General features: G+C 38.9%; 10 protein-coding genes, 2 long non-coding RNA genes and 1 other non-coding gene across 22 annotated transcripts; 10 read left to right on the plus strand and 3 right to left on the minus strand.

Moving 5' to 3' along the window:
• Positions 1-5,234: 5,234 nt before the first annotated feature.
• LOC112193944 lies at positions 5,235-11,868 on the plus strand. Its single transcript, XR_002934079.2, has 3 exons — positions 5,235-5,316; positions 11,463-11,516; positions 11,839-11,868. It is a non-coding gene; the product is annotated as an uncharacterized LOC112193944 (long non-coding RNA).
• Positions 11,869-18,756: 6,888 nt separating this feature from the next.
• On the plus strand, positions 18,757-20,332 carry LOC112193646. Of its 3 annotated transcripts, XM_024333868.2 has the most exons (5): positions 18,762-18,940; positions 19,096-19,209; positions 19,315-19,488; positions 19,916-20,009; positions 20,116-20,332. In XM_024333868.2, exons 1-4 carry the CDS (start codon positions 18,869-18,871, stop codon positions 20,000-20,002), a joined length of 447 nt encoding a protein of 148 aa, XP_024189636.1. In that variant the 5' UTR covers positions 18,762-18,868; the 3' UTR covers positions 20,003-20,009; positions 20,116-20,332. The 3 variants fall into 3 exon arrangements, with proteins under 3 accessions (XP_024189638.1, XP_024189636.1, XP_040373059.1); XM_024333870.2 differs by having other exon boundaries at positions 18,757-18,940; positions 19,318-19,488; positions 19,916-20,332; XM_040517125.1 differs by having other exon boundaries at positions 18,764-18,940; positions 19,916-20,332.
• Positions 20,333-27,445: 7,113 nt separating this feature from the next.
• On the plus strand, positions 27,446-28,688 carry LOC112191497. The gene is made up of 4 exons (XM_040516937.1): positions 27,446-27,641; positions 27,811-28,007; positions 28,267-28,339; positions 28,426-28,688. Exons 1-4 carry the CDS (start codon positions 27,446-27,448, stop codon positions 28,476-28,478), a joined length of 519 nt encoding a protein of 172 aa, XP_040372871.1. The 3' UTR covers positions 28,479-28,688.
• Positions 28,689-33,125: 4,437 nt separating this feature from the next.
• On the plus strand, positions 33,126-47,613 carry LOC112193055 (solute carrier family 40 member 2). 6 transcript variants are annotated; one of them, XM_040516777.1, is made up of 12 exons: positions 33,134-34,595; positions 35,199-35,272; positions 40,888-41,770; positions 42,374-42,447; positions 43,885-44,097; positions 44,895-45,045; positions 45,148-45,344; positions 45,443-45,928; positions 46,244-46,415; positions 46,520-46,657; positions 46,748-46,858; positions 47,154-47,608. In XM_040516777.1, the coding sequence occupies exons 5-12, from the start codon at positions 43,964-43,966 to the stop codon at positions 47,310-47,312; spliced, it is 1,548 nt and encodes a 515-aa protein (XP_040372711.1). In that variant the 5' UTR covers positions 33,134-34,595; positions 35,199-35,272; positions 40,888-41,770; positions 42,374-42,447; positions 43,885-43,963; the 3' UTR covers positions 47,313-47,608. The 6 variants fall into 6 exon arrangements, 5 of the variants coding, with proteins under 5 accessions (XP_040372711.1, XP_040372712.1, XP_040372713.1 ...); XM_040516778.1 differs by lacking the exons at positions 33,134-34,595; positions 35,199-35,272 and having other exon boundaries at positions 38,712-41,770; positions 47,197-47,613; XM_040516779.1 differs by lacking the exons at positions 33,134-34,595; positions 35,199-35,272; positions 43,885-44,097 and having other exon boundaries at positions 38,712-41,770; positions 47,154-47,607.
• A 5,607-nt stretch (positions 47,614-53,220) lies between these two features.
• Positions 53,221-57,806, plus strand: LOC112193056 (solute carrier family 40 member 2). 2 transcript variants are annotated; one of them, XR_005808552.1, is made up of 9 exons: positions 53,221-53,550; positions 54,323-54,473; positions 54,593-54,789; positions 54,887-55,372; positions 55,688-55,859; positions 55,964-56,101; positions 56,192-56,302; positions 57,084-57,307; positions 57,455-57,804. XR_005808552.1 is itself a non-coding variant. In XM_024333075.2 (8 exons), the coding sequence occupies exons 1-8, from the start codon at positions 53,417-53,419 to the stop codon at positions 57,240-57,242; spliced, it is 1,548 nt and encodes a 515-aa protein (XP_024188843.1). In that variant the 5' UTR covers positions 53,221-53,416; the 3' UTR covers positions 57,243-57,806. The 2 variants fall into 2 exon arrangements, 1 of the variants encoding a protein (XP_024188843.1); XM_024333075.2 differs by having other exon boundaries at positions 57,084-57,806.
• Positions 57,807-75,983: 18,177 nt separating this feature from the next.
• LOC112193419 (F-box/LRR-repeat protein 3) lies at positions 75,984-79,696 on the plus strand. Its single transcript, XM_024333564.2, has 8 exons — positions 75,984-76,821; positions 76,922-77,047; positions 77,382-77,483; positions 77,574-77,967; positions 78,062-78,191; positions 78,504-78,798; positions 78,890-79,141; positions 79,371-79,696. Exons 1-8 carry the CDS (start codon positions 76,129-76,131, stop codon positions 79,422-79,424), a joined length of 2,046 nt encoding a protein of 681 aa, XP_024189332.1. The 5' UTR covers positions 75,984-76,128; the 3' UTR covers positions 79,425-79,696.
• Positions 79,697-80,469: 773 nt separating this feature from the next.
• TRNAQ-UUG lies at positions 80,470-80,541 on the minus strand. Its single transcript has one exon. It is a non-coding gene; the product is annotated as a tRNA-Gln (tRNA).
• A 1,157-nt stretch (positions 80,542-81,698) lies between these two features.
• LOC112192343 (probable WRKY transcription factor 33) lies at positions 81,699-83,966 on the plus strand. The gene is made up of 5 exons (XM_024332025.1): positions 81,699-81,995; positions 82,089-82,280; positions 82,411-82,991; positions 83,082-83,243; positions 83,338-83,966. The coding sequence occupies exons 1-5, from the start codon at positions 81,741-81,743 to the stop codon at positions 83,666-83,668; spliced, it is 1,521 nt and encodes a 506-aa protein (XP_024187793.1). The 5' UTR covers positions 81,699-81,740; the 3' UTR covers positions 83,669-83,966.
• Positions 83,967-84,152: 186 nt separating this feature from the next.
• LOC112192344 (CASP-like protein 4B1) lies at positions 84,153-85,649 on the minus strand. The gene is made up of 3 exons (XM_024332026.2): positions 85,236-85,649; positions 85,040-85,163; positions 84,153-84,557 (listed from the first exon to the last, which is right to left on the minus strand). Exons 1-3 carry the CDS (start codon positions 85,550-85,552, stop codon positions 84,366-84,368), a joined length of 633 nt encoding a protein of 210 aa, XP_024187794.1. The 5' UTR covers positions 85,553-85,649; the 3' UTR covers positions 84,153-84,365.
• Positions 85,650-94,751: 9,102 nt separating this feature from the next.
• LOC112192630 lies at positions 94,752-96,802 on the plus strand. Its single transcript, XM_024332438.2, has one exon. The coding sequence runs from the start codon at positions 95,056-95,058 to the stop codon at positions 96,595-96,597; it is 1,542 nt and encodes a 513-aa protein (XP_024188206.1). The 5' UTR covers positions 94,752-95,055; the 3' UTR covers positions 96,598-96,802.
• Positions 96,803-116,278: 19,476 nt separating this feature from the next.
• LOC112194236 (F-box/kelch-repeat protein At3g06240) lies at positions 116,279-120,082 on the minus strand. 2 transcript variants are annotated; one of them, XM_040516803.1, is made up of 5 exons: positions 119,974-120,068; positions 118,511-119,848; positions 118,027-118,383; positions 117,689-117,737; positions 116,279-116,631 (listed from the first exon to the last, which is right to left on the minus strand). In XM_040516803.1, the coding sequence occupies exons 2-5, from the start codon at positions 119,831-119,833 to the stop codon at positions 116,423-116,425; spliced, it is 1,938 nt and encodes a 645-aa protein (XP_040372737.1). In that variant the 5' UTR covers positions 119,834-119,848; positions 119,974-120,068; the 3' UTR covers positions 116,279-116,422. The 2 variants fall into 2 exon arrangements, with proteins under 2 accessions (XP_040372737.1, XP_024190249.1); XM_024334481.2 differs by having other exon boundaries at positions 116,281-116,631; positions 118,511-119,844; positions 119,974-120,082.
• Positions 120,083-121,556: 1,474 nt separating this feature from the next.
• Positions 121,557-122,166, plus strand: LOC121052048. The gene is made up of 3 exons (XR_005807851.1): positions 121,557-121,624; positions 121,726-121,770; positions 121,908-122,166. It is a non-coding gene; the product is annotated as an uncharacterized LOC121052048 (long non-coding RNA).
• Positions 122,167-122,402: 236 nt separating this feature from the next.
• LOC112194067 (probable protein phosphatase 2C 65) lies at positions 122,403-131,959 on the plus strand. The gene is made up of 7 exons (XM_024334328.2): positions 122,403-122,615; positions 127,615-127,837; positions 128,151-129,721; positions 130,092-130,439; positions 130,534-130,651; positions 130,763-130,986; positions 131,124-131,959. Exons 3-7 carry the CDS (start codon positions 129,500-129,502, stop codon positions 131,568-131,570), a joined length of 1,359 nt encoding a protein of 452 aa, XP_024190096.2. The 5' UTR covers positions 122,403-122,615; positions 127,615-127,837; positions 128,151-129,499; the 3' UTR covers positions 131,571-131,959.
• The last annotated feature ends 10,242 nt before the right edge of the window (positions 131,960-142,201 follow it).

The following is a 142,201-nucleotide window of genomic DNA, read 5'->3' on the forward strand; positions in this document are numbered from 1 at the left end:
GTGAATATGTGATCGATAAGTGGTTAAAACTGGAAATCCATTCCTAAGCTAAGGTAAGGATATCTTTATTTGAGAATGACTATATATATACTGAACAGTTAAGATGTGAATATGTGATCGGCAAGTGGTTAAAAACTAGAAATCCATTCCTAAGCTAAGTTAAGGATATCCTTACCTAAGAAGGACTATATATATATATAATTCTGGTGGCCTCAAATCCCTCAATTGTGTTTGAAAAATGTGATTACCGGGCGGTAGCATATGGCCGGTTTCTGTTGAAAGAAGACTAAGATGTAATAATTAAATGACAATGGCTTCAAGAAAATTAATAATGACTGATATGCATGACATGAATGATCAGGCAGCGTCTCCTTCAGACCACCCAAGAACAAAATTATTATGAACATCGCACAAACAACAGGCCAATGTTAACACATGCATTATAATTGTTAAGAATATATACAAGGTATATAGATCATTTATTTGATTTCATTAATGTCAGGATATGAAGGTATGTGCACAATAGAACCCTTTCCAGACTAGTTTCAATATAACCCTTTTATGTGATTGGATTGCAAGCGAATTATATCACCTAAGAAAATTTTCAGATTGTCTTTGACTTTTTTTTCTTTTTTTTTTCCTTCACGGGAACGGAATATATTCCAGTGATCGAAAGAACATAATGTCCGTACAAGGTCAATCTAGGGGATCTGAAAAACACCCATTACATTTACTGGTCAACTGACTACACCAATAGTCAGACTAATGCCCATAAGGGAATGCGAAACTAAAATGCAATAACTTCAAACTGAAAGGAAACTGCAAAGAAAAAATAACTAACAATTACGTTTATTTCAAAATACAACCGTAATTCTCCCCATCTACCATTAATGGCTTGGGGCCTAAAGACCATTTTGATGTACCCCTCCACCCTTCAAAGCAGTGAATAGCCTCAAATTAGAGTCATATTAAAGTCCAGTACACAATAAGCCCAACAAGAGTCCCGACCCAACTTCAGGCCCAAGCAAGGGAGATGAGGGAGAATGAATTGAAGCCAGAAACCCAGCCCACACCTGCTGCCCTCAATCTGCAACCCAGACCATCAATCACCGGAACCCTAGGGAGCTTTCCTGTGGCACTGCTACCACACCAAGCAAGCAAACCGCCACTGCCATTCTGATGGACGACCTCGATCTTCAACCATTCTCGGCTTCCCACCTCCTCGAGGGACCTGGGTCTGACCTAGAATATAGCCTCGCAACCGAAGGAAGCCATACCTGTTGCGAAAATCAAAACCTCATTCGAAGAGACGCCAATAAGGGTGCACCGCGGACAAACAGAAAATAGATCCGCCGCTGCCTCACACCAACTTTTCGACCAGAGATATCGTTCGTCACCAATCCCAAATCCGAGAATACTCCCCTCCGCTGCACATGCCCGCATCTCACACTAGATACGAATGGCACCGGAAGACGGCCCCTGACAGGTAAGGAGCGAACCAATTACCGCCACCCTGCTACCAAGAACCCTAGGCTTTTGGTATACTTAGCTCCGAAAAAGTTGGAGCGACTGCAATCAAGTAAAGTTGTACCCAACTTAAAGATGATTGTCTTTGACTTTTTGAGATAATTTCAATTGGTTAAAATATTTAAGCGTGCGTGTAATTACTAAGTTACGGTGGCTCAGTCGATCTGTTTGTTTGTTTGTTTTGTTATTACCTCTTGCTATCATTATTTCAATGAAATAAATTTTAAAAAGGGGCGAATGAGACTTTGTAAATGAGGACTAGCATACTAGTGGAGCTAAGCAACTAGCTTGAAGTTTTTCGTCTGATGTGTGTGTACAGATTCAGTCCGTCCATTGGTTTAAGTGAGTTAGATACCTTAATGATCATTAATTTGGCTGAAAATTTGCAGAGATGATCTATACAGTAGTGCCTAAAAAATGAACGGTCGAGATGTGGATATGCGACCGAAAAGTGACAAAAAACTCGAACTTCACACGTTAATTTCAAAGCGGAGCACTGCTCTAGATAGAATCTGATATATATATATATATATATATATATATATATCTAGGGTATTGCTAAAGGTACCCACTGATGAATTATTTTTTTTGTTTTTGGTCCCATTTAATATTAACCTTATCACTCGATCATGTCGAGAATGAGAATGGTGGCAGAGGAGTATAGTATATGGCTGTCACGAACTTAAAAAAATTTCCATAGTAAACTTTCATAATAAGGGCTAAATATTGTTTAGTACCCTGTGGTTTTGGTCGAACATTAATTCAGTCCCTCGACTTTCAATTTCATCAAAAACACCCCCGCACTATCATCTTCTCGTCCAATAGGTCCCTTCAACTCACTCAATTTCAAACATTAATTGCTGACATGGCATTTCCAACTCACCAAAAGTAGGGCCCACACGAAATTGAAGTTCCCAAACTGACCCTGGCCAACCAAATATGGAAAAATCCAAAATAAATTTCAAATTTTGAGGTTGAGGAGACTCGAACCCCTCCCAACACACATGCAAATGAAAGCCCCAACCACCGGACCACTTGTATGGTATTGGTATACAAAAATAATATATATAGCTGTATAATTGTTTTAAAAACAATCAAACTAGTTAATGCCTAAGAACTAGATTCCAATCCAAAAATTCATGAAGAACTAATTAATGCCATCTCTTCCTCCTTGTTGTTGCTGCTGCTGTTCCTCCGCTTCGCCACCAACCGTCGCAGCGTCTGCAACTCCTTTCTCTTCCTCCACTCCTCCTCCGTCTCCGTCAGAAGCGAGGACGCCCTCTTCAGCCCCGAGTACGACGCCTCCTTCGCCGCCGAGTCGTCGTTCTCTTCCCTACAAAACGGCATAGTCAACGCAATCAAGGAAGATCGGAATAGCTTGCTTTTCTCGCTCTTGTCCACTCCAAATCTTCCTCCCAAAGACAGCCCCAGATTCAGCTCCAGCTCCTCCTTTTCATTTCCCTCCTCAATGAACAAACAACAACGCATACTAGTCGATTCTGAGTAAAGTGAAAAGATTTGAACAACAACTCAGTAAACAAACTCAAATGCAATCATAGTAGCTCAACATTTTTGGCTGAATCAGATCAATTTGCAAGTGAAGATCTGAGGGGGCAATCACAGAGCCTCGGACTTGGGGAAGTACATGTCGTCCAGGGACTCGATGCGGCACCACCAGCACTTGGGGTTAGGGGTCATCATTTGGCCCTTCGGCCCTAAACCCGCCCAAAGCACGCCCGGCCCATAGGGCCGAAGCCCTACCCGACCCTTACATTAGGGCAGGCCGGCCCGACCCTTTCTCAAATAGGGTAGGGTAAGGGCCATGCAATTGAAACCCGGCCTGGCCCTTCGGCCCTACCTGTTTGAGCCCGTTAGGGCCAAGCCCGGCCGGCCCTCTAGGCCCGCCCGTTTAAGCCCTAATTATTTTCTATTTTAAAAATAAATTTCTCTTTTTCTATAACATACAACTTATCTTTTTTTTTTGTAATTGATTTCCTAAGCTTTATTTTCTTTAATTCTTGTTTCCTTTGTTAAATAAAAATTAATTTAGAGATTTAGAGAGATAGTTAATTAAATATAACCTCATTAACTAATATTTATAAATGTTATAACTTATAAGTTAATATCAATATATATATATATATATATTAAATATGATTAACAAAAAACAATGAGTCTTATATTGCCTATATGACTATGGAGACACATTTTAAGGAAAAAAAAATAATGTATTTCTTTTTGTTAAACAAATTAAAGCCCTTTTAGGCCCATTTCGACCATATTTGGAAGGCCGGCCCGACTCGGGCTTTTCGGACGAGTAAGGGTTAGCATATTTAAGCCTCGGCCCTACCCTACCCGGCCCTAAATTTTGTTGACTTTGACTAGGCCAAACCCGGCCCTACCCTAAGCCCTAAAATTTAGGGTAGGGCCGGCCCTAGCCCGGCCCATGATGACCCCTACTTGGGGTTATGGGAGCACTGCGCTTCCGACGACATGTCGCAGCAGCTGGGGATCTGATTCTTAACCAACCGAATCCGATTCGCAGATCCCCCGGAGATGGTTGATAAGATGAGGATGAGGAGGAGCAGGAAGACTGGGGTGAAGCTCTTGAGTTTGGGAGTTGAAGCCGAAGTCTTGGCAGTGGTGGTTGCCGCCATTGGAGGCTGTGTTTAAGTTCGTCTCCTCCTCAAAAATAATATATATAGTTGTATAATTGTTTTAAAAACAATTATACAACTATATATATAATTTTTGTTTGCAATATACCAATACCATGCAAGTGGTCCGGTGGTTGGGGCTTTTATTTGCATGTGTGTTGGGAAGGGTTCGAGTCTCCCCAGCCTCAGAATCTAAAATTTATTTTGAATTTTTCCATATTTGGTTGGCCAGGGTCAGTTTGGGAACTTCACTTTCATGTGGGCCCCAATTTTGGTGAGTTGGAAATGCCATGTCAGCACTTAACATCTGGAATTGACGGAATTAAGTCGGAGGGATCTATTGGACGAGAAGACGCTAGTGCGGGGGTGTTTTTGATGAAATTGAAAGTCGATGGACTAAATTGATGTTCGACCAAAACCACATTGTACTAAACAGTATTTAGCCCTAATTTTAATTTACCCCAATATATCAGTTAATACACGAATAAATGCTCATCTCATAAATTAAGCATATTTTGTTAAATTTCCCAGCCCAAGTCACAATGAAGCTAATGTATGAAGATGTAAAATAATTTAGGATGCATGTCTATTAGTTAATTCTCACAGCTGCAGGCACGAGAAGATTATGTACGTGATTTCAATTATATACCTCAACTGTGCATGAAAAGTGTGATTGGCCTAAAGCATACACTACAAAAAAACAAGCTTTTTGCGACATATATATTGCGACACATAAGCACGGCCGGAGCAATTATTCATTAAGAGGCACGGATAATTGACAAAAAAAAAAAATGCTCTGAGCCAAACTATTTGCTACAATGATTTAAGTAATGTCGCAAAAGCTTAGCAAAGTTCAAAGATAACCGCTATTCGCTACATATAGGAACACATCTCGTATTTGAGATATTTTTAGAATTACCTAGGTTATTGACAGTGCCTCTGCCAAGAGTTAACTGCTCTTTTAGTTTCCCCTCTTTCACTCTCAGAACGATAGTGATTGAAGCCTCAAATTGATACCCGGCCATCAAGAAGTTCCTGTAACAGATCATGTCCAAAAATAGGTCTTCACTTCTTGACACTCTATCTCCTCTTATCTCAGTCACAAAAACCCTAAGAACTCTGAAATCCAAAGGTAAGCTCTTTCTCGCTCCTTTCTTCTTTAACTTGCTATTTTGTGTTTTCGGCTGATTCTGGGTTTGTTTTATTTGTATTGGCTTCATTTATGCTTGTTTAATTCGGAGGATTAATGGATAGGGGTCTTTGAGCATTAATCCAAGTGCGATAGATTCAATTTCTAATCTATTTTACTTTTTTCCTATTCTTAAATTTATTTGGCATCCAAACAGAATGCTTTTGCCTAGTGGGTATTGCAATTCTGCACCAAGTTTATACTACATACCTGTATCCGTTGTTTTTTCTCAACTCTTTAGATACTCAGAGACTCAGAGAGTGTGCCTTACATGTTTCTTCAATGGGATTGCGAATCTGCTACAGCTGAGCTCCGGATTGTTTACATATGTCATTGCTCTCACTTTAAAAGGTTGTTGTGTTTTTTCTTTCTTTCCTCAAATGGATTCATATCTGATTGTTCGTGGTTAATTATTGCAGTCTTAGGTCCAATAATGTTGTTCACCCTTCACCCTTGAAGTCGTGTTAGGATTCCTCCCATCAATCTTTGGTTTTCCCTACTTTTCTAATTGTGCCCACATTTAATTGATGTGATGTATGGGACGTGTTAGGATTCCTCCCATCATTCTCTCTTAATTTTGTTAGGATTTTGACCTAAAATTCCTCTTGCGGAAGCAGACAAGTGCAAAACAATATAGATAAACGATCGAGAAAACAAACACGAACTTGTTAACTAGGTTCAGCAAAGAACTTTGCCTACGTCCCTGGGCTGCTTGGGTTTCACTATAGAAGAAGAAGAATACACGAACAAGAATACAAGAATCTCTCACAAGAAGTTATCACCAACTCTCAAGACCTTACTTGCTCTCTCTGTTTAATACTTCAAAGACTTGATCTACTACTACAACCTATGCCTTTATTTATAGATATCTAACTAGACCCTATAAGACATTGGAAACCTATTCCCAATAGACATAGAAACCATTACCAAGTAGGATTATGTAAGCAGGTAAGAAACAATCAAAAACTCCTCTTTGATCAAGGATTAACAAATCCTTATCCTATGTGGAATCGGATCCACACACCCAACAATCTTTCACTTGGAGCCGATATTATGTAAGCAGGTAGGAAACAATCAAAAACTCCTCTTTGATCAAGGATTAACAAATCCTTATCCTATGTGGAATCGGATCCACACACCCAACAATCTTCCACTTGGAGCCGATTACTCTAGTAGCTAACATTCTTCAATACTCTTCAATCATAGCCAACACAAAACCCATTATCACAGCCAACATCTCCTTCTTCAAACTTGGAGACCAACTGAAGTCAAGCACAGCTTCAGTTTACTTATTGACATAGACTTAGTCAACATATCAGCAGGATTCTCACTTCCTTGAATCTTCAACAATTGCAGCACTTCAGTTTCCACGAGTTCTCGTATGTAGTGATACTTCATAGGAATGTGTTTAGTCCTTGAATGAAAAGCAGGGTTCTTTGCCAAGTGAATTGCACTTTGACTATCACTGTACAATGCACAATTCTCTTGCTTTTTACCCAATTCCTCCAACAGACCCTTTAGCCACACCATCTCCTTACCAGCCTCTGAGACTGCTACATACTCAGACTCCGTTGTAGACAGGGCCACTTGCCCTTGAAAATTTGAGACCCAAGATACGGCAGCACCAACCACAGTATACACATAACCAGTAGTACTCCGACAAGTATCATGATCTCTTGCCAAGTCTGCATCAACATATCCTTGTAGTTCAGCACTACCTCTCTTGAAACAAAGAGACATATCAGTAGTACCCCGAAGATACCTCATGATCCACTTAACAGCCTCCCAATGTTGCTTTCCTGGATTACTCGTGTACCTACTCACAACTCTAACTGCATGAGCAATATCAGGTCTAGTACACACCATAGCATACATTAAGCATCCAACTGCCGATACATAAGGTACATTCTTCATATATTCTTTCTCTTTTTCGCTCTTGGGTGATTGTTCCTTGGACAATTTAAAGTGAGCCGCCAACGGTGTTCCTACAGCCTTCGATTCATCCATATTGAATCGCTTAAGCACCTTCTCAATATACTCCGCTTGTGAAAGCTTCAGAGTACCAGCCACTTTATTACGGATAATCTTTATGCCTAAGATTTTCTTCGCCTCACCCAAATCCTTCATCGCGAACTGGTTTGACAGCTCTCTCTTCAATTTCTCAATCTCATTGAAGCCTTCCCCAACTATCAACATATCATCCACATACAGTAAAAGAATGATATAAGATTTGTCAAACCTCTTAAAGTAACAACAGTGATCGGATTGACATCTTGTGTAGCCACTCCCACACATGAAAGCATCAAACTTCTTATACCACTGTCTTGGGACTTGTTTCAAGCCATAAAGGCTCTTTTGCAGTTTGCATACCAAGTCCTCCTTACCAGGTGCTATAAAACCTTGTGGTTGCTTCATGTATATGACCTCCTTCAAATCACCATGAAGAAAAGCAGTCTTGACGTCTAGCTGCTCCAAATACAGACCTTCAGCTTCCACTAAACCAAGCACCACCGGATTGTGGTATGTTTCACAACCGGCGAAAAGATCTCATCAAAATCAATTCCCTCCCTTTGCTGAAAACCTTTCACAACCAACCTTGCCTTGTAACGTTTGCTCCCATTAACTTCTTGCTTAATTTTGTAAATCCACTTGTTATGCAATGCTTTCTTACCTGTTGGTAACTTAGCTAACTCCCAAGTATTGTTGGACATGAGAGAGTCCATCTTATCTTGCATGGCACCCTTCCACTTAGAAGAATCTTTATGTTGCATTGAATCATCATAACTCACGGGTTCACCACAGTCAGTTAACAGCAAATAGTTAGCACAAGGCGAGTATCTATCAGCCGGTATTCCTTTAGTACTTCTTGACTATACTCTTGGCACACAAGGAGGTGTCACTAGCTCATCACTAGGAACTTGTTCTTCAGGTTGTGCGACCTCAGGAGCTTCTTGTTGTTGTCGTTCCTCCCTATGATTTCCCTTAGACACATCTTCATTTGACAATTCTTCCAACCTTGCAAACTGCCGATCTTTTCTTACATGACTTTTAGGCTCTGCTGCTTGCCTATTCTTGTACATCACCTCTTCATTAAATATGACATTCCTACTCCTTACAACTTTCTTATTCTGCATATCCCAAAACCTATAGCCAAGCTCGTCACCTCCATAGCCTATGAATATGCACTTTTGAGACTTGGGATCCAACTTGCTTCTCACACTGGACTCAATGTGAACATATGCCATGCAACCAAACACTCTTAAATGTGATAGGCCTATCTCTTTTCCACTCCATTTTTCCTCAGGTAGGAGATGATTCAATGGTACTGATGGTCCACGGTTAATTAAATAAGCAGCAGTATTAATCGCATCAGCCCAAAACATGTCTGGCAATCCTGCGTGTATCCTCATACTCCTTGCGCGCTCATTCAGAGTCCTATTCTTGCGTTCAGCCACTTCATTCTGCTGTGGAGTTCCGGGAATTGTCTTCTCCATCCTAATCCCATTCTCTGCACAATACTCTTTGAAATCATTACCACAATATTCACCTCCATTATCCGACCTCAGACATTTGATCTTCGACCTGGTCTCATTCTCTACGATCGCCTTCCACTTCTTGAAAGTATCAAATACTTCCCATTTATTTTTCAAGAAATAAACCTATACTTTCCTTGTGGAGTCATCAATATAAGTCACATAGTACTTTGAGCCACCTAACGAAAGCTCCGGTGCAGGTCCCCACACGTCAGTATGAACCAACTCTAGTTTTGTATCTTTTGGTGCCTTGCCACCCTTTGAGAAACTAACAACCTTTTGCTTCCCAAATATGCAGTCTTCACAAAGCCCAATCTTCACTGAGTCCACACCATGTAGTTTACCCTTCGACTGAAGTACACCCATACATTTCTCACTGATGTGCCCAAGTCTACGATGCCATAAGTATGCATCTTCATTTTTCTCAACGATCGGTGTGCCTTCATTGTTCTCAACAATAGCAACAATATTCAAGGTCGTATAAAGTGTTCCTGTCTTGATTCCACGAGTTAACACCATAGCTCCTTTACACACCTTCCACATACCTTTCTCAAAGGTAGTGTGACATCCTTCATCATCCAACTGACCCACAGAGATCAAATTCCTCTTCAACCGCGGTATGTGTCTAACATTGGTCAAGGTCCATGTTCCACCATTTGTCAGCGAAATATTCACATCACCCCTTCCCACAATCTCCAAGGCTCCACCATCAGCAAGAAAAACTTTGCCAAAATTACCACGTCGGTAATTCACCATGAGCTCTTGTTATGAAGTTGAGTGAAATAACGCTCCAGAGTCTATGATCCACGACTCTAATGGTGCTTCAGTAACGCTTAGTACAAGTGCATCCGAATCAAACTCGGTTGTGTTTGCCATCTTCATTGTCTCCTTCCACTGGTTACAGTCTCTCTTGACATGTCCAGATTTCCCACAATGCCAACACCCATCGGACCACTTTCCTGACTTGGACACGCTTCGGCCTTTTCCAGGTGCCCTAGACTTGGACCTTCCACGATTGTTGTTTGAGTTCTTGTTGAACGTTCTACCTCTATTTTCTATAGAGAGCGCAGAACTTGAAGGATTTTCAAGGTTATTTTGTCTTCGCGTCTCTTCATTCAGAAGAATGTCACGCACATCATTAAACTTCAGCTTCTTCGTAGTCCCAGCTCCACTACAAATCGAGTTCACAGTCACATCCCAATCTGAAGGCATGGAAGTCAACAACACCAAAGCTTTGATGTGTTCGTCGAATTTAACATCCACCGATGCTAGTTGCTCGATAATATCACCAACTATCCCAACTTGCTGGCGAACAGATATACCCTTACCCATATTCAAAGTGAACAGCCGCCTCATCAAGTACAACTGTTGAACGGCATTTGGCTTCTCATACACGTTGGACAAACTATCCATCATCCCCTTCAACGTAGTCTCCTTGATAACAAATCGCCGTACATCATTCGAAAGCGATAGTCGAACGGCTCCAAGGGCCATCCTATCCATCTCGACAAATTCTTCCTCCTTCATATCTTTTGGGAGCTTGCCCTCTAAAGTCTTAGCAAGTTTCTTCATATTCAAGTAGTCCTCAATTTGTGACCTCCATAGGCTAAAGTCATTACCGTCGAACTTATCGACCCTCTTCTCAATGTCTTCTATGCTTATTGTTTCCACTCTAGAGCCTAAGCTCTGATACCACTTTGTTAGGAATTTGACCTAAAATTCCTCTTGCGGAAGCAGACAAGTGCAAAACAATATAGATAAACGATCGAGAAAACAAACATTAACTTGTTAACGAGGTTCAGCAAAGAACTTTGCCTACGTCCCCGGGCTGCTTGGGTTTCACTATAGAAGAAGAAGAATACACGAACAAGAATACAAGAAGTTATCACCAACTCTCAAGACCTCACTTGCTCTCTCTGTTTAATGCTTCAAAGACTTGATCTACTACTACAACCTATGCCCTTATTTATAGATATCTAACTAGACCCTATAAGACATTGGAAACCTATTCCCAATAGACATAGAAACCATTACCAAGTAGGATTATGTAAGCAGGTAGGAAACAATCAAAAACTCCTCTTTGATCAAGGATTAACAAATCCTTATCCTATGTGGAATCGGATCCGCACACCCAACAAATTTCTCCCCCTATATACCATTTTGTTTTGATGACTGTTAGGGAAATTGGTAGTGAGATTTATAATGGTTTTGTTGTTTTAATTTGTCATTTTGAAGTTTTTAAGCTCTTGACATGGCTTATGGGACATAATCAAAGGATATGCCTTATATTTGCATAACCTATGATGATATTCTTAGTTAGCTGGTGTAGTAGAGTTTGGCATATCTCTATATGAAGAGTCTAAATGATCTAATTTGTGATCCCAATAGTGTTACTAGCATGACTAATTCTCGATAAATAGATTATTAGAAGAATAGTTATAAGAATTTATAAAATGAATGGGGCCATGTTTTAAAGTAATAGTGTATCATCATTGAGACCGCAAAGACATGTGCATAATGCTTATTTATCTTGATGATTTGGGTTCTCATTTGCAGCACCATCAGTGGTAAGCAGCTCAAGAATCCTTTAGCTTTCTTTGCTGCATCTGGGTAACTTTCTTTTCTTTACGTTTTTTGGCTCTTTTTATTATGCCTACACATAATAGCATCAATATTTCACAAATTGAATAATATGCAATCTTGTTCAAGTATGCATGGAGGTCATCTGTGTTTTACGTATTGGGGTAGATGTTGGGTTCCAAGATCAATTGCTTTTGCATCTGTCTTAAGTGTGATTACTTTTTGTTTATAGAATTCTATCTATGGCAGGATCAAATATTTCTTATGTTCATTTGCAATCATTATTTATTATTCAGTAACCTAGATGCTTTAAGCATATTGACTCATCTCACAATCTATCGACCATGCATAGGATATTTGAGCTATCTACCTCGAAACCATTGTAAAGAAATCAAAATACATGAGAAAGTTGATATAACCTTTACAAATGTGAAGCCTTATACCATAAGCAGGTACATATTTTCTGGTTTTTTAGTTGTAATTAAGTTTTCTACTTAATTTTTTTATTCAATGGTTGATGATTCACAATATTTATATTTGCAGGTCCTAGTATTAACTGGTGTATACTGTAAAGTTACTTTGACAACTGCAACAATTTATTCATTCAGAGTTTTGTAATTTTATATTATTAGTACTCTGTAAATGTACATTATATATCAGACAATATGATCTTATAAATCTTATTTAAGTTGTTGAAGTATTATGTGCAAGAAGGTTAGTCATTTGTGAGGAGATAATATGTTCCAATTTCAGCTTGCTGTTGCAAATCTGAATTTTTTTTTTCGCCCTTACCATAGTATTTGCGATGGCAATGTAGTGTCACAAAAACCGTCGTAAAACAATTTGCGACAGCACTAAAAGCGTCGCAGCAACGTCGCAAATACTATTAGCGACGGTTGAAAATACGTCGAAAATAATGGACAACTATTTGCTAGGCGATTATTGCCGACGGTTCAATTACGGTCGCAAGTCCGTCGTAAATAACCATTTGCGACATTTTTTGCCTCTTTTGCGACATTTTTCATCCGTCACAAAAAGTCTGTTTTTTTTGTAGTGATATGACTGCTTATGTTGAAAGAAGTGATAATTGAATGAGAATGGCTTCATGAAAATCAATAGGGACTAGCTGATGATGCATGAAATGTATGGGTTGATCGGGTATATATTCTGACAGGGGCGAGCTAGCAACCTGAATGGAATGAAATAAGATACAGCCAGGGCATCCAATCCTATCCTATCTAGATTGACAAATCATTGGATCAAGAACTTGTACTTCAATTTTCAAGTGAAGAAGTAGCTTAACCAATATGCATGTCAACCAATGCAATTGGTCGAATAAATATATACCACCACTAAGCACCATCATGTTTTCAATTAATGTGCAGAAAAATTAATTGTTTCTTAACCTTATTACACTACTCACAGTGCATACAATAACTCAGAGATAAAGTTCATTCTATTCCTAGTTTTCGTTGAGCACAGGGACACACTTTTGATTTGAAATCTTAGGGTCAAGAACCATCATTAGTTGATAAGACACATACCGTCCCCAATTAGAATGCTCGTCCACATCATGATCATTATACATGCATGCATAGTTTCTGAAACCCCAATCAAGAATGAAGGCCACATTATCAAAGAAGGGGTTCCAATCGTTGCCAATATCTTCGGAGTTGGTGGCCTATCGCCTCATAAACCTATCTAGTACTGTTAATTAAGGTGATCGATCATCAATCATACAGATACGTACATTGCTGTCACCTTTCCATTAACTCGAAGTGACATATTGGTCTTGGCTCCTATTTTGTTGGGGTTCGATATGTAAATCGAAAAATTCTCTTAAAATGTTAGTCCTCCGTCTGTTGAGATCGATCACTCTATATATATGGATGCATATATATATATATATATATATATATATATATATTGGAGTTAGCTAGGGCTAATCCCACATGTGAGGAAAAGGGACAAAAGAGGGTTGTAAAATCTGCTCCATGATCGAGTAATTCTAGAATTCTTTCTTGGAGTATATTTTACAAAACGTTTTTGTCTCTTGTTATTATATGTGGCTATGTGTTTCCACCAAGAATATATCACTATCTGGCTACATGCATAGTTTAATTAATATATGTGAGATTGTTGTGTTTCCTGCCCGTGAACTTAATACCACCAAGCTAGCTAGTCTCACATCACAACAGAATTCAATGCCATGTACTTATCTGCCTGCTGGTCACGGCCAGTCCCCGGTGATTCAATCCGTTCATCAATTACAACTGTAAGAATGATAGCATTTGATCTGGTAGTTCTCACTCTAATTGATCGAAATTCAAACGGATGAAGAGTGTTGAAAAAGTTTTGCATGGATGGCTGTGGCTCTAGACTATATCTGTTGAGAATATATACATCCCACATGGAAAAAATGGGACATTGCCTATAAGTTTATAAGAGTTTGGGTCACTCCATCCATTGCCAATTAGTTTTAGATGTGAACCTCAAATTATTTTATCAATATCGAGCTAGCAGCTACCATTTAGAAGGTATACATATGTATCACAATGTGATATGTGTTTCCAAACTATATATACTTTCTATTTTATACGGATGCATATATCTAGTGTCTATCCAAAGTGATTGAGCGTATCTATCAAGGAAACCTAAGATTATGCATGTCATGCCATGATATGAACTCAGATCGGGCCCTATGCATGCGTGCATTAGGTTTTGTGTTTCTAAGATATTTCCTGTGAAAACCAAGGAGACAGATAATCATTTGTAATAAGTAGTTCGATGAGGATTTAGGTCTCATTTGGTGCTTAATTATGATTATTGGAAGGATATGCTATTTCGTTGGATTGAAAGTAATTGTGGAGTTTAGTTTCCAGCTTGTGGAAACTGAAGGGAAAACAATGGATTATAAAGGTACCTTATTATCAGCTCGATCTTTCAGTAAGCCTTGAAATATATCTTGAATCTAAACTGAGTTTCTATGTCATATTCAATCTTAATTAAACACCTAAATTTTGCATTAGTTTGTTTTGTTTTTCAAGTGATCGAATTCTTTTGGATATAGATGATACAGATTTGTGGTTTCGTTATCGAGTCCCGCTATCTGCTCATTTTTTTAATTAATCATAGGGATTAAGAGCCTAGCAACGATGGAATTCATAATCTGTTTACTGAATCACATGAAATGTTATCTAATGTATGGACCGTATGAAATACGGAAAATTTTATAATACATATACGTATCTCATAGACACATTTATAAATGTGACAACAAGTTTGTTGTTAGAGTAGTAATATTGAGTCATATTTTGTGTAATCTTAATTCAAATAATAGTAATTACACCACCTACGAATTTGTTACAAGTTTTTGAACAAATTTGTTATCAATATTATAATTTTTGTTTAATTATATGTAAATAGTGTAAATGAATATGGTAACTTTGTACTCAATGTTGTAATTTTAATTCAAATGATTGTAATTTTTGTTCAAATAGTTGTAAAATGAGTGTATGATAAACATCACAGTACCATAGTTTGTCTCATGAAATACATATACATGCTCATGCTTATGTAGATCAAAAATGATGAATGGGATTGTAGCAGTCACTCTCTGCCTATGAGGAAGGACGCCGCCTAAAAGAAAGAAAGGCTGCTCCGCTCTGCTATGCATCGGCTCCGTAAATAAAGCAATCTTAATTTTTAGCTTCTCGCCCCCAAGAAAAGAAAAATCCCAGATCTCCATCATTTGAATTCATTGACTGTAAGGTCAGCGTATGCAGTAAGGGATTGTGCAAAAGCCTTGATCGCATATCACAGAACGCTGTTCATTGAAAACTACCATAGATTATGATTTTCATCTCTCTCTTCTTTCTCATTATTTTTTTGTTACTTTTTTGTTTCAATAACAGGAATCGTGCTAGCTAGTTACTTGCAAATTGCAGCTAGGTTTTGCCCTCCAGTTCATTTCCAAGAGATTGGAATCTCTTGTTATGTAAGAAAAGTATGTCCAGAAAAAATAGGATGGTCACGAGACAGGTTTCCAAATTTAGTACTATTTGTATTAATATCAGTATTGTCTGATAGGACGTCCAATCATTCTTCTTAAAATGTATTCTTCTCACAATTCATCTCATGCAAAAATTAAAATATAATTAGGGTTTCTACCAAAAGCGTGTACAGATCAGCCTATATGGCACCAGACACTCTTGATTACGATATACCCAGATTTCCAGGTATATAACTATATATATGATATTAGGTTATAGCCTGTTGTATTAGTTCTATGCTTAATGCTGCTGGACCAGTGATCAATACCACTTTAACATTAAGGGACCTTCTTGCATATATGTGGTTTAGAAAATTAGAAAAAATTTAAAAGGATTTTGTCTACTGTGTGACTGAAGATTAATCAAGTTCGATCCATTTCAGTCCATGTTGGGTAATGTAAACTGAAATATTGGTCATCATTTTGTAATATTCTCCCAGTTCATATTATAGAACTAACTCATCAAATGGTGGCTAATGCACAAGTTGTCATCAGGATTTTTAAAAATTGTTGGTGATGATTAATTTTAACCCTCTTCTTACAAACAGTAGTACTTCACTACTTTGTTGTTTGATTAGTATAATGTAATTTAGCCTCAATTAAGTAGTCAGCGTCAATTGACAGAAAGATTGAAGACCCGCTGTGGAATTTCCAAGACCAGTAGTACCAAAGCTGTCTAATTATCAGTACTGCTCAGTCACTTTATCCAGTTGTTTGTAGAAAACAACAAACTCGCATCAACTTCCTTCCGGCACTTAATCATTGCATAAGTCAAGCTATAGCTAGCTAGGGAGATGATGAACATGTGCTGCATGCCAATTATTCTCTTCGAAGTTCGAATAAATTTGTTATGTATATTTACAGCTAGCTTAATTTAAAGTTTCTACATGCTTCGTCAAAGGCTGAGTAAGCCTCATAATGAAATTAATATCATTTTGATATATTGAACAATCAGAGCATGGTAGATCCAAAAATTCTAAAAAATACAAGCTAAAATTGGGCAAAGAGACAAAGGATGGAGCTGGGTATGCAGGTTTTTGGTAGATTGTTTTGTTGCGATGATTAGAGAGCTAGGCAGACATGTGAGTATATACATATAGCCGGGGGTTATTGATCTTTATTTGTTTGTGCGACTGGATCAGACAATAGCTACGCACCATACTGAAACAGAAAATTGAAATATTAAATGCTTTTAACTATAAAAACATATCTTGGGAAGTTGGGTCGTTACGTGTAGTTTTCATACACCTGCCAGTTCTCTTCTAGCTAAGATGTTTAAATAACTAAGACACTAGCATCTGTAATTAGAACTCAGTATCTAAAACAAATTAGTAATGCATTGATGTTTCGAGTAGATGAGCTCGGAACATTATACATCAGAGGCATGCATGATTGCACAAATTTCCAATGTTGGCTACTGCTCTCAACAGTGTCGATATGTACAACAACAATCCTAAATATGAACAATTCTTTTTCTTTTGTCATAATATATGGCGTCAATCGTATTTGGCCAATAAAAATAAAAGAATAATAGTATCCTGATTTAAACCGTTTACTTTTTAAATTACACTTTAAATAATTCTATTCTTTTACATTAGTAGTCAGTGTCGAACGATGAACGAACTGAATGAAGGCCATATGTTGTAGCCGGCAACCCCAGGGGTTTTAGTGTTGATGTATAGTGATCCACGCAGGCTATTATTAGCAAATATACTAATCTTCAAAACTAATCTACATCAGCGAACTTAGCAGCCAAACACTGCTAATTTCGCCTTGCATGATTGAATCTTTTAATTAAAGAATTGAAGATATAGAGAGTGCATGGCACGTGAAACGAGCCAAGGTTTTCTAATAGGTTTTCCTTGACTATGGATTTGTTTAAGGTGATTAAGTAAGGTTAAGTGAAACAGTTAAAGAGAGAGAGAGAGAGATGATCAGGAAGGGAATCTACACGTGATGGGATTGGGAGGGAGTAGTGTTGTGTGTTGTGGGGTGGGAGATGATGAGAGGGAGGCATCGAAAGCAGCGAAGCAAAGCGTCAAAGGTTGTTTAGCTGTCAATCCCCCTCCAAGCCAAACAATAGTTGCCTCACGGGCACTAATCTAAGCTACCCAAACAAAACACTACTCTCTCTTCACCCTTTCTTTCTTCTCACTTCTCACGCACGTATGTACGTACTCGATCTCCCTCTAATCCATCGCCCTCATCGTTTTGTCTTCTCCCGCTTCTGTTTCCCTCTCTCTCTTTCTTTCATCACTCCATTATCTGAAAAAAACCCTCAATCATATACTTGATTATCCACTCAAATTAATCTATCATTCTTTCCTTTTTAATTGATGTGCAATAAATCCCTACGTGTATATTGTTGTGGAGGCTCTTTTGCTTTGTGGCTACATGAAGTACCACGTGTGTATACTTTGTCATATGAGGACTAATATATGAGTATAATGTGTTTGCATATAAACTCAAGTCCTTTGAGTAATGCCATGTAGAAATCTCCAAAAACATATAGAAATAATTGAAACAATATGTGTTCACCAAAAATTAATTAATTAATGGCAACAGAAAAGAATATTAAATTCATTAAATTGGTTTATAATAGTTCAGTTAGAAAAGCATAAATAAATTTTAGAGTAAGCCTAAAGTTGAATAATTTGAGCATTGTCATATTATTTGGTGAGAAAATCAGAAAATTTAGTTAATTAATTTGATAGATCGACAGACATAGAGAAAGACAGATGGAAGAAGATTAGGGCATGGGGGAATAGTATGTCAATAGGTGATATCGATAAAATTGAGTCAATTAATTTTTAATTACTTAATGCAACCACAAATTAATGTTGATATTATGGGAATTGATTGACCACTAGACTAACAGGTTATTAGTCTAGCGGTAGTTTTAAGTATGGCATATCCATGTTTATTCTAATACTACTAGGAGTTTCTAAACTAAGTTCATCGAGCAACTGAACATCCCTGCTGTCATGCTGCCTTGCCATACAGAAGCTCCCGCTCTTGGCATATTAAACACCAATACATATATACTACGAACCATGGTACCATATGCGAATCCAATTAAACAAACATACTAGATTACTAATTAGTATGATAATTCACAATTAAACTAAGAAACAAGGTCAGTTACGTAAATGAACAAGATCAAACTTAATTTCTTGGTGGGGGAGTGAGGTTACTCATGCAAACATTCCCTATCTGAAACGCGCTTCAAGCCGCCTCTCTATATAAGAAAGGATGACAGGAGAGACAAGAAAGAAGAAACAAAGAGAAAATTAGAGCAGGTACCGAACAAAGAGGAGGTTGGATTGAAAGCATGAATTCTTCTAGGAAGCGAAAGAAAGCAGCTCTGTATGAACAACTTCGGGCTGCCACCAATTCCACTGCTGTAATTAACTGATCGATCCCATGAGCTTACAATATCAATTTTTTATGAAAATCTGCAAAATCAAAACCTAGCTAATCGATCTATCTCATGTATAATTCTTCTATTTTCCTTTTGATATTCATCATATATTTGTTGTTGCATCTGTGATTTGACAGATGAACAAAGCTTCAATTATAGTTGATGCATCCAAATACATCCAGGAGTTGAAGCAGAAAGTGGACACGCTCAACCAAGACGTTGGAACTTCGCAAAATTCATCGTCACCTGCGGTATTGCATATTTTATTACTGATAAAGAAGTCTTAATTAATTTGTTTTCTATAAAACACCATGATATGCAGAACTCTTAGTTCATTCGATTCTTAATACTTGCAGCAGGTTACTGTGGAAACCCTAGAAAGGGGTTTTCTTATTAGTGTCTTGTCAGAAAAGAACTGCCCAGGTTTGCTCGTTTCCATTCTAGAAGCCTTTGAAGACCTGGGCCTTGATGTGCTCGATGCTAGGGTTTCTTGTGCAGACAGTTTCCAACTGGAAGCGGTTGGAGGAGAAGTAAGAAATCAATACGCTAATCAGTTTTTATGTTAGCTGTAGCATATACAACAAATTCTATCATTCCCCGTAGCCCTTTGCGTATATTTTCGTTTTTAGACAGGAAAGAAATTGCATACCAAAAGTTATTGGGAATATAGTGCGGCGTGCATAACTACATATTTATATTCGTATACTTTGTAAATATATATGTAGGTCGTACTACAACCATCACGTGTGATCAGTATGTACATTGGTACGAAGTACTAACCACATGTTTGGATTCCCAATTGCAAGTACTGACATAAATATAACGAGTGGTAGGCATAACTTGGACTTCATGATCGACAACGCAAGCATTCCTTAATCCATTTCTTTGAGTTTTCTTTTAGCTACGTAAATTGAATTGAATGAAGGAACTTAATCATACTATTCTTGCTTTTTGTAGAACCAAGGAGAGGCTGATAGCATAGATGCACAGGTGGTGAAACAAGCGGTGTTGCAAGCTATTCAGAACTGGAGCCAGAGCAACTAGCAAGCTAGTGAGCAAAGATTAATTGTTCTCAGCGATGCTATCGCATACTTGTATCATCTTTCTGTTTCGCCTAATTAGCTTTTACCCCTTTCTTTCTTTCTGCTTTGTCCTAGCTAGCTAAGCTGCTGGAACTGTTCAAGTCGATCTTCTACAATAAATCAAAGCTAGCTAGACCTGAGCTGCTGAGTAGTACAAAAGTACAAATAGCTCAAGCAGACATTAGCAATGAAAGAGAACGTACTGAACTGTTGAGAAAAAATTACTACTGCTCCATTTTAATTTTTCTTGTTAATTAACATGCGGTTCCATATACAATGGCTCCTTTTTTTTTCTTTTTTTTTTAGCACTCTTCACTGTAGTATAGAATAGTGATTAAAATGGTGTGACATATAGATTTTAATTCCCACGGCAGCATATATATAGATTGTGAGTAGAATATTTTGAGGAACAGAAATAGAAAGATCCACGGATCAGAGAAAAGAAATTAGGATCCTGGTGGAGACATTATTATCTCATGGGTGTAGCAAGTGGGAAATGAACTCGTTGACACAGCTCCTGAAGAATCCAATGAGGGGATAAAGAAAAAAGATCGACATTCACGCATATGCTATATAAATAAATATATATATATATATATATATAGATACACACACACACAAAAGTATGTATGTATGTATATGTGTGTGTGTGTATTTCTAGATCATAATGCACCATAATTGACTGGCAGCCAGAGTAGACAAAGATAAGAACATAATTCTTCACATCTAACACTCACATGGTCACCAACAAAAATTCTCCCAACCAGGTCACCAGGACAATCATAAAATAGTTAACAAGAAAAGAGCAACGGTTCTGTATGTATGTATGTTTGTAAGGCCATTAATGAGTGGTCAATGAGAATTTAAAGGAATAGCCTTCGATGGGCCACTGCCGAATGTATTTGAATGGTTGAAACTCGAATTTCGGCCCAAACACTTGGACTGTAAATAATATTCTTCTTTTGCTTTGATGGGAAAGCGATAATTAATTAAAAAATAGGTCCTTGACCAAATGCACTAAAATTGGCTAAATTTATCTCACTTACCCCAGCAACAGATTTTTATTCCCACTAACCTGATTTCAAAGAAAATGACAAATTTACAGCTTAATTAAACAATTACATCAAAGCCACTCTCTTATCTCTCCTATCAGACTCTCTCTTTCTCTCTCTCTCTCTCTCTTCCCCTCCACGTTCATACAGATCACCGGTCCCGGCGAGAGGCGCGACGACGACGAACTGATCCATGCCTTCCAAGATCGATCTTGTGGCCTCCAACAGCTACGACACCAACTACAATCGCTTCGAGTTCGACTCTGACAATCACCGATCTGAGGGTATTCGCCTTTTCCGAGCTTAGAGCTGCGGGTCCAGTCGGGCCTTGTTGATCAGAGACTTCAAAGAGGCGTCGTCACTAAGAGTGAATTGGAGTTTTGAATCTGAATCGGAATCGGAGGATTTGCAGTCGAGAAAGGGGAAGACAGGTTCGGGTTCTCAGTCGGTGCTCTCTCTCTCTGCGAATTCGACGCTCTTCCTCTGCCAACGCCGCCATTTTTGCCCCAAAACAGCTACTGTGTGTCCTTCTCTGGTCTCGGTCGTCGTCCTAGTCTTTCTCCATTCTTGCCCTGAAATAGCAACCGGCGAAAAAGTGAAGAGGTGGGTGCCCAGAGCATTTCTGGGTGCCCTATTTTTTTTTTTTTTTTTAAGTAATGGGACAGAAAAGAAAAAATAAATTTGAATGTCTATTGGGGGTCAATAGACGTTTTGAATTTATATAATCTCTTCGTTTTTTTTTTTAATCAAAGTTTTATTTGTCTAATTTTAGAAAGATTAGTTCCCATTCCGGCAACCGAAAGTTCTATTGGGGGGCAATAGTTGTCTATTAGGGGGCAATAGACTATTGGGCCAATAGACGTTTATTAGGGGGCAATAGACGTCTATTGGGGGCAACAGGCGTCTATTGGGGGGCAATACATGGCTTATAGTCGTCTATTGGGGGGCAATGGATGTCTATTGAGGGCAAAAAAACTTTTCCAGTGAGATTTTCAACAAATTTCGGTGGCCGGTGACTGGAATCGGGCAAAAATTGGCAGGAATCCGGCTAAAGTTGGTCAGAATCCGGTGAACGGTGATCGAATTCTGGCAGCCGGTGATTGAACTCCAGCGACCGGGTTCCTGCAGTCTCCTATGGTTTCTCTCTCTCTCTCTCTCTCTCTCTCTAAGTTTCAAATGGGTGAGGGTAAAATGGCATTAAAAAAAATTAAAAAAAATTAAAAAATCTTAATGGGGTATTAGGGAAGACCTCCATAGAGTGTTTTGGGTAAGAGGAAATTAAAAAAACTTAATGAGGTAAGTGGGAAAAAAATATCTAAAAATGGGGTAAATAGACAAAAACCCTTAAAAAATTAATATAACGAGAGGTCAATGAGAATTTAGGGCATGTTTACTTACTTGGAATGGGAGGGAATGATTACGGGGTAAATTTATTCATGCGTTTACTAACACATAAAGGAATTGAAATGATTCAAGATAAAAGTATTCCTGCGTTTACTAACACATGAAGGAATCGGAATGGGCGTAGGTCCCACCTCTTTATAAGGAATTGATTCCTGAATACTCAGGAATTTGATTCCGAAGGGAGGAGATGGGTTTAGGAATCAGCTCATCCGGAATCAATACTGATTCCTTTATTCTCTCATTCCAGTTGTCTCCGATTCATGATTATTTCCATTCCAAGTAAGTAAACGTGTCAAAGGAATAGCCTTAGAAGTCAATGAGAATTTAAATGAATAGCCTTCGATGGGCCACTGCCGAATATATTTGAATGATTGAAACCCGAATTTCGGCCCAAACATTTGGATGAATATATATATTCTTCTTTTGCTTTTATGGGAAAGCGATAATTAATTAAAAAATTAATATTGAAGAGTACAATGACTACATTCGAAACTAAATTTTAAATTGAAAAAAACAAAAATATTACTAGATTTACATACACATCTGCAAATAGACATCAGAGTTTGATATAGTGCAAAACTAGTTTGTAAATTACACTGTCAGCTGTGTAGTGAGAAATGCAATCGATGATCTAGGGTGACTCATAATTCTAAGGTAGTAAAAGACTGCAGAAATAGAATTAAAACTAGGAAGTCTTCCCACCTGAGAGATTTGGAAGTCGGTCAACGGTATCAAAATATGGCCACATTAACAGACGAACTTTCACGAGCATTAACCATATATCGGAGTTCCTATCCAATAACCAAGTAATAGGGAATTCATATTCATTCACAAATGTTAGCATTGAAGCCACCCTAAAATATAAGGGTCAAGTTATAATGTAGTAGGGTTTTAGAGTAAGAGATATCGTACCCAAGAGATTGGTAAATCTCACTCTAGTTAGGGAAGACCTAGAGGACAACTAGAAAGAATATGCAAATATATAATCACAAACAAAGGCTCACAAGTGAACCCGAGTTCATGGTGACTATGTATAAAATGGTGTGTAGTGATTTGATTTGATGTTGGAAATAGTTTATTTCAAATTGAAACAAATAGAGCAAGTAAAGTAAACTAAGCTAAGCTACATAAGTTGTTATCAAATGGATGAGAGCTAGAAAAAGGTTGTCCACCATAGCCTCCCTTGCATGCATTGATAATCTAACTAAAAGTGATGCAATCTCAAATACCGAATTACCCTCTTAGCATCGGGGTAAGAGTACTAAGGCCTAAAATAATTTGATTTTATCAATTCAAACTAGGTAAGTCTAGAATAATCTACCTAAGAAAAAATCCTATTGTTGGGTAAGTTTCAATTCATTGTTTCTAGATGCATATAGATTAGAGTTCAGCTATTCAAGCAAGCAAATCAATCCTAGGTCTATGTGATTTTAACTCACTACCTTAACATGCACTCATGATGTGCTTTCATGCTTTTAATGTCTAGAGGTGATTAATCTCAAAACACTAATCATGAGATGACAAATGTATTATACTTAAACTAATCAAATTTAAATATAAACATTCACGTTTTGATTTAGCATGTGAATGTGGTAATGGAAAATTGCATTAAACATAGTATTCACATTAATATCATATAAGATTGGGTAGGGCTTTCAACCCTAGTGCCAACAAATTCACTGCTCACTCATAACAAGATAAACAAACTTCAACATTTAAAGATACATAAAGACTAAAGAATTAGAGAGTAAAGAGTGACTATTGGTGATGCCAAAAGTGGTGGTGGAGATAGGTCTCTAAGCTTATGAGGTGATGGATGTCTACTTCTCCTTGCTCCAAGCTCTTGATGATGTGGGAATGGTGAAACCGTGAAGGTAAGAGTAGCTAGTGAGATTTGTGGTGATGGAGGGTTACGAAATTGGTGAGAAGATGAGTGCGGTGGTGTTGTAGAGAGAAAAAGGGATATCTTGGTGAGATGTAGATTATGAATGGAGTCAAGAATGATGAAGATAAGGTCCCTAAGTCCTTGGCCTTTCTTTGATCAGCTATATGTATGTCCATTTGGTCCCAAAATGTGCAAGAGATGCTTTTACACCCTTGCCTCCCAAATTGTCCTAAATTTGCAAGGTGACAAAATGACAATGTGTAGGGAGATGTTTGAATTTTAAATGGTGAAAATTTTCCATAACCAAGGTCCTCCTGGGCTGGACAAAGGGTCATCCATGACTAGCGGCTCATCGAAAAATATCGCCAGAAAAGTTAATTTGCAATTTTCTTCCAAATTCCATGTCTTATTCTCCTAACTTTAAACCTCCACATTTGAAGGCCCAATAATTTTGTTTAACAAAACCTCAATGCAAAGTTGGAAACATAGAAGTGAGAGAGATTTTTTAGGTGGTTGTGGGGATGGGTCCAATCCCTCATTTGCTCATCCGGGCCGTAGTGCCTCAAATTCTCTCGTTGGGTCAATAGGTCAGGGTCATTAGATAGATCACTGGGTCAAGACACTGTTAATTATCACTGGACATGTGTTTCCACCTGTTTTGTTTATTGACTGGTTAGTTCTTGTTCATTGAATATTTGATTAATTTTTTTATTATAAATGAGAAATATATGATCTAAATAAATAGTAGTAATGAATATTTTAAATAACCTACCAAGTAATATTTATGTAGAATAAACAGAAATAGAAAAATCACCGTATGTTTTTCACAAATTATTTTGGTTTTTGCATTATAAATGATTTTGTGTTGTTAAATTAATTTATTTAGCAGTCATGCAATCATATTATATATTTATATATGAAAAATTCACGTATGTTCCAGCTAAAAACATTAGTAAGAGGAGAAGACGCTAGCTCCAAAAAACTCGGCCGGTTTTGGGTCTAGGTTTTTGTGAATTCCTCTTCGTCTGGTGGCGCTCATGGCCGACATCAGTCCACCTTGTCGCTAATGGGTTGCTGCCGCACGGGTGTTTGAACACCATATGCCTAAAAAATCTCTTGGGATGTGGTTTGGCTAGATGGTCTGACGATAAGCACCGGATAAAGTCTTGGGTGCGGTGGGCGACAGTGCAACGCGGGTCGCACTTCGTCCGAGCACCTCCAAGATTGACGACATGATGGCGGGGTACTGGATCGGCTGCGTCTTGGGAGGTTGGGTTCGAAGCGGCGTGGCTCAGTCGGGCTTCGTCATGTTTTGTGGTACCGTGGTAAGGTCCGGTGTGGGATTAAGGCGGCAAGGTCGGTGTTGGATCGATGATGAGGTCTGGCATTGGATTGAGGTGGCGAGGTCAGGCGACGGGGTGCGGTGGCCGACAACCAGTGAGGCTGATGATAGACTTTGGGCTTGGGTCAAGCCATTTGTTTGGCCTGAGTTGGATCTTCCCTTGGGGCTTTGAGCTGCTATTTTGAGGCTTGGTTTTTGGACCTGGCCTTATTTTTCAGTTTAGTCTTTGGTTACAATAATTCTCTATTTTTTTAGAGAGCTATGTCTCTTGATTTAGTGAGCGTCATCGAGTCTAGTTTACTCTGCCTATTTACTATGTAGTAATCAATAGTCTATGAGTTTCTTTTATGAGCATGAAACAGTAAAATGATTGGACCTAATCTATGTATCACTGTGCTACTACAACAAACTCTTTATCTATCCCATAATGGTAGAAGAAGGATATGTAATGACCTTTTCTGGCTTTAGATGAATGATAGTCGCCTTATTTGGGTTTGTTCAAAAAATTAATTTATTCATTGCTTTATTATTATTATTTTTCCTTAAACTGTTATGCATGATAATCCATAAAATTGGAAGGAAAAAAAAAACTAGTTTGACTTTGTAGATAGTTTAAGTATAAACAAAGTAAAAACTGTAGCATAAAATTTCATGTTGGAGCAGGTGGCCATGAAATGTGCATGCATCATGGTGACTGGGTTTCGATCCCTCACAGCAGCATTTTTGCAAAAATATTGCTGGCATCTCAGTTGCAATCCAACGGCTGGCATTGCATCTGCACTCCATCACTACATGACGGGGTCGGGCTTGGGCCAGCGTGGCAACCAATCTTCTTGGGTCAAGAAACTGACCTAGTTCTTGGCCTGGGTCAGATTCATGCCAGTCATCCATTTGCCGGTGGAAGTGCTTTCTTCATCCATGCCGGTCACCACCTCAGCCAGCCTTGCTGGAGATCGGCCAAAAATGATACCGGTGAACATGCTCTTAGCTGTTGCAATATTCATTGACTTGTTCACTGTAGCTGTACTGATCAGGTCGATGCATCCCTTTCATTTTTCTCGTTGAATTAAAAAAAAAAAATCATGGCTTCTACTAGTTGTGAAGACACATTGAATTACCTCGGAGGAAGAGAAAGAGAGATCCACTGTAGAGAAATGAAATCTTGCTGATGAATCTTCCGAACCACTCTAGTCACCGAAACAGTACGTACTCGTGTACTACACCATCTTACCGACCACTCATCACAGTCATCGATCGATTGCCGTTTACTTAACTCTGCAAAGATTCTTTGCAAACAGTCTTCCAAACTACTCCTCACATTCATCGACTCCCATCCACTGAACTCTAACAGTCCCGTACTCCACCTTTAAACCACACTCAAATCTCAAATTACTCCACCGGCCAACGTACTACGTACTCCTTTGTCAGACCGAGCTCGTCTAGTCCACTTTCGTACAGCTAAGCTCTGCACGAACCTTGAGATGATCGAGCTCCCCAGCCTCGATCACCTCCTTTAAAATCACCGTGTCTATCACACACAACTTGAAACCCCTAACCATGTATGTCTGTAATATTAGTTCAGGCTTTGCTTTTGCCCATGTGACCCTAGTTTTGGTTTTTGTTTAGCCTGGCTGTGTTTTTTGTAGCATCGATTCCTCATTCATTACCCAAAAATAACCTTTGTCAACTGTGTTCAAAACTCTCTTGGTTCTCTCCACCACCATGACCACCAACACCACCGAAAAAGAGTCGACTGCAACAATTCCCGACGATAACAATGATGAAGTCATCATCTGGGTTTGGGCGGACTTGGAAATTATGAAGGTCGAATTAATGGGTACGTTTAACCTTGTGTTCCTTTCAAATGGGAGGCTTGGGAATGAGTTATGTCTACACCGTTGGCTCGAAACTGCCATATGTAAGAAATCAGTTGACTCGAAACTGATAAGGATAAGCATAAATCAGTTGTCTAAACAGTACTTCATCAATCAGAATCTCTCATGTCTCTTCCTTAAATAAACTATGGTTAACACAGAACCTAGAAATAGCATGGCAACAAAGATTTATCATGTGTTCTTTTTGTTCAGATCTCTTGCATCTCTTGCCTCCCACTGGCCACCTGAGTGATAAGGTTGGTGACCCTGGAAGCCTCACTGTTATGCAAGATAGTGTACTTACAACTTGCGCGGAGGCCCAATACATAAGGAGGCACCACAGGCACGAGCCCAGAGAGAACCAGTGCACTTCGGCTCTGGTCAGGCATGTCAAAGCCCCTGTGCATCTGGTAAGTGTCTCTCTCTGAATTGGTTGATTGGTTTTGGGTTGTGCGTGTTTTAATTTTGGGTGGTGTTTATTTGTTTGACTTTTGTTGAAGATACGATATTTGGGTTGTGGTTGACTTCTGTGGGGTTTTGGAGATCTGGGTGATTGGGATACTTTGAGCTGGTTTTGATTGTCTTTCATGGTTTTGATTTTGGGTTTTCTTTGTTGTGGCTGAATTGGCTCAGTTGAGTAAGTAATTAGCTTTTTGGGATATTTTGAAGATTCGATTTCTCAGTTCTCTCGCGACAAATGCGCATATGAAATTCAGCAATCCAAATCCCAAATTCTCTTCTGGTATGCCTATTTCTCACGTCGCTATTTCTTATGAGTTTTTCATGAAGCTTGGATGCCTTTTTAGTTTACTGATTTTATTCCCTCAGTTACACGCAGATCTGGCGAAGAAGAAGATGGCCTTAAAATCAGCATCTTATAATTACCTCAGCTAATTGTTCATGGATCTTAGATACACAGATGAAGGCCTCTGTGACTGTTGAACGTGTCGATTCGCATCCCTCTTAGATTGATTTGCTAATCGACAATGCCAGTAATTGTAGGAATTCTTTTTTTTTTTAGAATAGTAATTGTAGGAATTCTTAACATGCAAACAAAGACGGAATCCCTACATAACTCAAGTGAACGTGGCATTGGCAACGCTAGTATTATGTACAAACCAAAAATTCGTAGCTCTATCGTGTGAATTATGTAATAGTATTAAATTATTAGTTCTCACAGAATTTTTTGATCTCTGTGTGTTGGCTATATTTTCTAGTAGTGTTGATTGTTGGACTATATTTTTCTTTCTTTTCTGAATCATATTAATTGTTGTGCAATTAGGTCTAGATCCATTTTGAGCACTCTTACTACTGTTTAGATTACAAGTTATATTTGTTTGTTTTTTGTAAATTTAATTTAATTGTAGTAACTTGAGCCACAATTTCATAAGACGGTCAATACAACAGGAACTTGCAGGGAAGATGGTTAGCCAAAATCAGTGGAAATGGCCGACTTTAACCTAGTCACCAAGGATTTGAGGTCTCTAACTCATGCGACTCTAAAGTTTTAGTTTTAAAGAAAATATGGTGAAAGAGATTAATGATGGCTGATTGGCTGGACTAGAAATTAGACACACAATTGACGCAAGGGAAAAAAATCAAGAGGCAGCCACCAAAAAAAAAAAAACTGGAACGCACCCCACCCGCGGAGAAAAAAGAACATAGTGTGCGTGTGCTCTCTCCTGGCAGGACGCAATCGGTGCCCCAGTAGTCGCGTTCCGGTCCGGGAGAGGATGGTGTTCAGGGCTAGCGGCGTGGCTTTATGGCAGAGGTGCGGTCCAGGGTTGGAGATTGGCTGTTTGATCACAGTAGGGGCAGATCGATTTCGAACTGTTCATCTCAGATAGTGGGCGAGAGCAAGGGAGGAGCGGCGGGGTATGGCGTGCCGGCGGTGGGTTCTGGAGTCACCACTGCTTTCGAGATCTGGGTAGTGGCTGGAACTGCGTGATTTAGGGGCGGTGTGGCAGGGGCGTGGTGATGCTAGAGCAAATGGGCGGCCGATTTCGGGTTGGTTTTGATCTAACCAATCTGACTTTCTCGAGTTGGGGGCTAGCGCACGTGAGGAGGAGTGATGATGGGGTTTGGTTGACGACGCTGTTCTATTGGTGGCGGGCATGGCGGTCTGTTCCATCGCTACTTCTTGCGGGGAAGTATGGAGGTTGGGTCGGGCCATAGCTAGGTCTTTGGCCCATGCTGGCTTTTGAGCTTTTGCTTAGTGTTTGGTCTTTAGTCTTTTCTTTGCCTTTAGTTTTGGATATGTTTGCCAAATCTCAAATAAGTTCTTGAGTTAATGTTGTCGTCATAGTTTTCGTTAGATGGTGTGGTAGATTTTAGCTGTCAGGTTGAGTGCACTGCAGGTTGTGGCAGAGACAATCATCACTTTGGTCTTCATGAGGATTGTTCCTGTCTAGTTTTGGGTCAGCGGAAAAGTCTGGTTGTGGCTTAAACAAGCATTTTTGGCCTTCTAGTGGGTCGTTCCTGTCCGGTTTTGGGTCGGAGATGATGGCGATTTGGAGCAGTAGTGAGCTAACGGTGTTGACATTAGGGTGGTGATGGTGTTGGGTTTTATTTAGTCCCAAGTCTGCATGTCCGGTAATCTTTTTGGTCGGGTTCAGGTCACAATAAGTGTTGGTTTGGTTGATCAAAGGCTGGCCAGGTGGACTTTGGGTGGTGAGTCAGTACTGACACAAGTGAGTTGTCTGACTCAGTGTTCTTCTTGGCTGGACTAGAGGTGAGACGTCAAGGATTCACTGGTCCAGCTCATGTTGTCACTGCCACATAGTTGTTGTGCAAGTTTTCTCTTAGTCTTTTTTGAGTCTATAGTTGGGGCCTTTTTAGCTCCTTTAGTAAGTCATTATAGAGTTTCAATGCGAAGTCTAAAGGCTATTTCTATTTCTGTGTAAGAAATGTTGTCCAAAATTCGTTGTAAGCAATTCATTATTAATGAAGTTCTTTCTTGATAAAAAAATTAAATAAAATAAAATTAAAAAAACTGACGCAAGGGAAGAAGAATGGCTCACGGTAACATTTGATCAACATTTGCAATTATCATAGTCCTATTTTGGTCTGCTGGGAAGGGATCAAGGATTTCTATGTTCTAATATGCTCTTGTTTAGCATCTAGTTGAATTTACTGCTTGATCTTCATGTGGCGTTTCAATACTGGATCGTTTTGTTGATCATAAAGTCACCTAAAGAAACGAAACTAAAGGGGCTTCGATCGGTCCTTTTTAAGTAGACTGTCATAGGGGAGAGGATCCTCTCCTAACCTTCTAATCTACCTAACCTACCTAAACTTTCAACTACGTAATGACACGTGTAAAAACAACATCTAATGGTTTACATGGTGCCACGTAGTGTTTGACATCAAAATCCAATACACCCCATATTTTTCTCCCAAAAACCTCAACTCGCCTCAACATCGCGCTTGGGGAATCTCTTTCCCTTCCTCGGCCTCCCCGTCATCTCCTCCCTCGCCGACGCCAAGTTCCAATCCTTCCCCGGTTCTGTCCTCATGACCACCGCTCGCGGAAAGTTCTTCTCCAATGACTTCGACCTCGCCTGGGCCCAAACCGGCTGCTCCTCCCTCTCGGCCGGATGGTCGTCACCTTGAAGCCCGTTGTGGTAGCAGATCTACGGAGGGAATATTCTCTCTCTCTCTCTCTCTCTCTCTCTCTCTCTCTCTCTCTCTCTCTCTCTCTCTCTCTCTCTCTCTGTGTTAAGTTTTTGATGGTTGATAAATTTCTTTCTGGGATTGGTTGGGATGGAATTGGTTGGCACAAAATTGAGGTTGACTGATGATTATCAATTGAATTGCTATTGTTCAAACCATGGCCAAAACCCAGACTGATCATCAATGACACAGAACATATTGCTCAAGTTTTTTTCTTTGACCATGTGGTCAATCCTCCTAGAGCATTGGACTTGATGGGTTTTGATGAAAGAGTTGCAGAAGGCCTTATCGTAGTAATAGTAGATGAAGGAAAAAGGGATTTGCTTATAATTATTGGGTTTGATGAGAGGGCTGTTAATAAATGGAGTTCTTTCAAGTTGGATACTTGATTTCTGCAGATAGAATTGTTTTCACTTCTATTGCTGCAAGAACTCTATATTCAGGTTGATAGATTATGTTGGTTCTCTATTTTTTGACTGTCATTATCTGCAAGACCCATATAAAAAATAAACGTGGTCAAATTCCCTACTTTAGATATTCAAGAAATCAACGAAATCAACCAAAACCCAGAATAAGAAGAACAGATCGAGGGGGAAGAAAGAGAGGCGTGAAGGAAGAGACGAACAGAGAGACAGGAAAGATAGAAAAAGAAAGCTTGTGGACCGTTGGATGCATTATGTCCACGTGTCGCTACCTAATCAAAAACTTAGGTAGGTTAGGCAGATTAGGAGGTTAGGAGAGGATCCTCTCCCCTGTCATAGACTATTACTGTTACAATTGTTTGATCTTACAATTTGTTTCACTCCTAATCCGGCCAGCTTAAAGATTCCATTACAAAATTAACATCCTGCTTATTGCCAAAACAAAATAATTAAGCATGGGACTTGCCTCTACCAACGGACTAACTACAGAGGCCATGCTGCAGCTGTTGCTAGTGGTATTTTACTTTTTTCAAGCATGACATCGCATACTGACAAAAGATCTAATAATCTATTCACTGAAAGAACCTTGCGCCTCTAATTACTCGCAAAACTACAAAAACGTTTAGGTAAACCCTATTGAAAAGTCTATATTTATTGTTAAGCAGACAAATCATTTAATAACTTAGAAGTTAATCTAAACATTTTCCCTGGATTCTTATATTAAGACATTGTCAGTTTTTCCTGTATCAGCTGGCGTGCATCTTTGACCTTTCAAGCAGTTTCGAAGAAGATGCAAAGCATATACTAACAATATGATTAAGTGACCCATCCCATCTCAATCTATTCATTTTGTGTTTTTTGACCGGATCGATCATTTAGAGTATTTGTCAATGTAAAATGTATTCTCAACACATACGTATTATTCAATTAAATATAATTTAAAGAGCTCTTACATATGTCATGAACTTATGATCATATGATAACTATTTTGAGTATAATTTTGATCATTGATGTGTGTTATGTGTAATTTTGAGAGTTGAACCCTAAACAATTAAACAAACGAGCCTCTCATATAAGTTGTAAGAAAATGTTTCATCTTGGTAAATGCATTTACCAGCATGAAAAAAAAAAATTTGGATGCATTCTCAAGTTTTAGAATCTCAAAATACACGATGCTTGAAATCCAAGACGCAAACCGTGTACTATAGTGTATTAGCGTGTACAAGTTTAATCTCCCCAAACAATATCTCTGAGCACTAAACAACAACTAGCTAGCTAATTTATCTAGGGAGTATGAAGGGTACTCAATCGGATCATCTAATTTCCGTTCCCATATACAACCAGATATATAGTTAGGGCTCTCCTCGAGGGAAAATAAGAGAATTCAAAATTATACTCAAAATAGTTATCATATATGATCATAACTGTAATACCCCGAAAATCCAATTTATTTTCCGATGACATTTTTGAATGATTTCGTGGTCATGGGTGATTGTACGAAGCTTGGAGAAGTGTGAATTTTGTTCGATCGATTTTAATTCGAAATCGTACGTATTTAAGGGCGTCTCAAATATCGACTTTTTATGCGTACATAATTTGGGAAAACTTCCTTTATGAAAGTTGTAGAGCTCGTCAATACGATCTCGTGCATATGTGGAATGCAATTTTCTGAGCTCGTAAGATTAAGTTTTGATTAATCGAAAATTAGGATTCTTTTTTTATTAAGAATCTTTTTTTCTTTTCTCTCTTTCTTTATTCTTTCTTTTCTTCCTTCCTACCCTTTTTCTATTCTTTTTCTTCCCTCTGTTGTTGTTGGTGATGTTGTGTGTGGTGATGCCGGTCAAAAAGCAAGGCCAACATGGGTCTGCCTTTATTAAAAGAAAGTAGGAATCATGGTGCATCATTCCCTCTTGTCGTCCACTTCCAATTCACTTTCTATTCCCACTCCCACTCTCTCTTCCGTCTTTGTCTTCTTCAGTTTGTCATCAAGGCATCTAACATTGCCTCTCTTATTCGGTCAAGACCAGTCTTGCTCACTGAAGAACTCATCTTGGCTGCACACCAGTTGCCAACCAATTAATGCCGTGGCTGCCCAAGAGGCTCAATCCTCAGCCTCAGGTGATAGGCAGGCTCTGATATCTTTGTCAGACAAAAACAATCTTGCTTTCTTAGGGAATGAGCTTCAGAACTTGGGATATAAAATTGTTTCCACTGGAGGAAACTGCTATAGCCTCCTTGGTTCATCCATTCTAACAACCCCAGAATTGAAGAAAAACTAGAGCAGCTGCAGCAGCCTTGGACCCAAAAGCTGAGAGTTGAACCCGGTGCTTGAAACTGGTATATCCAAAGCTCAGTCGCACTGAGATCGTCACAATCCTCGTCAAGGCTCAGACAATCACTATTTTGGAGCAGGATCTTCTCAACCCGAACCCGGATCCTCACCACTTTCGACTTCCTCCAGAGGAAGATGAAAGATCATTATCAATCATCATGGCTCTGCTTTGCACCTTCTGGATGGTCACAGCTACCTCAGGGCTTTTTGGTTCGAGGAGATTATTGGGGAGGAAGTGAAGGTCAAGTTCTTGGCCAAGTACGTGAAGACTGAGACGCAGGTGGAAGAACACGATCCGGTTACCGGAGCGTGGCGTTTCATGAACTGGGGCAGGAGGCTGTTGTGCTTGTGGGAAGGTGGCGACCCGTATGAGATTGAACCGGAGATTTTGACTACTGTCTGGAAGGTCAAGCTGTGGAGGCCATTAAAGAGAAGGAATTGGCGGGGATGAAGAACATGACTAGGCAGGAATTTGTTGCTTCCCTTAGAAGGATCGGAACTTGAAGGTGGAGAATGTGACCATGTGGATCACCGAGCTCGGTCACCACTATTTTTCAGGCCACTCATTTTGGGTAATCTTCTTACCCTTTTTGGTTTGGAAATTGGTTGTTGTGATTTGGAAAACTTATACTTGTTTTATTGGTTTGGGAATTGATGTGTATAGAATCAGAAAATTGTGAAGTTTTGGAGAAGTTGGAGGTTGTTGAGTTGGTTTTGATTGAAGTTGAGTTTGGGTTAAATTGATGGTGAATGGCAGTTTATACAATTATATTGTTGGATTAGTCACCTATTTGTGCAGGGAATGATTAATTGGTAAGGGCAAGGTGACCATATAATTGCTATTATTGAATTGGTCAAATTATTAAATGATGGAGTTTTTGGTTTATAATTAGAATGGTCTCAAATTTTATATTTGAAGGTGTTTATCGGATATTGGTTTTGACGAAATTGACAAGTAAAGAAGGGTTGAAAATGATGTTGTGAGGAAATTTATTAGTGAGTGGAGTTGGTTTTAATTATTGATTTTGGGGAAAATCCGACCGTTGGATCGCTGTATAAATTCGGTATAAATTCGATCTGACCGTTGGATCGCTGTATAAATTCGTTTAGACCGTCAGATCGTCAGTTATTTTATTTTCTGAGTTGTTGGCTAAATTCAAGTCACTTATGATTAGGTGTTTGACGGTTTGATTTGGCGGACGAATTGTGATTCTTATTCGAGTTATAAGAAGACGCAGCGGGATTAGAGGTGAGTAAACCGCACATGGTTCATTTACGAACCGGAGTTCTAAATATTTATATTTAATGCTATAATATTTATAACTGTTAATACATGTGCAAATGACTTTATACATATTTTATTATTGATAAAATATACGTGTTGTTGGGTTGTGTTGAGGAAATTATATATTGAGTGAGGTGTTATGTTTATTGTTGAGAAACAATAAATTGTTGATTTGTTGAGATATATTGATCTGTGGAGATCAATAGGTCACAGGGGTGACCATGGCATCTATTGGTGAATCACGCTCTCGTACCGGGCTGGTGGTTACTAATAGTATTAAATCGTGAACCACGCTCTCGCGCCGGGCTGGTGGTTGCGATCAGTTAGAGCTCTAGTCTGTCTGCCAAACGTTGAGTGACCTTATGAGCGAAATCGAGAGTAACTCATAAGTGTCTATATATATATGTGAGGGTGAGAAAGTGATGTGGTTTTGTGGTGGTCGTTGTGATTGTGATATTACTACAATTTCACTTGCTTGAGTTGAAATTGTTATATTAAATTCGTGCAATCCTTTCGTTTACTCATACGGGCTGTCAAGCTCACCGGGTTTGTGTTGTTGCAATCCCGGTACACATTATATATTTGTGTAGCGGGAAATCTTACAGGTCAGGAGAATCGAGAAGGTGATCAGGCTGCTTAGAGTAGTGGCATTCGAGTTACAGCATTATTGTGAGTTTCGTTATGTTCATTTTGAACTTATCAATTTGGAAATTGTGATAGTGTGCTGTAATAAGAAATTGAGGAGTTGGGTATTGTAATGTTGAGTGGTGGGAGGCATTTTACTCTGAAAGAAAAATTTAGATTTGTATCTGTATTTATTCATGTTTCGGATTTGAATTTCTTATTCAAAATTTGGGGCGTGACAGTTTGGTATCAGAGCGTAAGGTGCATATTTGGTGACGTGTCAATACCTTCCGAGTGATGGCCCGTCTGCAGCGGATCCCCATCGTGTGCTCTTCGGTATTGACTAAGTCATTGGGTATGCGTGAGTGTTAGGCGTTGTTTAGGCCGCTAGGTCGTTTTAGGAACGTGAATACCTTCCCTGTAGTGTTGACTTGGTTAATATGGACTTGTATTTGACTTATACGGTGTTTTAAGTGTTATACATGTATTAGCCAAGCATACTATGCTTCTTAGGTGATGGATATTCGAAGGAGTAGTACTTAGGATCATAAGTTGTCATGGAGGTTCGTATTAGAATAAGTTTAGCTTCCGCAGGTTGTAATTTTCGAGGAATAGAAACCTCTAGATTTTACTCTGATGAGTCAGCGAGAATTGTTTTATGGATGTGAGGTTTCTTTGGATGTTGAAGTGTTTGGTTGAAGGCATGATGTTGATCTATGCACGTGTCTAGTGTGGATACGAGTATAAATTGATAGAACTTTGCCTTCTTAAGATGGACGTACAGATATTTGGATGGGATGTACGTATTAAGGATTAGATATCCTGTTTGATAATGAGATGTCTTAGTGAAATTTTGGTGATTGACATGAGGTACGTGTTTAATGTGACTCTGAGGAAATTATGCTGACTTTGGGTGAGATTGAATTCTTAGTGTAGCCTAAGAAGGTTGTGTGGTGATTTTATATACACTACGTGATGAACTTTTAGAATGAAAAGTTATGAGTAAAAGTATGGGTTTTTCCCTTATGTCTATAGTAGACTTATGCATATGGCAGCCTTTGTGGCAGTACCAGTAGTGTTTTTGTAACAGTTTTTATGGCAGTGCTTGTAGTGCTTTAGTGGTAGTTTGTGTGACGTGACCATTTGTTGGAATTTATTTTGGTTAGAGTGTTAATCAGTGAATGAGATTCTTGACTCATGTGGAGTTTGTGAGTAGGGTTGTGGTTAGGGAAGAAATTATTGTGGTTAATTCTTCCTTGTGCTTTTAAGTTGTTAAGCAGGGCTTAAGGTGCGAGACCAGAGTTTTATTTTGTACTCGATGGTTAGAGTTGAGCGACCATTGTTTGGGCTGTCGCTGAGTACTATAATTTCTTCAGAATCAGGATTGTTGTTAGAATTGGAACTAGTAGTAGTATTAGTGATTCGGAAACTGAATCGAGTTGCGGGATGTGCCTTATATATGTAGTTGATGTTGCGAGCATCATTTTGGAACTATACTTTGCAATACACAAAGACAACTGGATTGGAAATCCTCCGTTTGGATACCTTGGTCTGTTGACCTGACTATGACTTGTGGGCATATTTTTATTTAAGTATAGGGAATTTATTTTGTGAATTAGTTTTCCTAAGTGTTGGATCGTAGTATGGAGATAGACTGAAGTGAATTTGAGGTTATTTTGTGTTTTAGGTCTAAGTAAGGTTTTGCAATGGAGTGGATCTTGGTCAGTAATTAATGGAGAGATTTAGAATCTACTCTCTGTAAATGACATTAGACGAGAGTGTGTTTCTGTGGTTATGGCTGATAGGTGAATTTGGTTAAATGCAATTTTGGGTATTGGTTTTGGTGACATGGTTGGGTGTCCATAGTGTTTCAAGTGAATTACTACGTGATATTGAGTTGATTTGGATTCTGATTATTGAGACTATAGGGTTTGAATTGTGGTAAATTGATGGAGCAGTTAATTGAGGAAATGATTGAGATGTTATGAGATTAGTACGGGTAACTCTAAGAATGGGAGTTTTTCTAGTTAACTCAGGAAGTGTTTAACTTTATTAGCTCCTAATTCTAGCGATGGAATTGTTTGTGTTCGGTTTGACTCTGAGGATGATAGCTAGACCACTAAGTGACTTATTTGATTTTTGAATTTTAAAATGATTGTTTGTGTTGCATTATTATGAATGAGGTGTGCAGCATGGTTGACAAAGGTTTTGAACGAGCAAGGATTGACCAAGGTTCGATCCTTGGTGTTGTTGTTGATTGTTTAAAGAAGAAACGACATGCATCCAATCTTATTGATTTCACTATTTTACAAAATAAACAAACAGGGAAACTATACTATTCTAAGCTAGATCAGTGGCTCCGGATGGGTTGAGGCTGAGCTCAAGAGAAACAGGAGAGCCACTGTTGTAACCGCCTGAGACACCGGAATAGTAACCAAATGAGCTACCGCCCTCGGATGTAGTCTTCGGATTACCAATGATGTTTTCACCGTGCTCAGGGAACAGAGGAAGAGTCTCGACCTCCTGGTGATCTCCTCCTCGTTGTTCCATGAATGATCGTAACCCAAGGGTTAGATCGATCGATCCATCATCACCAGTGGAATCTGTGGAACCGAAGTTGAGATCGATGGATCTGCCACCATCAGTAGAACTTGTGGATCCAAAATTTAGATCGAGAGATCCACCAACCCGAACTTTCCGAAATTCCTTCAACTTCTGCCTGTCACGAGCCTTGAGGTTCTGGAACCAAAAGAAGACGTTCTTGTCCTCGATCTGCCCATACGGTTTCAGATGAAGGCAGATCTCTTGAATCTGCTCTGGAGTTGGGTTCTTGTGACCCTTGTCGTAGTAGAGCCCCTGAAGGATTCTTAGTTGAGCTGGTGTAGGAGTCCACCGGATAGTCGTCGGCCTGATAGGTGTGTTGGCACTACTTCCGGCTACTTGGTTGCTTCCTCCCTCCTCGGTGAGTTGCTGGGCTTGTAGTTCCGTCTGTTGTTGGGTTTGAAGCTCCATCAGTTGCAGAGTTCGTGGTTCCATGGTGATGGGTTGAGGGGATGTGAAGATCGAAGAGTAAGTTGTCGAGTGTTTGAGGGAGTTGTTGTTAAAAGGATTAAGGATGATGATGGTGTGTTGGAGATCTGAAAGTTCAGAGGAAAGATGGGATTGAATCAACTAGATGGGAGAGAAGATCAGAAGAGAAGGATTGAAATCGAAAGAGAAAGGATTTGAGTTTTGAAAGATAGGCTGAAAAGTTTGAGAGAGAAGGGCTGGAATCAGGAGAGATTTTTCTTTCCTTCGTAGTAAACAGTTGCGCCCTCAGAATGCACCTATTTATAGAACGAGGCGAGCAGATCTCCACCGTTGGATGGACGATCTCAGAGATTCAATCTACGCGTTGGATTAAAAGTTGCCCGAAAACGCGGAAAGGCTGTTGGCGCGTGGAGAGCGTGTAAGGGGACCGAGGGAATCTCGAGGCGCTGTGGCAGACAACTTTAGCCGAAAGCAGAAATTGACTGCCGTGAATCACGGAAGGGATAAGCCGTGACACAAGTGGGCCGTACTTGGGCCTGTCTCGGATCAAGGCCATCACTGTAGCTGTGGGTGGAGGCCTGATGGGCCAAGTTTCTGAAAACAGTTTGGTCACTGTAGCTGTGGGTGGAGGCCCTATGGGCCGAGTTTCAGAAACAGTTTTGGACGAGTTGGGCTGGGTTTCTGAAACAGTTGTGGATGTGTTGGGCCAAGTTTCTGAAACAGTTGTGGATGTGTTGGGCCGAGTTTCTGAAACAGTTGTGTTGGGCCGAGTTTCTGAAACAGTTGGGGATACGTTGGGCTGGGTTTTCTGCAACAGTTTTGGGTGTTTTGGGCCGAATTGTTGAAACAGTTGAAACAGTTGGTTTAAATAAAAGGATTGGTATGGATAGTAACGTGAGCAGCTTGTGCTCCAGTGGTTGGGGGCAAAGCTTTTGTGCAACAGGTCAAGGGTTCGAAAACTTGCATCCCCTTGTATTTATTTTTATGTTGCTTTTGACATAATAAATATAACTCGTGGGTTTATGTTATTGAAAGCAGCTCTTGCTTCAGTGGTGGGGAGCAAAACCTTGGTGTAGGAGGTCTGGAGTTCGAGCCTTACCTCTTGCATTATTTTTGAAATCGTATATACACTCTGTATATATACGTATTTTTATACGTCAAGTCATATCCCTCGTGTATACGCACTGTATACAGACGTATTTTTATACGTCGAACAGTATCCTTGTAGTTTTCTACAGTTTATTCTGTATAAGCTACAGAATACCTTAATCGGGAGAAATGGGCTCGCGATTAAATTTCGGGACGAAATTTCTTTAAGGAGGGTAGATTGTAATACCCCGAAAATCCAATTTATTTTCCGATGACATTTTTGAATGATTTCGTGGTCATGGGTGATTGTACGAAGCTTGGAGAAGTGTGAATTTTGTTCGATCGATTTTAATTCGAAATCGTACGTATTTAAGGGCGTCTCAAATATCGACTTTTTATGCGTACATAATTTGGGAAAACTTCCTTTATGAAAGTTGTAGAGCTCGTCAATACGATCTCGTGCATATGTGGAATGCAATTTTCTGAGCTCGTAAGATTAAGTTTTGATTAATCGAAAATTAGGATTCTTTTTTTATTAAGAATCTTTTTTTCTTTTCTCTCTTTCTTTATTCTTTCTTTTCTTCCTTCCTACCCTTTTTCTATTCTTTTTCTTCCCTCTGTTGTTGTTGGTGATGTTGTGTGTGGTGATGCCGGTCAAAAAGCAAGGCCAACATGGGTCTGCCTTTATTAAAAGAAAGTAGGAATCATGGTGCATCATTCCCTCTTGTCGTCCACTTCCAATTCACTTTCTATTCCCACTCCCACTCTCTCTTCCGTCTTTGTCTTCTTCAGTTTGTCATCAAGGCATCTAACATTGCCTCTCTTATTCGGTCAAGACCAGTCTTGCTCACTGAAGAACTCATCTTGGCTGCACACCAGTTGCCAACCAATTAATGCCGTGGCTGCCCAAGAGGCTCAATCCTCAGCCTCAGGTGATAGGCAGGCTCTGATATCTTTGTCAGACAAAAACAATCTTGCTTTCTTAGGGAATGAGCTTCAGAACTTGGGATATAAAATTGTTTCCACTGGAGGAAACTGCTATAGCCTCCTTGGTTCATCCATTCTAACAACCCCAGAATTGAAGAAAAACTAGAGCAGCTGCAGCAGCCTTGGACCCAAAAGCTGAGAGTTGAACCCGGTGCTTGAAACTGGTATATCCAAAGCTCAGTCGCACTGAGATCGTCACAATCCTCGTCAAGGCTCAGACAATCACTATTTTGGAGCAGGATCTTCTCAACCCGAACCCGGATCCTCACCACTTTCGACTTCCTCCCAGAGGAAGATGAAAGATCATTATCAATCATCATGGCTCTGCTTTGCACCTTCTGGATGGTCACAGCTACCTCAGGGCTTTTTGGTTCGAGGAGATTATTGGGGAGGAAGTGAAGGTCAAGTTCTTGGCCAAGTACGTGAAGACTGAGACGCAGGTGGAAGAACACGATCCGGTTACCGGAGCGTGGCGTTTCATGAACTGGGGCAGGAGGCTGTTGTGCTTGTGGGAAGGTGGCGACCCGTATGAGATTGAACCGGAGATTTTGACTACTGTCTGGAAGGTCAAGCTGTGGAGGCCATTAAAGAGAAGGAATTGGCGGGGATGAAGAACATGACTAGGCAGGAATTTGTTGCTTCCCTTAGAAGGATCGGAACTTGAAGGTGGAGAATGTGACCATGTGGATCACCGAGCTCGGTCACCACTATTTTTCAGGCCACTCATTTTGGGTAATCTTCTTACCCTTTTTGGTTTGGAAATTGGTTGTTGTGATTTGGAAAACTTATACTTGTTTTATTGGTTTGGGAATTGATGTGTATAGAATCAGAAAATTGTGAAGTTTTGGAGAAGTTGGAGGTTGTTGAGTTGGTTTTGATTGAAGTTGAGTTTGGGTTAAATTGATGGTGAATGGCAGTTTATACAATTATATTGTTGGATTAGTCACCTATTTGTGCAGGGAATGATTAATTGGTAAGGGCAAGGTGACCATATAATTGCTATTATTGAATTGGTCAAATTATTAAATGATGGAGTTTTTGGTTTATAATTAGAATGGTCTCAAATTTTATATTTGAAGGTGTTTATCGGATATTGGTTTTGACGAAATTGACAAGTAAAGAAGGGTTGAAAATGATGTTGTGAGGAAATTTATTAGTGAGTGGAGTTGGTTTTAATTATTGATTTTGGGGAAAATCCGACCGTTGGATCGCTGTATAAATTCGGTATAAATTCGATCTGACCGTTGGATCGCTGTATAAATTCGTTTAGACCGTCAGATCGTCAGTTATTTTATTTTCTGAGTTGTTGGCTAAATTCAAGTCACTTATGATTAGGTGTTTGACGGTTTGATTTGGCGGACGAATTGTGATTCTTATTCGAGTTATAAGAAGACGCAGCGGGATTAGAGGTGAGTAAACCGCACATGGTTCATTTACGAACCGGAGTTCTAAATATTTATATTTAATGCTATAATATTTATAACTGTTAATACATGTGCAAATGACTTTATACATATTTTATTATTGATAAAATATACGTGTTGTTGGGTTGTGTTGAGGAAATTATATATTGAGTGAGGTGTTATGTTTATTGTTGAGAAACAATAAATTGTTGATTTGTTGAGATATATTGATCTGTGGAGATCAATAGGTCACAGGGGTGACCATGGCATCTATTGGTGAATCACGCTCTCGTACCGGGCTGGTGGTTACTAATAGTATTAAATCGTGAACCACGCTCTCGCGCCGGGCTGGTGGTTGCGATCAGTTAGAGCTCTAGTCTGTCTGCCAAACGTTGAGTGACCTTATGAGCGAAATCGAGAGTAACTCATAAGTGTCTATATATATATGTGAGGGTGAGAAAGTGATGTGGTTTTGTGGTGGTCGTTGTGATTGTGATATTACTACAATTTCACTTGCTTGAGTTGAAATTGTTATATTAAATTCGTGCAATCCTTTCGTTTACTCATACGGGCTGTCAAGCTCACCGGGTTTGTGTTGTTGCAATCCCGGTACACATTATATATTTGTGTAGCGGGAAATCTTACAGGTCAGGAGAATCGAGAAGGTGATCAGGCTGCTTAGAGTAGTGGCATTCGAGTTACAGCATTATTGTGAGTTTCGTTATGTTCATTTTGAACTTATCAATTTGGAAATTGTGATAGTGTGCTGTAATAAGAAATTGAGGAGTTGGGTATTGTAATGTTGAGTGGTGGGAGGCATTTTACTCTGAAAGAAAAATTTAGATTTGTATCTGTATTTATTCATGTTTCGGATTTGAATTTCTTATTCAAAATTTGGGGCGTGACAATAACATATGTAAGAGCTCTTTAAATTATATTTAATTGAATAATACGGATGTGTTGAGAATACATTTTACATTGACAAATACTCTAAATGATCGATCCGGTCAAAAAACACAAAATGAATAGATTGAGATGGGATGAGTCACTAATAATATGATTAGTGTATGTTTTGCCCACGAATCAGAGTAATATGCGTCGAGGGCAAATGTGATGAACTCTCTTACATGGCATCACGTGGCCAAATATGAAGTGTAGCTAGCTAGGGCACTCCTCTGAGCCGCACGGGGTGGAGGCCCAGTTTTGTAATCAATCTGTTCCTAATAGATCCAAATAGATGAAAAACTAACATGGATTCTCCCCAAATAACAACAAAGTCGATCAGCAATATCTTTGTTATATTTCTACTAGCTGCAGTCTTCAATTTCGCAGCACGTAACAAACAATACTATTCACTTACATAGATGATGATGATGAATTGATGATGCTGTCTATATATATTCAATAACGATTATGGTACTCATCATTGTCATCATCATTAAGGAATAAGGGTGCTCATTGCTGGTGTTCATCATCAACAAGCTCTATAAGGTTCAGGCACAGGGAGTTAGAAGCTGACATAATGAAGCAGGAGGAAGAGCGCCTTCTAGCCCATGTACAAGAATACCCTTCTGATCATTCTCAATATGATCCTCTTCCTTCAATTCTTGTCAAATATCTTTACATAGGCCACTTTTTGGCCAGATGGGGTGCCAGGTTCTCCTTGAATTCTTTCTTTTCTCTTTCACTAGTTTTTAGTATCTTGTGTTAGAGGCTCTCTCCCCAACTATAAATTGGACTTTCATCAATACATTAGAGCATGTAAACATTTTGAAAACAATTTTCTGTCTTCTTCTTCTTCTTTTTTTTTATTATCTCTTATTAGTATGCTGAAAGTATTGTTAAATTTAAACAACTACTACTAAAATCAGTAAATCAAATTACGTTCAAGACTCTGAACATGTTAAACTATTTATATATTGTGTTGCGAAATCGATTGTCTATCGATGAGATGAGATGCCTTTGAGGAACAAATGAGTGAGCAAGTTTGGATTTTAATAAAATGTACGATCCCTTTCCTTCTTCTATATATATAGGCAGATATTATGCAGATGGTGGCAGTAATAAGTTTCCTACAGATCAACCTGCTAGTAGGCTAGTTGCATGAGCTTAATCATCTGTTTGAAAAACTTAAAATCGGACCTCTATGTGTGTTTGTGCTCCCTTCATGTCAAATTGATTCTATATATGATCATTATTCTTCTGCTATATATATATGCTCTGGTTGCAGTAACAAGTTTCCTACTGATCAACCTATTAGGCTAGTCACATGAGTCTAGTCCTATGTTCAAGAAACTTAAAATTGGATCTTTATGTGTCTTTGTGCCCTCTTCATGTCAAAAGTAAATACAATTTTTCTAGATGTTAAGATCAATTTCACTAGGGGCTACTTGTTTTTCAAAATTCCATTGGTTGGATTTATTTCTATTGAACCTTCCCTGATTATTTTGTAGAATGTGGGAATTCTCTGTTGGTTTATACATGATAAATGTATGGCCAGAGTCTCTACTCTTTGCTGCTACATATGGTGTGGTGGAATCAGCCTCTACTGCGCTTTTTGGACCTTTGGTCGGACGGTGGGTGGATAGATTCTCATATGTAAAGGTAGGCTTATGGAAGTAAACTTACATCAAAATACAGCTGGGAGGACAAAATTGCTTATGCATCATGTTTAAATCTGAGTATCTTACGACTATATATGGACAGATTCTTCGAGTTTGGTTAGTAACACAAAATCTCTCTTTTATGATTGCCGGAGCCACCGTGATGGCGTTACTGATCTACCCAGATCTAAAGCTCACAAATTTCAATGCATTTGTTTTACTTATCATATTAACCAACATCTCTGGAGCTCTTGGAGTTCTCTCCACTCTTGCTGGTACCATCTTAGTTGAAAGAGACTGGTAACTTCCGACTTTAATATACATATATATTACCTCTTGAAGTGGGATAGTATGAAATTGTATTATATTATAATAAAATACAAATATTCTTGGTGCAGGGTTGTGGTGATATCAGAAGGGCATTCTCCAGAAGTACTAACAAACATGAATTCGGTCCTTAGGCGTATTGATCTTTTCTCCAAGCTATGTGCTCCTGTGGTAACCGGCTTCATCATCAGCTTTGTATCACTAAAAGCTTCTGCTTTAACTTTAGCACTCTGGAATACTATATCTGTTTGGCTGGAATACTGGCTATTCATTTCTGTGTATAATGGGATTCCGGCTTTAGGCGAAAGCAGTCAAAGGAAGATATCAAGACCTTCTCAGAGTGATCTTGAAGGCTCAGGCACATCTTCTTCTCAAGAGAGGAGCAGCTTGCTTTTTAAAGATGAAAATGATCCAGAATTAGCAGAGGAAAGCTGGATTACTGGGGTTATTAAAACGGTATCAAGGATCCCTTATGTTAGTGCTTGGAGTGTGTATTTGCAGCAAGATGTTGTACTCCCTGGAGTATCTCTGGCTTTGTTATATTTCACTGTACTCAGGTAACCACCTTCAACATGTTATATTCTTTTGTAAGATGATCTGATATGTGATGTTTCCTATAAATTGCACATTTAAATATGATTCTACGTAACCAACAATCTGGATTTGAGTCTGGTAACATATTAGACAAACTGTCTACCAAGAGAAAAGTTTTCACTTATCAACAATGATTGCTACCTTTACTTGATTCCACATGCCCACATGATATTATTCTCTAAACTGTAAATACACCTCAACTAGTATATTTACAACTTTCCCCTAGTGGATTTGGCTTCATATTTTAAGGCTCTTACTGAATCGTGTTACTCCCCTAGCTTTGGAACATTGATGACAGCTACCTTGGAATGGGAAGGCATACCTGCATACACCATTGGGATAGCTCGTGGAATAAGCGCTGCAATTGGAATTTCTGCAACAGTTGTTTATCCCATCTTGCAAGCTCATTTCTTAACACTTAGAACCGGACTCTGGTCTATCTGGTGTCAGGTAAGAACTTGGAGATTTCAAATTCTAGATGGCTAATTGGACCTCCAGGATGTTACCTACTAATGGACCCTCAAATTTCTGGTGCTTATGTTTTTTCAATGTAGTGGACCTTCCTCATATTATGTGTTGCTTCAATATGGATCCATAACAGCCTTTGGTCAGCTTATATGCTAATGGCAGGAGTGGCTACTTCTCGGCTTGGGTTGTGGATGTTTGATTTGGCTGTCATCCAACAAATGCAGGTAACGAAGCAGAACAATGTATCTCATAAATCTTATTATTTTTCTTAATCTTGCAACTTTAATGACTTCCCCCTTTCTCATTTTTGACAGGATCAAGTTCCTGAATCAGATCGTTGTGTAGTGGGAGGTGTTCAAAACTCCCTTCAGTCCAGCATGGATTTGATGGGCTATGTCATGGGAATAATCATATCTAATCCACAGGTAATCATGTGTAGCATTCACTATCCACTTCATTTATAGTTTTTAGTGAAATTTACTAGTAGTCTGATAACTAGAGCATCAGTCAATCCATTGGTTAAGGGCACCTCAGAGCCTTTCGTATGAGCCAAGTGCCTAAAGACAGAACTTTTATCAATTTCTTCAAATTTATCTGATTCTATTTGATCTGCACTTTGTCATGAGTGAGTGCGTTGTACTGTTAATCTGTTATCAGTTCTCAGGTTCTGAAGTTTATTAACTCATAATGTTGTTCGCATTGTTACCTATAAATGTTCAGGAATTCTGGAAGTTGACTTTGGTTTCGTTTGCCGTGGCAACAGTGGCTGCATTGCTCTATACCCTGCACCTCTACCGCGTCCGAAAGCACCTCCTTCACTTGGAGAAATTAACCGCCTTTCTGAAATGCTTCCCCAGTTCACAATCTGAAAATTCATAATGGTTGGGCCTCCATTTCTCTCCTCATTTGAAAATTCATAATCTGCAGTGTTGTTCATATGTGGTGCAAGTTATGTAACTTCTAAGCTGGGAGTACTCCATGATGCTTCTTTGTTTCATGTGTATATTAAATTTGATTAGTAATTGTAGTCGGATACATTTAAGCTTTGGAAGGAAAATTTGCAAACCATACATTGTCACCAGATGTGGTGGTATCTTTTGAAGTTATAGATGTGAAATTCCACCCTCAAATGGACATCTAAATCCCTTCTTATGAGAGTAAATGGAACTCATCTATTGGTTCTGAAACTACAGTAACACGCTCTATATCAAGGTCTTTTTGTAAAGCTGTTTATCCCTTTGACGTCTCAAATAGCTTAAGTCGGGGAAATATTAACATGTTGGCCTGATAAACTCCCTAAACGCTATTGAAATCTTGGTTAAGTACTAGCCAATGCATTTAATGATGAATATTTTTATCTGATGATTTTCTTACTTATCAGCTATAGCCTTCATCTTTGACCTCTCAAGCTGGTTCGATACACCGACACACTAGTCATGTGATTACTTCACTGCATCTCATCTCAACTGTTTTCTGGTTTTTCTACCAGATCGACCCCCAGTAGTTGCCAATATAAAATGTATATTCTCAACTTAGACAATAACGTGCACGTAAGTTGAGCTAAAGCACTTTCAGTTATCTAATCCCCAGGTTTAGCATTCACTGTCTGCCCCATCTATTGTGAGATTTACTAAAGGTCCGATCATTTGAATATTAGTCAAGCTATTATTGGTCAAGGGAAAACGTTGAAACTAGCCTTACAGAAACTAGCATTTCTTTCTGCCCCGCGTATAATTTTTTTTTTTTTTTTTCAAAAGCCCCGCGTATAATTTTGTTGTTCGGGAATTCTGGAAACTGATTTTGGGATCATTGTTGTATTACTTGTATACCCTCGCATTTACTGCGTCCGAAATTAAGCACCGTCTTCGCTTTGAGAAACTCTCTCGTATCAAAACAAAAAAAGAGCCTCTTTCTCAACTTCACCGGTACACGATCTGCAAATTCATAGAAGGTTGGGCCTCCATTTCGCACTTCATTGACACTGTAATGTAAGCTCACTTTTAAGTTGAGCCTCCATCCTGCTCCCATGTTTCATATGGATATTAATTAGACTTGATTAGTAACTGTATACAGATGCATTTAGGCTCTGCAAATTATCTACATCTATTGTCACCTGCTATCAAATGTGCATTTATCAATGTTATGTGAATGCATCAATAGGGCCGGTCTTACACACACATAACCACTATGCAGTGCCGGCTCTGGCTATAGGCCAAATAGGCCTGTGCTTATGGCCCCCGATGATCATGGGCGTCAATTTTTTTTACCCTTCTTTATGTCCTATGTAGAAAATTAAAGGAAAAAAGCAAAAAAAACAATAGCTTGCCTTTGCTTGCAAGTAATCCAGCTTTCAGAGATTGTTTTAAATGATGGAATTGGAAAGCCTATGAAGATTGGAGGACTTACTTTCAATTTTTCATTCTCTTCGAAGCTTGTTGAAGAATTAATTTTTTTTTTTTGTCAGCATCAATACTCATAGGGGTAAATTTCAAGTTTTGGTTTATTTTTTATGATTTAGATTAGAATATGGATTTCTTTTTCGATTCACCTGATATTATGAACTGATGAACAACACCAGAGTTTTACTCTGAGTGGTGTACAACGCAACACATATCTGGAGTTTCATTCAAATGACATGCTAGTTATTTTTTGGGAATATATTGTTTTATATATCACAAATTGATTATTATTATGGTTGATATATAGTTCTTAGAAGATGAAGGTCTTTATCATTTTGTTGAATGAATTCTCTACCTTTATCAAAATTTCAATTTTGATTTCACTACAATGTATCTTTTTTAGTTGTTATACTAACTGACTCTTATTATAGAGTATGATTATGGGGGTAGAAGAGAAAAGAAGTAAAAGATAGATCACAACCTCATGAGCCCTATTTTTTTATTCGCCTAGAACCCTGGAAATCTTAGGGCCGGCCCTGCCACTATGTCGATATTCTCCTCCACCATAGCTGCTCCAAATCTCAAATAGGTATAAAGTTTTTGCTTTGGTAGAATTATCTGTAGTTCTATTCTTTTACAAATTAATAGATGACTCTTCAATTTATCAATTTAAAATTAGTAAGGCTCTAATTTGAGTCACTTCTTTCAACATCACAATATCCTCGTAAGGTGGCAAATATGTCAAACTTTATATCAGTCTATACTGAAATGTTGCTGCTATGGAGGAGTCAGATATCTATCTGTAGGGGCGAATTAAAGTCCCATATGTTCTAGCTTTGGTCTTGTTTTGGATGTTGAATCTCTGCTAGCTAGTCAGCATAATTTTCCAGAAGATTGTTTTGGTCAAAACTAGGAAATGCATGCAGGCAATAATGTAAAGCGCACAATTGATAATATGACTTTTCTCCGGTGTCAATAATGGGGATTGATGTTGGAAATATCTAAAAATATTAGAGCTAAAGGCACAGATCGATTCATTTTCAATGACTAAGACATATGTGATGATCATATGCGTCATAATTTTCTACCTATCGACTCATATAAAGAAGTCCCTCGTTGCCGTACAATGGATTTTTCTCTGTTTTGGGCAGTTGAGACTTCAAGCCTTCAACATAAACAAGAGTACTTGCTTGACTTATAATTAGTCAACGTTAAACATGTAAGGATCAGCAAACCTTTACTGTTAACACAGAGGTTTAATCAGAGACAAAGTCGCCATGCCAGTGGTGCCCAGCTCGACAATCATAATTAGCTATGAAAGTGATTTTTACGAAGTATAAGTCTCATGCTGGCTTGGGGTATATTTCTGGCGTTAAATTGTTTATCAAGGCAAATCCGTGTTTTTACTCTCTTTCTCAATCGCTCAAAGTCTCAAACCTTTCATCATACGTATTTATGAGTTTGGTAAACAAAAATTAGTAAACAGCACGTAGAATTCAATTCATACACAAAATCATCGTAACCAAAAGTTGTAGGATGTTTGATGATGCTAACCTCGGAAATTGTTGGAACAGAGAGCAAATTGTCATAGATGCAACGTTCATTAATTTTAAGTTGATTGTTACTAACAAAGCTTTGAACTATTATTGGTTTCCAACTCCAGTACTCGAGCTAACCAAATTTTCTCATAATTAATTAACTTGTTTGTTCCGGTCCTTTTCTTCAATCAAATGATTACTCGAGGCCAATGCTACATCTTAATTGCCACTCGCAATTGTCTTTGTTGACGATAATTAGTAACTAAATCATTATGTATGAAAGTGTCTACATTTGGTGATTCTCAACGTCATTTACCTATCAGTGATATCCAACATCATTCTAATTATCTAAATTATCTAGTTTAGTGAAGTCAAGTTTTTGCATATTTGCATTCGACATTCTAAAAACGAAGGACAATGAATTAGTTTCGGAGTATTAAATACTTCCACGAAGGTTAAAAAATTTAAATTAGACCGAAATAATGATTTCGATGCTCACGAATCTTTTATTCGTAGCATATTTAATTTCTCAACGAACCTCTTGTTCGGAAGAGCACGAAACCCCACAGTTCACCTCAATCCCGCATTACAAGAAAGGTGGGAGGCAGAAGAAGGGATATTAGAATCCCCGAGTACAAGAAAACAGAAAATTAAAAGAAAGCAGGAACTTTTATATATAATACCTTACTTGGTGTTTTCTTGGTACTTGATCTTGCTTAATGAGGCTGATGCACGCGCGTGTTGATGTAGGTATGCAAGGCTTTTAGGATTGCAGATTGCTTTCGATTCTGGAGTAGGATTGCAGACGTTACTTTGATCTTGGAGGAAGATTGTAGGCAAATTTCAATCCTGGTTGCATAGTGCGCCGTGCTAGAGTGCAGTAGTTTTTCAAGTCGGAAGCTGAAAATGAGCAGGGTGGGGCGTCGGTGGTGGTTGCGCAGGTTTTAGGGTTTTTGGCCTTTTGAAGCTAGGGCTAGGACCAATGTTCTAAAAAACGGCCTAGGCGGCAAGGAACCGCTCCGATTTTGGCCTAGGCGTTTCCCATAGTGCTGGGCTACTAGGCGGGCTAGGCTGTTCTAGGCGGAGCCTAGGGGGTCATAAACCCTAATTTATTCTATATTTTGATTATTTTTATATTTATAATTAATTTTTAGACTTTAAATATTGTCATTTATATTATTATATGTCATTAAAATAATTAAAAAAAAAAAACCGCCTAGTCCCCGCCTAGGCCCCTAGGCGCAAGTGCCTGGGTCACCGCCCGACTAGCGCCTAGCGTTTTTTAGAACCTTGGCTAGGACTAGTGCTGATATTGTGTTTAAGGAAAAAAAATGTAGAGAGATTAGTAGAGAGTAGTTATGGATACAACTTATACAAGTACATAACAATTGAGTGCAAGGAATCTTATTCTAATTAGACTAAAAATCTAGATGAATATTCTTTTATTCTTTTATGAGAAATGCTAGCTATCTTCCCCATTTACCTTTCCCTTCCAACCTTCCCTACTCATGAACTGCCACGTGTATTTTGACAACACTTAAACCGATGACATTAATGTTTTGGAAATTCAACATAAATTTTACCAAATTTGCCCATAATTAAAGCAAAATGTATTTTAATTGTTATTAATTTCATCTCTCTCTCTCTCTCTCCTTCTCCTTATCTCTTTGCTGAACGATTTCTTCTCCTTTTCAGCTTTTCTTAGTTTTTTTTTTCTAAGTTCAAACTTTAAATTAACCAGTATCAATCTTTACACCAATGTACTAATTGAATCTAAAATCCACATCGATGTTCTAGCTTGTTTTTGGAGAAAACACGGTCACTTCATGGATTAGACTTTTCTCAAGGAAAAAAAGAAAAGAAATGGAAAACGACAATTTCTGAAGTTATCTAGGGATTAGATCATCACTAAGTTAGTCTACTTCCTAAATAATTCAATTTAAACGACTTTTAGTTTTGCCTTACAAATTTCAGAACTCAATAACAAAACTTTGGGAATTAAAAAAAAAAAATTGCAACCTGAAATCCTATTTTTTACTCTGGTTCATTGTTGCTAAGCCTTTTAGTTTGAATTGGATTGTGGATTTAATATGGATAATAAAGAGAGTTTGATATATTATTTATCAACTATTTTTCCTCAAGCATGTGGTATGATGATTTGGAATTTTGGGTTTGCAATGAACAAAAGAAAACTAGGGGAAGAGGAAGACTGGAAGAGGATGAAATCGTTAAGCATGGTGAGAGAGAGGAGAAAGAAAAACTGGAAAAAAAAAAAAAACAATGTTTTTGCTTTAATTATGGGCAAATTTGGTAAAAAGTATGTTAGATTTTCAAAACATTAATGTCATAAGTTTGGGTGTTGTCAAAATACACATAGCAGTTTATGAGTGGGGAAGGTTAGAAGGGGAAGGTAAATAGGGAAGATAGCTAGCCCCAAACCATAATTCTGATCACTGAACAGAAACATAGTTAATTTATCTAGGGAGTGTCAAGGGTACTCAATTGGATCATCTAATTTCCGTTCGTATATATTCCATCTGGTGATCTGGTAGTACATGTGATGAATTCTCTTATTTGCCCTCGACTTATATATGTACATGGCATCACGTGGCCAAATATGAACTATGAAGTGTAGCTAAGCTAGCTAGGGCTCTCCCTGAGCCACACAGGATTGAGACCCAGTTTTGTAATCAATCTGTCCCTAATAGATCCAAATAGATGAAAAATTAACATAATAACAACAAAGTCGATCAATTATCCATTCTCCCCAAATAACAACAAAATCGATCAATTATCCAAAAAAAAAAACAACAAAGTCAATCAGCAATATCTTTGTTATATTTCTACTAGCTGCAGTCTTCAGTTTCGCACCACATAACAAACAATACTACTCACTAATATTTCTACTGTCTATATGTATTCAACAACGATTACGGTACTCATCATTGTCATCATCATTAAGGAATAAGGGTGCTCTGTCATTGCTGGTGTTCATCATCAACAAGCTCTGTAAGGTTCAGGCCAAGAGGAGTTAGAAGCTGAAACAATGGAGGAGGAGGAAGAGTGCCTTCTAGCCCATGTACAAGAATACCCTTCTGATCATTCTCAATATGATCCTCTGCCTTCAATTCTTGTCAAATATCTTTACATAGGCCACTTTTTGGCCAGATGGGGTGCCAGGTTGTCCTTGAATCTTTTTTTTCTCTTTCACTGGATTTTAGATTTCTTTTGTTAGAGGCTCTCTTCCCAACTATAAAGTTGGACTTTCATTAATACATTGGAGTATGAAAACCTTTTGAAATAAATTTTCTATCTTTTTTTTTTTCTTATTAGTATGCTGAAAGTATTGTTAAAGTTAAACAACGTACTACTACTAAAATCAGTAAATCAAATTACTTTGAAGATTCTGAACATGTTAAGCTATTTACATGTTGTGTTGCGGAATCGATTGTCTATCAATGAGATGCCTTTAAGGAACAAATGAGTGAGCAAGTTTGGATTTTACTAAAATTTATGATCCCTTTCCTTCTTCTATATGTATAGGCAGAGATATTATGCAGATGGTGGCAGTAATAAGTTTCCTACATATCAACCTAGTAGGCTAGTTGCATGAGTTTAATCATCTGTTTGAGAAACGTAAAATCGGACCTCTATGTGTGTTTGTGCTCCCGTCATGTCAACTTGATTCTATGATCATTATTCTTCTGCTATATATGCTCTGGTGGCAGTAACAAGTTTACTACCGATCAACCTATCAGGCTAGTCACATGAGTCTAGTCCTATGTTTAAGAAACTTAAAATTGGATCTTTATGTGTCTTTGTGCCCTCTTCATGTCAAAAGTGAATACAATTTTTCTAGATGTTAAGATAAATTTCACAAGGGGCTACTTGTTTTTCAAAATTCCATTGGTTGGATTTAATTTCTATTGAACCTTCCCTTATTATTTTGCAGAATGTGGGAATTCTCTGTTGGTTTATACATGATAAATGTATGGCCAGACTCTCTACTCTTTGCTGCTATATATGGTGCGGTGGAATCAGCTTCTACTGCGCTTTTTGGACCTTTGGTCGGACGGTGGGTGGATAAATTCTCATATGTAAAGGTAGGGTTATGGAAGTAAACTTCTATCAAAATACAGCTGGGAGGACAAAAGAATTGCTTATATATGCATCATGACATCATGTTTTTATCTGAGTATATTACAACTATATATATGGACAGATTCTTCGAGTTTGGTTAGTAACACAAAATCTCTCTTTTATGATTGCTGGAGCCACTGTGATGGCGTTACTGATCTACCCAGATCTAAAGCTCACAAGTTTCTATGCATTTGTTTTACTTATCATATTAACCAACATCTCTGGTGCTCTTGGAGTTCTCTCCACTCTTGCTGGTACCATCTTAGTTGAAAGAGACTGGTAACTTCCGACATTAATATACATATATATTATCTCTTGAAGTGTGATAGTATGAAATTGTATATGTTATACTAAAATACAAATATTCTTGGTGCAGGGTTGTGGTGATATCAGAAGGGCATTCTCCAGAAGTACTAACAAACATGAATTCGGTCATTAGGCGTATTGATCTTTTCTCCAAACTTTGTGCTCCGGTGGTAACCGGCTTCATCATCAGCTTTGTATCACTAAAAGCTTCTGCTTTAACTTTAGTACTCTGGAATACCATATCTGTTTGGCTAGAATACTGGCTATTCATTTCTGTGTATAATGGGATTCCGGCTTTAGGCGAAAGCAGCCAAAGGAAGATATCAAGACCTTCTCAAAGTGATCTTGAAGGCACTGGCACATCTACTTCTGAAGGGAGAAGTAGCTTGCTTTCTAAAGATGAAAATGATTCAGAATTTGCTGAGGAAAGCTGGATAACGGGGGTTATTAAAATGGTGTCAAGGATCCCTTATGTTAGAGCTTGGAGCGTGTATTTGCAGCAAGATGTTGTGCTTCCTGGAGTATCTCTGGCTTTGTTATATTTCACTGTACTCAGGTAACCACCTTCAACATGTTATATTCTTTTGTAAGACGATCTGATATGTTATGTTTCCTATAAATTGCACATTTAAATATGATTCTACGTAACCAACAATCTGGGTTTGAGTCTGGTAACATATTAGACAAACTGTCTACCAAGAGAAAAGTTTTCATTTATCAACAATGATTGCTACCTTTACTTGGTTCCACATGCCCTCATGATATTATTCTGTAAACTGTAAATACACCTCAACTAGTATATTTACAACTTTCCCCTAGTGGATTTGGCTTCATATTTTAAGGCTCTTACTGAATCGTGTTACTCCCCTAGCTTTGGAACATTGATGACAGCTACCTTGGAATGGGAAGGCATACCTGCATACACCATTGGGATAGCTCGTGGAATAAGCGCTGCAATTGGAATTTCTGCAACAGTTGTTTATCCCGTCTTGCAAGCTCATATCTTAACACTTAGAACCGGACTCTGGTCTATCTGGTGTCAGGTAAGAATTTGGAGATTTCAAATTCTAGATGGCTAATTGGACCTCCAGGATGTTACCTACTAATGGACCCTCAAATTTCTGGTGCTTATGTTTTTTCAATGTAGTGGACCTTCCTCATATTATGTGTTGCTTCAATATGGATCCATAACAGCCTTTGGTCAGCTTATATGCTAATGGCAGGAGTGGCTACTTCTCGGCTTGGATTGTGGATGTTTGATTTGGCTGTCATCCAACAAATGCAGGTAACGAAGCAGAACAATTTATCTCATAAATCTTATTATTTTTCTTAATCTTGCAACTTTAATGACTTCCCCCTTTCTCATTTTTGACAGGATCAAGTTCCTGAATCAGATCGTTGTGTAGTGGGAGGTGTTCAAAACTCCCTTCAGTCCAGCATGGATTTGATGGGCTATGTCATGGGAATAATCATATCTAATCCACAGGTAATCATGTGTAGCATTCACTATCCACTTCATTTATAGTTTTTAGTGAAATTTACTAGTAGTCTGATCACTAGAGCATCAGTCGATCTATTGTAAAACCATATACATGCTCACAACATATGCACACAATCATAAAAGGGATTAAGGCTTATCTTCAGCAATCACTGGCATGGATTCCATCTTATGCTGCAACCACGAACACTGAATATGGCCTTCTGTTACTTACCAACTTGCTTCTCAATGGACAGAACAATATGCAAAACATCGGTAGTAATCAGGGACCAATTCATCTGTATATATAGGAGACTTAACCCTCAAGAAGCTTCCCATTAAAGCTATCCATATCGGTTTAGGTTTCCTAGTTAGATTCTTAATGTAACACTTCATTGTAGTCTTTCTTGCAGACTAAGAATAGGATTACTTACCTTAATGAATAGATACACTGCTTCATTAAGTTACAAGTATTGATTTACAGTTTGTATCCATGTTAAACTAGGTTTGACATTTAGCTAATCATCAATTACTTTATGATGATATGTGTTAAGTCCATATTTGATCTAACATCTATTGGTTAAGGGCACCTCAGAGCCTTTCCCATGAGCCAAGTGCCTAAAGACAGAACTTTGTCAATTTCTTCTAATTTAACTGATTCTATGTGATCTGCACTTTGTCATGAGAGTCTCGGTGTGAGTGCCTTGTACTGTTAATATGTGATCAGTTCTCAGGTTCTGAAGTTTATCAACTCATAATGTTGTTTGCATTGTTACTTATAAATGTTCAGGAATTCTGGAAGTTGATTTTGGTCTCGTTTGCCATGGCAACGTTGGCAGCATTGCTCTATACCCTGCACGTTTACCGCGTACGAAAGCACCTCCTTCACTTTGAGAAATTAGCCTTCGTTCTGAAATGCTTCACCAGTTCACAATCTGAAAATTCATAATGGTTGGACCTCCATCTCGCTCCTCATTTGAAAATTCATAATCTGCAGTGTTGTTCATATGTGATGTAAGTTATGTAACTTCAAAGATGGGACTCCATCATGCTTCTTTATTTCATATGTATATTAAATTTGATTAGTAATTGTAGTCTGATACATATAAGTTTTGGAAGGAAACCATAAACTGTCACCCAATGTGGTGGTATCTTTTGAAGTTATAGGTGTGAAATTCCTCCCTCAAATGGGCATCTAAATCCCTTCTTATGAGAAGAGCGTGTTCACCGGTATCATTTTTGGCCGGTCTCCAGCAAAGGCTGGCTGAGGTGGTGACTAGCATGGGTGAAATTGTGAAAAAAGCACTTCCACCGGCAAATGGATGACCCAGGCCAAGAATTATGTCAGTTTCTTGACCCAGAAACTGATCCAAGAAGACTGGTTGCCACGCTGGCCCAAGCCCAAACGTGGGTCCCATCATGTAGTGATGATGCAATGTCAGCCGTTTGATTGCATCCGAGATGCCAGCAATATTTTTGCTAAAATGCTGTTGTGAGGGTTCGAAACCCAATCACCAGGAATGCATGCACATTACACGGCCAAAGTACTGTTTCAACCTGAAAATTTATGCCAATTTACTTTATTTATACTTAAACTATCTATCAAGTCAAACTGTTTTTTCCTTCTAATTTTATAATTTATCATGCATTGTTTAAGGATATCTCAATTTGTGTTTAATCAAAACTCTAGGTTACTTGACCTAGTGGTAATACGGTTCAATTAAAAGAATCTAGAGATTCTCTTTCTTTGTATGATTCTAACTCTATGCATTGTAATCCTCTATATAAAGAGGCCTTTATTATCAATGAGAATACACAGCAAATTTCTCTCAGTTTCTGATTCCCTAAAACACGTTATCAGCACGAGCCCTAACCCTGAAATCCTAAATTCGTAACCTTCAAATATCAGAAACCACCGCCGCCTACCTTGAAGCTCTCAATCCCATGAACCCAAAACCGGCGGCGCCACCCCCAAAACCGGCCGGAATCAACCTGAACCGGCCACCAGAAGTGTTCAAACCGGCCTCCCAAGAAGAATCCGAATTTGACTTTATTGGAATATATTTTACTTAAATTCTCAGATTCTCTTCCAATTGAAAACGAAGGTAATAAAAAGAATTAAAGATTTGAGATTAGAAAAATTATATTTTTATTTATACTGTAAATTTTCATGAGTCGAGCTTTAACAAAAGAGCCGAGGTTTAACAAACTTGAGCTACTCACAAGCCGAATATATCTCTGTTCAAGCTCGGCTAGTTTTTTTGTCGAGCTTAATATTGATCTCAAGTTAGGCTCATTTATCTTACAAACACGAGTCGAACGAGCTAAAATCAAGACTAATACGAGTCGAACATGAACTGGATCGAGTCTATTTACAGCCCTAGATGACTCTTCACTTTTTGAATTTAAAATTAGTAAGATTTTAATTTCAGTCACTTCTTTCAACATCACAATATCCTTGTAAGGTGGCAAATATGTGAAACTTTATATCCTTACTAGTCTGTACTGAAATATGTTGCTGCTATGGAGGAGACGAGGAGTTAGATATCTATCTGTAGGGGCGCATTAAAGTCCCATATGTTCTAGCTTTGGTCATGTTTTGGATGGTGAATCTTTGCTAGCCAGCATAATTTTCCAGAAGATTGTTTTTGACTTTTGGTCAAAACTTGGAAATGCATGCAGGCTATGTAAAGCGTGCAATTGATAATATGACTTTTCCCCGGTGTCAATAATGGGGATTGATGATGGAAATATCTAAAAAATTAAAGCAAAAGGCAGATATAGATTCATTTTCAATGACCAAGACGCAGGAGATGATCATATGCGTCATAATTTTCTACCTATATATCGACTAATATAAAGAAGTCCCTTGTTGCCGTACAATGGATTTTTCTTTTTTTGGGCAGCTGAGACTTCAAGCCTTCAACATAAGTGAGGGTAGTTGCTTGACTTATAATTAGCTAACGTTAAACATGACAGGATCAGCAATTTTTACTGTTAACACGGAGGTTTAATCAGAGACAGAGTCGCCATGCCATTGCCAGTGGTGCCCAGCTCAACAATGATAATTAGCTCTGAAAGTGATCTTTAATTACGAAGTATAAGCCTCATGCTGGATATTTTTCTGCTGGTAAATTGTTTATCAAGGCAAATCTGTGTTTTTCTCTCTTTCTTGATCACTCAAAACCTTCATCGTACATCGTTTACATGTGTTTGGTAAACAAAAATTAGTAAACACCATGTACAATCTAATTCATACACAAAATCATCGTAACAAAAAGTTGGATAGGATATCAAGAAATAACGTGTTTTTTTTTTTTGATATAAAGAGTTCATAGCATTAAATATGACCCTGAATCATGGGTTAGAATAGTACAAAGGACTACTCTGTATACACATTGATAGCGCAGAGTAGTCTATGCTAGCAAAAACACCTCGCCTCGTAGGCAATCTATTCTACCTGACTCCAAACGCTGAGCACCCAATTGTGGTACGTTGAAACCGGCCAAGTACTTCTACAAAAGCTCCTAGAGGAGCTTCAACGAGCATAGACAAGACAAACCCGATCGAGCTAAAAGTGATCGAGATTTGTCACCTAACTAACGACTTAAGAACTAAAAAAGACTAGACCAGGCCGAAGCCCACTAAAACAATCCCCTATAGAACAAGGTACCAAACACCACCGCAGCCGTCTAGTGACCACCCTACGCCAGCATACCGCTGTTGCCGTCTGGTGAGACCATCCCACGCCGCCTAGCGGCTACCCATAAAACCGATCATGACCATACCGCCTCAAGTGTTGCAGTGAGACCAGACCAGAGACTGGCCACCACCATTGATCGGCCTCCAAGCAAAGCCATCCCAGGCCCGAAGGCAAACCAAAACACCACCCGTCCGGCAACAGCCCTATATGCAGCATCACCGCAACCAAGGTCAACATCGACGCTGTGCCGCCGCCGGACGAGCGACACTAGAAGAAAAGGAGAAGACCTGGACGGCTATGGGAGAGAGAGAAAACTAGGGTTTTGTTTTTGCAATTCCTGTTCTAAATAATGTGTTGCTATTAGTTATTACTAGAAAAAAATGTAATTATCAATTATGTAATTAATTGGTTAATGAAATAACTAATTAGCTTTATAACTCCTTAAAAAAAAAAGTATTTAACTAATAGAAGAAGCAAAAATTAGTTTGAAGAGGCTAATTAGGGTTAAACCGGTTACCAAATTTCATATATTTTGGAGCATTTGATATATTACTAATCCAATGCTCTAAAATATTCAACAAAACGAGTATATACTAAACACTCAGGTACCTAAGAAAATTCATGTCTAGCACTAGAAGGCCTAATTTGATTTACACAGTAAAATTATTGAGAATGTTTAAAAAAAAAATCCAATCACCTACAGACCTACTAAACGAAGATGGAAAAATAGTGTTACTTAACTCTAGTTTTCCCAAGCCTAGAATAAGTAAACAAACAAGGCCAAAGAAAAAAATTGTTGTATCATAAAAAGAAGTCATTCATTAAAAAAAAAAGTCATTGTTGTCTGTTGAGTTCATTTTTCAAAAATTAACCACGTCTACAGTCAGGCAAATCGCAAATCGTTTCAGTTTGATCAGATTGAGTTTGTGGGACTTTTTACATATATAAGTAGACTTTTGCTTGGCCATGTTTTTGAAAATAAAATTGAATCTCTGGCAGTCTGCATAATTTTTCAGAAGATGGTTTTGGTCAAAGCGAAGAAATGCAAGCAATTATGAACCGTACAATGCAGTCTGCACAAGTTGTTGTGCTGAAAATTTCTAACGGCTCCAAAGCATAAAATGACATAGAAATACATTTTCGATGACTAAACATATATGAACCCATGAATATCGATCATATGCTTTTCAATTTTTCACTTTTTTATATGACTTTTACATATAGAAAATAACTCATTCCGTACAATGGGTTTTCTTCAATATAAACAAGAATGAAGAATCATTGCTTGACGCACTTATTCTTTGGAATTAAGTTAACCTAATTAAGAACATTCGACATAAGGAATTAAGGATCAGCAAATCTTTATTCAACACAATGATCGATGACTAAGCACTTTTGAAAAAAACTTACTGTTACTGCTATGACAAGTCATAATTCTAAGTTGCTATAGCAGTGCTTCTGCAGCTCAAAGAATATTAGCTTAATTCGAAAATTTATGTTGTTTTGCTAAGATTAAAATTAATTTTAATGCGGATTAAGTTTTGATGTTTCGTTTCTAGGTGTGATATTTATGCAATTATGCAGATATCAACGTCATGCACATAAATGCATAATTTAAAAAAAAAAAATTGTGTAACTCATAATAAAATTACTAACTTGAAACCAAATCATATGATATTAATTTTTAGGACGCAGCCTTAATTTTATTCGTTACACTGGATGTAAGACAAGGATGGCATCCGCTGGATTCCGATGCCTCCCTTGCTAAGTGGTAAGACTCAAATTACACGACGAACTGGGTCATTTTCCCTAACGAAAACTAAAAGGATTGTTAACAGAAAAACAAAACTGCCCAGACATTCAATCACGTGGTGGGGGGTTTTTGTTCATGGGACTTGTTCATGACCATGAGTCCATGACTACAGTTAGTGCTCACCAACTCCTCTCTGACCTCACCAAGTTTTCTACAATTATTGGATTCCAATTCCATCGTAGCTAACCACATTATTTCTAATAATTAATAAATTCGTTTGTTCCAGTTAATTTCTTGTGACCATTATAAAAGTGAACAATTTATATGATGATCGAGGAGCTTTTAACTTCACTTTTTTGTTCCTCCTAGTGTGGGTGTATTCAAATTACCACTGTATACATAGTTAAACAAATGAATCGGATCGATTTGAACATATATGGTTTCCACCAAATAAAGACGGGAAATCTTCATTGGTATCTCATAGATGTTACTTTCCCGATTTCACACCATTGGATTATGGACTAAAGTCACAAAACAGATTTAATGAATTAAACAAGTTTTCCTCTCCAAAGATTCATCAAGTCTTTCACAATTATTATTTCAATTTCAATCTTAGGTTCGTAGCTAACCGCATTGTTTCTAATAAAATATCAATTCGTTTTGAATTAATATCACAAAAATGAAAATTTTATATGAAGATCAAGGAACTTTTAACTTCAATTTTTTGTTTCTCCTAGTGTGGGTGTATTCAAACTACTATTGTATACATAGTTAAACAAATGAACTTGGATCGATTTGAAAACCATATGTATTCCACCAAAAAAAGACAGGAAATTTTCATTGGTAATATCTGATAGATGTTACTGTTGGATTTATGACCAAAACAGATTTAATGATTTAAACAAGTTTTCGTCTCCAAAGATTCATCAAGTTCATATGTTTAACTATGTATACAATAGTAGTTTGAAACTTTGAATACACCCACACTAGGAAGCTGCTCGATCATCATATAAATTTCAATTTCCTTCGCAGGCTTGTAGCTAACCACATTTGTTTCAAATAAAATATCAATTCATTTTGAATTAATTTCTTGTGATCATTATTTAAAATGAATCAAATGTGATGATCGAGGAGCTTTTAACTACATCTTGTTGTTCCTAGTGTGGGTGTATTCAAACTACTATTGTATAAAAAGTTAGACAAATGAACTTTGATAGGTTTAATTAAAACCATTTGCATTCCACACGTACACAACCAGAGAGAGAGAGAGAGAGATAAGACACTTTAATCGGTATAATGATGTTATTTCAATTTCCTACGTTATATATTGAAGTAAGTTTTCATATTCAGACGTTTATTATTATTATTATTATTTTTTTAATAAATGGCTGGTGCGGCTGCCCTCAAGTCTTAACTAATGAAACTGTCGAATACAAGGAGGGGACATTAAGCCTAAACCCTTGAGTACAATAAGCATATAGAAAACGTCATGAAATAATATTAGGAGTCTCTACCAAAGAAATGTATTCAACTATGCACCAACTAACAAATAGCGCTTTACTGGCTACTCTATTTGCTTTAATATAGCAGTGACATAACGAAAAGATAACTCGATATGTAACACGATTACAACGTAGCATGATTATCATAAACACAACTTTTCTACTATGCTGTCGCCAGATGATAATTCCGACGACACTTAGATTCACTCTGCCGCTAGGCGGTAGCGACAATTTGATGAAGCAAATAACTCGCTGCCTACCTAGAGCATATAAGACACGTTGAGTGCATACACCAGCACAAGGCCCTACTAGTCTTAAACAACAAGTGTAGACACTTATTTCACACCAAATACGTGACCAAAATAAATAACTGCAATAAATAAAAACATAAATAACATAACTAGTCAAGGCCGGGCCCAAAAAGAGGGCCCAAGCCCAAGCAACAATCTATGGAAGAGGAAACCCACAAACTGCCAGTTGGGCTTGGCCCAAATCCACTACAGCCACCGCCGTCGGACCTTGCACAGGGTCGCCTCCCTGCCTTCGCCAAACCGTCGTCAGCGATCTGTCAATGCACCTAGGAGACCTGTCATCTCATATACGGAACCAAACCCTGCAGAGAAACCATCTTTGTCGCACCATCGAGAAGCCGTGTGGAAACACGCCCACCCAGATTGGGATCAGATGATCCTAACTAAATCGGGTGGCTCCAATTAGCCCCTAGCCACACCGCACCAGATGACTCATCGCCTGGTCGCCTCCAAGTCTGAGAACATATCCATCGACTAGGCCATCGCAGAGAGAACCAGAAGCCAACGGCCGCGATTTTCCCCTCCCTCACCTCACTGACATCCACAGTAATCTCTCCGATCGGAACGAGAATGCTGATCGAGAGACCTGGCCTCACACCTAACTCACGCGGAGTCGGCAATGGCCCGTCCGACGACTGCGTAGGGGCACGCCGCCGGACAAGGGTGAAGCTCTACTTTTCTTTCTCTTAAGCACGTGCGATGCGTTATCCTAGTTGTATAGTCCAGTAATTTTTTTTTTTTTTTTGAAATGGGATTGGAATCCAGTCAAATTAGGAGGCTCAGCCCCACAACTCATATTATTAACTAAAGAAGAATACAACGGGGGGACGTATTGCCTAAATCCCGTGAGCTAGAGATGACAGATAAATCTTCATCCAATACAATCCATGAGCCAAGAAGGCCCTTCCTCTAACCAAAAATGACACCCACTATTCCGGATGATGAACTTGGCAATCGAGTGAGCCACCTTATTGCACTCACGCGATCGATAGAGAACTTCAGAAATATTAAGTTGCCTAGCTAAGAAGACTCTTAATCTCAGAGATAATAACACTATCAGCAGCATAACAGTCCTCTTTCTTGTTTACTAGAGATACAGCTTCTAGACAATAGACTCAACGATCAGAGGGAAGAAGGAGCAATCTAGAGCAAATTCCAAACTTGATTTGAGCAAAGAGCTCAGTTGCCAAGACCGAGAATCCGAGATATCACATGCCTCTTTCTTAGCAACTGCTCCCATTAGGATCCCTCATGACTGCGAACTGCATCACCTACTCCCCTCATTATGTTGATTAATATGCTGATTTTATTTCTTTTGCTTAAATTTATGTTGATTTTGCTAGACGGATTATGACTGTTGACTCAACCACAGATAGGGAGAGGTGGTGAAGGTACCTTGCTAGTTGCTGCCGTACTACGATTTTGATTCGAAATATGTTAAATTAAGTAGGTTTAATTGGTTGCAATACCTATTACTTACTATTAACATATGGTACACAATGACTATTCAAATTGTACGTTTTATAATCATATGACCAACTACTTTATGCATAGGCACTAAACTTCGAGCAGAGAACTTATTATTTAGTGCCATGTCAATTGCCATTCTTGGATTAGTTTATTATTAATTGAATTTGATCGATGAGCCTGGTCATACAATGCTTCTGGTGAGAAAGAGACGCAAACCCAAACGACAACTCGATCCGTGTATGCTACAGTGATCAAATGCGTAAACTTCTAAATGAAAATGATTATAAAACTTGTCACCAAGCAATATTTTAGTCACTGATCATAATCATTTCGTGTACGAAGAATGTACCTCCTGGTTACACCTCGATGGCTATCGGTTCATCCTTTTTAATAATCCAGTAAGCTTCTGATGAAGAAAAAATGAAAAGTACGTAAATCATAAGGTTGTAGGGGGAGGGGAGCTTCTAACTGTAAAATATCACATTATAAGAAAAATGCGGATATTCATATTATTGTCTGTCCCATTTGGTTTTAATTTTTTTATAATGACATTATTTGTATAGGAAAAACCAGTGAAATTGCAATGCCCATTGATTATCTAATTGCGCATGGCATCACGTGTGACATGCAATTGTTGTAAAAAAAATGTCAATCTATCTAAAGGAGAAGAAACTCATAATGATTTTTTTCTTTCGATTGACATGATGCCTTAAATTGATCGAGAAAATAAGGTTGGGAATTTGATCTGTACATAAGCAACCCGGAGAGGCGGAGGCGGCGGTGAGTTTTGTGTTCCCCAGACTAGGCAGAGGTGTAGACGATGGCGACATAGGCTCGGGGAGGCTGCGGTTTCTCGAGTGACGACGCAGTGTTCGGCGTCTCCAATCGCGGCGGTAGTGTGCAGTTGATGGTGTTTTTAGACAGATCGAGCTCAGATTTCAGGGCGTCGATTCTGATCGTGTGTTTGAGTCTAGGTCGGGCGGATTTCTAAATCAACAATGACGTAGGATCGTGGTTGACCTCCGGATCGGTGATAGGCTGCTGCCTGCAATAGCTCCCAGCGAGTCGATCTGGAGGGTGAAGGAAGGGTGGGGTGTGTTGACCAGAAAGGAGCCTTTTGGGTGGGTGACGGCGACAAAATTTGCTCAGGAGGCGACGGAGGTGTGCCGGACTGGCGCTCTTCAGGCCGCTTTCCTGTTCGGGTCCCTAGCCTCAATCTGGGGTTTGGGCCGGGTCTAGGGCAGTGGGCTTGTGGGCCGGTCTAGGTTGTTGGGCTGCCCTTTTCTTTTTTCACCTTGTGGATTGGGCTTGTTTTGTGGGCTGTTGTGAGGTGGATGTGGCTTGTTTTTTCTCTGCTTTCAATAAGTATCCACATTTTGTTCGGCCTTTGGTTGTAGCTGTTTGTTGGTTGATGAGTGGCGATGTACACTAGTATCGTCTTAGGCATCGATGCTTGTCAGTTCAATGGCTCTAATCTAGGGTTGGATAGGTGTAGGATTTTTTATTTCTTGTTGTTGTACTTTCATTTTTTAGTTTGTTTGGTTTTTACTTTGGGTAGCTCTGTTTTATGTAGGTTGCATTGTGCATTGAGTTGTAATATGAGAATTTTTCAAATTCCTGTAGCTTGACCGAGAGAGGTTGTTCTATTAATAAAACCTGATTCCGTTCCCCTAAAAAAAAAATTCAAGCCCTAACACAAATTAAGACGATCGAAGGCGTAGTTTGCACAACTATATGAGCATGCAAAACCACCAAAGACGAGCCTAGTTGATAGAGTCGATGGCACCTTAGCTAGAGCACTGCTAGGATTTGCTTTGGATAACTCTCACGCCTATGTTGTTTTTGTCTGAACAAGTTTCATTTATACAAATCAATCATAAATGTTGAAATAGAAGCCAACCAGCATTTGGTTTAGTGAAAATGTTGATAGAAATTCCCAGTTTGAATTAAGGGGAGTGTATTGTATTTGGATTTGTGCAGACTTTTTGAAAAGTCCACGGACTCTTTAAAAAGTCGATAGATTGTTATGGATTTCTTAAAACCATTGATTTTAGCAACAGACTTTTATTGATTCATGAAAATCTATATACTTTATTATGAATGACTTCTACAGATTTCCTAGGATGTACAAAATATATTAAAAAAATATATAAAAAAACAAATGCAGCCCAAACACAAAACAAAATAATAATTTATTGTCTATTCAATGCTCTAGTATCATCTAATAGAAATTGACTCAAATAAATGATTGTTAGTCTGTCTAGCGAGTTTGTTCTCATTCCTAATCTCCCAACAACATAAATATACAATATAGATCACTTGATGTTTATGGTTAATTATTCTCATTAATTTTGTTTTCACCGATTAACATATATTGTAGCAATATTGATCAATGTCTTGATCTATAATCAATCAATTGAAATTCAATTGTTCAACCTTTTTTTGAACCATAATATAAATTCAAATTAATGAGAATAATTAATTAATAAGATAAAATTTAGTATGGTTCAAGGTCTTAGGGTTAGACCACAATATTTGAGTTTTAGGGTTTCATAAATCATTTTTATTGCTATTAGGGTTCGAAGTATCATAATTGAAAAAAAAAACAAAAAAAAATCACATTCAACAACTACAATGAACATGTTGGGTATCAAAAAAAGTTGATATCATAAAAAATTAGAGAAAAGACAAAAAATTAAAAAGAGAGATGATGAAGGACAAACTTCTTCGTGCGTAGAGATAATAACTTTGAAAGACCTTTTTTTTTTTTTTTTTTGAAGAGAAAATTTTGATAGACTTTTTGAAATCTTTGGTCTAGAGGCCGGAAAATTATTGGAGTTTGTTATGTATAGTTAACACTACAAAGTCCATGATTATCTATGATTTTCTAATTTCATAAGTATGAATGATATTTTGAATACCTCTGTACTTTTATTCATTTTTAAAAGTCCTAATTGAATACCCCTAGATTTTGGTGGAATTCATGAAGTCTTTAAAAATCCTAATTGAATACCTCAAGACTTTCATGGATTGTTAAAAGTCTGTATTGAATACACCCAGACTTTTAAATTTCATAGATTTTTTTAAAACTTCCACTAATTCCATATACAATACACCCCCCTAAATCTCCTCTCCTTTCCCACAACAATTCACTTTGAAATAGACAATTTTGTTGAAGGAAAATCAAGTTTAGTGTGCCTTATCAAACTAGGAATAGGAATAGGAGAGAAGGTTCTAGATTTCCCAATCCTACACGGATTGGTATTCCTTGTAACATTAGATTATGCACTTTGTAATCCCTATATATAGGGCTCCTATTCTCTATAATGAAATACACTTCTCTCATCAATCTCTCTCAATACCAATATACTTAAACACGTTATCAGCACGACTCTAACCACAAAACAGAAAACCAAAACTCATTCACAAAGCAGCCCCTAGCCCGAGCTAGCCGAGCCTTCGCTGCAGCCCGAGCACCCGTGTGCTTGCAACCTTGCACAGCAGCCCCTGCTGCCCCCCCCTTCCTGCAGCCCTGCGTTCCAGCCTGCTGCCACCGAAGCATCCCTGCTGCGCAAACAAGCCAACGCACACCCACTGCATCTTTTTTCCGTTCCTGTGCACATCCGTCTACTTTCAAGCCTCGAAACGTCTAGTTAGGAAGCTCAGATCGAAAAACTTTCTTCATCAAAGTTGTTCGTCTCTGTCTCTTCCATCTAACCTCCGAATTTCAGCCTTATCTGAGATATATTCAGATCTGTACACCAATCGAAGTACAAGCTGTTCAGAACAGAATCTGCTCCGAATTTTCAACAAGTAAGTATTCAAAAGAGTAAGTTTTGAAGTTCCTATAATTCGAAATTTAAATATTTCTTCTTTTCTCGGGGACTTGAAAACCTCCCTTCTTCTACATCCCACCTTTCTTATAACGTGGGTTCGATTCTTGAAAAGCGGAATCGTGGGGATTCACGCAATTAACGAACTAAGAGCGTTCGTAAGACTTCGGACTAAGAGCGTCCGTAAGCATCGATTTAACGAACTAAGAGCGTTCGTATGCTACGGACTAAGAGCGTTCGTGAGCATAGATTTTGACCATTTAAACATCATTGTTTCGGTCTAATCCAAATATTCTTGGAAATCGATTTCTTGGTAGCATTAAGGCTCAGAAATCTTATATTAGTTTTCGTGGAAGCATTGACTCCGAAACTAATACGTTCTTGCTTTCCTTTCAGGATGTAAGACTTGAACGAGCTCGATTTTACTCCATTGGATTCAACGGGCACAGGATATTTATTTGCCTACAATCCAAGAGCCCTGTTCTAAAGGAACCGCTCAAGACTCACAAACTGAGATAGAAAATTCCAGGGCATTTACCTTGATGAAGCGCCACATGAAGATGGCCCTCCAGTTTGAGTACATGAATGAGGATAACGCTAACAACCTTTGGGTTGCGCCTAGTGAACGTTTTAGTAACATTCACAACTTTCCGAACATAGAAGCACGATGGAATAATATCTGCTTCACTATAACTTTGAAAGAGTTATGAAATATTGTTCGGAGGCTCTCTGCATCATATTATTTATGCATGCTTGTGGAAAAACACAAAATAACAAATTGATTGAGAAAACTCTAACATGACCATAGGAGTCATGACGTTGAGGGTATAGGGTTGGACACCATGGCGCCATTTTTTGGCCATGATTGCACTATTCCAACGCCATTGGTTCTAGGGACCATATGTATTGTGTCAATACACCTCAATCAAGAGAGCATCCTCTTCATGGTATTTATGGAGTACTTGATCAATGGTAATCAAGATATCGAGCTATAAAAGACTTTAAATCTGGCGATGAAGATAGAATGCCGCAGATTTTTATTTAGAATAGTCTTTTAATTTCCAAAGAATTATGTAATGGCAATTATGCCTTAATCAATAAAATGACTTATTGGATTATCTCTTTTCCTCTAGGCGTACTCAATTAAGTATGATGTCTAGGAAAGTAATTGAGATTAGTGGTACTTAAGAGAGCTTTGCTCCACCGACATCTCTCTCTACTTCCCTGGTCATATTTAATTGGAATTACCGAACGAATTGAGTGACTACAATTTGTCTAATGTTTGATTTTCTTTGGATTAGATTATGGTCACGAAACTTTGATGTAATCATTGGCTATTATTAATAAAGTATCGATTTATTTTATCTCATGTCATGGACATATTTTTCGAACTTTATTACTTCAAATATATAAGAGCCAATGGTTTTCATGCGGAAACGCATTGTGAGAATGGACAAGAGTTCCTTTGCATCACCTCTAATGACTACGGACATAAAAGAGTCTTAGAGAAACTTATGTGTCTATCTAGTGGGTTGTATGCAACCACTATACGCATAATTGAATCCAATCATGTTATGAGAGATGATTTATGGGATTCTGACACATATAGGCTTTGGCATGACCGTCTGGGACACCTAGGTCGTGATATGATGATCCGTATATTAAAGACTTCACACGGACATCCATTTTTCAGAACGAAGAGAAGTAAAAACCAAAAATTGGTTCGAGGAGATGCACCTGCGCCTCACGGCGCCAAGACTGTGCAAGACCGGCCACTTAGGGCCGGCGCCGTCTACCCCCTACGGCAACAACATGGCATTGACGCCATGGATCATTGTTTGATTCCTCCTTCTACTTCTAAAGTCAAAAGTGACTTCATGGCTCAACCAAAATCCTCATTGGTTATTTCTAAAGCCCATTATTCGTTCTGCAAAGCCTGCTCTTTAGCAAAGTTAGGATCGAGACCATCCTATGCAAAGGACACCAAAGAAAATATACCATTCTTGCAAAGAATCCAAGGTGATATTTGTGGACCTATTCAACCATCATGCGGACCATTTCGATATTTTATGGTATTGGTTGATGCATCGACACGCTGGTCACATGTCATGTTATTGTCCACAAGGAACGCTGCATTTGCTAAACTCCTAGCACAAATAATTAAGTTAAGGGCTCACCACCCTGATCATCCTATTAAGTCTATAAGATTAGACAATGCTGGAGAGTTTACATCAAAGACTTTTGATGATTATTGCATGTCCATTGGGATTGATGTTGAACATCCTGTTCCTCATGTTCACACCCAAAATGGTCTCGCAGAAGCCGCCATTAAACGACTACAAATGGTCGCTAGGGCATTGGTAATGCGCACCAATCTCCCTATTTCTGCTTGGGGCTATGCAATATTGCATGCAGCTGTGCTTATTCGTCTGAGGCCCACTGCCACTCAACCCTTTTCTGCGTCCCAGATGGTGACTGGGTATGAGCCTAATGTCTCACACTTACGCATATTTGGGTGTGCAGTTTATGTGCCAATTGCGCCACCACAGCGCACCAAAATGGGTCCTCAAAGACGATTAGGCATTTATGTTGGATATGATTCTCCAACGATTATCCGCTACATAGAACCCTTGACAGGCGATCTCTTTACCGCAAGATTTGCGGATTGTCACTTCGATGAGACAGTCTTCCCATCGTTAGGGGGAGATAAGAACATCAATGTTCAACAGGAACGACCGGAATTGTCGTGGTCTGTCCCCACTCTGTCTCATCTTGATCCCCGAACCGCACAGTCCGAAATTGAAGTGCGGAGAATTCTCGATCTTCAGAACGTAGCAGAATCGATGCCTGATGCGTTTTCTGATATCGCTAAAGTGAAGAGATCACACATACCTGCTGCAAACGTGCCTGCAAGGATTGATGTCCCTAAAATTAGAGGACATGACGCCACCTCAAGGGCACTTGAGCATGGCGCCAACGTCCAAAGTGGTAGTGACGTTGTGGCTAGGCCCACGGCTCCTGCCAGGAAGCGCGGGAGGCCAATAGGTTCGATGGATTCTCGCCCAAGAAAGAAAGCGAGTTTGGCACAAAATAATCCATTAATCATCGATGTAAATAATCCATCTCATGAGAATATTCCGGATTATGGTTATGTCCAAGACACATAATTGGGGGACGCTCCAATGTCAGAACCAACTCCAGAGAATAGAGAGATCTCCATAAATTACACTAGTGTACATGAGATGATGGATAGAAATTCTATGGCAATTGATGATGCATTTGCATATCATATTGCGAAAGGGATTATAGAATATGATGATATCGAACCTCGCTCTGTTGAAGAATGTCAACGAAGAGCAGATTGGCCTAAATGGAAAGATGCGATCCAGGTTGAATTGGATTCACTAACAAAGAGACAGGTATTTGGGCCTGTAACGCAGACACCCCCAAGTGTAAAGCCTGTTGGCCATAAATGGGTCTTTGTTAGAAAGCGTAATGAGAAAAATGAGGTGGTAAGATATAAAGCCCGCCTTGTGGCGCAAGGTTTCTCACAACGCCCTGGAATCGACTACGAGGAGACATATTCTCCCGTAATGGACGTTATAACGTTCCGCTACCTTGTCAGTTTGGTAGTTTCCGAAAAACTTGACATGCAGCTTATGGATGTGGTTACAGCATATCTCTATGGGGATCTAGATTCAGAGATATATATGAAGGTTCCAGATGGACTTCAATTACCCAAATCAAGTGGCTCTAAACCACGGAGCTCGTTTTCAATAAGATTAAAACGCTCACTATATGGATTAAAACAATCTGGACGGATGTGGTATAACCGTCTAAGTGACTACTTGATTGGGAAGGGATATATTAACAATGAAATATGCCCATGCGTGTTCATTAAAAGAACAAGTTCCGGATTTGCAATCGTAGCAGTTTATGTCGATGACATGAACCTAATTGGAACTCTAGATGAGTTAAAGGAAACTGCTAATTACTTGAAATCCGAATTTGAGATGAAAGATCTTGGGAAAACACGGTTTTGTCTCGGTTTAGAACTCGAGCTCCGTAGTGATGGGATTTTGATCCATCAGTCTGCATATACTCAGAAAATCCTAAGGCGCTTTAATGAAGATAAAGCAAAGCCTGCGAGTACTCCCATGATCGGCCGTAGTCTTGAGCCCGGAAAAGATCCGTTTCGTCCAAGGGATGAGGACGAAGAACCCCTAGAGGCCGAAGTGCCCTATTTAAGTGCAATAGGCGCATTATTGTACTTAGCTCAATGCACAAGACCGGATATCTCATTCGCAGTGAACTTGTTAGCTCGACACATCTCTGTGCCAACACGCCGCCATTGGATTGGTGTAAAGACCATCTTTCGATACCTAAGAGGTACGATTGATATGGGCATATTCTATCCCTACAGAGAGAAAAGGAATGACGGAAAATTGGGATCGGACCCCAAAAGGCAAAACGCCTCCGTCCATGGAATGGCCGCCGGCCATGTTGCCGGCGCCGGCGCCGCCGCCTGTCATGATGGCCGGCGTCCTCCTATCTCCCTCCATCAAAACGACAATGATGTCTTGATAGGTTTTGCTGATGCAGGGTACCTCTCTGACCCTCACAAATGTCGCTCCCAAACAGGTTATGTCTTTACCATGGGAAGCACTGCGATATCTTGGAGGTCTACGAAACAGACCCTTGTTGCTACTTCCTCAAATCATGCAGAGATTATTGCTCTACATGAAGCTGTACGTGAATGTGTATGGCTAAGGTCTGTAATTCGACACATTCAAGGAAGTTGTGGTTTGAAGTCTACCACAGATGAACCTACATGCATTGATGAGGATAATGCAGCTTGTATTGAACAAATGAAGTTAGGTTTCATCAAGGGCGACAACACCAAGCATATATCGCCTAAGTTCTTTTATAATCAGCAACAACAATCACTTCTAAAGATTGAAGTGAAACAAATCCGATCAGAGGATAATGTAGCGGACTTATTCACTAAGTCGTTACCTGAATCCACCTTCGAGAAACATGTGAAGAGCATCGGATTGAGAAAATTATCCGAACTCCCACGATTGTAGCAATCAGGGGGAGATATCGACATCAGGGGAGTTATGATGTCTACATGTTCGATCTCGAAGAGTGAATGACGTGTTGTGCTCTTTTGTCCTTCGACCAGGATTATTTTTGTCCCACAGGGTTTTTGTTACCTGGCAAGGTTTTTAACGAGGCAACGGATGAAGCGTCACCACCAAGTTTGAGCGGCACAAGGGGGAGTGTTGAAGGAAAATCAAGTTTAGTGTGCCTTATCAAACTAGGAATAGGAATAGGAGAGAAGGTTCTAGATTTCCCAATCCTACACGGATTGGTATTCCTTGTAACATTAGATTATGCACTTTGTAATCCCTATATATAGGGCTCCTATTCTCTATAATGAAATACACTTCTCTCATCAATCTCTCTCAATACCAATATACTTAAACAAATTTCAAAATAGTGAGGTTCATACTCTCCATTTTACAATCCACACTCCATATATATTTTTTTTTAATAATTTAAATTTTTGCCTTTAGCAATTTAGATTTATCTTTTTATAAGAATTTTATGAATTGTAAAATTGAAATATGGATTCCACTTTCCATAAAAAAGGATTTCTTCCATACAATCATAGTGTTTTGGCCACTCAACCATAAAAGCCTAACTTCTAAAATAAAAAAAAGATCACATAAACCTAACCCTAACCCTAACCCTAACAAACCTAATCAGAGACGATCTAGCTGGTGGTATAAATAATCATCACCTCATAATAATAATAATAATTTTTATCCCAAACAAAACATTCTATACTATTTCTTTAATCACAGACCTACCTATCGACTTCCCAATCTGCCTCTTCCCAATCTGCCTTCCTCCAGATCACATTCCATATTTCTGTACCTCGACATAAGAATTAATAAGAGCAGAGCCGATTGCATGAAAATCAGAAGAAATGTAAATATCCGGAAGCAGCAAGGGCAGTATGGGAACAAGACCCGGCAGCTAGATACGCCTGCACGAGTCATAACCTTCCTGGCGAAAAATCTGGAACGACCTTTAATTGAAAATTTGACTTGGAACCGTTCTTATCTGAGTAAGGTGGTACTACGCCAAAGCATCTATATAAGTACGGCAATATCTACTGCTATTATAAATATCATTACCTCATTTCCACTTTCGTATTTTAAAAAAATAAAAAATAAATGTTTTATGGGGTTGTTTTTGTCAGGTTGTACGTACTGTCCGCACTTGAATCTGTCCTTCCTCACATAGGTCCTCCACCAAATAATCTGCTGCTGCTTTCGCGATAAGAAAACGACTTCTGACCTACCCAACGTGCCCCTCTCCACTTTCCTCAATTACTTTCCGTCCTTACCCGTCCTTCCCCGTACGGAGGCTCCTTTTCCAACCTAAAATTACTTGACTGCCCTCGTCGTCTCTTTGTTGTTATCGCCGCTTCTTTTTGGAAAATATCTGCCCCAGAAAGAATATATGTGTGGATCAAATAAGTCCACTTCGTTTAGGAGTTGACAGCCACCTGTTAAGAAAATTTTTCATTTTTTAGAAGAGAAGAATTTTCTTTGATTTCGTGGGTGCCTGGGCAACATTTAAATGTGTAATAATCAAGTTCTTGACGGAGTAGAGAATTATGGCTCGACACCCATCTTGTTTGGTGAATATGACTTCTTCATTTATTGTTTCGTATTGGCATAGTGATGATTTAGATTTTCAAAAATTTCTTCTGTTTGTTAGATCATTTATCTCTTTTTTTTTCTTTATCATCAAGTAAAATACTGACATTAAAAAGGTGATTTGCTTTAAACAACAGTGTACAGTATTCTGGAGTGATTGATCTTGTGTGTGTTTCTTTTCTTTTCTGTTCTATAAAGAAAGAGATGTTTATCAATAGTTTGTCAAGATATTTGACCGCAAAGGAAGGGTAAACTTGTCCATTCGAAGTGAAACAAACAAGAACAGAAACAAAGCGAGTATTGACGCTCCCAAGGTCAATATAGTAATTCAGTCCTCCTTCTTCACTCTCCTCAGCTAAACCCAACCTCCCCAAACGGAAAACCAGAATTTCCTACCAACAGTTGCTTGTAAAGTTCTAAGCCCTCAAAAACCCATTACTCTCTCCATCTTCACCTATATAAAAAAAAAAACCTCTCCAAACTCTCTCATTTCCTCATCCAAAAATCCCAACAACTAATCCACACACAAATGGCAACAACAACAACAAAACTCAAACGCTCTTCTTCCCTTCAATCCATCAAGAGCCAAAAGGCCATTTTGAACACCAACACCAACTTCTTCCATTTCCTCTCAGATGAACTCATCTTCATAGTCCTGGACTTCCTCACCCCAAACCCAATTGACAGAAAGTCCTTCTCTCTAGTCTGCAAGTCCTTCTACTCCCTAGAATCCAAACACCGCCGCACCCTCACCCCTCTCCGCTCCGAGCACCTCCCCACAATCCTGACCCGGTACCCATCCGTCACCCGCGTCGATCTCACGCTCTGCCCTCGGATCACAGACGCTTCCCTCATCACAATCTCAAATGCGTGCAAGTCCAACCTCCAAAGCATCGATCTTTCCCGGTCCAAGAACTTCTCCGGAGCCGGGCTACAGAGCTTGGCCTTGAATTGCAAGAATATGGTGGAGATTGACTTATCCAATGCGACGGAGCTCCGAGACTCGGGCGCTGCGGCTCTGGCCGAGGCCAAGAACTTGGAGAGGCTCTGGTTGGGAAGGTGCAAGATGATCACGGACATGGGTGTGGGGTGTATAGCGGTTGGTTGTAGGAAGATGAAATTGATCAGCTTAAAATGGTGCCTCGGTGTTGGTGACTTGGGAATTGAGTTGCTTGCGCTCAAGTGTAAAGATCTTCAAAGTTTGGATCTGTCTTACCTGCCGGTAAATTGATTTCAACTTTGTTATTTAATCTCTGTCTTTCCGAATTTGAACTCCTGTATCATTATCATTCTAATGGTGTTATTTTGTGATGGTATTGCAGATCACAGAAAAATGTTTACCGTCGATCTTCAAGTTACCGCATCTTGAGGATTTGGTTCTAGAAGGATGCTTTGGCATCGATGATGACAGCCTTGCAGCCCTCAAACATGGGTGCAAGTCGCTAAAGGTATTTATGCTTCGCTGGTTCAATTCTTATGCCCTTTTGTATTAGGCATCTTTTGAAGAGTTGGTATAATTAGGTTGTGGATTCCATGTGTGCTACTGAAAAGTTTAACGCCTTTAACTTTTAATTATCCTTCCTATTATCCCAGAAATTATTTGGTTGGAAAAAAAAAAAAAAATTAGATTTGATGCTTTGGTTGCATAGACAATCTTGGCCCTGAGGCTTGAAACTCTGTCTAACAGCCTTGAGATTTTTATGTCTCTTACTAGTTACTTGTGAAAAGTTTATTAATGCTTTTATAGATTTTGACACATGAACTTGTTTTTACCCTTGACAGAAGCTTGACATATCAAGTTGTCAGAACATTAGTCATAATGGTTTGGCTTCCCTAACTAGTGATGGAGTTCTAGAGCAACTCGTATTGTCCCATGGCTCTCCTGTAAGTGTTGAATTTCTCTGTGTTGTTTTGTTACCGGTTATAGTTTGAGTTTAAACTCACAATTTGCACTCTGGTGGCGCTGGTGTTTAGGTGACTCTTGCTCTTGCTGATAGTTTGAAAAAGCTACCGATGTTGCAGTCAATCAAATTAGATGGTTGCTCAATTACTTATGCTGGACTGCAAGCGATTGGAAACTGGTGTGTGTCATTAAGGGAGCTGAGCTTAAGTAAATGTCCTGGGGTGACAGATGAGGGGCTCTCCTCCCTTTTGACGAAACACAAAGATCTGCGGAAGTTAGACATCACGTGTTGCCGAATGATAACATATACTTCCATAGATCGTATTACATTATCATGCACCGCACTCACTTCTCTTAGGATGGAGTCATGCACCCTGGTTCCAAGAGAAGCATTCGTCCTCATTGGGCAGAGATGCCGTTTTCTTGAGGAGATTGACATAACAGATAATGAAGTTGATGATGAAGGTAAATTTTCCCACTCAACCTCAGTCTAATTAATCACTACTTTGACTTGCATACTTACTTGAATCATATACTCATATGTCTTCATTGTGTGCAGGTTTGAAGTCGATCTCCAGATGTTCAGAACTCTCCAGCTTAAAACTAGGAATTTGCCTAAACATAACTGACGAGGGAGTTGCTCAGGTTGGCATGTGCTGCTCGAAACTTGTAGAGCTCGATTTGTACAGGTTTGTAATTCATGATACATGAAATTTTCTCTTGATCATTTTGTTTTCCTTAGTCTTGTAGATCAAGCAAGAGAAACAGTATGTTACAACATATAATCCTGAATGCTTACAGCACTTAATCTATCATTGACTCCCAAGCATTTTATGAAACATGAAGTAGAGTGCAACTCTCTATTTTAATATTAATAATCTATTAATCTTAAAATGCTCTGTTCCGAAAGTGTACATAAGTAGTTCAAATATGAAACAAATCCCAACTTCACTACAAACTGTTTGTGATTCTGTACTAACTGTTCTGGTTATTTTGTTCAGGTGCACGGGAATTTCAGATTCAGGCATTTCAGCCATTGCTCGTGGTTGTCCTGGGCTCAAGATGATTAATATAGCTTACTGTAAAGACATTACTGATAGTTCACTAATCTCATTGTCGAAATGCTCAAGTTTGAACACAGTAGAAAGTCGAGGATGTCCTCTTATCACATCTTTGGGTCTAGCTGCAATTGCTGTGGGATGCAAGCAATTGGTCAAGCTGGACATAAAAAAGTGCATCAATATTGATGATGCTGGGATGATCCCACTTGCTCACTTCTCTCAGAACCTTAGACAGGTAGTCTTTCTCATTCCATTTATTTTCCTGGGAGCCTAATAGTTCAACAGAGAACTTTTATTTTACCTATTCTTCCATCCTGTTTTTGCAGATTAATTTGTCATATACTTCTGTTACGGATGTCGGGCTGTTGTCCCTAGCCAGCATCAGCTGCCTGCAGAGCTTAACCATCTTGCATTTGAAGGGCTTGACCGCTAGTGGGCTTGCAGCTGCCTTATTGGCATGCGGAGGGCTAACAAAAGTAAAGCTCCAGGCAACCTTCAAGTCATTGTTACCCCAAGCTCTTTTCGAACATTTAGAAGCACGCGGTTGTCTGTTTCTGTGGAGAGATAAATTTTTCCGGGTATGTGTGGCTTTACCTGTTGGCAACCTCAAAACACTAAAATTTCCTATAAATGTAGTTAGTCTAATTTCATCATGTGTTCATTCCTTTTTTCACTTAGTACTACCATAATGCATGCTAGCATATCGAGTCAGATTCTTTACATTCCAGCTTCATGTGGAAGTCAAAATTAGAAATTGTTATTAGAATAGCTGATGATTGTATTGACATTACTTTTTATAATCGACAGGCTGAACTCGACCCTCAGTGTTGGAAATTACAGTTGGAAGATAACATACTGTGAGTTACCTGAAGAAGCAGGCTCTCTTTAAACTCCTAAAATAAGGTCCAGTTCTTTGCTAACCTGAAGATGCCAACTACAAAGTAGCAGTTAATATCCGCTTTTTTGCTTGGCCGCTTGGCTTTGTAATTTCTTCCATCAGAATCTCAAAACATGTATAAAAGAAGGTTTCAAGTGAATGGATTCTCTGGAAGTTGAGTTATGAATTCATGTTAACTTAGCTATGACACTTGTAGTTGATCCTTTCCACTACACTGAAAACTTGTATAAAAGAAGGTTTCAAGTGAATGGATTCTCTGGAAGACTCAAGAATTCATGTTAACTTAGCTATAACACCTGTAGTTGATCCTTTCCACCACACAACTGCTGGGCATTGATCGGATGCTTGATCGTGAACTGGAGTTAAAATAAAAATGTAAACAGAGAGAAAAGCCTAATTGCTGTAAAAAAAAAAGGATGGAGGAAAAGGGAAAAAAAGAAAGAGTAGAAAAAAAAAAGGTTTTCAGTGTTAGGATTCAAACCTAGAATCTCAATATCCAAAAATATATATGAGCACCGGATTTATTGATATATTTGGACTTCTTGTTGTATAAATACATATAAAAAAAAGGTCTCAAAAAATAAAAATAAAATTTCCGGTGCCAGGAGTCGAACCTGGAATCTCAATATCCAAAGATTGTATGAGCTACACCGGATTTGTTGATATGTTTGGACTTCTTGCTGTATAAATACATATAAGAAAAAGGTCTCAAAAAATTAAAAAACATTTTCCGATGCCAGGAGTCGAACCTGGAATCTCAATATCCAAAGATTGTATGAGCTACATCAGATTTGTTGATATGTTTGGACTTCTTGCTGTATAAATACATATAAGAAAAAGGTCTCATAAAATTAAAAAACATTTTCCGGTGCCAGGAGTCGAACCTGGAATCTCAATATCCAAAGATTGTATGAGCTACACCGGATCTCTTGGTATCATTGGGCTTTTGAATGTATAAATACGATAAAAAGGGTCTTGTTACCAGCTTTCAAAAAAATACCAGAGAAAAGGTCCTACCGGGAGTCGAACCCAGGTCGCTGGATTCAAAGTCCAGAGTGCTAACCACTACACCATAGAACCATGAACGGTAAAGTGAAGCTCATGTATTATTTGACTTAAGCTCACCTCGTCAATCCTGTCATGTATACGTGAATACAGTCTCGAAATTGTAACACAAGTTGACTTCATCACCATGATCATGCAAACTATTGAACACTAATCGTTGTTAGGGCTTCGTCTTTAATTCAATATTTTCAGGCCATCATCAATGGCAAATCTCAAAGCCAACATTTGCAATAGTGTGGTTTTCTCTAAATTTTCCGGGTTCTTTTTGTAAATTTAGGATAACTCATATCTACATATTTTTTCCTCTAACATATAAGGTCTTCTATACAACTTTGGTCTAATGGTGTTTGTGAAAAGTTGTGCTACTTTTGTGCACGATCGTGCCGCTGATATGGTGGCGTCTTCTCTCTTGGATTGCGCGGTTTAGGTTCTTCTAATTTGAGCCTTGGTATTTACTTTCTGTTGTCTTTGTTTGTTATTGTTGTATGGCTGTATAAGTATGGCTCTTAGCAGATATTTTTATGTGTTTAGATTGAGGATTGTTTGTGTTTGTATAACAAATACTGAGTTTGTTATACTTTGCCTTTCGATTAATATAAGTTGTTAGTTTATTTAAAAAAGAAGAAAAAATTAGAGGGACTTCAATGCATCCATCAGACTCACCAGTCATCAAAACAAAGAGCTATCAAACAACCTCAATTATTATCATGTTCTGGAAGATTGCACTCCACAATATAATAATTTTTTGATCACCAAAAGACTTTATACATATATAAAATTTAGTATATTGAACGTGTCCGACAATCTCAGATTACATCATCCAATGTAACCGATAAGAGAAAAGGAGCGCAAAAGCTCTAGGACAATCTCAAAAGACTATCATCCTTTCTCAGATTTGGAATGACCACAAAAACAAAAAGGGAAAGAAAAACAGAGCCAAATGCCCCGCTGGCCGCTGGCCGCTGGCACTTCTGAAATGCACAAAACTTGTTCTCCCCCAGAGCCGCCGGTCCAAGCCCACGTGGCCAGTCAAGTCAAACCCACAAGCTTTGACCGAGAACATTTTTCCACGTTCAAACTTCTCTCAGCTTCTTCGAAAGAGCGTGTGACAGACTCCGCTATCTCTTTCCTCACGTTCGTTCAAGACCCCTTTAAATACTTCTACTCCTTAGTAATCTCATAAATAAAACCCACCAAAGCCAGAGGAGCACACCATGACTTCTTCCTTCACTCACCTCCTCACAAGCAACATGAACATGAACAATTTTGACCAGGACCGAACCGGCAGCTGGAGCTGGGGACTCTCCGACCGTTCAACGGAAGCCGAAATCCCCAAGTTCAAGTCACTCCAGCCGCCTTCTCTCCCTCTCTCTCCTCCTCCTGCTTCCCCTTCTTCTTACTTGGTTAACAACCCTGGTTTTAGCCCTACTGATTTTTTCAGCTCACCCATGTTTCTTACTCACTCAAATGTAAGTTTGTTCTCTAAAACTCTTTGTTCTGTTTTGTTTTGTTAGGGTAATTGGTTGGTTTTAGTTCTCACTCTTGTTGATTTGTTTTTTCAGACTCTTCCATCTCCGACCACCGGAGCCTTTTCGAGTCAGATTTTCGATTGGATGAGCACTCCTAAAGAAAATAACAGCCAGCATGGAGCGGAGAAGGAGCAGAAAATGTTCGCTGATTTCTCATTTCAACCGGCAACATCGTCTTCATCGTTCAGTGTTCAGCAATCTTCTTCAAGCATGGTTTCATCGGTGGTAAGATTCTGTTCACTGTGTTATCTTTTTGGCTCTTTTTTCTTGATGATCTTATCCTCCAGCTAATGTGGTCCTGCCTATTTTTGAAGATTATTAATTCTGATAGAGATCATTATTGTTTTGTTAACAGGAGGAATCATTGAAAAGTCAACAGCAGCAATCGTGGGGTTTCAACAACCCAAGGCAAGAAGAAAGCGTAGCAGAGAAAACAGAAGTGAAATCCGAGTTTGCGCCAACTCAGAGCTTCAATGCTGCTCCAAAGTCTGATTACACTCATTCGACCCAGTATGTGAGGGAACAGAAATCAGATGATGGATACAATTGGAGAAAATATGGACAGAAGCAAGTGAAAGGTAGCGAAAATCCTCGGAGTTATTACAAGTGTACATTTCCCAGTTGCCCAACAAAGAAGAAGGTGGAGAGATCATTGGATGGACAGATCACTCAAATTGTGTACAAGGGAAGTCACAACCATGCTAAGCCTCAGTCGACAAGACGATCAGCCTCTCAACAACAATCGCTTCAAACAAGTTCGTATGGGATTTCTGATCAGTCTGCCTCGACAATATCCAATCCAAAAATCGAAGCTGTCACGCTGCAGGAGGACTCTAACTCAGCCTCAATGGGAGGAGAGGATGAGTTTGAACAAAATTCGCCGATAAGTAACTCAAATGGAGCTGATGATGACAATGAGCCTGAGGCCAAAAGATGGTAAGCTGAAAATTTTTGATGGCATTTGTATCTGTATGTGTAGCTAAAACTACGTTGAGTTATGGTACTAATTTTTTGTTCAATTTTCAGGAAGGGAGAAAATGCAAATGAGACGTATGCAGCTCCTGGGAGTAGAATTGTGAAAGAACCTAGAATTGTAGTGCAGACCACAAGTGAGATTGATATTCTGGATGATGGGTATAGATGGAGGAAATATGGACAGAAAGTAGTGAAGGGAAATCCAAACCCAAGGTGCATACACATTTTGAAACCCTGTAATCATGAGTTCATACATTATGAATTTCTACTGCTTAACTAATCAGTTCAATTACTTTTGAATCTATAGGAGCTACTACAAATGTACTTCTACTGGCTGTCCAGTGAGGAAACATGTGGAGCGAGCATCTCACGATACGAGGGCCGTGATCACAACTTATGAAGGGAAGCACAACCACGATGTTCCTGCAGCACGTGGCAGCGGTGGTTATGGTACTAGACCTGCTTCTGATGCCAACAGCAACAGCAATGTATCAGTGGCAGCTGTGAGGCCCTTGGCCTTGCCTAATCATTCTAACAATTTGAGCTACCTAAGTTCTCTTCAGAAGCAGCCAACATCAGAAAGCCAAGCACCTTATACTCTCAAAATGTTGCAGAACACAGGAAGTTACGGATACTGAGTTCTGAAAGCTGAGGAAGAGAAGGATGACACGTTCTTTTGGGATCGAATGTCCGAAACAGGACTTACAGATGAATTAGGCATAGATATATTGTATAGTTCGACAGTTCTATAAGGGCTAATTATATACAGGGTCAATTGCATTTGTTTATTTGTTTTGAGGCCAATATAAACCTGCAGTAGTTGGCCTCATTCTTTATGTGCATGTTAAAGTAGAATCGAGAATAACATGTTGAATGATAGATTTACCTCTACTTGTTAAGATTACCACGTGATATGTAATTCCAACCTTTTTCTTATACAGAGAAAGATAAACATTGTTGTTTTTCTCATGGTTGGAGCAAACTGTTTTTTTTGAAGTCTTACACTTTCTGGAAAGTATATCTTGCTCACAACTCCTTGAAAATTTTGGCAATCGTTGAACAGAAAAAAACTAAATAATGAAAAGAAAGGCAAGACTTTGTTTATTGAACAGAAGAAAAGTATGTATTCATGTGTAAAATAAGATGTACATCATATCTCATCATATTATGCACAATGGCGTAATGCCTAAGATCACCCCAAAACCAATTGAAGAATTACATGAACGAATGTGAACACTAAAATACTCCCTTTGCCAAGTAAATTTACATGAATACATTCACAAGAAGAAAAAAGAAGAAAATTTTGAGATGGAAGAAATGAAGTCTGTTATTGTATCAGATGTAAGACTGAGAAGATAACTTGTGTCCGGAAATGAGGGCCAAGAGTGCAAGGGAAACGAAAGCGAGAAAAGCCATACTAATGGCAGATGCAGAGGCGTCTGTAAAGATGTTGTCTTGTGATTCCCTCATCCTATTTGTTAACGGAATCGCCGAAGATGATGATGATATCAGAAGGTATGCCATAATCTGCAGCAAGCCACCCCCAAGTTTTGTCAATTTCAGTCTCAAAGAAACACTTTAGGCTCTTCAATTAGTTGGCACTGATGTAAAATCATGCCCCTTTTACAAGTTTCAGATGATAAAACTTTTACAATGACAACTTTTTTCTCTCTTCATTGTTGCAATTGGAACTTTACACAGATTCATAATGTGCATGCTTAGCATGACAGTTCAGTTTTCCTGGATAAAGTGCATTTCATTCTGAAGCTCCATAGATTTAGCCTTGATTGATTACTTTAACTGATTAACATGTTCATTACATTTTTCTGGTTGAAGACTCCACACACCATTTACGCTTCAATCATGCAACCAATCACTAAAAAAATTCTTGAAAACAGAGTGTTTTACCCGGCCTATTATTCTTAGCAACATTATTACGAATTAATTTTTTTGGTCAACGTTTTATTTAGGATGCAAAAAGTCAATATAGAGATGCAAATACGGCAAACCTGATCTCCGATGAAGTCGGCCAGCGCCGACGTCCGGCGCTGAAACATCTCTTTCCCTGTGGCGTTTTTGAAAGCTTGTGCGCCGGTGTACAACGTCGCCAAAATCGCTATTCCCAACAGATACCTAGACCAAATTTCCACAATTGAAAATATGAAATCGATGACAACAAAATCAATATTGACTAGAAATATGTACCTGTATTCTTCATATTTATCGAAGTCCTTCCAATCGCCGTGTTTGTTACTGGCCATGATGATGAAAGCCAGCAAAGAGAAGACCAAGGACAGTCCTCTCAACGCCAGAGAGCCTTTCCTCAACAAGTCATCTCTCTTCCACCGCCGTATGATCCCTGCCACCCCGAACCCGCTCCCAGCCGCCCGGGCCTGGGCCGGTGCCGGCTCCGTCTGGCTCTCCACGTCAGCAGCCGGTGGAGCCGTGGGGACAACCGGCGGGGATTGTTTTTGTTGTTGCTGGCCATGATTCTGCGACGCGTCGTCTTGATTCGTCGTCATCAGAAAAGGATTCGAAAACGAGTACGGATTGATTCGTGAGGAAAATATGAGGATGGGATCTGCGGAATTGACCGGCTTTTGATGAGAGTGAGAAACCGAAATGACAAGTCAGCGAGTTCTGTTGGTGTGGCCTAGTTGGCAGTCTGGGCCCCGCCTGTCTTGGAGTGCAATTGTGATTGTGCTATGTGGGTTTGACACGTGGCGAGATACGACGGCGTTGGAGGGTGTAAAGGTTTCACATGGTGTTGTTGGTGGACGATTGTAACTAGGGGGAACTGCCTGGCAATGGGGTCTCCTAGGGACCTATGTTCTGGATGATTCCAAGGTTACATGAGTCGGGAACATGTGCAAGGATTCCGTTGAGTATCCAATGGCTGATGAGATTCTAATTGAACCAATTCTTTGCTTGATGCGTCCGGTAAGTCAACTGGTTTCGGTCCGAGTTTCAATTAAAATATCATATATAGATCGAAACAGTTCCGCTTAAGTGGTCATAGTCTTTTGTGATTAGTCGTACTTAGGTAAGGCAGTGGTGCTCGAGTGCGGCTTTTAAAGCATTGTTTTACTGGTTTCCATGGTGGGTTGCCTTGCGATAGTCCATTCTTTCTTCTCTCTCTCAGCTAGGTTGGGCTAGTTTGGATCTTTTGGGGGATGACAGAGGTGGATTTGTGGTGGCCTTCCCGTACTGTTGTTGTATGCTGGCGTACAACATGAAGCTATTAGGCTACTGCATTTAGCTTTGGGAGGATGAGTCTGGTTTTATTCTGCTTAAATTTCTTTTGATTAGTTTAGTTTATTGAATAAGTGAGCTTATTAAATTGTATTGACTATCACTTGTTAGACTGGTTTCTATTTGTCAAGACAGCTTGTGGCTTCGACACCATGATGAGACTGCTATAGTGATGTGATTTCTCTAGCCTAATCTAGTATGGTCACATAATTTTTTAATCACAAGAGTATACCTTCCTCTTCCTTTAATATATATATATATATATATATATATATATATATAAATGTCGCTTAAATATTGTCAATGTCAAACTATGAAAATTTAGATAATTTCAAAGAGATTATACTTTTAAGCAAGTCTAATGATTATGTATTAGTGGAAGTGTGGAACAATGATTTATAAACATGAAAAGATACGTTCTAATTAGAACGTTCTAATGCTAATTGAGAGGCAAAATATATATAAATGTCGCTTAAATATTGACAATGTCAAACTATGAAAATTTAGATAAATTCAAAGAGATTATACTTTTAAGCAAGTCTAATGATTCTGTATTAGTGGATGTGTGGAACAATGATTCATAAACATGAAAAGGTACGTTCTAATTAGAACGTTCTAATGCTAATTGAGAGGCAAAATTCACACATTACTTTACTTCAATTGGGGTACAGCACAAAGTCTCAACTAAAATGTGTAAAAAGTCTTGAGCACGTTAGGGTTGACAACTTCAGCTCCCCACCCACTCGATGAGAAAAAAGGCAGGTGACATGTGATTGTGATTATATATACCAACCTGTATAGAGCCCAATGGTTTCGATTGAATCTGCGGTCAGGATCGAGTGAGATGGAATCTTCCTGTTTACTTCTTATGGGAGATGAAAGAATGTTTACATCCTCACAAACTTAAGTTTCACAGTGTTAGTAGAAATGAATTAAAACAGAACGATAAATAAAGAGATCAACGCAATTATACGAGAATGTATTTTTTTAAATTTTGTCTAAATATATAAAATATATCGGTTGAGTTAACATAAAACATAAAGCTGGACTTTAAACAAATGACGTCTTGTGATATAAAACTCTTGCAATGCAATACTAGTAAAATCACATAGCATTGATATTATTATCATCATAATGACTCATGCACACATTTAGATTCGTTGAGGCCTACTAGATTTCTCTAGGTATGAGTACTAACTAAAAATAAAAACTCTGGGTACTATTAGCAGAGGATTGTCCACTTATATTCTATATTGCAAGCTGTATCTCTTGTATGAGATTTTCTTTCTTCAAATTTTATCTTGCATTAAGCCACACAGTCCCAATTATATTCACCTCAACAAGATACATCGTGATTCTGACCAACAAGCATATCATATGCATTCGGCTATTCCAGTCACATAACCATTTGAGCTTTGCTATTGAGGTTTTTCTCAAAGCCCATCCCAATTCAAATTCCTATTGGGCCATGTTTACCATTCTACTCCTGAGTATAAGTTGTCCGGAGCTTTTCTGTTCATATATTACGGGAGAGGACATGGATGGGTCATCAAGCGTTCTCTGGGGATTAAAGCCCAGAGTAGTTTGCAAATAGCATTGCTCCAAAGTTTCTTAACTTTCCTTCGTTAGATTTGTATTAAATATGAATATGATTTTGTCGATTGTATTAACTCAAATCCCAATCCAACCATGACTTCGTTTTCATATCTTATATCTAGTTGCGTGCGCTATGAGAATACTAAGATGGTCCTAAGATGGTCCTTAACTAGTAAGACTGGAACGAATTTGGGGCACTTGGGTCCCTTTGTTGTGGTGGTACTCTAAATTCCTAACATGCAGTTATCCATAATCGGACATTTCATTAGCGTGGAAATAGAAAAGTCGAGACCCACCATCAATGAAATCAACTCATTTGCATTCATAGAGATCTCATCCACACCTGTAATGGGAACCAATTCATTTTAATTTTCATAGCTGTACTTAATTCCTTTATTGGTTTTTAGCTATTCTGTATAACAACGACATCAACCCCCTACTCATGTGAGCCCATTTTATGGATCAAACACCAGACACCTCCAAATTGCCTGCAGGATGTGACTTATGCACCCAGAAGAAAAGAACATGGGCAAACAATGTGCTTATCCTCTTCTTGTTTTTTTTTGGTTTGTCTGCATTTGCAAGTTGACTCAAATTATTTCCGATTAAAATGACCCCCAACTCATTTGTTCCTCTTGTTTTCTTCATGTTTGCTACTTCATTAATTATATAATAACTATTCTGAAAATAATTAATTTTGAGATTGTTTATATTTAAGTAAATCAAATAAATGAATAGTTCGCTATAAAGATATATATATATATATATATTTTGTTAATATACTAAGGAGTGATAAAGGTCATACATTGAAACCACTGCAAGTGGCCTAGTGCTTCTTACCTAGTTGGGTGTGCTCCGCAACTGAAGTTCGAACCTCGAAGCTGTCAAAGTGGTCAGGCACTGTGCTGCAATGCACAGTTGGAGCATTTCACATGCGCTGAAGGGGTTTTATCTTGGGCCTAGAAAACTTTTGGATTCCCCTTGACAAAGTAAAAAAAAAAAAAGGTCATACATTGAAGGTGGTGCCAATGTTGCTCCTACATGATCAGTAGTGGCAGACTCAAGATTTTATTTATACGAGGTATATTGTCATATTCTCTTTATTTTAAGCTGTTGTGGGGCATATATGTTAATATTTAGGCTAAAATTTTATATGCTAGCTATTAGATCATCAATTAACTCCGCTACAAACAAAAACTTAGTGGGCGCATGAGCCCTCACTTGCCCCCAGTTAGGTTCGCCAATGACGATAAGTATTAGTGATAAGAAGTTTGTGCTGTTGACATTACCATTCTGTTGTTTCTAGATCTGAATTTGGGATCTAAGTTGGACTTTTGAATATGGGTCGGTTTTAGATATGTTTTGGTATTTTTGGTTCTTATTCCCCATTGGCTGTGAGCTTATCTCCTCACTAATTGTCAATTGCTTGAGTTCATGGCGAGTTAGGTTTCGACCATTGTGTTCAATATGTGGAGGAAAAATTTTAGTCAAGAAAATAGTTGTTGTGTATGGTTATATTTAGAAGGACTAAATACTCGTTACTCCTCATACTTTTCCCTGAAAAACAATTTGGTCCCTCGCCTTTTAAATTAAACTGAATAGTCCTTATTCTCTCTAATTCTCATATAACAAGTCCAAAATGATCTGAAATGACTATTATGCCCCTCATTTTCTTTTTTCTTTATTATTTTTATTTTTTTGTCTATTTTTTTTAATTTGTCTCCCTTTTTTTTTATATACTCTCTCTCTCTCTCTCTCTCTCTCTCTACCCGCCGTCTCTGCCCCCTCTCCCCCTTTCCTAAAAACAAAATCCCTAAAACTCTATCGGCTTTCTATCTCGCTGGAGCCACTCATCGTTTCCTCCAAGTCCAAAATTCAAGAACGCGAGCCGAAAGGATTATGCCATGAACTTATATGGTGGTGGTATGGCTCGATTTTTACCGGAAATTAGAGAATACCTAAGTGCAGAGGCGAGAGCTCCAGCAATGGCGCTGGTGGTGTCGGCCGGCGGTGGTGGGTTACGGGGCTGCTGGGTTTTGCTCCTTCTTATTTATTGAGTTGAGCCAAGGTGGTGGTGAAGCAAGGAGATCACCGAAAATTGAAGGAAGGTGAGGAGCAGTGGCGCTGGAGCTTGCGATGTGCGTGTGGGGACCGGGATCTACGTAAGGCCATGATTGTCTTGGGTTTCGGTCAAGATTCGACTGGTGATGGTGGCGATGTGAGATGGTGGCCGGAAGTGGTGCTCTCCGGTGATGGCAGAGGAAGAGAAGAAGAAGAAGAAGAAGAATAAGAAGAGAGGTTGAGGGAGAGAGAGAGAGCATGCGGCCAGGAGAGAGAGAGAGAGAGAGACCGGGTTGCCAGTCGAGTTGGGGATGGGGTTTCGGTCTGGATTTGACTGGTGATGGTGGAGCCGTGAGATGGTGGCCGGAAGTGGTGGTCTCCGGTGATGGCAGAGGAAGAGAAGAAGAAGAGAGGTCGAGGGAGAGAGAGAGAGACTGTGCGGCCAAGAGAGAGGGAGAGAAATCCCGGGTTGCCAGTCTAGTTGGGGATCGGGTTTCGGTCTGAATTCGACTGGTGATGGTGGCGCTGTGAGATGGTGGCTGGAAGTGGTGGTCTCCGGTGATGGCAGAGGAAGAGAAGAAGAAGAGAGGTCGAGAGAGAGAGAGAGAGAGAGAGAGAGAGAGAGTATAAAAACAAAACAAAAAAGGGGGAGAAAAAAAAATAAAAAAAATAATAATAAAAAGAGAAAATGAGGGGCATAATAGTCATTTCGGATCATTTTGGACTTGTTATATGAGAATTAGAGAGAATAAGGACTATTTAGTTTAATTTAAAATGCGATGGACCAAACTGTTTTTCAAGGAAAAGTATGAGGAGTAACGAGTATTTAGTCCTATTTAGAACTATTTGGTTATATGAGTCATTGAGCATTTCCAACAGTAAAAATTATATTTTAGTTAAATTTAACTAAAATTGTGAAAATAGCTATTGATTTAACATTGTCAGCAATAGTAGCTATTTGTAAATGATATATTATGTTTTATCGAATCGTAAAATGGCATGTGGACAAAAGAGGAGAGAGTAATACAACTTTTGTTTTAGCTATGCAGGATTCTCTAGCTAAATACAGCTAGCCAATTTACTTTAAGTTAAATTTAACTTAGCTATTACTAGTATGTTGGAGTTGAGTTTTTCTTTAAAATAGTTCTATATAGCTAAAAATCAAATTGTAGCTTTATTGGAGATGTCGTACCTTCTTTTGCTAAGCATCTAGGTTTTTCTTAGGTTGTACTTTGTGTGAAAGATGTTTTACCCATTAATACTTGCTTCTGGTCGTTTGACGTCTTGTAGTTTCGCACTTTCGCTCAAAAATCTGGAGTGGCACTAGTGTACGATTTATTTTTACACATTAGTTAAATTTTATTGCAAACCTTTATGAGGTAATTTTAGCTTAAAATAGTTATCAACCGGATACGTACAATCTCATGAACACTAACCAAACAAAACTATTAGGGTTGGGTCCAACAACTTTAGCCTGAATGCTACAAATTTTTCCCCATCCTCAATGCGGTACTTGTCCAATACCATCTTAGGGGTCGGAGTCTTTGTTTGAAGTTGTCGAGCGATGGGGTGGGATTATGCCTGAATCATTAAGTGGATCTAGCCCAAACGGTGTTTGCAGCAGAAAATGAACGACTGTGGCGGATCACAAGTGACTGCGATTTTGTTACTTTTCATTTTAATGCAGTATCTATATCTATAAATTGTAATCTTTCTTATTATCATTAATAAAGTGGATGACTTACTCCAAAAAAAACAAAACGATTGACTGTTTGGTTTTCATTTTCATCATTTGAATCAATTCTTGTGTGCCCGCTAAATTAAGATAGGATTCTAGGTGCAATTTCAAAAAAATAAAAAATAAAAGGGAGAAAAAGACACCCAACAACATATTCTATTCCCTAAACCACATAAAGAAAAGGGTGTGACAAACGTCATCTTTCCCTCTTGGCAAAATTAAGTACAACTTTATATAGCCGAAGTAGCTCCCTCACCTAGCATATAAATGGTCACGAATAAAATAAAAAAGAGTGACATATATTAGATAACGATGCCTTTGGATTTATACTCAAAATGGGGTCCTTTTCTTCACGAAGTTTAGATGCTTAATCTCTTTGTTGATTTTGTTTTAACTTTCGTTGATCACTGTAGTTGGGATTCCTTTAACCTCATTATTCATTGCTATGAGACTAGGACTGAGCATAAGCTGCTGTGGCCAATTTACTGCAAGGTTTTAACGGTATTCGTTAATCACGAGGTAAGTTTATGCAAAACAACAAACACAATAACTAGAAAAAGATACAAATTTGCAACAGGTAACAACATATTGGGACACAAAAAGTGTTGTCAAATGTTGAATGTTCTAGGGCTCCTATCGTTTTGTGATCAATTTCCAAGTATTAGCGGTATAGAAATGTTCCTTTCTTAAGCATCGGTGATGAACATAACGATATAAATGGAAAAAAAAGGAAAAGGGAAAGGGATGTTTGATGGCTTAGTAGGATGTTACTTATACCTTGTTCAAAACCAACTTTATCTTGTTAGTGATTTCATAATTTGAATTATGTGTATAATTATTCTGCACACGCTTAATAAAAAAAATTTGACCAATCCAAATAACTCTTAAAAATTATTATTGAGTGGAGCGGCCTTATTACAGGATACATCCTCTTATCAATTACATTCTTACCGCGTGATACATCCATTAATCAATCTTACATTCGAAATTGAAAATACTCTAATTACATTTAACCGATCGGAGAAAGCCAATAGTCCAATCACCGGACCGACATCCTCAAAAGTGCTGCTTATTACCCCAACAGTCAAGGTACATAGAAAGGCGGAAATCACTGAATCAACACCGAGGGAAAAAAAGGCCCCGTGATGATCAGATAATGAGCCAAGGAAGAAGTTTTTACTAGGGAATGGGCAGAATCAAACGACAACAAACATGATAAGAAGTAAAAAGCAACGACAGAAGAAAACGGTTAGGGGTGGCGCAAAAGCACACAAAAGCTACTCGCCAATAAGGCCGTTGAGTCCGGCGTCGAGGGCACCACCACCACCACCCCCACCGCAGTAATATTTATATATATTCACGTGTGGACCTCCCTTTGCTCTTTATTCCTTTTGTCACTTTCTCAACTTACGCCACTAAACGCCATGCCGTGTGAGCCCTCCCCTCCCACGTCAGCCGCCGCTAATTTCCAGCTCAACCCCATAAATACGACACCAGCCTCTACAACTTCTCAATCGCCCCACCACGTGTCTCTTTCCCACCTGGGCCCCAGAAGGCAACCAAAGCGCCCGAGAGGAGGTTTTGTCCAAGTTGCATGGCGGGTACCAAAAAAACAAGGGAAGATCGTAACGGCTACTTCGGCGCCCCTTGTGGCCGACCCGTGGGCGGTTGGGGATCCAAGAAGTCCCCGTGGGTGGGCTGATCCGTGACCGACTGATCCGGTGGGCTATTTCTGCACCATTATTTTTTTTTTCTTTTGCTTCGTTTATTTCCCAAAATATAAAATCAGATGAATTGACTGGCCGTCAGTTTCCGAGAATTTGACTTGTGTTTGTTTACTCTTGAACTCCAGGAATCTTTAGGGAAGAAAATCTATTTATTAAAGGTTTAGCACATTATTGCATTAATCATGGATTATATTTATAACGAGTCATTTTCACATGCTTGTATGCCAAGCAATCACTTATTTAATATAAAGTTAGCCCCCATATGATTCTGATTAGCCCTAGCATTGACCCGTTTGCAAATATAATGCATTTTTCATAAAAACATTTACCAAAAAAAAGATAAAAATAAATAAATAGTAAAATGGTAAGAACACCCATATGGCATCCATGAAGACATTGGGACCTTTATGCCCTTTCATTATTATGAGAAAGTAAAAATTAAATGTCATTTAAATCCATCTAAGCATAATTTCCACCTTTTATCATCCACTTTTGGATTAAAAGAGTTCATAATTGGGGATAAAATTTGCTGTCCATAATACCCTATGCCAAACCTATCCCTATGCATTCATTGGTCCACAAAGATTAAGCCTATGCATTCATTGGTCTACAAAGATTAAGAAAATATTTTCTTAATCTTTTGTTCCATATTTTATTCTTTGTGGACCAATGAATGCATGGGGACTGGTTTGGCACAGTGTTTTTGGGGACAGCAGATTTCATCCCTCATAATTGAGAAGTTGGTTGAGTGATTCAAGTCTTCAATAAAGTAAGGGTTGATAAAATTAAGAAAATTGATAACACCTTATCGTTATATTAGATAAATTAAAGTAAAATTAAATGTAATTAATCACATTAACTTATGTGTCATTATATTAGAGAAATTAAAGCATCATTTTTAATTTCACCGGAGATGAACAAACCTTTGACTTATCGTCTTATCCTCTTCCTAACTCATTTTCTGCCTTCCCTCAAACTCTACTGTACTCTCCTAAACAAATAAATAAGAACTCCTTAACAAACAAATATGAAGTTGTTGTAAGTTATAACCACGCCAAATTATTTTTTGTTTTTATATTAAAAAAAAGTCAACAACGTCCTTCTTGAGATAAAGTTCCCAACCAGATAAAACGTCACCGTTAGATACCCCCAACTTGCAATGGCAATCTCGATATATTCTCCACAATCCAAGGGCACTAAAAGCCCAAATATAGAATGTTGAATAAATTTCGCTTTCTAGCTTATGCGCCTTTTTTGGACGCGTGTGACCGGCTATTCCGGTAACCCCAAACGGCGTGACCGCGTCGTCATCCTCCTTCTCTTTTATCAACTACCCTACTCCAGTACTCCGTTTCCATCAACAACTCCACCTCCCCCCTCCTCCTCCTCCTTCCCCAATTGTCCAAACCAGAAAATGTAACTGCACCCAAAAACCCATCAGCTATGTCTTCTCGTTACAACCTCCCTCCTTTTCTTTTCGTATTTAAGATCTGCAACTCTCACCTCTCCGGCCAAGCCTTGATCGGCGCCAACCACACCTCCGCTCGATTCTGCTCCCGCTAAACCACTCCCCCCCCCCTCCTCTCCAATACAACACAATTTTTCTGAGAATTTTTTCGACTGCGAAATTTTCCGTGAATTTATAGACGATATGGAGCCTAATACAGTTAAGCCGGGGTTCCTGAAGAACACTCTGGTGCGGTGTTTCCTGGTCGGCGTCGTCATGGTACTGTTCCGGTTCGCTTACGTCATCACCGTCACCGGCGAGTCGTGTAAAGTCGGCAACTTTTGCTTTCTTAATCTTCCGGAGAATCTCAACTTCGTCATCGCCAGCACCGGAGCTTCCGCGGCCGTGGCAGCGGACGGCGCCGTTTCGAGGAGTGCGGTGGGGCCGGAGAGGAACGACATGTACACCAGCAAGGACTGGATCAAGGCCGTCCATTTTTACTCCGCCATTTTCCAAGATCTGATCTCGCAAGGGTTTCTGTCGCCGAAATCCAAGTCTCTGTGCGTGGAAACCCCGACGGGGCAGGAAGTCTACGCCTTGAAAGAGAGCGGCGTCAAGGACGCGGTCGGGATTTTCAAGAAAGCCTCGAGGCCTTTGGTGATTCGCGGCGAGGCGCACCGGATGCCGTTCGCCGATAACTCGTTCGACTTCGTTTTCTCCGGCAACGGCCGCCTCGACAAGTCGCCGAAGGCGGCGGAGTTCGCGGCGGAGATTGTACGGACGCTCAGGCTCGAAGGGTTTGCGGTGGTCCACATCGGAGCCAAGGATACTTATAGCTTTCATTCTTTTATTGATTTGTTCAATTGCTGCAAGTTAGTTACTTCACGCGACATCGACGGCTTTAATTCGTCGATGCCGCACATACGTGAAATGGTGTTGAGGAAGGAGTGTGGTGCTACTAATGAGGTTGTGAATTCCGGTGGAAATTCCGGTAATAAGTGCTCGGTTCCGGCGCATAAGCTTGAGTTGGTGAGGAAAGCGGAGCCAATTATTCAAATTGAGCCAATGAAGCCGTGGATTACTTTGAAGAAGAATATACAGAATGTGAAGTACCTTCCGTCGATGGCGGATATTAGCTTTAAGAGGAGGTATGCTTATGTTGATGTTGGAGCTAGGAGCTATGGTTCGAGTATTGGTAGCTGGTTCAAGAAGCAGTACCCGAAGCAGAATAAGACATTTGAAGTTTTCGCTATTGAGGCTGATAAGATTTTTCATGAACAGTACAAGCTGAAGAAGGGGATTACTTTGCTGCCGTATGCTGCTTGGGTGAGGAATGAGACATTGTCGTTTGAGATTAATGGAGACCCTGGCGAGAAGGTGAAGGAGAAAGGTAGAGGAATGGGGAGGATTCAGCCGGTGAAGTCGGTTAATGGGGGGTTTGATGGTGAGGTGGATAGGATCCAGGGGTTTGATTTTGCGGATTGGGTGAAGAATACTTTCACAGAGAAGGATTTCGTCGTGATGAAGATGGATGTGGAAGGGACGGAATTTGATTTGATTCCGAGGCTGTTTGAGACCGGAGCAATTTGTTTGATCGATGAGGTGTTTCTTGAATGCCATTACAATAGGTGGCAGAGGACACGCCCTGGTGAGAGAAGTGCAAAGTATGAAAAAACTTATGGCCAGTGCTTGGACTTGTTTACTTCACTAAGGCAAAGTGGGGTTCTTGTTCATCAGTGGTGGTGACATTACAGGTTTCTTTGATTCTAGTCATACAACATTTTCTTTTGTAATTTTGTTTTACAGAGAAAAACTCAAAAAGTAGTTTCATGGTTGTAAGAATTGCAGCTGAAAATGAAAGTTTCATTACTTCTTTTTAGTCTAGAAGAGAACTTGTTTACCTCATTACCAGACAGTCTCTATTTGTTAACTCGACTTGATTTGTGTTTAATTTGGATTGTTATTTTACTATTTGGATTGCTAGAACACCTTCTAAATAGACAGTGGAATTGAGTTCATGGTAGTGATTTGCATCAGAAATATGAACTTTTTTTAAGGCACTAGGAATGTTGAGAGCAAAGATTGAAGGTTAGCATTTTGCATCCAGGTGCTTTGTTAGATAAGTATTAACCCCCTTAAAGGTAGGCATTTGATTTCTTGAGAGGCCAAAGTTTTGTTTCAAGTCAGTTATTCTATCTGACATTCTGCTTCTCCTAGTTTCATTTCATGTGAACTCTTCGTACATCATTTCAAGATACAGAATCTAGTTATAAGTTCCGTTAGCTTGAATTATATGGTTTCAGGTAGTACTGTTTTTGCCTAAAAAAGGTATTGCTGTTGTATGCCTGTAAGTTACAAATTCAGTTGGTATTAGAGGTAGATTCAACAATGATCTGAATTCAGTTGGTCTCGTTTTAGATGCGACAAATTCTTGTCACTGTAGAAGTGCAGTAGTAATTACGTTGTCTGGTTAGTTTAGTAGTATTTGTAAACAAATCATTCCAATTAGGATTCTGAGAGACACCCAACGAAGCTAAAAGGGCCTTCTGTTCTCTTGCAAAATTGTTCCATGTTGCATCTTTGTCTTGGTGAGTTGTAGGTTTGCTGGAAAGTCCATATTTGTGGCTCAAAATGGAAGCTTCTTTAAGCTCCTTTTGACTTCTATGACTCAATCATTAGCTCACCGATTTAAGCTTCATAATTGGTTGAATGCCAGCAGCTTGTTCTTTGAATAGCGCTGCAGGCTTTGGCAGGTGCACATGGCATTAGGAACTGAGCATATGTTTTGTTTCACTAGAGTTATGTCCCTGCTGTACCCAGCTCACGCTACTTTTCCAAAATTTCAGATCGTTGAGACATTTCGTCGAACATTTAGAGTGCAGAAAATAAATCTGTAACTAAAAAAAAAAGAGGTGTTGAGTAACTGATGAAAACCACTATGAGTTTGCTACCCTCAATGCCTGGGAGTACATTTAAACTAAGCTTAGCACTCATGCTATCTTCATTTCATAATTTTTAATTTTTCATAATATGTTTGGCAAATAAGGGCATATCACGAAGCTTTCATGCTGATTTATTGTGGACACGAAATTCATTTTTCTTTTACTATGAATAAGTATGGTCATAATTTATAAATTCATCTGTAGACAGCCGAACAAGAGAGAGTTTCCCTCTCGACCCTAGTAAACCCTAGCAATCCCAGTTCGACTCTTCCGATCTTTCTTCAGACACCAATCTCTGTCGTCTTCCTCCATGTTGCCTTTCAAGATCCTCGTTTGGAACTGTAGGGGTCTCAACAACACGGAGACTCAGGATGCTCTTGTCAACCTTGTTCGCCAGCACAACCCTGGTATTATCTTCCTTTCCAAAACGCTAGCTTCACCAGACCTTCTTTATGATGTCAGGAGACTTCTGGGATTCAATGGCTTCATCTGTTCCCCAAGCAGTGACGACTGTCGTGGTCTCGGTCTTTTTTGGCGCAATGAAATCCCAGTGCGACTCTGGAACTACTCCTCTAATCATATTGATGTTGAAGTTGGTACTATTGGTTCAGAAGGAGTTTTTCGATTTACAGGGGTGTATGGAGTAGCTACTACTACAGATCATATGATTAGCTGGAACCTTTTGCGAACCCTAGCTGCCCAAGTTAACATGCCTTGGATTGTAGTAGGGGACTTCAATGAGATTCCTGCCTTGCAGACAAGTCTGGTGGTCCACCAAGGAATGCAGCTCAGATGAATCGTTTTCGGCAGGCCTTGGTGGACTGTGATATTATGGATATGGGATTTGTTGGTTCTCGATATACTTGGTCCAATTGTTTCACTAAAGAGAGACTTGATCGAGCTTGTCAGAATGTGCATTGGAGGGAATTATATCCCTTCTCTAAAGTTATTACATTGCCCTTGAGCAGATCTAATCACTGTCCTCTTCTCATTGAAGTGAATCCAGAACCGATCTCCTCATTTAGAACCCCAAAGCGCTTCCATTTTGAAGAGATGTGGTTGCAGCATATTGGTTGTGATAATGTGATCGCACAGGGTTGGATGATTCCAGTAACCGGTGATCTCATAGATCAAGTTGGTAGGAAAATCAAGCATACTGGTGATCTTTTACAGCGTTGGGATTCTGGTGTATTCCAACAGCGTCAAACTGAGATGAAGCTCATTCAGGGCAAATTAAATGATCTTATGAGAAAGGATTATGAGGTAGCTCATTTTGAGGAGCAGAAGGCTCTACAGTTTAGATTGAATGAGTTACTCTCCCTTAATAAGACTTATTGGCGTCAACGATGCCGGATTCAATGGCTACGAGAAGGTGATCGTAACACCTCTTTCTTTCATAAAAGAGAGTCTAATCGGCGATGTCGGAACAGAGTGAAGGGTTTGGTCAATGACCTTGGGCAATGGACATCTCAACCTAACGAGGTGGCTGACATTCTTATTGATTACTATGATAATATCTTTCACTCTGAGCATGTGGATAGTGAGGCCCTGGCTCTTATTCTTGACTCCATGCAACCCAAAGTTATTGATGAGATGAATGCTAATCTTTTAGCTCCTTATACAGATTCTATAATAAAGAAGGCGTTATTCCAAATGCATCCTTCAAAATCTTCTGGTCTCGATGGTATGTCTCCTTGTTTTTTTTTTTTTTTTTTTTTCAGAAATTCTGGCATGTTGTTGGACATGATGTCTGCATGGCTGTTAGGGCAGTGCTTCTTACAGGTCAGGTTGCACAGGAATCTAATTTCACTCATTTGACGCTTATTCCGAAAATCAAAGAGCCAAAGTTGCCATATGATTTAAGACCCATTACACTATGCAATGTTGTGTACAAGATTGCCTCTAAGGTTTTGGCTAACAAGTTGAAAAGAATTCTTCCTCAGATTGTCTCTCCGCTCCAAAGTGCCTTTGTTCTTGGAAGACTTATCTCAGATAATACTTTAGTGGCTACAGAAGTAGCACACTTCATGAAGAAACTTAAAAGGCAGTCTGAGGGCTTCTTCTCCCTGAAACTTGATATCTCAAAAGCCTATGATAGGTTAGAATGGTAGTATGTGGAAGCAGTTTTACTCAAACTTGGATTTTGTAGACGATGGGTGGACCTTGTGCTAGCTACTGTCAAATCGGTTAGTTATTCTATTCTTATGAATGGCAACCCAATGGGCTTCATCTTACCAACACGAGGTATTCGACAGGGTGACCCTTTGTCACCTTACCTTTTCATATTGTGCGCCGAAGGTCTTTCCTCATTAATTTGTTCTTCGGTTCAGAATGGTACTATCAAAGGCTTACTATTGTCGCCAACTGCTCCTGTAATTCATCACTTACTCTTTGCTGATGATAGCTTTCTTTTTGGGGAAGCTTCTACTAGATAATGTCAAGCTTTCAAGAACTTGTTAACTATCTATGCTAGGGCTACCGAGTAGATGATCAATTTGCAAAAGTCCAGTGTTGTTTTTAGTGGTAATGTCAGCCGAGAAGTTAGAAATCATCTATCTTCGATTCTTGGTGTGACATGTGTCAAGGAATATGGCTTGTATTTGGGACTTCCCATTCATGTAGGTCATAATAAGAAGGCTATTTTGGCTTATCTGAAAGAAAGACTTACCAAAAAGCTACTTAGTAGGTGATCCAGGATCCTCAGTACAGGTAGTAAGGAGTTATTAATAAAAGTTGTGGCTCAAACTCTACCTAATTATGTTATGAACTGCTACTTACTACCCAAGTCTTTGTGCGATGACCTTCAACAACTTTGTTCTCAATTTTTTTGGGGAAGTACAGATGAGAAGAGGAAGATACATTGGCGGACCTGGGAAAAGATGTGTGTCCCTAAAGATGCTGGTGGCATGGGGTTTAAGCATCTCCATGCTCATAATTTGGCTATGTTAGCTAAACAAGGTTGGCGGCTTCTCTCAAATCCAGATTCACTAGTTGCACGAGTTTTTAAAGCTGTATATCATCCATGAGGCTTTTTCTTACTGTTGACATGGGTGACAGACCATCTTATTCATGGAGAAGTATAATGGAAGCTTGACCGGTGTTACAAGCTGGTTTATTTTGGAGGATTGGGAATGGTAGGTCGGTGAAGATCTGGGAGGATGATTGGATACCTAATGTATCATCTCATTCCCTAGAGAAACTGGCAGATACAGTGTTTGAATTGGTCTCTGATTTGATTAACATGCATGACTATACCTGGGATATCTCTACTGTTCATGCATGCTTTGATCCTGATGTTGCTTCCTAGGTTTTGTCTATTCCATTGAGTAGACGTGTGGGGTTTGATAGAGCTGCATAGAAACTGGATAAACGTGGTTTCTTTTCTGTCAAGTTAGCCTATGTCATCGCTTGTGACTTTTCTATTGGTAATGTGTTTGCTTCAACTTCTCTTAGTGATCCTTATGCATAGCTTTGGAATGCTTTGCGGAAAGCCAATGTTCCAAACAAAGTGGCCATTTTCGGTTGGAGAGCTGCTCACAACTTGCTTCCTACTCGAACTGCTTTGGCATCCAAAGGCTATTCAAGTGAATTAAACTGTTGTGTTTGCTCTGAATCTGTAGAAACTCTTGAACATGTATTTCGAGAATGTAGTATTGCCAAAGATATTCTAGGTGCTCTTCCATTCTCCTCTCCATCATCCTCCCTGTCTTGGAAGGAGTGGCTTTTGGATCGAGCTTCTGCTCTCTCTACTAGTGTATTTGATAAGCTGCTGATTTTGTTATGGAGCTTTTGGAAAAACCGGAATGATCATTTCTGGAGGAATTGATCTCAAACTAGTCAGAGCTTAGTGGCATCCTCTATGGCCTGGTATGAGGAATATTTGCAAGCCAATAAACCTCTCCATAAGTCCCCTTCTGCTCAACGGAATACAATTAAACGGTGGATAGCCCCTACGGGAGAGACTTTGAAATTGAATGTGGATGGAGCTTTTCTACCTAATGTACAATTTGGAGGTATAGGTGGAGTTCTCCGCAATGCTCAAGGTCAGTTTCTTGCTGCCTTTTCGCATCGAATTAACTTTGTAAGCTCTCCATTACATGCCGAGTTGTTGGCCTTAAGGAATGGTTAACAACTGCTGCAAGCCATGGATGTTACTAACGCTATGGTGGAGAATGACTGCTTGATGGCTATACAGGCCATTAACTTGTTGAGTTGTGATTTATCTCCTTTGCAAGCCTTGATAGCTGATGTTAAAAGCCTGCTGGCCTGTAGTGTTGATCTGTGCATTAATTTTGCCCTTAGACAAGCTAATATTGTAGCTCATAGGTTGGCAAGTTTTAGCATTGAATCAAATGTTCAACTTGAGTGGTTTGTAAATGCTCCAGATTTGATATTGGATGCCCTTATGTACGACGTTACTCGTACTCAGTAATAAAACTTCTCTCTTCTTTAAAAAAAAAATTATAAATTCATAAAAATAAAACCCTAAAGTCTCTCTAGCCCTAGAGTCGCGAGAGAGCAAAAACACCAAACTATTCCTTGTCCAGTGGTGGCCAAGGATGGTACTGACATCGTCGCATTGTGGGTGTTCCCTAGGAGGGTTGGTGCCACCACCACGACCCATGACGCTTCCACCACGAGCCATGGTGCCACCACCACGACCAGGGATACCACGACCACCTCTCCCACGTGTGGCATTGCCACCACATGTATTCGCACCAAACCTACTGTTTCCTTTATTGTTAGGGCGGTTATATGGACCCATACGTCCCTCATATCCTTTATTCTTAGGGTTCCGTGATAGGAGCATTTTAATGCGACGTTTTAACTGCATTTCCCTACATTTCTTACGTTATTTCCTTATTAAAATCCTGTTTAGGAAAGTTTCCATTCTTTGATTGGGAAAGTTCCTATTTGTAGAAAGTTTATATTTTGTAGTTTCTATTTATCATTTTTAGTAAGTTGCCATTTTTCATTTTAGGAAAGTTTCTATTTTTCTTATTAGTTTCTATTTTTAGGACCTCCAAGCAAGTGGAAAATCTTGAGGAGGAAAATCAAAGTTGCAAGGAAGTGGAAAATCTTGAGGAGGAAAATCAAAGTTGCAAGGAAGTGGAAAATCTTGAGGAGGAAAATCAAAGTTGCAAGCAAGTGGAAAATCTTGAGGAGGAAAATCAAAGTTGCAACCAAGTGGAAAAACTTGAGGAGGAAAATCAATTCAAGTTGAACAAGTGATAAACATGTGGGAAGATATTTTTTACAAATTTGTCTAACATATCTAGCCCTTCATTTATGTTCATCTCCACCCTCCATTCATCATTTTTTGGGCTATAAATACACTTCTCCTCTCACTCTCAAAACAAATTCCTTCATCCATTCCATCTTCTTTGTCTCTCCATTTCCTTCCCATTTTCCTAAACACACATTCCTTCATCCATCTCATCTTCTTTGTCTCTCCATTTCCTTTCCATTTTCCCATACACATTCATTCATCCATTTCATCTTCTTGTCTCACCATTTCCTCTCCATTTTCCTTAGTCACCAATTCCTTCATCCATCTCATCTTCTTTGTCTCTCCATTTCCTTTCCATTTTTCTCTCCATTCTCTAGTTTTAAGTTTCTGCATTTTTAAGCAAAGAGAAGAAGAGAAGAAGAAGCCATGAAGCCTCCTAGCCGTCATCATCCACCTTGTGCCGTGATAGTGAAGTCTTGCTTTAAAGATTCAAGATCAACGTCTCAAGCTCTTCATCATCCACTCCCTTCATGGTGTAATTCTATCTTTTTCCTTGTAATTTCTTGGTTTTCTTTGTTTAGATTTGTAGAACTATGAATTCTAGTTAACAAATAATGTTAAGGGCAAAGTTTAAAGCCCGTTTATATGTTTTGAGATAAAGTTGTGATTTCTATATGTTGATTTTTATGTTTCTTATGTGGGTTTGTTTAATTAAATTTGCATGATAGAAAACTTTTGTATTTTAATCTTATGTGGTTGCAAACACTTAGGGTTTTGATATAATTGGTGCTAGGTTTAAGAACATGAAATCGACTTTTCGTTTTGTGTAAACTTGAATCAAAGTAGTAAAGGTTTTGTGCAAAGACCGAATTTAATTAAAGAGGATTGCAATTAGGTGGACTTTTCCATACTAAGTTGTACACTTGAGTTGATAGCCTTTCTCTATGTGTAATGCGTTAAACATGACATGATTGACTAGCTTTCTAGGGCTTGATTGCATGTTTGATAGGATTAATCTAGGTGCTTTCGCTTAGGTTAATTAGCATTGAAAAGTAAAATATGGGAAATCATTTGCTTTCGAATGTTTCACATGATCAACTCCTCTCTCATGACATTTAAAATCAACTATAAGAATTGTAATTGGATTTCTTGCATATGGATGTGGTTTTGATCTTTGTTCCTTGCGATCCACCCTTGTATATATGTTTTTACATTTTCTTTATTTTATTTATTTTAATTTTAATTTTAAAAATCCTAATCCCCCCCCTTATTTGTGTTTACTTGTATATATTTATTCTTTATTTTATTTTTGTAAATAATACTTTTCTTTATTTGTTATACAATTACAAGTGTACCCTCAATCCCCGGAATAGAACGATCCCTATTTTCTTATACTACTAACGATATTTCAGGGTTAAATTGCGCGCTTGCTTCGAGCGGCACCAATTTTTGGCGCCGTTGCCGGGGATTGAAAAATCACTTGCTAAATTGTTCATTTATTGTATATATTTGTTGTATATAAATTGTTTAAAACTTAGTTTAAATATTATTTATATTATTGAACAAAAATTTTAATTGTAGGTTGTAAATTGAGAGGAATAGGTGAAGTCTCTTTTGTTAATATTGGCCTAAACCCCTTACTGGTACCTAGCTCAGGTCCCTAAAAGGTTGAGGGCGGCCTTTATTAACACTTGTTGAACTGTCTTCACACTTATGAACTTTTTCATCTTAGTAAGTATAGCCTATGTGGAATGGTGTCTAGGAAGGGGACAACGTTCATGACGGGTTTTTGAATCCAGAAGTGCTTGCAAATGGGCATAAACCACAATGTGGGAGTAGCTCATGCCAAAATGGATTTTTCCTCTCGTGTTCGTCCTCCCCCACCTGGCCATTTCAGTAAGGTTGCCCAAACGATTTGAAAGGGAGTTTGTGTCTAGGCGACTATACTTGGGCCGCACGTCCACTTGATTTACCCCTTGGAATTTGATTCGATATCAATAATGTTTATAATAAAAGAAATACTTGTGAATACTCTATACGTGTAAATTAGTTTTGTTGTTTCACACTTTAAACTTGTAAAAATACTTTTCACGTTTTATACTCACTTGAGTACTTAACTTGTGTCTTATGTACATTATACTTGTTAATTATACTTGTAGTTTGTAATTAATAGTTATACTTGTTTTTATTTTGTATTTCTTTGTTAATTATAGTTACTAACTTTATTTAATGCAGGTACCGTCTGGCTGCAAGACGTAAAATACAAGCGCTACTTGGGAGGCAACCCAATTCAGAATATAATCAGATTTGCTTTCTCTTTCCCTGTTTCTTTTTATTTTTCATTTTTTTCTCTATTGTTTTTATTTTATGATTTGTTTTCGTAAATGTCTTCTATCTATGCTTACTTATTTCATTGCATGCTTTTAATTGATTACATTGAGGATAATGCAATATTTAAGTGTGGGGGAAGGAATTTATATTTTTGTCTTTCATTTTGAGTCCTATATATTTTATATATATATATATATATATTTTGTCTTTTATTTTTGAGTCCTATATTATTAAAAAAAAAAAATTAAAAAAAAAAAAAAAAACTGCATTCATTCAGTCTTATTAAATTCAGCTATTTACAAAAAAAAAAAAAAACAAACAAAAAAAAACAAAAAAATAATAATAATAATACTCTAAACTAAGCCATGTCTGCATCTTTGTAGGAGTTGAGGCTGAGCTCAAGGGAAATGCGAGAGTCACCGCCATAGCCACTACCTCCCTCGGAAGTAGTCTTCATGTTGCCAAAGATGTCCTCACCATGCATGGGGAATAGTGGAAGGGTTTCTATCTCCTGGTGATCTCCTCCTCGTTGTTCCATGAAAGATTGTCCTCCTGTTGTGCCAAAGGAGGTAGTACTGGTATTAGTGTTGAAGGGTGAGGAGGAATATGGGTCAACACCATAGCCGACACGTGACCCAAAGTTTAGATCAATGGATCTACCATCATCAGTAGAACTAGTGGATCCAAAATTGAGATCGAGAGATCCACCAACCGGAACGTTCCGAAATTCCTTCAACTTCTGCCTCTCACGAGCCTTGAGGTTCTGGAACCAAAAGAAGACGTTCTTGTCCTCGATCTGCCCATATTGTTGCAGATGAAGGCAGATCTCTTGAATCTGCTCTGGAGTTGGGTACTTAAAACCCTTATCATAGTAAAGGCCCTTGAGGATTCTTAGTTGAGGCGGTGTGGGAGCCCACCGGTTACTACTCCCGGCTGCTTGGATGCTTCCTCCCTCCTCGGTTGGTTGCTGGGCTTGTAATTCCATTTGTTGCTGGGTTTGTAACTCCATTAGTTGCAGAGTTCGTGGTTCCATGTTGATGAAGAAAGGATTGGAGTTTCGAAAGAAAGGCTGAAGGGTTGAGAGAGAAAGGATGGAACTCGGAAGAATTTTCTTTTGGAGTGAATAGTCGCTCCCTCAGAATGCACCTAATTATAGAACGAGTGAGCAGATCTCCACCGTTGGATGGACGACCTCTGAGATTAAATCTACGCGTTGGATTAAAGTCACCCGCAAACACGGAAAAGCTGTTGCCGCGTGGAAGACACGTGGGGGAACCAAACGAATCTCGAGGAGCTGTGACAGACAAGCTACAGTCGAAAGCAGGTTTAATTGCCGTGAATCAAGGAAAAGAAGGACGCGTGGGGGAATCAAACGAATCTCGAGGAGCTATAGCCGAAAGCATGCCATAAATCCAGGAAAAGAAAGGAATATTTACACGTGGGGGAGTTTCTTGGGCCGTGAACTGTCATAACTCTTCTCCTTCCCGGAGAAGCTTTGTTAAAACTGTGTGCCTGTTGAGATTTCTACCCTATTTTGTGCTTTACATATACATCCTTTTTTGTCTCCTCCAGATTTTACTAAGGTTTGTCTAAGCGTGCAGTTTCAAATTCCTTCTACTTCCTCATGGCTCGAACCAAGGTTACCCCTCGCAGGGGCGTCAATCAACGCCGTGTTCTCTCTTTGGAAGAAGAAGGTCGTCAAGCGGCCACTAGAGCTGGGCTTACTCGTCCATGGGACCATCGTCCTATCCGTGAGCGTACCCGCAGTCCCCCTCCTCTGCCTCGTCGCTCTCCCAGACTGCATCCCGGAGAGTCTTCTTCCTCACCAGCTGCTCGTGCTCCTCGCCCTATGGCCACCCTGGAAAGCTTGTCGGATTCGATTGATGATTTGCGTTCCTCTCTCCGCGATGGTATTATGGTGACAGATTGGAGAGTCAATTGCATGATCGATTACATCTCTGAGATGAACTGCTCTTTGATCCGCTGTCACACTGCAATAAACAAGCTTGCTCAGGAAGTCAATAACTTGCAGAGTTATCCTCCTGGGTTTCCTCGCAAGGACGCTACTGCATCACAACATGAGAACCCTCCTCAGGAGGCTGAAACCAGCAAAAGGGCTGCCACTCGCCCGCATACCGCTCCTCCAAAGGAGTAAATGGAGGTACAAGTCTAGGCTGAAAGACTTTAAACATTAAGCGCTGCATGGGAGGCAACTCATTTCAACTGTAGCTGTGGAGGAGCCATCAAACGCAGATTTGCTTTCTTGAACTCTTCCTTCTATTTTATTTTCATGAATTTTAGGTTGTTTTAGGTTTCGTTGTGTTAATTTTCTCTTCTATGCTTGATTTATGTTTTGCATGATTTATATTTGTTTATACATTGAGGACAATGCATGAATTAAGTATGGGGGAAGGGTTATTGCTTTATTGTGTTTTTAGTAGTTAGTATAAAAAAAAAAAAAAAATAGTTGAAGTTGGATTGTGTTTTTTGTGTTTTTAATTGATGTTGTGATACACTAAGGTATATTAGATTAAACATAGTCTTGAAAAAGGGTAGCTGTTTCAGTCCCATTGCACATCGAGACTCCCTGTTCCCGTACCTAAGTGTTGAAATTAAATTATTTAAAAAAAAAAATTTGGTTACTTTTGTTTTTGTTTTTGAGTCTTAGAATGCCCTTTCAACTGTCTAAGATGATTCTATATCTCTGAAATCATGATTAAAAGATGATCACAAAATTGAGATGATTTTTAAAATGGTATTCTTTGGTTAATTAAGATATATGAAAAATGCATGCATGTGTAGTGGATATGGATTTCGTAACCTTGGTACAGAATATGAGCATGTTAGGATGAGTTTTGATTCATAAAAGCCCATGTGAGATATTTGAGCCATGTCCCTTTTTCTTGGAGTGATAATTGAAAAATATATTCTTAATTTTTTGGCGATGTTTTGATGATCTCATTACTCTTTCATTTGATTGATTGCTTGCCATAGATTAAGTTTGATGGACTAGAGAATGCTAGAATTCGCTCTTGTGCTTGTTGAGACGTTTGTCAATACATGGCCCTGATTCTGGAAGGGATAGAGGCAACCTAGGAATTATCACCATTGCCAAATAAGCATGTGTCCCTATTTGTGCCCGTCATGGGACTCCCTTAGATAAACCCCTTTGAGCTTACATTAAGCCTTTTCTTTCATCACCCTTAAATCCTTAACCCTGAACCTTAGTATAGCTACACTCCTACCCTTTGTTCTAAAAACTTAGTGGAGCTATATTTTGGGACTTTACTTGAGGATTTGGCATTGAGAACGAAGATTGAGAAGAGGTGAAAGTTCAAGTGTGGGGGTAGACTTGTCCATGAAAAAAAAAAAAATTGTGAAAGCCGTGAAAAATGAAAAGAAAAGAAAAAAATTGTGTACGGCTAGAAAAGAAAAGAAAGAAAAATGTTTATGGATTTTAGTCTTCCATACTTAGTGATTTTGGAGTTTACTTTGAACTGAAGGCCCACTACAGAAAAATTTGGCCTTTGTCCATTCCACTATAGTTCTAGGGAAGTTTACAATGAAGATTTGGCCCAACATGAAGACATTAGGCCCTTTTATGTTACCTCTAGGGAAAGTGACGTTTTTGCAATGCCTTGGTGGATTTCTTGAGGTCTCTACATCTACATGTGCTCTGCTAGGTTTTTAGGACACTTTGATAAATCCTTACCCTTCATTTCTTAAAACCTTGAGCCGTGGCCCCATTACAACCCTAAATAAGACCTTCTTGATCCTTAAGATGGGACAGCCTTTGATTTGTGGAGATGAGTTACAAGAGTTGAACCTATGGCTTGGGTCCATCCGTGCAAGTAGTTGATATCCTTCATGAGATCTTTTCAAAAAAAAAATTATATTCACAAAGTGCTTTTCGTTTCTTATATATGTGAGCTATTTGATTGCCTCAAAATATTTTCTCTCACATATAATTGAGTGATTATAAACTTTTAAGCATTGTCTTGAATTCTGAGAGAAGAAAGAGTGGATATACCTTGTGAGGATATGAATCATACTTGTTCGAAGCATGCTTAACAGAAACCATCACCATTATTACAACCAAGTCCTACTTGTGTATGTGTGGATTATATGTTTTAATTAACTCTTGAATATCTACATATTGATTCTTGGTTGAGTGCTAATCTTGATGTAGTGAAAGTAGGAGATTTCTGAGACAAAAAGTTGAAGGGCAATAGAGTCATTGTTTTGTAGAGTCTTTAATTTTCGTTGAGTGTTAGTGTGTGTCTTAGTGTGATTTTGCTAAGGGACTAGCAAAAGCTAAGTGTGGGGGAATTTGATAGGAGCATTTTAATGCGACGTTTTAACTGCATTTCCCTACATTTCTTACGTTATTTCCTTATTAAAATCCTGTTTAGGAAAGTTTCCATTCTTTGATTGGGAAAGTTCCTATTTGTAGAAAGTTTATATTTTGTAGTTTCTATTTATCATTTTTAGTAAGTTGCCATTTTTCATTTTAGGAAAGTTTCTATTTTTCTTATTAGTTTCTATTTTTAGGACCTCCAAGCAAGTGGAAAATCTTGAGGAGGAAAATCAAAGTTGCAAGGAAGTGGAAAATCTTGAGGAGGAAAATCAAAGTTGCAAGGAAGTGGAAAATCTTGAGGAGGAAAATCAAAGTTGCAACCAAGTGGAAAATCTTGAGGAGGAAAATCAAAGTTGCAAGCAAGTGGAAAATCTTGAGGAGGAAAATCAAAGTTGCAACCAAGTGGAAAAACTTGAGGAGGAAAATCAATTCAAGTTGAACAAGTGATAAACATGTGGGAAGATATTTTTTACAAATTTGTCTAACATATCTAGCCCTTCATTTATGTTCATCTCCACCCTCCATTCATCATTTTTTGGGCTATAAATACACTTCTCCTCTCACTCTCAAAACAAATTCCTTCATCCATTCCATCTTCTTTGTCTCTCCATTTCCTTCCCATTTTCCTAAACACACATTCCTTCATCCATCTCATCTTCTTTGTCTCTCCATTTCCTTTCCATTTTCCCATACACATTCCTTCATCCATTTCATCTTCTTGTCTCACCATTTCCTCTCCATTTTCCTTAGTCACCAATTCCTTCATCCATCTCATCTTCTTTGTCTCTCCATTTCCTTTCCATTTTTCTCTCCATTCTCTAGTTTTAAGTTTCTGCATTTTTAAGCAAAGAGAAGAAGAGAAGAAGAAGCCATGAAGCCTCCTAGCCGTCATCATCCACCTTGTGCCGTGATAGTGAAGTCTTGCTTTAAAGATTCAAGATCAACGTCTCAAGCTCTTCATCATCCACTCCCTTCATGGTGTAATTCTATCTTTTTCCTTGTAATTTCTTGGTTTTCTTTGTTTAGATTTGTAGAACTATGAATTCTAGTTAACAAATAATGTTAAGGGCAAAGTTTAAAGCCCGTTTATATGTTTTGAGATAAAGTTGTGATTTCTATATGTTGATTTTTATGTTTCTTATGTGGGTTTGTTTAATTAAATTTGCATGATAGAAAACTTTTGTATTTTAATCTTATGTGGTTGCAAACACTTAGGGTTTTGATATAATTGGTGCTAGGTTTAAGAACATGAAATCGACTTTTCGTTTTGTGTAAACTTGAATCAAAGTAGTAAAGGTTTTGTGCAAAGACCGAATTTAATTAAAGAGGATTGCAATTAGGTGGACTTTTCCATACTAAGTTGTACACTTGAGTTGATAGCCTTTCTCTATGTGTAATGCGTTAAACATGACATGATTGACTAGCTTTCTAGGGCTTGATTGCATGTTTGATAGGATTAATCTAGGTGCTTTCGCTTAGGTTAATTAGCATTGAAAAGTAAAATATGGGAAATCATTTGCTTTCGAATGTTTCACATGATCAACTCCTCTCTCATGACATTTAAAATCAACTATAGGAATTGTAATTGGATTTCTTGCATATGGATGTGGTTTTGATCTTTGTTCCTTGCGATCCACCCTTGTATATATGTTTTTACATTTTCTTTATTTTATTTATTTTAATTTTAATTTTAAAAAATCCTAATCCCCCCCTTATTTGTGTTTACTTGTATATATTTATTCTTTATTTTATTTTTGTAAATAATACTTTTCTTTATTTGTTATACAATTACAAGTGTACCCTCAATCCCCGGAATAGAACGATCCCTATTTGCTTGTACTACTAACGATATTTCAGGGTTAAATTGCGCGCTCGCTTTGAGCGCATCATTCCGCTCCTTACGCCCTCTTTTGGGTGCATTATAATTAGCCTTATGAACGCTCTTAGTTCTAATGGGCCTTGAATTATAATTCCTCATTAGTATGTTATCATGTTTCTCAGCTACAGATATGAGATTGATAAGCTGATGAAACCTCGTGATCCGTCCAGCATTGACTTCAGTGCAGTATTGCTTTGATACCACAATGGCTGAAATGGGGAAGGTGGAGAGAGTATTATCAATTAGCTCTTGCTTTGTGACAGGTTATCCACAAAACCTCAACATGGACTGTAAGCAAAGAGGTTCTGAATTATATTCAGCAACAGACTTGAAATCAGCAAAGCGCAGATTGTGCCATTGAACCTTTAAGTCAGGGAGGAGGGAATCTTGGACAGTACCAAAGCGCTCTTCTAGCGCTACCCATAGCTTTCTTGCATCCTTGACCGACATATACTCCAATCTGAGTGCCTTGTCCATATGGCGTTGCATCAAGATAATTGCTTGAGCATGCTTTGTAGGTGTTCGCACGAACACATGATCCGGGTTAGGTGCTTGGATTATGGGTAATATTCCCTTTGAAGTGAGGTGGTTCTCAACATCGGTTACCCAACTGTGGTAATCCGAGCCTGTTGAGTCAAGCATGGGAAAGTCGAGTATAGGTTCATTCGACATCCTGAAAATAAGAAGAGAAGATATATTAGTTTCAAAGCTAAATTTCCACGAAAACTAAAATAATAAGATTTTCGAGCTATGCTACCAAGAAAACAATTTCCAAGAATCTCTTTTGGATTAGACCAAACAATAATGTTTTAATATGGTCACAATTTGATGCTTACGAACGCTCTTAGTTCGAGCATTATGAACACTCTTAGTTCATACGAACACTCTTAGTTCTTTAAGCGTGAATCCCCACAATTCTGCTTTATTAAATAATCGAACCCATGTTCGTATATTGAAAATCCTGCAGAAAATAAAGGAATTTAAAAGACAAGAAAGCAGGAACTTTAATCTTTAAAACTTGTTGAGATTCGGACCAGATTTGCTTCTGAACAGCTCCTACTTCGAATGGTGTACAGCTCTCAAAACGAATCCAATAGGGCTTAAATTTGGAGGTCAAATAGAAGAGGCAGAGACAAACAACTTTGATGAAGGAAGGATTTTGATCTGAGGTCCCGATCAAGACGTTTCGGGGTGTGAAAACAGACTGATCTGCACAGGAACGAGCATGCTACTGGGGTAGCAGGCGTGCGACGGGTGCTCAAGGGCTGCAGGAGCAGCGCACGGTATGGCTAGCAAGAGCTAGGAGCTTGCAGCAGTTTTTGGTTAAAGAAATTTCAGGTGTTAGGGTTTTTTTCCTGGCTAGGGCTTGAGTTAAAGTATCATGTTGATAACGTGTTGTAGAGAATTGGAAAAATGTATTGCATTTATCTCACCATGAGGTTTATATAGGGTTACATCATGTATACAAAAGGAAATACATAATGGATATACTAATCAATCGCACATTACAAGTATGTCAATCGCATACATTACGAGTCTGTCAATCGCATACATTAAGCAATATCTATTGCATGAATAGTCATTATCATTCACAACAGCTTGTAAGTTTTAGGTGCGTGGTTGGGTTTTAGATTGCATTTCTAGTACTAGGTTGTGTGGTGTGCACACATAGACAAAACAATGGATAGTTTATACAGTTCTAGTCGGGTGTTCTTTTCTAGCTGAAAATAATAAATCACAAAAACTATGTACCAAGTAATGAATGTTGCTCAATATCACTAAAAAATTTGGTTAATTCCAAGTTATGAATGTTGCACAACATCCCATCAGGTAATTTTGTCTATTTGAACGTCTCCAAGAAATTTCTATGTTTGCTTTTTAAAAGTCTCAAGGCTCTTTCAACGTATTAATCTTATAAGCAAATTCAGCTCTATGAAACCGTAAATCTTTAAACATATTGTATTAGGCATTTTGGTAAAAGTTGGTTCAGTCCTTATCTATTGTCTGATATTTGTTAGCAGTGTGAAAATGCAGACATCATGCGGTGGTACTAAATTAGGTTATTCCCAATTTCCCACCTGGTATCATTTTATTTATTTATTTATTTATTGAGGAGAAAAGGAAAATTACAAAGAAAAGCCTCTAGCGCATCCAAAACTAAACTTATCCCAATAAAAGGCTGGAAGAGCACTAACAGGAAGTCTATTCATCCAGATTTTCGGAGACGGAGTGTGAAGACCAACAGCCGTGATAGCATCAGCCAGGAAATTAGCTTCACGATACACATGAGAAAAGGAAATGCTGTCGAATCAATTTGAGATGGTATCGATGTCTCTTGTCAAAGATTTCAAGGACTAGGGAATAACACCATTATGCTTGACACAGTTGATAACTAGAGAGGAATCACCTTCAGGTATCATGTTATTATACTGTTTAAATATGTTTAAGTTAAATATGGATCGACTTAGTATGGCAACCTAGCATGTCTAGCTGTTCAACAAGATAACAACTATTTTCAACAAATGTAACTTATATCACATGATATCGGCAATTTGCCTTCCTTACATGTAGACTGAAGGCTGAAGCTTAAATTTGGCAGGCCTATAACTTTGTGCTTATGTTTCAGCATTGACATTTAGGTGCTTTGTTACTTAAAGGGTTAACATGTAGGCATTTGAGTTCTCAAAAGCAAAGCTTTGGTCATCCGGTTGTTCAGTTTGACATTCTACCTGTCCTTGTTTCGATCATCTCTGGTGAAGTCATCATAAAGCATTGCACCTTGCAGAATCTAGTTCGAATATTCACAAGTTTGAGTTAGTATGTTTTAGGTAGTACAGTTGCTGTAGAAGTGCAGTAGTCATAAATATGCCTGTTAGTTTATAGTTTATATAGCACTGCAGGTTTTGGCAAGTGCACAACGGCATTAAGATGTTTTCTTTTACTAATTATGTCCCTGCCATACACAGTTCATGTTGCTTGAGCAAAGTCTCGGATCAAATTTAGACGAAACATGTCATCAAACACTTGGTGTAGTACATGAACCCAATTTACATTAGTGCAACTGTGCATGCAAGTGTAACTTTCTAATGTGTTAAACCCTTATACAAGATATGGTAAGTGATAATTAAAGTGTCTTATTGGATAAGTTTTCTTGCTTAATTCAAGAAGGTATGCTCTTGGACTCTAATCATCAAATATGATCGAGTTGCGTAAAACCTTAAACTATAGACCATCTAATTTGCCAAAACTAAAAACCAATTTGGCAAATTTGATGATTAAAGCCTTAAACTAACAGCTAGCTAATTACATTAATTCAATTGGTTTTTAGTTTTGACAAATTTGATGCTTAAAGCCTTTAGCTAGCTAACTATATTAATTCAATGGGTTTTTCGTTTTGGTGATGATGAATCGATTTCAATTACTTGATCGTGAAAGCGGATAATGAATTGCAAGTTTTGAAAGCCATTAGCTAGGTTTATTTATGAAAGCAGAAAATTAACTATACATAGAGTGATAGAGTTATAGACATACTGATACATACCCAAAACAGATGTGAACATTCTTCAATTAGTTTATCGTATAGGATTAGAAATCACACCTACTACAACTCGACCAGTCTAACACTAGTATGTATGTGCGCATATATGTTCACATGCACTATACCGAATATGCACTGCACACCATTAAGCTATCCTTATATAAATCTCCTCGCGCGATCAATCATCATCTGTGCACTACTCAGTTTTCATCCATCATTCATCAATTGGTTAGAGTTATCCTTGGTGTTAATCAGGGATATGGCATTGCTAATTGAGTACAATAGCCGTGCTGCTTGTTTCTGCTTTTTCATCAGGTGCTAAAGCCGCCAATAAGTACGACTACTTCCAGTTTGTCCGGCAATGGCCGGCTACATTCTGCTATCATAATTCGGATTGTGTCATCCCCCGCACAGTACTTTTACAATTCATGGCCTTTGGCCAAGTAATTACACGACACCTGAAAAGCCATGCGTTGCACACACTATAGTCCAGCTGAGGTATTGCATGCATGGAATAAATTTCATTTTTCTCAATTTCTGCACGTTGTTTTTCTTTTCGTGCTGGATGGATTGATTGATCACAGTATGAACTTGATCAGATGTTTGCTGCCCCAAACCATGGTTTGAAAGACTATTTTCTGCCGCAAGCGTGGCCCCAGTTAATTGCTAGTTTCACCAACATGCAATTCTGTCAGAGCGAATATAACAAGCACGGTACCTACTCGGAGAACAAACTCAAGCAGACGGAGTATTTTAGGACAGCTCACTCAATGCATATTTTCTGTTTGCACACTCGCCTCTCCAAATCCACCCTGGTAAAGCTGACCTTGAACAAGCCATTCGGGCAGTCACTACTAAGGACGCTCTGCTTATGTGCAAGAAGATCAAACCCATGGGCATTGATACGTGGCTAGAAGTCGTCATCTGTCTTGATGTTTTGGGAGTCCAACCGGTCCCTTGTCGCCCTCGATTACCAACTTGCCTCGGTCCAATTATATATTATGGTTACTAACTAATTTATATATAGTTATAAGTATGATATTAGACATTGCATGTAATACGCATGAGAAATGCACCGGATGATATACAATTTCCGTTCCTTTGATATACAGTTTATTTCTAATGTACGTAATGATGAAGAATGATATATTGAACTATAGTAATTTTACTCGAGTTATTTTGTCTTGCACATGAGAAACAAACTGATTATTAAATCTACTACATGACTGCACCAGAAACACTGATACAAAGTCTTATTACAAATCGAGCTTTAACAAGCAGTTCAATAGGAGAACTAATCGAAATATAGGAGGGTGTACTCAGCAATCTTCTCCCACGATTTGAGAGTCTTATCTTTGTAGTCAATTTTGTGCAGTGCTAGTCGAGTTATGGGGAAGCTCATGCCAGTAATGCTCTTATCCAGAATACTAATTTTTTCTTTTGCTTTTCTCCTCTCTTCTTCTGTCAGATTCCCATATAGCAGACTCAAATGTGGTCTAACACCTGTGCAGAGGACATACAAATCATATTCCGTGGAATAAAAATTAGTTACAAAACCACACAAGCTAAGTCTTGAAGTAATGCTTGATTACAGTTTTCAGAGTAAAAGCATTGGAAACTCTAATATATATGTCTAAATGATCAGCAAGAATTAACTGGTTTATCTAAACGAGCAATTGATTTAAGTACTTCTATGGTATCGTATATTTAAGAGGACATGCATGTGAATAACCTTCATAAACTAGAGGTTCAGCATCAGATTTGAGGCCAGTATTGTGATGCAACACTAGCTAATAGCATCAAGAAATATGTATTGATCAATTCAAAGAGAGCAAGATCGACGGCAGAAAGATTGACATTCTTTGTTTAAGTTCTACTATTAATTAGATTTTGTATTGCTGACAACCAAAAAAATTATAACTAGAACCACAGGAAGCCATGAGTCATCAGAATATCATCCCCTGGGTTCAAATTATAACCACATCTCAGCTCTTAGGTATGGAAAAGAACCTTCAAGTAGATAGCAAGAAGATTCTTTATAATCATTAGTATGTCTCAAAGTACAAAGTCGTAACTGTTAACTTAAAAAATTGTTTTCTGATTTCCAATTAGCTTGAAGTTTCATTATCATAATTACAGTCTTCTTAGATTTCATTAGAAAAAACGAGATTTAAAAGCATAATGAATTTACAGCAGTAAATCTTTATGCCAGTGGTGCCCTTCAATCAATACACTTGAACATTCAGTTTTGAACGAATGTCGTTTTTTTTAAGTGAACTCAGGACTTCAGACAGAAGAAAAGTCAAGATAAAACCATTTCCTCCTACATCTTCTGTCAATCCCAACAGACACTAAAAACAATATATATAATATATATATATATATATATATATATCTTTCTTTAAAACCAAAAACAGTGTTTCATAGTTTTATCTATTCTCAGCTTCTTTTCTCCATCAACTCTCTTTTTCGATCTCGTATGCTTTCCATTCCTTCACGTTTGTTAAAAAACAAATTAAACATTACTTACCACACCAACTCCACAATGAAAAGAACTTACTGTTGTGGAAACCAAAACATCTACCACAGGCTCCAGTTGCTCCGCATAACTGAAAAATGGAAAAAAGAAAAAATTGTTATGTACTTACGTAGTGGTATCACAGTAAATAATTGCATATAGCAAATATGATGCTTGACTAATATGAGGGGTGCCACATGCAAATGAATGATTGCATAATCTCCAAAACAAAATTCCTACAAAAAGTTTCACAGTTTTAAGTAACAAAATCGTGCACATTATGCATTTATCCCAGGGCAAAATGGCACTGGAAAATACATATAACTCAAATCAAGACAACATAAGATTAGAATGATATGAAGAAGTGGAAAATTGAATACCTCAAAGGACTCATCATCGGATGAAAAGGAGGAATCAATGACGAGCAAAACACACTGGTAATAGAAACTCCTAGTAACCACTTGGTTAACTTTAGCTTTGTACCCAGAAGTAACACAAGACTGAAGAGATCTAAACTCGTTCAGTGCGTTCTCCTGTGTCATTCGAATAGACCCCACAACGGTGATATGGGGCTCAATCTCCGGCCCACCAAACTCCAACCTAAGAGCTTGCATCACCTTCTTTATCTTGAGAGACACGTCATCCGGTGGTATGGCCCATACTGAATACGAGTGCCATTCATTGTCAACCATTGAACGACTGGGTGGAAAAGAGTACTCGAAGAGAGAAAAGCCGGCCTGTAAAATAGAGAAACATCTATAATTTGCACAGTGCTGCATCTCTGAACTAAACATATAATTTAAACATAGTTATTGATGCATATTTTTGTCTAAGACTTGAACAGAAAACATCGTTAGAAATTACATTTGTAGAATTATCTTTGTTCTCCAGCTTGTTGCCCCCCAAGATTGAAACTATACTGTAATTCCCATAGACAACAGCTGCAGAATCATTTTGCACGCTATCAATGGGAAGATACTTGAGAGTTTTGGTACTAAGGTTATATGAGAATAGACGTCCACTTGTGTCCTTTATCACCTCCATAAGAATCTCATCGCTATTCAAAAATGCCAACGGCTTTTCATTGAGCTCGAAACATATATGTTTAGTCCAAGGGGTCTTAGGACCATCAAATTCATCTATCACCCATATTCCAAACGATACACCATACGGTGAATTCTCACTTTCCAATCCAAAAAGAGCAATGGATTCATTCCACACTAGAAGGCGCATATTAAAAGATACCTCAAATGGATCAGATAGACTACCCGGTAACAGCATATCATGAAATACCTCGTCACCCATATCGAACAAAATGATAATGTTCCTAATGAATTCCTCTTCCATCGCGTCAAACAAATGTACTTCCTTATGCAGCTCAAGTCCAGACCAATAACACATTCCCTTGAAGTACATCTGGAAGCGGTCAGGGAAAAGGATAGTAGATTGTGTTTCCAAAGAAAAAGTCTTCATCTCTCTCCAAGAATCGGTACTCAAGGTATATACAGCTGTTTTCAGGGGAAAATTAATACGATATCCATCAAGAGATCTTTCTAGACAAGGATATCCAATGTTAACAACTTTGTAGTCATCAGACCTGGGATCATAGCCAAATCCCAAACTATCCATGTACTCACGATGTATACTGTAGGGAACATCTTTAGGCCAACCCGGCAGGGTACCAATTATTTCTGGGGAATTGGGAAGGTAAGGCTGAGGGGGAAGAGGCTTAAATTCATGAATTGCTGGGTTCCATAATATCACCTCACCAGAAACAGCTGGAACTAGACAGATGATCTCATTACAATGGCCTATAATATGAAGTGATGAGCCTCCCGTCTTTAGACTCAAAGAAGAAGGAATGTCAATGTCCTCTACCCCGGAAAGAAAGCTATGCGCTTCGCCGCCGCCATCAATATTATTGCGAAATTTGAGCAATGAGAATACCGCTTGAGTCTCACTATCAGTGTTATTGTCCTTATGGACTAAACGCTTCAAAAGGACGGAAGGAGTAGAGCGATTGTTGTGCTTGGAAATGGACAAGTGCTTAGCTACGAACCTGGGATTGGTGATGAGAGCATACCACCTTTTAGAAACGCACTTGAATCGCATCAAAGTTTTGGGAGGCAGAGTTGATAGGATTTGTTCCACCACGTCTTGTTCAATGTTTTTGTGAACCCCTGACATATTCACGTCGTCTATCTCCATTTACACAAAAGCAAAATTGCCATCCAGGTCAAGGAGTCCATTGTTAATACTCGACACAAAACTCATCCACATCTATTAAACGAAATTTAAACAATAAATTAAAAGAGATTCAGAGTCACCTGTAGAGGAACAGAGTCGATGGACAGAGATGTGCAGTGAAGAAAAGAAATGAGACAGGGACTAAGAATTGAGGAATTTCTAGGCTGTTCCGAGTCTGCTGTGTTCCAGAGTTCTGACCAAAAGAGGGTCCATTTCAATATATAGTAGTCTAACCGTAACAGTAAAATGTCCAAATTTTTTAATCTGAACCGTTCACTGCATCTCTGGCCGTTGGCTAGCGTTACGTGAAACTAAAAGGTCAGAAGGGGTGAGTTCAGGTGAATTTGACTAATCTGAAGGCTTGACCAATCTGCTTTAGTCGATTCGTTCAATGGTGGGTCGTGATGGTGAGAGAGAGAGAGAGAGAGAGAGAGAGAGAGGATGCTGTAGAGTATTCCAGAAGAGATTTTGGGAAGGAACCCGTTTTGGTTTCTGGGGATGAGAGGATATGTGATTCTATAACTAGTCTTCTTGTTGTGTCCGAGTTTTCGGATTGATTAAATGGTCTACTTTATGATCATGTTGTTTGCAAGTTATTGTTTTTGTCATTGAGTTTGAGAATGGGGACTAGTGTGATTTTGAGAATGATGACAAGAGTGAGGAAAATTGGTTCGTAAATTATATAATCTATGCTATGTTAATACGATTAGGCATTGGCTGGTGTCTGGTGATGCCAAACCTTAGTGTGCAAATTTGGAATCTTCGATATGTGTATAACAGATTGATAACAACTTGGTTTAAGTATTAGGTTTGATGGGTATTCCTGTTGGCAATGCAGGCTCTGTCATTGTTTGACTTGCATACTTGCTTGTTTCTTCTACTTCCTCTGTTTTTCTTTTTTAAGTGGATCATAACCGGTCATAAAATGGATTTTGATTTGTTTATAGCAACTTTTTGATGATGTTCAAAGGGCTCCTGCTTTACCTACTAAAGCACCGAGAGAGAGAGAGAGAGAGAGAGAGAGAGAGAGAGAGAAAGGAGAGGGTAAAGCATTATTCTATAACGTCTTTCGAGTCTAATTATGCTATGTTGTGGAAACATTAACTTCTTCAATGTCTAATCTTTCTTTGTTTGATATATAGGACGATAATAAGAACAAGAAAGGTCTGGCTGAAGATTATGAAGTATGTATATGCATCACTTGGTTCACCAACATGCTTTTGTTCCCTTGAGCTGGATTTCTTTCTTTCTTGAGATCTATATGTTATTTTCAGAAGCTGTTTTCCTAGGTTAGTATGTTCAGTTACAAGGAAAAAGTACTGAGTAGCTATTGTTATCAACCTTCTGCAGCAAGAGAATCTTCAAAACATAAAATGCAGATTCCGGCCCATGGTCATCCAAAGACAAGCAGAAGAATGAGGTGCATGTTTTGATTGCTGTGAATGATATCTCTGCTACTATTTTATATTTCTTTGTAAAACATTGAACTTTAATCTCCTTGTATACACAAATATATGCATACCTATGACTCTTTTGAGGTTTTGTCTTATGTATTACAAAGAAACATAAAATAGTAGCAGAGATAAATGTATCACATAAAATGTTTCTGTGTTCATAAAAGTGCTGATTCATTAGCCTTGTGGTCCATATCATTGATCAGGCAGAAATCCTGTTCAGGAAACTTTGCTTGAAGTTGGATGCTTTTCTCATTTCCACTTCACTCCAAAACCTGTATGCTCTCTCTCAATATAAGTTTTATCTATGATTACAAAAGTTAATTTCTCTCTTTGGTATTTACTTGTCATTTGCTATCTGTGGGACTGGTTATTGAGGATATGTCTATACAAGATAATGTCTGCGCCCTAGTTATGGAAGAGGTAACGTGAACCTTACCTTCTTCTCCTTTGTAACTGTTATTTTGTTTTTCTTTTTCATTTTGGAGTATCATTTGCACTATGCTGAAGTCTGAAATAGACAATCATGCTCAAGCGTGTGACATATCTTCCTTGGGCAGCATGCACCTGTGGCGGTCTGTGATGAAGCAATGCTGGCTCCTGAGGAAGTATTTTCCGGCAAAGATGATATCAAAGAAGCAGAACTTACACAGGTGGAGAGAAAAAGGAGGACAGCTAACAATAAAAGGAAATTTAAAGGTAAGTTTGGACAAGAAAAGTTTTATTGTCCACTTCTTTTTTCTCTCTTAGCAACTATAAAGGTGGTATGGAGGAGTTTAGTATCCCTCTTGGGGCCACAACAATTAGAGGAATTCTTGCTGCCTTAAGTTGCCATACATCGGCTCTTGTTAACAAGTCTTCAACCTCTTTTTTGGCCAGATGATTGCTTTTGTTATATACAAATTGAAACAGCATCTGGCTTGGTGACTTATTGTAGATCTGGAATATATCTGATTGCATTTGTACTTTTGGTTCTCTAGCCATGTCATGCCTATTTTCTTTTACTTCCCGTGTTTGTGGTTATATGAATAAGATACTAATATCTGCATCAAGTTCTGATTCTGGACATCATTACAGCTGTGACAGCAAAAAGGATGGCAAAGAAGCCACGAGACAGTCGAGTATAACTTGAGACTTAATTGTCTGATGTATATTCATCTCACACTTTGAGGTTTATATAGGATTACAAAAAGAAAGCATACAGTTCACTACAGCTCATCTATCACTATACCTAACACTACAGCTCATCTATCACTTAATTGTAAAAGGTTGATGACTCACGACACTCCCCCTCAAGTTGGCGCATACACATCAACCATGCCCAACTTGCTTAGTGAGTCATAGAACGCATTCCGGGAAATTCCTTTGGTAAGTATATCTGCGAGTTGCTCTTCAGTAGGAACAAAAGGGAAGCTAACAAGTTTGGCATCAAGCTTCTCTTTTATAAAATGACGATCAACCTCCACATGCTTAGTACGATCATGCTGTACTGGATTCTGTGATATATCAATGGCTGCCCGGTTGTCACAATACAACTGCATAGTACTTCTGAGTTTGAAACCTAAATCATGTAACAAATTTCTCAGCCACAACAATTCACACACACCATGAGCCATACCTCTATACTCGGCCTCAGCACTAGATCGTGCCACAACTTTCTGTTTCTTACTCTTCCATGTAACTAAATTGCCTCCCACAAAGGTAAAGTAACCCGATGTTGACCTCCTATCTGTGATATTTCCAGCCCAATCTGCGTCTGTGAAGCCACAAACCTCAAGAATGTTGTTATGTTTGGAAAACATTACTCCTCTCCCTGGAGCTGACTTCAAGTACCTTAAAATTCTCACAACAGCATCCATGTGACTTTCACTTGGGTTATGCATGAACTGACTTACCACACTCACTGCATACGCAACATCTGGTCTAGTATGAGCCAAATAAATCAAACGCCCAACCAACCTCTGATAGCGAGCTCGATCAGTAGATACCTGATCTGGATACTCTGCTAAACAATGGTTTTGCTCAATAGGTGTGTCAATAGGTTTGCAATCCAACATACCTGTCTCTGTCAGCAGGTCAAGGATGTACTTCCTCTGGCACAAGTAGATTCCTTCTCTCCCCCTGGCTACTTCAATCCCTAAGAAGTACTTTAGTTCACCCAAGTCCTTCATCTCAAACTCAGAGGCTAGCTGTCTTTGTAGTATATCCATCTCCATAGTATCATTGCCAGTGATTACCATATCATCAACATAAATGATTAGAGCTGTTACATTCCCTTGTTGATGCTTGAGAAACAAGGTATGGTCTGAGTGACTCTGTCTGTAACCAAACTTCCGCATGAACTGTGTAAACCTCCCAAACCAAGCGCGAGGTGACTGTTTGAGACCATATAGAGATTTTCTCAATTTGCATACAAAATCACCAGGAGAAGCAGTTACATACCCAGGTGGAAGACTCATGTATACCTCCTCAGCTAATTCTCCATAAAGAAATGCATTCTTGACATCAAATTGTCGAAGTGGCCAGTTTAAATTAGCAGCACACGAAAGCAGAACCCGAATAGTGTTCATTTTGGCAACGGGAGCAAAAGTCTCATCGTAGTCTATCCCATACGTCTGAGTAAACCCTTTTGCTACAAGGCGTGCTTTATACCGATTTACTGATCCATCTGCATTATGTTTCACGGTGAACACCCAACGACAACCTACAGCCTTCTTGCCTTGTGGAGGAGGCACGAGCTGCCAAGTATCGTTCTTCTGTAATGCTTCCATCTCTTCTTCCATTGCCTTCCTCCACTTCGGATCCCCCAATGCATCCTGTACTTTGTTAGGTACTGATACAGCAGATATTTGATTCACAAATGATGCATATGACTTAGACAGTCTCCTAGTAGACATGTAATTAGCTACTGGGTACTTTGATTTTGCATGAACAGTGGGTTCATAACTTTTGGGTGGTTGACCTCGAGTAGACCTATTTGGCAACACATACTGTCCAACATTAGACTCACTACTATTAGTATCAGTAGGTGAACATACCTCAGATGAGTGAACTTCAATACCAGGGAGCTGTGGCTCAGGGGTAGGAGCAACGACTGAGGGGACAGTTGTGTCTTCAGATTCATTTTCAGTGATTGAAACTGGTGCCTGGATGCTTGGAGCTTCTGCTTCTACGACTTCTGGATTCGATGGATAGGGAATGTCAACTAGACTCGCCGAAATATCTCCTGCCTGTGTCACTTCTTCACCTCTTTCCAATTCCTCCCCCTCAAAATGATACAGATCTTCAAAATATGAATTCTCCCCCTGAAGAACAGTATCAGAGGAGGAAAAATAACTCATGTCCTCAAAGAAAGTAACATCCATAGTGACATAGTACTTTCTGGTAGGTGGGTGGTAGCACTTATACCCTTTCTGATATCCTCCATAACCAACAAACACACACTTAATTGCTCGGGCATCCAACTTAGACCTTTGATTTTTAGGAACATGGACAAAGGCCACACAACCAAAAACACGGGCAGGAAGATTATGAAATGACGGCAAGGAGACATGAGATGCTAGAACCTCAAATGGAATTTTTCCCTGAAGGACACTAGATGGAAGGCGATTTATAAGATGAGAGGAAGCTTGTACGGCATCGCCCCAAAGATACTTAGGCATATGAGCACTAAAGAGAATGGCACGAGCCATATCAAGTAAATGACGGTTTTTCCGTTCGGACACTCCATTTTGTTCTGGAGTTTGTGGGCATGTAGTTTGGTGAACAATCCCATGTGTTTGGAAAAAGTCTTTGAAAAAATGATTAACATATTCTCCCCCATTGTCAGACCGTAGGACTCTAATGGTGCTATTGTATTGTGTTTGAACAAGAGTACGAAAAGTTTGAAAAGCTGGAAAAACTTCATCTTTGGTTCTAAGAAGAGCAACCCATGACAATCTAGTACAATCATCAATGAACAACACAAAATACCTCATCCCCGAGACAGTGGGCTCTCTAGAAGGTCCCCAAACATCAGAATGAATTAACTCAAAAGGAATAACAGTTTTATTAGAAAAACTAGGAGGATAAGTAGCACGATGACTTTTGGCCAAAACACATGTTTCACAACGCAAAACAGACTCATTCACACCAATAAATAAAGTAGGCATGGATTTTTTCATAAGGCTAAAAGATGGATGCCCTAATCGGCGATGCCACAACCAAACTTCACTTAGCTTGTCAGAATTCGAAGTTAAAGCGGTGCGGGACTGTGCTCCTGGTTTCTCTCCAGCGTATGTCTGATCTAGATGGAACAATCTGCCCCTCAAATACCCCCGTCCAATTAGCTCCCTGGTGAGAAGATCCTGAAAAATCACATACATGGGATAAAAGGTGATAGAGCATTGAGATTCAGTATTCAATTGTGGGACAGATATCAAGTGATGAGATAAGTCAGGGACATATAAAACATTATGGAGTTGTAAGGTTGGGGTAATACGGATTGATCCAGTCCCTAACACAGGAAAAGCTTCACCATTGGCATTTGTAACATAGGATACTGGCGGGGAAGACAATTCGGTAAAATAAGTTTTATCATAAGTCATATGATCAGATGCACCAGAATCAATAATCCAAGTATCAGAACCAACAAAGTTAGAGACCTTTAAAGCCATGCCAATCTTACCACGACTAGCAATAGATGCTGTAGGAATAGCCCTACCTGTTGTATGATGATCTTGTCCAACCACTCCATAAAAATCTGGTTCTTGGACCAATTGTACAGTAGCTGTTTTCGCCTTAGAACGATAATCTTGCCTTGTAGGTTTAAGGTGCGGGTTCAGCTTCCAACAAGTCTGTCGAACATGCCCAACATAATTGCAGTAAGAACATTGCAGATGAGGGCGAATGAGAAAGCGTGGTGGAAGTTCTTGCTGATGAAGTGGGATTGATCTCTGCTGTTGGAAAAAAGGTATTAAATTGGAATTTTGCATTTTTTTTTTTTTTTTTTTTAACTGAGTTGTGGAATTGCTACCGCCTTTTCTGTTCCAATTTGAGATAAAGCAAAAGTGGACAAGAAAATAAAATATAAAAGTAGTATAGGAGTATGGTGGTGGTGTAATAAAAAACCAAAGAAAAGGAAGTGTAGGGACGATCTGGTGGTAAAAGAAAAAAGATGTGTGGGTATTAAAATAAAAAATGGGGGAGGTGGAAAAGTTGAATGAGAGGTATACGGCAAAAGTGGCCTTCTCAAATAAAGAAAAGTTGGAAGTGTGGAAAGCTGCAGCAACTTGTCTGGTGTGCAACAAAGGGTCGGTTCAAATGGAGTTGACTACTGCTTTAAGTGCAGCTTTTCTTTGGAGTAGGCGTGCTGTTGGTACCCTGAGGCTATTATTATAGCTTCATACTCAACACACAAACGATCACCGATGGAAATGGCTGCACCAGCGAGGATAGCTTCTGTACTAACTCTGCTGTAGTTAGGATAGTTGTGATGACTGCACCAGGTTCAGAAGACCGGTTCTGCTGTACCAGGCCAACAGGTTGCGAGCGACGGGGCTGAAACCAGATCTGTTGGATGAAGTGAAGCTGATCTGGAATGGATGACGCTGATCTGGATGAATCTGGTCGATCTAAACTAAAGCTGCGAACTGAAGAACCCGGGCTGCGAACTGAACTGGATCTGGTCGATCTTTGGAGAGCGATGAACTGAAGATCTACGAAGAGCGACGTCTGGGCAGAGCAGGGATTATGTTTGAAACTGAGATGGAACTGCAGTTAGCTCAGTTGGCTGGACGGCGCCGAAAAAGACGAACTGGACAAGCTGATCTTTGACGCCGGAGGAAGACGAAGGCGGTCTGGAGAGACGAGGCCGGTCTTGAAAGTGAAGCTGATGTAGAAAGGTGAAGTCAACCTTGAAAGGAACAGATGACCTGATCTGGGCAGGGTGGATGGCACTGCTTCTGGTGAAAAAGTACGACTTCGAGAAGGATAGCGCCGCTTCTTGGAGAAAACTGGAATGATGATCGGAGAAGGTTGACAATAATCGTCGAAGTCCAAGAAGAAGATGGTTAGATCGTTCTTGGACGGACGTTGAAGCAAGGAAGATCCTCTCGGATCGACGCTCTGATACCAAGTCGAGTATAACTTGAGACTTAATTGTCTGATGTATATTCATCTCACACTTTGAGGTTTATATAGGATTACAAAAAGAAAGCATACAGTTCACTACAGCTCATCTATCACTATACCTAACACTACAGCTCATCTATCACTTAATTGTAAAAGGTTGATGACTCACGACAGAGACGGCAACAAGGACGGCATAGAAGCCATGTGACAGCGAGGTACAATCAGAAAATGATGGCAGTTTTGCAAGATAATTTGATTTAATCTTGGCCGCAATAAGATGACTGCAAGGAAGGTCTTCAATTTCTGAAAGATGATCAATGGTTTAATGTTCCAATTGTTCCCTGAGGCACTTCTCATTGATGTTGGTGATCAAGCAGAGGTAGCTAAAGCTTCAAATGTCTTTGTATCTCAATGTTTTGGCTAAGACCAACTAATTGCCATCAAAACCTGTTCTTTGTGATGCACACTAACTTGAACAAAATATATTTCATTTTGATATTAAAGCCAATTTGGTTTTGAAAGAGAATGTAACCATTAGTTACCATGCTTTTGAAAAACTACGCTTCTTTTGTTTTTCTTAATTTCTATTCAAATGAAGGTATATATGTTTCCGACTAATGCATTCTGTTTTATTCAAATTGAGGTACGTATGTTTCCCATGTTTCTAACTAATGCATTTCTGTGCTATGCAGGGGCGATTCAATTAAGCGTATGGTTCTTATCAATATATAAACATTAGATCAAAGATATGGGAGTGCCAAAAGAGAGTGTAGGTGTCTGGGAGAAAGTTTGGACAGAGGAAGTACAGAATTAAATTCTGGTTGTGCTTCCAATACTGGTTAGCTGGGAGGGATGCCTAGAGATGAGGATTAGCGGCTCATTGAGCAGCACTGGGGTTGTTCTCACAAACGGTGTCGTTTGTATATTATTTATGTAGAATTACTTTTTTTTTTTTTTAAATACTCTTCTTTGGGGTACTAAACTTATACAGGAAGCAGGTTACAAACTACTACGTCGTACTACAAAACGCCCTTAGAGGCTCGCATGAATACAAGATTATCCTAGTTAATTAATAGGTTTTTTATTTATTTTAGATGTACCTAGTTAATAGATTTGGGTGTATATTAAAAGAATTTTATAGGTAGGTTTATCTAATATGTGTAGTGAAATTGGGTGTATAATGAAATTCTTCTTGCATATATATAGATGGTTGTGATCAAGTCAAACTAATAATCTAGTTGGCTAAATCAACGAATAACCACAATGCTTTGAGAATACAAACTGTTTTGGTTTACATGCAGTTAGCCAAAACAGAATGGATGGTTCTGATTAGTAAGTTGAACATACATATATTAAGGTTTTCACTCTCGAGTCAGTAGTTTGTTTACGAACATTATGTTTTGATCTAACTTTATCATTTCTTGATACATTAATTTTTATTACGGTAAATAAGAAATAACGTATAACAAGTCGCTAACAATACAATATCAATCCTTAACATGTCAATTTTTTCACATAAGATATTAAGATACATGTCCATATAGCACAAATTCATGTGGTGCACTTTAAATATAGGATTCATATGTAGATATAAGTAAAAGTAGGATTATCTACCCCATTTCCTAACAAGAACAAGGGTTTGTTGCAACCAGCTCTTTGACTTAAACATGGGTTGAGATGAGCACGTCGAAATTCTAAGAAAAAACCCACAATATCCAAACGGGGAGGAGCATGCAACTTTTCGTTCCCAAATTTTCATTTTTTCTGTCATGCTCTTGATCCTCAACCAAAGCACAGAAAATCGTGATTGATTATTCTTTATTCATTCTTGTTCTTTTTTATTGATTGATGCTAATTCTTGGCTCCATATTTATAGCCCGCATTTGATCCCCTTAATTTGCCTCTTCCTACAACATTTCTTGCCTTTTGGGGGTCAGAGAAATTAAGCTTCATTTTCTGGCATTTCTCCAGCTTGTTTGGATATTGGTTGGGGTCACATTGTAAAAGAATCGAACCTCCGACCTAACCTATTTCGATAGATATGGGAGGTTGCTGCACCAAAGATGCCTTGTATTATGGGAATAACATAGAGGATGATCGTTATTGTAAGGATAGTACTGAATATGAGGGTGATGATGATAACAATATAAAGTATGGGGACAATGGAGCCCGGATAAGAATGCAAGGCTCTTCTAGGTACATTTCAATGTACACTCAGCAAGGAAAAAAGGGGATCAATCAAGATGCTATGACAGTTTGGGAGGTAATTGAATTTTGATAATTTGTTCTACATGAAGCTCCTCTTTGTCAAATTTTATCTTAGATTGATTTTAGTAGTTTTCCATTTCTGTTATTGTTAAGCATCCATTTGTGCTCACTTTTTTTTGCTTTTGGTTGGATTTTTCCTTTTTGGTGATTAATGATCTCATATATATTATTTTTTCTACATTTGTTCTTTTAACATTTTCTAGGTTCTTTAACCAGTTCATTTGCTATTATTATCCATGAAATTCTTCATATAACTTCAATACTGATGAGCCACCTTCAGCCTAGGAACCCGTTATACCCCTATGCTATCATTTTCTTCCATTAACAAATCCATGAATTTAATGTTTAACCTCCATTTTCATTAGGATTTTGCTGAGAAGGACATGTACTTCTGTGGTGTGTTTGATGGCCATGGCCCTGATGGTCATAAGATAGCGCGATATGTACGTGACAATTTACCTTCAAAGCTCTCCCAAGTTGTCAAAATTTACCAGCTTAACACTGGCATTTTCGACAATGCTAATGCTGCCTCAAGTTTCTTCAATCAAGAAAACAACACAAACCCCATAAGTAAAGGCAGTCAAGATTTGTCTCTTTCTTCATGGGAAGCCAGTTTTGTTAAATCATTCAAGGATATGGACGAAGAGCTTAGCCTCGATTCAACCATCGATAGCTTCTGCAGTGGTTCAACAGCTGTAAATGTAGTTAAACAGGTATAACACAATTTGCCACTCAAATTTGCATTACAAGAAAAACAATTGAAACAAAAAGCATTCCTTTTTGAATTTATAATGTGTGGATTTTCAGGGTGATCACTTGGTAATTGCGAACTTGGGGGATTCTCGTGCAGTTCTTGGCACTAGGGGAGAGGATAATCAAATCGTTCCTGTCCAACTCACAGTTGATTTAAAACCGGATACTCCAAGTGAGTATAATTCTGCTCTAACAGCTTTCTGAAGCATGAGCAAGTGACCAAGTTATTATTAGGTATAATTGGCATCATCTTCATTCTTTCTTTTGCTATTGACTTACTCAGGTGAAGCAGATAGAATTAAAAAGTGCAACGGCAGAATTTTTGCATTGGATGAAGAACCGGAAGTGTACAGATTATGGATGCCGGATGAAGACTGCCCTGGTCTAGCAATGGCACGGGCCTTTGGAGATTTCTGCCTCAAAGATTATGGCCTTATCTCCATTCCTGAAGTTTGCTACAAAAACATCACAAGCGATGATGAATTTGTGGTCTTGGCAACTGATGGGGTAGGAACAAAAACTTTGTTACTTCATGACCAGGTTACTTGGTAATGATAAAGTGGTGTTGTGAACATGAATGTTAAATGATCTGCTAGAGTCATTAAATTTGTTCACTAAATAATGTGACACGGTGATTTCTGCAGGTATGGGATGCTTTGTCAAACGCTAATGTGGTAAAGATAGTTGCTTCTGCAAAGAAGCGATCTACAGCAGCGAAGTTGTTAGTCAAGCGAGCTGTTAGAGCATGGAAAAGAAAATATCCAGAATCTAAAATGGATGACTGCTCAGTTATATGCTTGTTCCTGAAAGACCAACCTTCTTTATCTCACTCAATGTCTCACGGGAGCCGGGGAAGAGTAAATGATCCGGCGCTTGTTTCTTATTACAGCACTAAATCGAATGTTCCAACCGATGAAGGAGGCACCGAAATGTCTGTTGTAAATAGCAAAATCTCAGAAGACTCAAAAGATGGGTTGAGTGATCTCGATGGTTCTACAAGAGTAAATTCCATTTTGAATGTTTCACGATATGATAACGTTTTGACTTGGCGGAAAACATCGAAGGATTTTGAAGAGGTTGAAGCTCATTAATCGGTTCTCAATGAGATATTCCTATTGCCCTGTCAACAGTATCTTAATCTGAAGACCAAAAATATGGTCTTAACAGAATGATTTGCAATCTGGGTTTAAAGAATCAATATCCAGCTGCTTAGAACATTTCCATATATGTTTGCTTTGATGTCTACCAGCACCTTCTCTATAGTGCAATTCAGCTACCTGCCAAATATTAAAGAAAAGGGGCTCTGAATTAGAATTGGTTAGGGGAAATTGTACATATTTCTCTTACTAGCTAGTTACTTAGAAGCGCAATGTAAATAAGGGATACTGAATCATGAGCCTACGTCTATATACTATACCGTAAAATCATGTTTGTGTATCATATTGATACCGGTATCGATTAATCATACTTCATTTCTAAACCACATTGTGGCAGGGTAGCAGTCTGGACAAACAGAGGACTAAAAAAAAATTTATTTTTTTAATGGGATTATTATTACATCAATAAATTAATAATTTATCAATAAATATTTATTAATTTTTTCCTAATTAAATTACATGGAAAGTCTGCTGTGTGTATCAAAAAATTGCCACGTGAGAGATTTCCCTCCAAAAATTGCCAATGGTCCACACGTGCTAGATGTCCCTTTCAAAAACTCAAGGCGGTTGAACCCATTTAAGTGGGTATTTCATTTCAACAAATTGGCGAGCCCATTTCTTCTCCGTGCCTCCCTCCCTCAAAGCAAAGCTCTCGAAATGCAGAGCCTTTCTCCATAAATCAGCAATAAGATCAAACCGTCGGACACACTCTCTTCGAGGCAGAAGCATTTCCTTCTTGGTCGTTGAGTAGGGTTTTAGAGCTTCATTTTACTCGATCGCCGGCTTTTATTGGAGGTATTTCTGTTTCTACATTCTCACTATATATATATATATATATATATATAGAGATCCTTTCTCTTTCATGTTTCTGTGTATAGATTTATTTCTATTCCATGTTTGGAATTGACTCGGATTTACATTTTGCTCTAGTATCTGGAATATATGCTTTAGTGGAATTAGGGGTTTTGATTTTGTTAAATGCAGTTTTCGAGGGTTCAGTATGAGGCTAGCTTTTTAAGTAATACTGTTTAATTGTTAGTACGTTTCAAGCTCACAGTGGATATTGTGCTGGCCGGATTGGGCCTTAATTTCTAGGGTTTAACCGTTATTTTGGGGTTTCTAGCTTGGTTCTTATACTAGGATTATAGATTTTAACTCAATTACCAGGAAAAATCTGCCGGTCAACCTTTTTCCTGCCACTTTTCCGGCGACTTTTTCCTGCCAACTTTTCCTTTCAAGATTTCCGGCAACTTTTCAAGGTAAACTTTTCTAAAAGTTCCCGTTTTTGAAGTTTTTCAATTTCTTCTTCTTTTCTCAGGACTTCCAAACATCCCTTCTTCTACCCCCCTTTCTTCTTCATAGGGGAGACCAATAGCCGAACTGTGGGGGTTCGTGCTCACTCCAAGCTTGGAGCTTGTAGAGTCCTCCAAACTTAGAGTTTGTTGAGAAGAAAACGATCGACCATATACATCGTTGTTTCGATCTAATCCAAAACCCCTCTTGGAATCGGATTTTCTTGGAAACGACTACGCTAAAAAAATCCCTAATTTCTTGGAAGCAACTACGCTCAGAAATTTAATAGTTTTTCGTGGTAGCCTTTTTCGCTCCGAAACTAACCCTAATCTTGTGTTGTTTTTCAAGATGAGTTACCTGAACAAGTTGAACTTTGTTCCACTAAAAACAACAGGCGCAGGATACCATAGGTGGGTCCGAGATGTGCGCCAACATCTTAAGGCTGATGGACTTCTGGAAGCCATCCAAGAGCCTAGTCAGAACGTGCTCTCCATTGAGCAAGCTACTGCTTTTGAAGCAAATCAAGCTAAAGCCATCATTCTCATGACAAGGCACATGAATGACGCGCTCCAAAGTGAATACCTCAATGAGGAAGACCCAAGAAAGCTATGGGTAGAACTTGAGCAGTGATTTGGCAACGTTCGTGACTCCCTGTTTCCAGATTTAGAAGTGCGATGGCATAGCCTCCGCTTTTGTGATTTCAAGTCTGTGCTTGATTATAACTCGGAAGCTCTTCGTATCAAGTCTCTAATGGAGTTTTGTGGCCAAGCCATAACTGATACGATGTTGATCGAGAAGACTCTCTCTACCTTTCCCGTCTCTGCCCTGATGATTTCAAAGAATTATCGGATTGATGTGAAACCAGGACGTATCACAAGATTTCATGAGCTCATTGGCGTCATGAACGTAGCTAAAAAGCACGACAACATTCTTGTGAAGAACTATAACGCTAGACCCATGGGAACCAAGTCTATTCCGGAGTCTGACTATAGTTGCGTCCCCAAGGGAGGACACAAGGAGCGAAACCTAAGAGTAGGGACAATTCTGGACGTTCTGGTCCATATTCTAGCCCTAACGAGGAAGGAAATCACCCAGAGAGGCGTGCACGGAACCGTGAAGGTCAACGTGTGAAGAGAGAGAGAGGCAGAGCCTCTGACCATGATGGTAACGTCACCAAGAGTAATGGTCGTCCAAATCGCACCCCAAAGGCGCATCGATCAAGGGAGCCTGACCATAATGATATTTGTTTTCAATGTGGATCAACTGAACATTGGGCCAAAGCATGTACAGCACCCCAGAATGTTACAAACGCATACAAGACGTATCGTGAAGCAAGGGAAGCAAATTACATGGAACAACAAGATCCGGATGGCGATCTCGATCTAAGGGTGGAAGACTACAAGGATCAAGACCGAGAAACTGGTGATTTTGATTAAGTCTTTTTATTTTCCAAGAGATGTAGGCAATTGCCATATTACTTTTGTAGTAGATGCCAATGATATTAGTCTTTCTTCAAAGTAGGCGTACTCAATGTAAGTGTGATGTCTAGGAAGGTTTTGAGATAAGTGGTGCTTAAGCGAGCTTTGCTCCACCGACATCTCTCTACTCACCTAGTCACATTTACATTGGAATTACCGAAAAGAGTTAGACGACTACCATTGTTTTGCATTAACTAGTTTATTGGATTAGGTTTTCTTTGATCAAAGAAACAATGATGTACTCCGTTGGCTTATGAATAAACTTTCGAGTTCTTTTCATTATGACTCAATTTTGATTCTGAGCATATTACTTTGTGACTACGATGGCTGGGCCATCAATATTAATTCGAGGACATGGAATAGCCCAAGTTCCCATTGCCAAATGACACCTTGATTACTGTCACAGAAACTTTTTACGCTTTTAGGGCAAATTGCCCTATGAATAGCCAACGGATTCTATGCGAAAATGCGAAAACGCATGTAGAGAATGGAGATGAGTTCCTTTGCAATACCTCTAACGATTGCGAACAAAGGCGCATCTTAGAGAGGTTTATGTATCTCTCTAGTGGACTCTATATCACTATTCGAGCCATTAAATCCAATAAAGTTATGAGAGAAGATCTCTTGGATATAGACACATATTGGCTTTGTCACGACAGGATAGGTCATCCTGGTCATTATATGATGATCCGTCTACTAACGACTTCACACGGACATCCATCCTTTTGAGCAAAACAAAGCAAGAATCTGATGACGCCATAAAAGGCGCCAACCATGAGCTAACGCCATGGTTATTCCTCCGAGTGGCCGTGACGCCATACATGCTAATTTTCATGGCTCCAACGCCATGATGGGAGATGTAGTCACCCATTTTGCTTCTAATAGCGCTACAGACGCTCAGGCCCAACCAAAATCCTCATTGGTTGCTTTTAAGGCCTCTTGCTCATTTTGCAAAGCCAGTTCATTCGGGAAATTAGGACTGAGACCGTCCTACGCAAAGGATATGAAAATACTCATTATGTTCTTACATCAAATCCATGGGGATTCTATGGACTGATTCAACCAACTTGCTGACGTTTAAATATCTCATGATGTTGGTTGACACGCGAACACGCTGGTTACTTGTTGTGCCATTGTCCATTTGTAGTGCTGCTTATGCTACACTCCTAGCACATATCATATGACAACGGGTTCACTCCCCGAATCATCATATTCAGTCAATTGGATTTGACTATGCTGGAGAGTTTACATCAAAGATTTTCGATGGTTATTGCATTAGGACTGATGTTGGACATCATATTCCCATGTACACACCCAATTGGTCTCGCGGAAACGACTACAATGATAGTCCGAACATTGGTAATGCGCACCACTCTCCATATATCCGCTTGAGGTGATGCAATATCGCATGCAGCTATGCTAATTCATCTACGACCTACCAATGTACCCCTGCGTTACAGCTAGTGACTGGGTACAAGTATTTTGTACTTGCGTACATTTGAGTGAGCCATTTATGTGCCCATTGCGCCGCCATAGCGCACTATGATAGGTCCTTACAGACAAATGGGCAACTCAGTTGGATTTGAGACTCCAACAATCATCCTCCACTTAATGCCCTTGCAAAGCGATCTCCTTACCACTAGATTTGCGGATGTCACTTTGATGAAACAGTCTTCCTGTCATTAGGGGGAGATAAGAACACAGATGTTCAGCAGGAACGACATGAATTGTCGTGGTCTATCCCCACTATGTCTCATCTTGATCCCTATTAAAGTGACGAGATCACACAAATATGTTGCAAACATGCCTGCAAGGAAGGACGTCCGTACGAGAGAACGTAGCGCCACCCTACACGGAGGTAGGCATGGCGCCAACGCCAAAGAGAGTGGCACTCTGGTGTTACAGGCCATGGCCCCAGATAAGATGCGTGGGAGGCCCGTGGGTTCGAAGGATACCTTGGCACAAACCAATCCTTAGATCATCGACACTCAAAATCCGTCTCATGAGTATCTTCCGGGTTATGGTTATCGTTGGAGGATGCCTCAATGTCAGAACCTATTCCTGAGAATATAGAGCTCTATGAAACTTACACTAGTGTACATGAGATGTGGGATAGAAACTCCATCATAATTGATGATGTAGTTGCGCATTTTGTTGCGCATGAGTTTGTTGAGTCTGATGATATCGAACCATGCTTCGTCGATGAATGAATGCCAACGTAGAGAAATTTGGCCTAAATAGAAAGATGCGATCCAGGTTAAGTTAGATTCTCTAAACGAAGAGGAAGGTTTTTGAGCCAGTGATGCCAACACCTCATAACATAAAACCTATTGACTAATGGATCTTCGGTAGAAAGCTTGATGAGAAAAAGAGATGGTAATCTTGCCTTATGGCGCAAGGCTTCTCACAAAACGCCTTAGAATGGACTACGATGAGACATATTATCTCGTAATAGATGTCATTACACTCCACTACCCTGTTAATTTGGTAGTTTCCGAATAACTGAACATGCAGCTTATAAAGGTGGTCACTACGTATCTCTATGGGGATCTAGATACGGAATATACATGAAGGTTCATGGTGAACTTCATCTACCTAAGTCAAGTGGCTCTAGACCACGAAGCGCGTTTACAATAAGATTGAAACACTCACTAAAGTGACTACTTGATGGGGAAGGGATATGCCCACGCGTTCCATAACAAGTTTCGGATTTTATCGCGGTTCATGTTGGACATGATCTTCATTAGAAGCCCTTAAAGAGTTAAGGGAAACCGCTGAACACTTGAAATCCGAGTTTGAGATGAAGGATTTTGGGAGAACACGATTATGTCTCGGTTTAGAACTTGAGCATCGTGTTGATAGATGCTTAGGCATTTTGACAAGGTCAAACCTTCAAGCACCCCCATGATCGTTCGTAGTCTGATGTAGGACGAGAATGGACCCAGTTTAGCCGAAAAACCATAAAAGTAAAGAAGCGGTGTAGAATCAAGAAGAGTGATTGGAAAATAGGTAACTCACGCGTAATCAGGTTACTAGCTGCTGGAATATTCAAGAAGATTTGGTTTTGGACTTTTCGGGTTTCTCGTGCAAAAAGTCAGGTTTTGATTTTGAATCATATTTGACTAACTTTTGGCCAGAATGTCCGTTTGAAACGCATGATACCTTTCCAGAATGGGAACGACGAGATCTTCAAGACTCACTTTAGTGAGCCCTATCAGATTTAGGCCAAAATGTATCGTCTTAATTATCCGATTCGTGATTTAATATTTTTAGGTTAGTTTTACATTCTTTTTATTTTAGGTTTTCTAGTTTATTTTGGATTTGTTTTGTTTTAATCCGTGGGCTTTAGGGTTTCATTGTTAGTCGCCCTATGGTTTATTTTCCCATATATAAGCAACCTTAAACGGCTGCAGAACTATCTTTTATCATATTATCAATCAAAATTGAGAGTTTTCTCTTTTATCTCTGGTGGACTCCAGAATCTTTGTTTTAGACCTAGGTTTATTTCTTGTAAACCTGGCTCTGATACCAGAGATAAAAGAGAAACAAAGATTCTGGAGTCCACCAGAGATAAAAGAGAAAACTCTCAATTTTGATTGATAATATGATAAAAGATAGTTCTGCAGCCGTTTAAAGTTGCTTATATATGGGAAAAGAAACCATAGGGCGACTAACAATGAAACCCTAAAGCCCACGGATTAAAACAAAACAAATCCAAAATAAACTAGAAAACCTAAAATAAAAAGAATGTAAAACTAACCTAAAAATATTAAATCACGAATCGGATAATTAAGACGATACATTTTGGCCTAAATCTGATAGGGCTCACTAAAGTGAGTCTTGAAGATCTCGTCGTTCCCATTCTGAAAAGGTATCATGCGTTTCAAACGGACATTCTGGCCAAAAGTTAGTCAAATATGATTCAAAATCAAAACCTGACTTTTTGCACGAGAAACCCGAAAAGTCCAAAACCAAATCTTCTTGAATATTCCAGCAGCTAGTAACCTGATTACGTGTGAGTTACCTATTTTCCAATCACTCTTCTTGATTCTACACCGCTTCTTTACTTTTATGGTTTTTCGGCTAAACTGGGTCCATTCTCGTCCTACATCATAGTCCCTCTTCGTTCGAAGGATGATAATGAAGATGTGATAGAGGCAGGAGTGCCTTACTTGAGTACAATAGGCGCATTATTGTACTTAGCTAAATGCACAAGACCAGACATCTCGTTTACAATGAACTTGTTAGCTAGATATAGCTCTGCGCCAACGCGACACAATTGGATTGGTGTAAAAGATATCTTCCGATACTTGAGATGTATGATTGATATGGGCTTGTTCTATCCCTACAGAAAGATAATGGATTCGGACCCATCACACACCCGGAAAGCCGCCAACACTAGCCTGCGTCCATTATCCCCATCCCAAAACAACATGTGTTTTGGAAGGTTTTGCTGATATTGGGTATCTCTCTGACCCACACAAAGGTCATTCCCAAAATGGTTAAGTGTTCACCATGGGTAAAGACCATGATATCTTGGAAGTCTACAGAACAGACCCTAGTCGCTATGTCTTCGAACAATGCAGAGATCATTGCTCTTCACGAAGAGGTTCTTGAATATATATATATATATATATGGATTAGATCCATAATTACGCATGTTCGAACAATTGTGGTTTGAAGTCTACAACAGATGAGCCTACGAGCATTTAGGGTAATGCTGCTTGTTTTGAACAAATGAGGCAAGGCTACATCAGACTCTCCTCGAGATCAAAGTGAACTAGGTTCGATCTGAGGACAGTGTGGCAGACTTGTTTACTAAGTCATTGCCCAAATCCACGTTCGAGAAACATGTGGCAAGAATTGGCTTATGGAAATTATCTGAACTCCCATGATCGTAGTCATCAGGGGGAGGCGCAGACATCAGGGGGAGATATCTACATGTTCACCTCGAAACGTGAAGGGTGTGTTGTGCTCTTTTTCCCCTTTGACCGAGGTTATTTTTGTCCCACTAGGTTTTTGTTACTCGGCTAGGTTTTTAAAGAGGCAACGAGAGAAGCACCGCGTTTGGACAACACAAGGGGAAGTGTTTAAGGATATCTCTATTTGTGTTTAGCCCCAAACTCTAGGTTACTTGACCTAGTGGTAATAGGGTTTAATTAGAAGAATCTAGAGATTATCTATCCTTGTATGATTCAGACTCTATGTATTGTAATCCTCTATATAAAGAGGTCCCTATTATCAATGAGAACACACAGCAATTCTCTCTCAATTACCGTTTCTCTACAACATAGCTGATATTTTTGTTTGTCACCTAATTAAATTTAGGAGAGTGAAATTTACACTCCCCAAATTGAAATTTGCACTCCCACCCTCTAAATTTAATATATTTTATGATTGTATGTATGACCCTTCCTTTTTTACCCTTGTATTCCATCCAAAATGAAACACGCTTCTTCTCTTTGAGATATGTAACTCAGTTCAATGAGGCTGTCCTCATCACGCTTTATCCCCTCCTCCATCACCACCAATTCTCTATCTCTCTCGTTCTCTCCATCTTAACTTGTCTGCAACTTCTAATTCTGAAAACAATTGCTTATAGTCCAAAGATGAGGACGTACCCTTGTACATTTTATGTCAATACTTTGAACTAGAAAGTGGGTCTTCAGCCACTAGCAGTGATAAGGATGGTAATGCTGAAAGTGAGACTCATAAGCTTATGGAAGGCCCAGTGGAAGAGACTCTAGAAGAAAACGCTTAAGGAAGACCCTTCTCGATGCAAGAAAATCAAAGGGCCTCTTTTATCAACACAATCAATAAAGGTGAAAATTGCACTCCAGGTGTTCGACGAAATGCCTCTGGGGAACCAAGTGAGACTTTTAACTTATATCTTCACTTTTGGCTGCAATTCTTGGATTGTAGTTTCTGGGTTTAATAAATTGGAGAGTTTTTTTTTTTGTAGAAATAGATAACTTCATTACTTATCCATGGCCAGAAGGCACGTACATCATAGGCTGTCTTATACCAACAAAATTCAAATGACACAAGCAGCCAAACATATGACAGGTGACCCTCATTGCAAACAAATACGCACAATTATTAAAGTGCCTAGCCAAAGAAACAAAACTCCAAAACTATATAAGTTCTTGCCATGGCCACCCTAGTCGCCTAGAGACCTCAATTGGTGTACGACTAGAGAAGCCAACCTACATAGCACCAGACTTTACCTCAATTGCTAGACACAAAGAGAGGAAAACCCTAGGGTTTTCCTTTGCCCTTTTCTTTAGGGCCAGCTTCTGGAACAGTTGTAGCAGATGGATAGGTGAGGCGTAAATGAGTTATCCCCACCTTCTTTTGGGACCTAGGGCCTTTATTCTTACTTGCAAGCAATCGACCCATCTTCTTCTTCAGTTTCACAAGAGTAACATCATCCTCAGCTTCAACTAAGCCAAGTGCATCAGCATGTAGTGTGAGTAGCTTGCCTCCAAGAATAGTCTTGAACTTCTTCGGTGAAGGTACACTTGCTTCCTGACGAGCTCTATCTCTTCTTTTAGATCAAATTTTGCTTATCCACAGCTTGCTTGGGAGCAATATGTAGGTCTTCGGATCCAGGTTTAGAAGAAAGCCCTGAATCCACCGTAGTGATGTGATCCTGCAAGTCTGCAACACAGTCTCACAATTCGTTCCTTCCATCTCTGCCGTGTTAGTCACGGTATCCTCCTTAGCAGTAAGATCAGAAGATGATCGCTCCAATCGCCTAATGACCGGCTTCTTCTTCTTCAACAGAGTAGATGATGGCAAAGGTAGGTCCCCGTTATTCTGAGCCGAGAAAGAGAAGCCTCCACCGGAGGTAGAAGGACTGCCACCAAACCTCAAAACCCTAGGAGTAGAAACCACAGCATTGGGTTCCTCGCATTTCTCACCAGAGTGTGCAAGAAGTCCACATTGAGGGCAACGACCCTTAAGATGTTCAATCTAGAATTGGAGGATAGGCTTAACACCTGGGGCCAGAAAAACTCGACGCTTCAAGAGAACAAGTTTAGAAATATCATGAGAAAAAACAATGCGGATGATACCTTTACAAAATTCCTGCTTGTCATAGTCCAAGTAGCCTCCTAAAAGGCTCCCAATGAGTATGAGGTTGTCTGGTTCCTCATAGAGAGGAGGGATGCCAGAAACCCTAACCCAAATTCTAGGCCTGGGCACGGTGCGGTTCGGCCCGGTTTGAGGCCCAAACCGCATCCGCACCTTATTTTGCGGTTTGCCTTTTTTTGGAACCGCAACCGAATTTCTTCTGGTTGGGCCGCATTTTTCGGTTACACCAAAATGCGGTTCGGTGCGGGCCGGTTACCGAATATTTGAACAATCGAAAGTTCTTCTAAAAAAAGTAAAAAACATTCATGAAAGTTCAAAAATCCAAAGTTCCAAACTGCAAGTGAAACTGCAGTTGAACAATCAACAGTTCAACACTTCATGAAAACATCAATTCTACAATGTGCAGTTCAACACGATACACACCATCAAACTTCATAGTTCATAGACATAAAACCAAACAAGAAATAACAAACTGAAAGTCTAAAACATTACATGCCGGAAAATTGCTTCGGCCTCCATTCTTCAATCTTCATCATCAGAATTCCCTTCGGCTGGATCTATACAAGTATTCAAGTATTCAACAATCCCAACAGAAAGCAACAAAATAGTCAATTACATCGAAAGTTAGAATTCGAAGCAACGTTAACAAAATGCAAGAAATCTGAAAGTTAGAATTCGAAGCAACTGCTGGAACTGGTG

The sequence above is a fragment of the Rosa chinensis genome, chromosome 3 (genome assembly GCF_002994745.2).
Source record: "Rosa chinensis cultivar Old Blush chromosome 3, RchiOBHm-V2, whole genome shotgun sequence".
Classification (NCBI taxonomy): Eukaryota; Viridiplantae; Streptophyta; class Magnoliopsida; order Rosales; family Rosaceae; genus Rosa; species Rosa chinensis.

Coding starts and splice junctions, on each gene's coding strand:
- LOC112194236 (XM_040516803.1), bottom strand. CDS start 119,833: ATGTCAGGGGTTCACAAAAACATTGAACAAGACGTGGTGGAACAAATC. Junction 118,384..118,510: donor ACAAAGATAATTCTACAAAT/GTAATTTCTAAC, acceptor TCTATTTTACAG/GCCGGCTTTTCTCTCTTCGA. Junction 116,632..117,688: donor ATGTTTTGGTTTCCACAACA/GTAAGTTCTTTT, acceptor TCCTCTGCACAG/GTGTTAGACCACATTTGAGT.
- LOC112192344 (XM_024332026.2), bottom strand. CDS start 85,552: ATGACGACGAATCAAGACGACGCGTCGCAGAATCATGGCCAGCAACAA. Junction 85,164..85,235: donor GATAAATATGAAGAATACAG/GTACATATTTCT, acceptor AATTTGGTCTAG/GTATCTGTTGGGAATAGCGA. Junction 84,558..85,039: donor CCGACTTCATCGGAGATCAG/GTTTGCCGTATT, acceptor GGCTTGCTGCAG/ATTATGGCATACCTTCTGAT.
- LOC112192630 (XM_024332438.2), top strand. CDS start 95,056: ATGGAGCCTAATACAGTTAAGCCGGGGTTCCTGAAGAACACTCTGGTG.
- LOC112193055 (XM_040516777.1), top strand. CDS start 43,964: ATGAAGCAGGAGGAAGAGCGCCTTCTAGCCCATGTACAAGAATACCCT. Junction 45,345..45,442: donor ATCTTAGTTGAAAGAGACTG/GTAACTTCCGAC, acceptor TTCTTGGTGCAG/GGTTGTGGTGATATCAGAAG. Junction 46,658..46,747: donor CTGTCATCCAACAAATGCAG/GTAACGAAGCAG, acceptor CATTTTTGACAG/GATCAAGTTCCTGAATCAGA.
- LOC112193419 (XM_024333564.2), top strand. CDS start 76,129: ATGGCAACAACAACAACAAAACTCAAACGCTCTTCTTCCCTTCAATCC. Junction 78,799..78,889: donor TCTCTCAGAACCTTAGACAG/GTAGTCTTTCTC, acceptor CTGTTTTTGCAG/ATTAATTTGTCATATACTTC. Junction 79,142..79,370: donor GGAGAGATAAATTTTTCCGG/GTATGTGTGGCT, acceptor TATAATCGACAG/GCTGAACTCGACCCTCAGTG.
- LOC112194067 (XM_024334328.2), top strand. CDS start 129,500: ATGGGAGGTTGCTGCACCAAAGATGCCTTGTATTATGGGAATAACATA. Junction 130,440..130,533: donor CTGTAAATGTAGTTAAACAG/GTATAACACAAT, acceptor GTGGATTTTCAG/GGTGATCACTTGGTAATTGC. Junction 130,987..131,123: donor TGGTCTTGGCAACTGATGGG/GTAGGAACAAAA, acceptor TGATTTCTGCAG/GTATGGGATGCTTTGTCAAA.
- LOC112193056 (XM_024333075.2), top strand. CDS start 53,417: ATGGAGGAGGAGGAAGAGTGCCTTCTAGCCCATGTACAAGAATACCCT. Junction 53,551..54,322: donor TTGGCCAGATGGGGTGCCAG/GTTGTCCTTGAA, acceptor ATTATTTTGCAG/AATGTGGGAATTCTCTGTTG. Junction 56,303..57,083: donor TAATCATATCTAATCCACAG/GTAATCATGTGT, acceptor ATAAATGTTCAG/GAATTCTGGAAGTTGATTTT.
- LOC112191497 (XM_040516937.1), top strand. CDS start 27,446: ATGACCACCAACACCACCGAAAAAGAGTCGACTGCAACAATTCCCGAC. Junction 27,642..27,810: donor TTGGCTCGAAACTGCCATAT/GTAAGAAATCAG, acceptor CTTTTTGTTCAG/ATCTCTTGCATCTCTTGCCT. Junction 28,008..28,266: donor TCAAAGCCCCTGTGCATCTG/GTAAGTGTCTCT, acceptor GATATTTTGAAG/ATTCGATTTCTCAGTTCTCT.
- LOC112193646 (XM_024333868.2), top strand. CDS start 18,869: ATGAATTCTTCTAGGAAGCGAAAGAAAGCAGCTCTGTATGAACAACTT. Junction 18,941..19,095: donor CTGCCACCAATTCCACTGCT/GTAATTAACTGA, acceptor GTGATTTGACAG/ATGAACAAAGCTTCAATTAT. Junction 19,210..19,314: donor AAAATTCATCGTCACCTGCG/GTATTGCATATT, acceptor TAATACTTGCAG/CAGGTTACTGTGGAAACCCT.
- LOC112192343 (XM_024332025.1), top strand. CDS start 81,741: ATGACTTCTTCCTTCACTCACCTCCTCACAAGCAACATGAACATGAAC. Junction 81,996..82,088: donor TGTTTCTTACTCACTCAAAT/GTAAGTTTGTTC, acceptor TTGTTTTTTCAG/ACTCTTCCATCTCCGACCAC. Junction 82,281..82,410: donor CAAGCATGGTTTCATCGGTG/GTAAGATTCTGT, acceptor TTTTGTTAACAG/GAGGAATCATTGAAAAGTCA.